This window comes from Tenrec ecaudatus, chromosome 4 (genome assembly GCF_050624435.1).
Source record: "Tenrec ecaudatus isolate mTenEca1 chromosome 4, mTenEca1.hap1, whole genome shotgun sequence".
Classification (NCBI taxonomy): Eukaryota; Metazoa; Chordata; class Mammalia; order Afrosoricida; family Tenrecidae; genus Tenrec; species Tenrec ecaudatus.
Window position 1 is genome coordinate 120,629,708 of NC_134533.1, and position 102,208 is coordinate 120,731,915.

At 41.7% G+C, this 102,208-nt stretch overlaps 1 protein-coding gene, 1 long non-coding RNA gene and 1 other non-coding gene across 3 annotated transcripts; 2 read left to right on the forward strand and 1 right to left on the reverse strand.

The window, feature by feature from the left end:
- Window positions 1-8,721: 8,721 nt before the first annotated feature.
- On the reverse strand, window positions 8,722-20,118 carry LOC142445161 (uncharacterized). Its single transcript, XR_012783990.1, has 3 exons — window positions 19,826-20,118; window positions 13,954-14,069; window positions 8,722-13,880 (listed from the first exon to the last, which is right to left on the reverse strand). It is a non-coding gene; the product is annotated as an uncharacterized LOC142445161 (long non-coding RNA).
- On the forward strand, window positions 19,371-101,735 carry TBCEL (tubulin folding cofactor E like). Its single transcript, XM_075546726.1, has 8 exons — window positions 19,371-19,668; window positions 54,270-54,429; window positions 56,228-56,367; window positions 60,605-60,786; window positions 62,036-62,292; window positions 63,578-63,704; window positions 67,195-67,311; window positions 97,914-101,735. The coding sequence occupies exons 2-8, from the start codon at window positions 54,297-54,299 to the stop codon at window positions 98,230-98,232; spliced, it is 1,275 nt and encodes a 424-aa protein (XP_075402841.1). The 5' UTR covers window positions 19,371-19,668; window positions 54,270-54,296; the 3' UTR covers window positions 98,233-101,735.
- Window positions 35,766-35,869, forward strand: LOC142447500 (U6 spliceosomal RNA). Its single transcript, XR_012784198.1, has one exon. It is a non-coding gene; the product is annotated as a U6 spliceosomal RNA (small nuclear RNA).
- Window positions 101,736-102,208: the final 473 nt, after the last annotated feature.

The window sequence follows — 102,208 nt, forward strand, 5'->3', positions numbered from 1 at the left end:
TTTCGCGCGGAGCCAAGGACCGAGGCTGAAATCTAATCCCAGAGAGAGAGACCTTACATAACCACATAAAGGCTCAGAAGCCCTCACAACAGCTTGTTGATACCCCAAATCAGGAGCCTCTTATTGAAAGAGTAATACAGGTTTTAAAATCATTTTATTAGAGGCTCATCACAATCCACACATCCATCCATTGTGTAAAGCACATTTGTACATTCATTGCCCTCTTCATTCTCAAAACAGTTGCTCTGCACCTAAGCCCCTGGCATCAGCTCCTCGGGTAATACAGTTTTTATCAGGAAGTTTTAACCTAAGTACTCAAGGAATTCACATTGATACTGGAATTATTCAGAGTTATGAGGTTGTGATAGTTAGCCTAAATCGAGCCATTTTATATTAAGCAATCATTCTGCACCAGTCCTAAAGTGCAACCTCAGGCCTTGTAGCATTTTCTCACACACCAAAAAAAAAAAAAAAAAGGCCAACTAGCCCCTTGTTCCTAAAAGCCAGCAAAAGACTATCCTGTAACAGCCTGATTAGTTGTGCCCTTTAGTCACAAGTTCTGCTTCTGTACCAGCCTGCTTGTACAGTATCGCAATCTAATAAAACCTTATAAAAACCCAAGTCTCTAAGCAGGAGGGACCGGTGAGTCAAGTTTTTTTTTCCTTTCAGGCTGCAGGTCCCTGCACAGGTTCTTCTTCTTCTTTTTTTGTTAATAAACTTTTTATTTCTTTCAATCTCATGTTTCAGTTGTTCTTGTCTGGCTCATGTACAACAAGGTAAAGCCAAAAGCTGTAATTAAATCAGAAATTATTAAAAGTGGTAATTGGGGTCTGCTACCTACAAGAACTGTGGGATGTTCACTAGAAAAGTCCAACCTAAATTTCAAAGTGTTCTGATGGTAGTTGGAATTATTGATCAGGATTATGAAGAAATTAAGGCAGTGATAAAATCCGATATACCATGGTTTATAAAGAAGGAAGATTGCTTAAGTAAATTTATGCTTACTTGCATTTCTAGAGTTAAAATTTATACCTATCAGGGAAGAGTACTTGAGAAGTCTGACCACTGTATTTTAAATCAAGGAGTCTTTTGGAATGCTGTTGTGGGGAAACAATAGTGCCCCCACATGGATTTAGAAATTAGAGGGAAAAGGTTTTTCAAATCTGGATATGGGATCATTTCCTTAGGGCATTCAAGAGGGCCACTAAATAGCTCTAAATCCAGCTTGGAAGGAATGAGAGAAATTAATCAAGTCAGAATATTGCAAGATTATAAAATCATAGAGTGTAAAGAGCCTGTATCCTTATTGGTAAACCTAGAGACAAAAAATGTCTGTTTGATTAATTACTTCAAGAACAGCTGAACAAATTTACGAATAATTTTTTCAGTCTTTCAAATTATCCTGAGTGTGGCAAGAAGTTCTCACAACTCGTCAGCCCTCTAGATTCTCTGAGAGCTGGAAGCTGAACTTTACATAACAATGAACTCTATCTAAGTAGTTATACTGGTCCCGAACCTAGCAAGTTAACTGAGATCGCTAGCAGTGCTTTAAAATCTGCACTGTCCAAACAGAAGGGGGAGAAGAGTAATCCCATGTGTGACAAAGTTCATCTAGTCATTTCAACCAAAAAATTTTCTCCTTGCTAAAAGCTTGTAACAAAATTGGGGCAGATAAACATGTTTTCACTTCTACAGAAAAAGCTGGTCCTAAGAATTCCCAAGAAGATGGAAATTGCATTGGGGATCTAAGTCCGTTTATCACCTGAGGCTTTACATTTATGTTTTTGCAGAATAAAGCGATGGACTCCCTTTAGAAGGACGCAACCATGTTTGGAGAAAGATGAATGACAATGAGGAGATGGAGAAACCACCCAATCTGAACCATGATTCTGTTTCCAGGTTGCTGACACTCCGAAGGGAGGGCCTATTTGTTTATGTTTTCACAGGTAAAGGAGATAGGTGGATCTCTTTTCAGCCAGCAAGGCCCAGAAGAAAGGAGGGAAGCTCATGCTGTGCTCAGTGTTGGGGGTAGAGCCAGACATTCTGATGAGTAAGGCAGAAATTTAAATTTCCCTCTGGGTTTTGAAACTTTGCCTTGATGTGTGGGCGCCAGCCCTAGCTGTGTAGCTGTTAACTCTCAAACATGGAATAACTGGCTGGTCTTTAATGAAGCCAGCTATTGCCTTTGGATGATAATGGGTGAAGCATTCGCAGAATATGAAAACTCCAATACTGTGGAGGGGAGAGGAGATGTGGAAACCTGTAAAATTATGAGTTACCAGCATGTGGTTGCTGACAGACTCAAATGGCTCAAAAGTCCGGGGCAACATGGAAAGGTGTTAAGAAATGACACTGTGACTATTATTGATTGGGGCCTCCATGGTAAGTTTGTAACTAATTGCTCAGAGGAATCCAACATCACCTCGTGTGATTATATCAGTAATTGTGATTGGCAAAAGAACACTGATGATATTGTCACTACCAGGTCAGAGCTGATAGGCTGGCATGAAGGGGGCCTTATACCTCCCTGCCCCAGGTTACTGAAGCCTGTGCCAGGACTTGAACAGGGGGAGCTGTGGAAATTACCGCTTACCACTAAGCCTTTAACAGGCTACACAGGAAGCTTTACTGGCACCAGTCACTCAGGTTATACTTACACTTTTCACAAGAATGAGACGCGATCCATAGTCCCATGTGTAAAGCTGCCTTATGTGCTTGCTGTAGGAAACATCCTCATAACTGAAACTGCTCGCAGTGCCACTTGCCATAACTGTAAATTGTTCACGTGCATTAACCATACTCTGCTTGTAAGCCTTTCAAAAGACAGCATCCTCATCCTAAAGAGCAGGATGGGGGTGTGGATCCAGTGGAGAGGAAGCGCAGATGGGAGAGCAGTCCAGAATCATCCTTCATGATGCAAGTGAAGTCAAAGATGCTGAAAAGACCTTGCTGATTCGTGGGAATGTTGATCGCAGCTATAATCAGACTGATAGACATTGCCACCACTGCTGCCATCGCTGGGGGAGCTCTACAAGAGCCCATCAAAACTGAACCTTTCGTGCAGAAGTGGCAAGTGGACTCGCATCAGCTCTGGGCCACTCAGGCAAAGGTGGACGGTGAACTGGGGGGGAAAGTAGTGGGCAAACTGTCCAGTGATTGAGAGATCAAATCATGGACTTGCAACATCAATTAATGCTAAAATGTGATTGGAATGTAACTGCTTTTTGTATAACCCCTTTCCCATATAAAAAGACATTGCATTATTGGGATTTGATTAGAAAACATTTGCAAGGGTTTACGGGAAACATTTCATTAGATGTTGATCAGCTTAAAAAGGATATTTTCTACACATTCAAAGACAAGCTTGAGGCGTCTCTTGGCTCTGATATGATTAAGCAGTTGGTGAATGACATGGAACGGTTGGACCCGCGAGCTTTGGCTCAAAGCATTTCACATAGCTTAAGTTCCAGTCTGACTGTGTTGCTTATCATCATAATTTTGACGCTCGCAGTTTCATGTCGCTTCTATAGGAAGCTAAGAGATATGAAGAGAGACCATGTTGCCTCCGTGACACTAATAAATCTTAAATGTAATGCAGAAGGGGGAAATGTGGGAAGCTAGCACTAAGGGAACTAGAACTTATTCCCTGACTGGTATGGAGGGAATCTGAAAGGCCAGTGTTCCATGGTAGAAAAGCCGCCACTCTGGTGGTTGGAGATATAGTCTGAGTGCATTTTCCTGAGGTAATCTATCATTTCTACACATTCTCCCCATAAAGCTGTGCTACCTTAAAGTGAGCACATGATTGATTTTGTCTCCCTACAGAAGTAGACATACCTGTTTGTTCTATTTCTTCCTGCCGCAGCATCCGATGCCTCTCATACCTTCCCCCAATAGCAGTTGAACATAAGGGGACTTTACCCCCATGCCTGGATTCAAAATGTTTGCCATAAGCCTGAATATTTGGCTATATTAATTTGGTCATTAAATTTGCCTTGACATCTTAAAAAAATTGCCTCGACAGCTTTCAATGTACAGAAAATAACCACTTCGTCCCTATGGCTCTTTTGAATTTTATATATAAAACAAAAGGGGGAATTGTGGAATACAAAAAGACTGTTCCCCAACTCGACACCCCCAAATATATATGTTAGTCTTAGGACACTGCTTGCAACTAATGGTAAATGATTGTCAAGTTATCTCCCTGAAAACTCCAGCCTTCCAGAGCAACCAGACACCATTGTTTCTCCTACAATAGGTAGGGCTCACTCCCTGTTGGTAGGGACAGTGCATTGCTTCCCCTGAAAGCTTACCATATATACTAGTGTATAAGCCAAGTTTTTCAGCACAAAAAAATGTGCTGAAAAACTTAGCAGTGGTAGCTCCCCCCACCACCTCCCCAGGTAACGGGACGAGTGCCCATTATCTCAAGGGTGATTGCTGTTTCTCCGCTGTTCATTCAAAGCCTCGCTGACACTGCAGGGCTTTGAATGTTTGTTTACTCCCATCTAACCAATCAGAGCCGTCCTATGACGTGTATCTTTGAATAAGCCTTTTAAAGACCCTGTGCGAAGGATGTGGCATGGATGTCATCTGGTCAAGCCCGACTAACAAAAGGAGGAAATCTCATGAAGCCTGACATAGAGTTCATAGCAAAGTGGGTTCGAGATGCATGGGAAGACATTCCAGAAGACACGGTGCCACGTGCCTTCCAGACATGTAGTATTAGTAATGCTGTGGATGGCAGTGAAGACTGCGCTTTTTATGAAAATGACAGCAGTGATGGTGATGACAGCGATCTCAGTGAGGACAGCGTCTATGATGACCTCACACCAGCTGAAGCACTGCATTGGAATACGGATGATGATGAGGAATCCAGTTTTGAAGGATTTTAACTCTTTACATTTTAGCTTGGTTGCTGATTGATCTCAAGGAATAGTACTCTTAAGGTATCATTGTTGATACCTTATTGTTTTTGCTGAACCTATTTTCACTTACTGTTCTGGTTTACTAATGTTAAATGACTTGTCCTTTTATTGATGTTTTTAATTAAAATAAATATTTAAATACATTACCCCAATTTTTAGTAATTTTATTTTCATTTGTTTTGATTATTGAAACTCACCAATAGCTTCTGCATTTTCCACCCTAGGCTTATACTCGAGTCAATCAGTTTTTCTGGTTTCCCAGGTAATAATTAGGTACCTCGGCTTATATTCGGGTCGGCTTATATTCTAGTATATACAGTAGGCTAAATAAAATCTCCAACTCTAGAGCAATCGAGGTTAGGCTGCCATCATGAATCTAGGGTCTGCCCATCTTGTCCCATGTGTACCCCCAATACCTGCCTTTCCTATTGCTTGTATACCCCGAGATCGTCCCCCTCCCATTACTGTAGTACCTATAGCACAACCCCTTCCAGTGATGTACGTCTTTACCTGTAATTAGGGGGCTTGCATGTCCCCCAAAAGATATATAAGCCTTGGATAGTAATAAATCTCTCTCTCCTACCCTGTATCACTAAGAGGAGATGAGGTGAGCATGCTACCATGAGATGTGTCTGACTCCTTCATTTTACTCTCCCTTCTATCTCTCTTGCTGTCTATGACTTTACTATAATCTTTACTTATTATCGCTGTACAATTGTGCCTACTGGACCTGTGATGATTTGTTAGGGGTGGGATCCCCTGACAAAACAGAAAAGCCACAGGTTACTGGACAAACAGCTAAATAAATCCAAGTCAGCACCCACTGATGACTCTTGGGATTGACAGGAGATCAAACACCAGATGCAGAATCCAGATTCAGCAGAAGGGAGCTAGCTTCCAAAAAGCATTAATCTATACTGAGTAGGCCACACCCTGATAAACCGTCCTTAGTGTGACCAGGTTAATCCCGCCATGGAGCTGATCATTCTGTGTTAGAGCATATCATTAGAGAATCATGGTCCATCCAACTAGACTTGAAACTTAACTATCACAGAGAGAAACCTATGGATTAAAAGAAAGTTATGAGATTTCTTAACAAATGCAATGGATAGATTTTTATTTTGATCCTCATTCAAACAAACCAACAGAAAAAAATTTACTTGTAATTGGAATGGAAAATTGGAAACAAAGAGGAAATGGTAGTTGGAAATTTGGGCTTTGGTTATAGAAACAAAGCTGGAGATCACATGATACAATTTTGAGAAACCATGACTTCTTCACTGGAATTCTTTTCCCAACAATATTAAAGGTGACTATACATGCGGATCTTGACAGATGGAATACACAGGAATCAAATTGACTACATCTGCAGGAAGACCTGGTGGAGAAGCTCATTATCACCAGCCAAAAGGGACTAGAAACCAACGTTGGCACAGACCATTATTGTTCATATGACAGTTCAGGTGAAAGGTGAAAAAAATTAAAACAAGACAATGAGAACAACAATACAACCTTGAGTACTTTTCACCTTAATTTAAAAACCACCCCAAGAGCAGGTTTTATGCATTGAACACTAGTGACTGAAAAACAGATGCATTGAAGTATGACATTTAGAACATCATACATGAAAAAAGCAAAAGATCATTAAGCAGACAGGAAAAGAAAAGACAAAATTGGATATCAGAAGAGACTCTAAAACATGGTTTTGAACGTATAGTAGGACAAAAGGAAGAAATGATGAAGAGCTGAGCAGAATGTAATGCATTATGATGCACTATGCAAAGACCTGAAGTTAGAAACCAAAACCAAAGCGCATGCTTAGCATTTCTCCAGCTGAAAGAACTGAAGAAAAAGTTCACACCTCAAGGTATAATATTGGAAGATTCCGTGGGCAAAATAGTTAACTACGCAGGGAACGTCACAGAAGATGAAAGGAACACACTCAAGAACTGGCGGAAGTTCAACCATCCAAAGGGGTCACCACCTATGATGAACTTGGAGTTCTTGGTCCTGAAGGAAAAGTCAAAGCTGTCCTGAAGGCACGAGAGAAAGCGAGGATCCAGGATTTAACAGAATGCCCATTGAAACGTTTAACAAACTGAGCAATGCTGGAAGCATTCACTAATCGATGCCAAGGAATTTGGAAGGCAGTTACCTGGCCAACCAGTAAGAGATTCAAATGTGTGCCCATTCCAAAGAGAGATGACCCAATAGAATGTGGATATAATAGAAAAAACATCATTAGTATTGCATGCAAGTGAAACCCTGTTAAAGATAACTTTAAAAAGTTGCAGCAGTACATCAACAGGGTGCGCCAGAACTTGAAGCTGGACTAAGTTGACAATGTGGAATGGGGGATATCATCGCTGAAGTCAGATGGATCATGGCTGAAAACAAACAATACCAGAAACACGTTTATTTGATTTTATTGGCCGCGAAAAGGCATTACTGTGTGGATTCTAACTAACTATGGACAGCCTTGTGAAGAATGAAAATCCTTGAACACTCCATTATGCTCATGCACACACAGATGAAGGGGCCGTTCAAACAGAACAAGGAAATACTTCATGGTTTAAAATCAAGAACGATGTGCATCAAGGTTAGATGCTTTTGCCTTACTTATTCAGCCTGTGTAATGAGCAAATAATCTAAGAAACTGGACTCTATGAAGAAGAACGCAGCACTAGGACTGGAGGAAGCCTTGTGAACAACCTGCGCTATGCTGATGATATGATCTTGCTTGCTGAGAGTGAACAGGACTGGACTATCAAACACTATAGCCTTCATAATGACATGATGGATCACAACTGAAGGATTCGAGTGATGTATCAACATGGTAGCTGCAACGATGGGTTCAACCCTGACCATTGTGAGGATGGTAGTACAGGACTAGGCGGGGTTCTCACTGTTACCCCTGGCTTCACCATGCGCCAGAGCCAAACAACAACATCACAAGCTAACATCTACCTGCTGTGATCATTTTATTTCTTTCATGAAGTTTCGGTCAGATACTTGCAAGCACTTTGCATCTAATAAATGCTTCTTTTATAATGAAAACATGTCGACGACTTAACTAGGTGGTTTGGGGAGCAAAAGGTGAGTTAAATATTATTTGCACCATGCAAATGAGAGATAATTCATAGGCATAGGTAACTGTGCTACAGTGAAATTAAAGAAATGTTAATTTTTTAAAAGGCATCTTTTTAGTGATGATTTCTCCAAAGGAGAGAAAGAGATGAGGACAGAATTGTAAAATAATTCAACATGGACAACATCAATACACAGATGGAAACTCAGGTGATCAAAAAAGCAGTCAGTTCATTTGAAAGACAGACTACTGGTTTAGAAATAGAAATTGTCTCCAATACTAGTCATGGTCTTTCCACTAACCAGTTGTGTTGCCATAAATCATTTCATCTCTTTCTGTCTTAGAGATTCATTTACCAAATACTATAATCTGAATTGGATAAGATACAATGATACACCACCTGAAATCATGTGTAAAATATTTTGCATGTGTTTACATATGCATTTTCATGAAGAAATAGTAGAGGTTCCACCAGATTCTCTTGAAAAAATATCATTTTTATTGGGGGCTCGTACAACTCATCACAATCCATACATCCATCCATTGTGTCAAGCACATTTGTACATTTGTTGCCATCATCATTTTCAAAACATTTTTGTTCTACTTGAGTCCTTGGTATCAGCTTCTCACTTTTCCCCCTCCCTTCCCCACTCATGAACCCTTGATAATTTATAAATTATTATTTTTTCATGTCTTACACTGACTGATGTCTCCCTTCACCTACTTTTCTGTTGTCCATCCCCCTGAGAGGGGGGTTATATGTAGCTCATTGTCATCAGTTCCCCTTTTCTCCCCCCACCTTCACCTTATGATCCTGGTATGGCTACTCTCAATATTGGTCCTGAGGGGTTACCTGTCCTGGATTCCCTGTGTTTCCAGTCCTTATCTGTACCTGTGTATCTTTTGATATCGTCTGTTTTTGATAGCCAGGCACCATCAGCTTCCTTCACCACATTTGCTTATGCACCCGTTTTGTCTTCAGCGATCATGTTGGGACGGTGAGCACCAGATTCTCAAAGAGATCACAATTCTAAAATGGATAGGAACCATGTAGGCTACATCAACCTTATAAGTTCTGTAATTTGGTGTTACTGTGTTTTACTTTTGTCAAAACCATTGACATATTTGTCAGGAAATAGACTGCCATGCCAAGCTTAATAACCAAGCAAAGGGAAAATATACTTTTACTTTAAATTGGCATGTCATGAATACAACTTATTAAAAAAATATCAGGACTTCTTTACTGAGCAGAATCTGGTTTTAAATGAAACTCTTGATTTTCTGTTATCAATTTACATAGATGAATCCCTCATAAGAATTTCATTTTAGAAGGTTGTCGTTGTTGTTGCTAGGTGTCCAATTCACGAGTGGCTTTATGTATAACAAAACCACTCATTGTGCAGCCCTGTGTCATATTAATTTTCATGGAGTCCTTAAGATTACAAAACTAATGTGCACTCACTTTCTAGAAGTTTAACTAACTATTCTTATTTTTTATTTTGGTAAAGAATAATGTGTTCTCAATTATCCCCAGGTTGGTTCCAATGCACGCGTACTATATGTACAACAGAGCAAAGAAATGCCCAATCCTGTACCATCCTCACGATTGTTATGTTTCAGCCCATTGCTGTAGCCACCATGTCAATTTGTTTCATTCAAAGACTTCTCTTTTTAAAGGATGGTGTTTACCTAGGATGATGTCCTCCAGGGCTGGTGTCTCCTGAAAATATGTCTAAAGTCTGTGAGATGAAGCCTCACTATTATTTGTCTGTTCTTCTAGCAGTCATCAGTGCTTTTTATATACTTTACAAATTTCCTAATTTAAATGCATCATTATTTTTCAGTGTCAAGATGGCTTCCATTGGAACATGGACTTCAGCCTGTCAATCACGTTGCAGCTTGATTGGAGGGCAACCAAGATCAATGGCTTTCTGAGACAGGTCTCCTTCTCTCTTTCTCCCTGGTGGTGGGGTACACCCTCTCTTTCTGCCTCACCTACCTGTTGACAAGCCATGTGGAACCAGGCTGAAACCTGAGTGAGCCATGCAGCTGAACCCTGCCAGGGCCTTGTGATGCATCCACCAACATTGGATCTACAAGACTTGACACCCACAGGTCTGTGATCTTCCTGCATTCTGAATCATTGCGTCTGGCTGCATCAGTCTGAAGAGGGATTTATGGACTAGTATCAGACATATGAGTAGTATTGGACGTATGGATTTGACCTTGACTGGGCTGGATGTTTTCTTAATATACAGTGATACCTTTGATATAAGCTTTATCTTACACATACTAGGGGGTGCCTGAAAACAGACTTGCGTTGGGCAGATTGGAGCTTTTGTTGAACACAGTTTTTCCTGCTAGAGTTAGTGCACCCAGCGGCATTGCCTGGGAAAGTTTTGTCTGGTCACAGTGAATTATTTTGTACAAGCAGTTTTGCTCAAACCTCATTTTTTTGTGATGGCCGATTTAAGAGAACAGCATGTGGCTGTGAAATTTTGTTTCCTGCTCAGGAAAAATACCACAGAAATTATTGTGACGTTGAACAGATCTTATAAGGACATTACTATGGGAAAAACTCAAGTGGCTTTCTCTTTTCAAAAAAGGTGAAATGTCAATTGATGACAAACCTAGTTCTGGACATCTGTCAACTTCCCAAACAAAATGTCAACTCATCATGCAAAATGGTATTCAGTCCATCAGGTCATACTATTAACAAAGCTTTTTTATTTAGGGGTTCTGAGAAGATTGTGTAACAGTGTGCAACAGGTCTGATTTGTGGCAGACAGGGAACTGGTTTTGCTACCAGGACAATGCACCTGCTCATGCAGCCGTACCAAGGCGCCAGTTTTTGGCAAAAAAGCAGCATGCCTTTCTTGTCCCATATACCTTACGCACCTGACCTCACTCCATGTGGCTTCTTTTTGTTTCCACAAATGCAGAGGGACATGAAAGGCCATCCAGAGGAGGTGAAGAAAAAAAATGAGGGAGGTGCTGGCAACCATCCAAAACAGATGCGTTTGAAAGCTGATTCAAAAAATGTATTAAGTACTTTCTTTTATTAAATTGGCACTCTACGATGCTCACCCTCCTGACACAACTGCTGAAGCCAAAGTGGGTGAACAAGTAAATGTGGTGAAGAAAGCTGATGGTGCCCGGCTAGCAAAAGAGATAGTGTCTGAGGTCTTAAAGGCTTGAAGATAACAAGCGGCCATTTAGCTCAGAAGCAACAAAGCCCACATGTAAGAACACACCAGCCTGTGTGATCCCGTGATCCCGAAGGGATCAGTTATCAGGCATCAAAGAACAAAAAATCATATCATTGGCTGCACACCTCCATGATACGATCGCCGAAGACAAATGGGTGCATAAGCAAATGTGGCGAAGAAAGCTGATGGTGCCCAGCTATCGAAAGAGATAGTGTCTGGGATCTTAAAGGCTTGAAGGTGAACAAGCGGCCATCTAGCTCAGAAGCAATACAGCCCACATGGAAGAAGCACACCAGTATGTGCGATCACAAGGTGCCAAAGGGACCAGGTTTAAGGCATCATGCAAAAAAATAAAAAAGAATATATATATATATATATACCATAGTGAATGAAGGGGGAAGTGCAGAGTGGAGACCCAAGGCCCATTTGTTGGCCACTGGAGATCCCCTCATAGAGGGGTTTAGGAGAGGAGATGGGTCAGTCAGGGTGCGATGTAGTCCCGATGAAGAACACAGCTTTCTCCCAGATCCTGGATGATTCCCCCCGCCCCACCCCTTACATGATCTGAATTCTACCTTGCAGGACTGGATAGGACAGAGGTTGTACACTGGTACATATGGGATCTGGAGGCACAGGGAATCCAGGGTGGATGATACCTTCAGGACCAGGGGTGTGAGGGGCGATGCTGGGAGAGTGAAGGGTGAGTGGGTTGGAAAGGGGGAACTGATTACAAGGATCCACATGTGACCTCCTCCCTGGGAAATGGACGGCAGAGAAGGGGGGGAAGGGAGACTCCGGATAGGGCAAGATATGACAAAATAACAGTCTATAAATTATCAAGGGCTCATGAGGGAGGGGGGAGCGGGGAGGGAGGGGAAAAAAATGAAGACCTGATTCAAAGGGCTTAAGTGGAGAGCAAATGCTTTGAAAATGATTAGGGCAAAGAATGTACGGATGTGCTTTATACAATTGAAGTATGTATATGTATGGATTGTGATAAGAGTTGTATGAGCCCCTAATAAAATGTAATAAAAATGTATTAAGTGTAAGAAGAGTACTTTGATGGTCATAAGGTTGTTTTGTAAAAAAATACATAGCTTTATTTTAAAAAATGTTTTCAAAACCATTTCGGGGGGTACCCCCTCATATGAGTGTCTCTAGATTTGTTTCACTAGTCTACCTGGCCTCCCGCACAACCTTTTATTCATCATTCAGATTTCACATGCATAAGAGGTAATTGAAAATACTAAGGCTTACATTTGGTATACCTTAGTTCTCCAAGTTACATCTTTGCTCTTTAACTTTAAATCGATCTTGGGCAGCAGATTTGCCCAATGCAAATGGTCCTTTGATTTCTTTGCTGCTGCTTCCATGAGCACTGATTATAAATCTAAGTAACATGAAATCCTTGACAACTTTCATCTTTTCTCCATTGATCATGATGCTGACTTGTAAGAATTTTTATTTTCCTTACATTGAGTGGTAATCCATACTGAAGCCTACAGCCTTTGATCTTCATCAGTAAGTGCTTCCAGTCCTTTTGGCTTTTAACAAACCAGGGTATGTCTTCAGTACATAAGAGATAACGGGTCTTCCTCCAGTCCTGATGCTGCATTCTTCTTTTAATGTTAGACAGACCTAAATATCAATTGTCTCTGTTACTCACCCACTGCATATTGCTAGGCATACTATTTAACCTGAGTCTTCCATGGTATATCAGATGGTACCAAACCTACCTCATAACATCCTTGTGAGGATTACAGGGTTTAATCTAGGTCAAATATCTTGAGCAGTGTAGGACACATAATAAAATTTCAGATCATTGTTAGGATTGTCTTATGGCATTCAAAATCAAACAAAATCAAAAGAAAACCCCAAACTACTGTCATTGAGTTGATCCAGGTTCAAAGTGACGCTAAATAGGGTTTCTAAGGCTGTCAATCTTTACAGAGGCAGATAGCCTCATCCCTTTCTCTCAGAGAGGCTGCTGGTTTTGAACTGCCAACCTTGCAATTAGAAATTTGAGGTTTACCCGAGAGCACCACTGGAGGAACATAGACTTAAAATGTTAGAGATGTAGGTCTGTCCGATCAGTCCAACTGATCCAGGAATTATTTATCAAATAAGGAACTGATTGATCATTTTGCTATCATACAAACATCTTACAATTATTGGCAGTTTCTGATCTACGTTTACACATTGGTTGTTCTTCATCTCCCAGGAGTTGAACTTTATGAAGATTGACTTAGGGGCCAGCCAGTAACTGATATAAACCTTATAACATGGCAACTCAGTTGGGGCTTTCTGATGGATGACAGCTGGGAGCCAGGAGAGGAGTGTGACCTTTGGACACAGTTCCTTTCTCCTCTGCCCTCCTCCACCACCTTGAATTTCCTAGGCAGCTTGAAGTGCTGTCATTTAGGCAAAGACTGGGAGCACTGAAGACCAAGGGAAATGCTGGCAAGTGGGGCAGAGTCAAGGGGCGGAGAAAAGCAGCAGCAGTGTAGATGGCAGGAACCACGAGATTGGCAGACAGTGGCGCTGGGCAGAGTCAATCTATGGAGCAGAGGACGGTACCTGCAGGCTGAAGGTCACCATCTCAGCAGAGGCTTGGGTACACACCACACACAAATGACCTTTAAAATGTTTTGTTTCCTGTAAACAAAACAAACAAATAAACAAACCCATTGTCATCAGGTTGATTGCAAAATATCGTAGAAAACCTTACCTTTCTCCCTTGGACTGTCTCATGGTTCCCAACTGTTGGCCTTGTGACTAGCAGTCCAATGGAGGAGTCCTGATGAAGCAGTGGTTTCATATTGGGCTACTACCACAGGGCCACTCCTTGGAAGAAAGATGAGGTGTTTTACTTCTGTAAAGAGTTAGAGCCTCAGAAACCCACAAAAGCAGTTCTACCCTGTCCTGTAGGGTCACTACGAGTCAGATCAACTCTCACTATGAGTCAGAGTGAGTTTTTGCCTCTAGCACTTTTGTCATGCTACCCTGTCACTGTTATCCTAAAGTTGCTGATTGAAAGCTCATCCAGCAAGCACAGGGTGCTAGCCTTAGCCAAGACAAGTCTCAGAGAGAATAAACATAGCTCCTCAATGCCTGACCCGAGCTGATGATCTATCCAAGAACAAGTATTGTTGCTACCTGCATTGAATCTGTTCCAACACATAGTGACCACGTGTGGTCAGAATGGAGTACTGTACAGCCCCGCATTGCCCTCACAATTGTCCCTATGCCTGAGCCCGCTGTTTCAGCTACAGTGTCAATCCGGCTCCTTGGGACCTTCCTCTTTTTCCACTGGCCCTCTACTTTACCAAGCATGATGTCCTTCTCCAGGGACGGGTCTCTTCTGACAACATGCCCATGTATGTGAGATGAAGTCTCGCCATCCTTCCCTCTAAGGAGCATCAAGACAAATCTGACCTTTTAGCAGTTCGTGATACTTTCAATTTTCTTCTCCAGCACCAAAATTAAAATAATGAATCGATTGTTCTTCTGTCTTCCTCATTCAATGACCAACTTCCCCATGCATATGATACAATGGATCATACCATGGCTTTGGTCAGGTGCACCTTAGTCCTCAAAGTAACATCCTTGCTTTTCAATTCTCTAAAGGGGTCTTGTGCAGCAGATGAACCTAATGCAACACATGTTTTGATCTCTTGACTGCTGCTTCCATGAGCATTGATATTGAATCTAAGCAAGACAAAATCCTTGACAACTTCACCTTTCGGTGGCTTGTGTGTTGCTGTGATGTTCGAAGTGACGTCGCTGCTATTTCAAATGCCAGCAGGATCACATAAAGTGGGAGAGAGATCCATGCTGTGCCCACCCACTGATACAGAAATGGACATGGGTAATTTGGGAAGAGAGCAATTTAATTTCCCTTTTAGACAAAAGTGGCTCACCCTCCTATGACTACTGAGTGGGGTACTTTTAGGGGTGGAGGACCAATTTACCTCAAATCTGTTCTTATTGGACACTGTTTTATTTCTATAAGTAATTTGTTCTTGGTGTTTAACTTCTATTTCTCACCAAAACCAAGCCAACTGCTGTTGAGTCCGTTCTGCCTCAGAGCAGCGCTGCAGGACAGAGTAGAACTGCTCTCCAGGGTTTCCCGGGCGGTAACTCTTTACAGGAGGTGGCAGCCTCAGCTGTCTTCTTGGAGTAGGGGGCAGGCTAAAACTGCTGACTGTATCGTTAGTGGCCCAAGACTTAGAAGCTCAGGACTTCCTTCTCCGGCTAACAACATGGCTTTCCATTGACAACACTACGTCAAGATCTCATGTGGACCTACCTCGATTGGATCTGAGTGCAGAGTCCTCATCCTACAAGTCTTACCTCTATTTGTAATTTTTGAGGCTACTCGCTTATGCACACAGTTCACTGAGGAACTGGATTTTTTATTTAATGAGCTAGTGACCACTATATCGCTTAGAGCAGGGACAGAGTAAGAGGAGACCAAAGCCAGAGCTGAGGCTGCAGACAGAAGCAGGGCTGAGATGACAGAACTGAGTAAAGTAGGTTAATAATTATGGACTTTTCCCAAGAGCCATGAGGAGCCTCAGAAGGGCTTTCAACTATGGGAATATGTGCAGATATGCATCTTAGAAAAATAATTCTGTCTGTTTTGTGGGTAGAAACTTTAATCTTGCCTTTAGCATTTTCTCTATATGGGAAGGGATCGAAACAAAAGAAAGGGTCTCAAGGATATCTCAAAGAAACAGAGATGTCTAACCAATCACTCCTATTCACAGGCAATATTTGTGCATATATTTATAGACATTGTAATCCTATTTGCTTCTTTTGACCCCCAAGGTCACTCGAGGTCACATTTCATCCGTCCTCCTCTTTTCATACACACACTTTGTGAAAAGCAGATCATGAGATTTTCCCCTGAACTTTGATCTTGAGTTCCTCCTCAGCGAGCCTGCCTTTGAAGGCTTCATGCCAATGTTCCTGGTGCTTTGAAAGCCAGAAAGGGGTCGGTTGACTGTGGAACGAGGAGGACAGTCCCAGTGAAGGCAACCAAAGCCACATTGCTTGGGTCACCGCCTTTATCTTTACGTTCCTAGAATCAGCTCCTTCTGGCTGCTTTCTCCCTAGCCTTGGGACACCCACCTACGGGGGTAAGACAAACAAAATAACGTGACAGGAAGTGCCTGGGAACTGATATTGGTGAGCTGCCATTGAGTTTCTCTTAACCCATTTTCTAGGAACTAATACACAGACGTGCGTGTACCCTGTTACCTCCTCACCCAAACCCTAACATGTGAAGACACATATCGTTTATGCACGGGAACCTCTCCAACTTCTAGCACTTCAACTAAATTCTCTGAAGAACCACCTCTATCCCATGTATATTCCTGTGAAAGGAATAAAGAAGATTTAGTACTAAGGTAGCAGACAGACATTGGGCCTCCACTCAAGTACTCCCTTAACGCAAGAATACTTTGTTCTATTAAACTGGCATTTCATGACACTCACCTTCCCAACACAATCGCTGAAGACAAAGTGGGTGCATAAGCAAATGTGGTGAAGAAAGCTGATGGTGCCTGGTTATCAAAAGATATAGCATCTGGGGTCTTAAGGCTTGAAGGTAAACAAGCGGCCATCTAGCTCAGAAGCAACAAAGTCCACATGGAAGAAGCACGCCAGCCTGCGTGATCACAAGTTGCTGAAGGGATCAGTTATCAGGCATCAAAGAACAAAAAAATCCTATTATTGTGTGCTTACCTCCATGATATGCTCACTGAAGACAAATGGGTGCATAAGCAAATGTGGTGAAGAAACCTGATGGTCCTTGGCTATCAAAAGATACAGTGTTTGGGGTCTTAAAGGCTTGAAGGTAAATAAGCAGCCATCTAGCTCAGAAACAACAAAGTCCACATGGAAGAAACACACCAGCCTGTGTGATCACGAGGTGTCGAAGGGATCAGGAATCAGGCATCATCAGAACAAAAAATCATATCATTGTGAATAAGGGGGAGTGAGGATTGGAGACCCAAAGCCCATCTGTAGGCAATTGGACATCCCCTTACAGAAGGGTCACGGGGAGGAGAAGAGCCAGTCAGGGTGCAGGGTAGCAACAATAAAACATACAACTTTCCTCTAGTTCCTAAATGCTTCCTCCTCCCCACCCACTATCATGACCCCAATCTACCTTACAAATCTGGCTAGACCAGAGAATGTACACTGGTACAGATGGGAACTGGAAACACAGGGAATCCACGATGGAAGATACCTCCAGGACCAGTGGTGAGAGTGGTGATACTGGGATGGAGGAGGGAGGGTGGGGTGGAAAGGGGAATGGATTACAAGGATCTACATATAACCTCCGCCCTGGAGGATGGACAACAGAAAAGTGGGTGAAGGGAGACGTTAAATAGTGTAAGATATGACAAAATAATAATTTATAAATGATCAAGGGTTCATGAGGGAGGGAAAAAAATGAGAAGTTGATGCCAGGGGCTTAAGTGGAGATCAAATGTTTTGGGAATGATGAGGGCAATGAATGTACAACTGTGCTTTACACAATTGATGCATATATGGATTGTAATAAGAATTGTGTGAGCCCTTAATAAAATGATTAAAAAATATTCAAAATAAACTAAAATACTCTGTAAAATGAAAAAAATTACCACAGAATAAATCTAGGTAAAATATATAAAAAAAGAGTTGTCCAATCATCACCACAATCAATTACAAAAAAGAAGCACATAAGCAATCACAGCCCAACAGTGGTATATGAGGGGTCTTCAAAAAGTTCATGGAAACGTTCCATTCTCTTTGAATTCCATTTCTTCCAAAACTTTCTGAAGCCCTGTTATATAATGAGACAACAGCATGGTATACCATGAGGCACATGGTTTTAAGATGAACTGAATTCCAATCTCCGCTTGGTTGGTCGTTTTGAATAACTGGGCGATCCTCTCTAAATTTCATTTTTCAAATCTACAATATGCCTGCCTTTGGAAAATTGTAAGAACTAGAAATGGCATGTGTACATGGCCTGGTACCTACAAAACCAAAGTCAAATCCACTGCCATCAAGTTGATTGTAGTGTCCCTATACAGGATTTCTGGGACTGTGCATCTTTGTAGGAGCAGACAGCTGCATCATTCTCCCTCCCTGAAGCTGGTGGATGAACCACCCACTTTGTGGTTAACTGTCCCATGCTTAAGTAACAATACTATCAGGGCACTGTTACCTACAAGGGATTTATTAATGGAAGCTACACTCCGTTTATTGCACTGCGGTGGCTCGCATGTTGCTATCATCCTGGAAGCTATGCCACTGGTATTTCAAATGCCAACAGGCTCACCTATGGTGGGCAGTTGTCATCGGACATCCAGAGTATAAAGTAAGGATCGGTGGCCTCAAATGCACCCATCAAAGTCTTCAGGCACATGAGAGAATATTGTTGTAAATGGTGCTCAAAGATGAGCTATTCAATTGGAAGCCACTCTCTAACCCACAGCAATGGGCTCAGACCTATCAAGGATGAATGAAAGGGATGGGGCAGCCTCTCATTCTGTTAGGAATTGGTCGCCATGAGTCAAAGTCCACTAACTCCCAGGCAACTAACATTAACAATTACTACGTTAGTGTTGGAGCTTTGAAACGTCGTCTAGCTACAAGCCTAGCGAAGGCGTCACCATAAGGGCCAGGCACTACCATGTCCTGGTGCAAACGCATCATGGAATGCCACTTAATAACAGCCGATAATCCACCTTGTGTAGGTTTTGCATTTTGTGGATAAGGCCACTGAATCCAGAGAGAGGCGGTGTCAGTGGTCAGGGTCACAGAGCTATTGGTGAGGGAGCCAAGGCAAGATCCCAGGTGTGTCTGGAGGGGTTCAGCCCAGTCCTCCGTTTAGCAGCCCTCTGACGTGTCCGCATCCCCCTCTGAGGGGCCCAGGGGTACTCCCCCTGTGCGCCGGACGTGTCCCTTCAGGTGAACCTGCCAGAGGGGAGGAGGACAGGAGGCGCGTTTCTAGGGAGGCCGGCCCAGAGCCGACGTCCTCGTCGTCATGGAAACCCGGCTAGGTTGGCGAAGACCCGCTCCTCCTCCGGCGCCCCCGCCCATTCACGCAGCGGACGTGACACGTGCGCCGGGGTCACGTGTTGTTGTTGGGCCGCGACAGCTGCTTCCGGGTCGATGCGGGACACCGGGCTCCGGCGGCCGGAGTGCGGGGCGCGGTGAAGCGGAGCCGGTCCGGGGCAGCCCGGGACCAGGCCCGGGCTGAGCGGCGGCGGCGGCCGGGAGGCGGGAGGAGAGGAGCGGCCGCGGGAGCTTCCGCAGCGGCTGCCCGGCCTCCCGGGCTGAGGGGTGCGCGCATCCCGGGCCTGCTGGCTAGGCCGGGCCCTCGAGGCCCGAGGCGCTCCCCGCCGGAGCCGAGGCGGGCAAGACCGTTCCTGCCAGGCGCAACGTAAGGACGCCCCGGGTGGGGGTGGGGCGGGGGATGCGAGCGCCGGGGTGCCTGCCCGAGGCCGCCGCAGGAGCGGGGGACCTGCCTTGGGACTGGTGGGTAGGTAGGGCCGGCCTGGGCTGGTCCCGGGGTGGGAGGAGGGGTGCGGGGAGCTTACCGGAGTTCCTGGGAAGTTCAAGGCTTCTCCCTGCCCTCCTGGGGCGTGGGGGATGGGAAGGTGCCCCCTTGGCTGAGGCTCCTGGAGATCCCAGGAAACTTGTCTCCGTACACAAACTCGGGGGGCAGGTCTCCTGGGAGCTTTGATGGATAAAGGCAAGGAGGGGAACATGCCCTGGCTTGTTAGACGCTGGGCTGGGGTTTCTTCAGGGGGTGCTGAAAGGATACAGTAGTTGAATAAGGGCCTTGGGGAGAATAGATTTGCCCCCCAGGTAGGAGGTGCTGAGCTAGAGGGCGTGGGAATAAGACAGGGGCTGGCGGGTCCTTGAGGGGCTGGCTTGTGAAGATCTGCGTGGCAGGACTCTGTGTTGAGAATGAGGAATTCACATTCAAAGGCACCAAGGAAGACATTCTGGAAAAGAAGAGGACTGAAAAACTACCGAGACGCTCAGTATTGCGAGAAGTTGTAATTAAGGAAAGTTTCTTGGGAAAGAGGAACTTTTTGCAGTCAGTCCATGGAGGAAGGAGAGGCTCTTCTATTCTGAGGGTTGCTAGGCTACAGAGAGCTTGTAGGCAACCCCAAGAGCTGTTTGGGGGAAGCCTGCAGTCCTCTTGGGTGCTTTGCAAGGGCCCCTACCTGTAAGTACCCTGCCTTGCTGCGGGGCTCTTCAGTGGATTGACAAGGGTGCCCAGCCTGAGCTACTGTAGGTGCTGGGGACGGACGGAAACATTCCCACGTTACGACTGAGACCTTAGTCCTGATTCTCTGAGAGTAGCTTTCCAACTTCCTCGTCATGCCTCACAGTGAGAAGTGCTGTTTTTATCGTCGTCTCGTGGAGCCCTCCACAAGGCTGCAGAGTTTCACAGAGCAATAGATGCCTTCTTAAATGTGATTGTAGCCTGATACTTTCTTCTAAAAGCGGACTGAAATAAACATGGATTACTAAACTGATTTTCCAATTTGCATTTTGAGAAACACTATCTGAGTCGTGTGTTGGTTTACATTATGTGACCCCGATGCTCTAAAGTTCCATAATCATAATCTTGGTGGGACCTGATCATTTGGTAACATTTCGAAGGGGTGGGTATATCTTTTCCATTGCCTTTAGCTCGACAATGTGAGATGCCTAGATTATGTTACCACTCCAAGATCCAGTAACTCAAGATGAACCCCAGCTCTTCTGACTCTACTATTTGCTGTAGGGTGTATTTTTTTGCTACACAATTAAAGAGATGAATTTCAGGGATTTAGAATATACTTTGTATTTAATCATAAACTTTTGTCTAACTTTGAGCCAGTTAGCATCTTAGTTCCTCCCATGGAAATGACTTTGTTAACTGGTGAGTAGTATTATGATAGAAGATGACTAGTAATAGGATAAAAGTTAGTGTGTTGCTGTGCCACGTGAGAGGGTTTTGTGCACTGCTGTTTAAAGTAGTCTGAAAAGTTGGCACAGCCTACCAAAGCCAAGTGTCAAGTGGGGTGGCCCCGTATTAGTCATTACGTATTCATAGGTGTGCATTTCAGACCAGTTTAATAGCGTTGATCTTTGTTTAGAACGAGCTCGTTTTATTTGGAGCATGGAATCAGGAAATAATTTCCCCAATTCATTGTCATCAGTGAGGCCTCACTACTGACTATTAGATGCCTTATAAAAAGTATTTTCTCATCATCAAACTTTGTGTGTTGTTAAGTACATATTTTTCTCTCCTTTGACTATTGCCTGTATCGTAGTTACTAATGCCATGTTATATTGGCATATATCAGCCATCATTTAAAAATTATCTTTTAATCAGGTATATATTATTTAGCTTAAATTAGTTTTTAAAAGATTTTATTTTTATTGGGGGAAAATAATTTGTACCTATTGTTAAACAGTTGTGGAGAATTTATCCTGAGTGATTGTGTATACATTATTTTTTTAAAGTTATAATTTCTTAAGTATGTCTACCTATAGCAAGTTCTTTTTTTTCTTGTAATCTTTGCTTCCAAACTCATGTTTGGAGATCAGATATTTATATTTTTTTTATAATTTTGAGTAAAAAAGATAGTATAGCTCTGAATAATGTTCTTTTGTTCATATGTCAATGAAGGGCCTCCAAAAAGTTCATATGGATGTGTGTGTGCATGTGCATGTAAAATATATTTATAAATATATATTTATATAAAATTTATATATAAACATATATGTATATATAAACACACACAAATATTGCATATATTATATGTATTTTCAACACATGAATTGTCTGGCATGCATTTTAGTTGGGTCCTAAACTCAGGTTAGGTATTTTGGGCCTAGGAGAAAGAGACAGTTTGAGCTTAAAAGACAGAGAAATCATTTAGCTCTGGTTGTATCTTTTGCCTCACATTCAAGTAGTCATTAAGTACACCTGTCCTCACTTTTTAATTTTTTCCGTTGAGCCAATTCGGACATTTCGTTGGGCTTGGTTGGTAAACATTCTAACCATTCTCATTTCATATGATCCCCCTTGTGCTTGATCGTACGTAGCTTCATCAGAGTACTTTTGGAAAGGTGATTGCTATGACCATTTTATTTCTCCCTCCAGCACCATTAGCCACTGCCTAGCACCAACTCTGCAGCTAGCCCACACTGTTCACATTGACCTTCAGGGGGCTTTACAGAATGACAGTGTTGTTCCACTCCTAGTTTCAGATCTTCATTCCTCGCATTGTGACATCGCTGTAAGTCTCTGCACAGGGATGTTCCTCCCACTTCTAGAAGCCCGCTCATCTGTATTTCATTCCTGATGAACTTTACCTTGGAGTGTCTTGCCTGTCTTGGCTGTGTTACTTTGCTTTGTGACCATAACCTCGTTGCTTGTTTTCTTAAAATGGGATTAATCATTAAAAAACCAAGCAAACTAAACTCACTGTTTAGTCAATGTCAGCTCATAGGGACCCTATAGGACAAGGTAGCGCTAACCGCCCTGTGGGTTTCAGAGACTGGAACTCTTTACGGGGATAGAAGACCTCAGGGGTGGGGGTGATTTTGAACTTTGGAACTTGCAGTTAGCAGCCCAACAGGTAACCACTATGCTCCAGGGCTCCTAGGAAATTAATAATGGTATGCTTCATAAAGTTGTTGTGAGAATTGAGTAAGCTAACACATATGAAACAATACATGCATGATACATAAAAATTCGCAATAGATTTTATATATTGTTATGATGATAGTAATGAGAAACAGGGTTGTGAGACAATAAATTCCATTGCATACATTATTAATAAGCAAATTCGTCATAGAATTTCAAGAATTCAGCCTTAAGATTCTTTTCTAATTTAGGTTAACAGATAATATATCTATATAGTATTTAAAGTTATAAAGATGCTTTGCCTTCTTTAAAAGTATGAATATATACTAAGTTGCCATATATACCTATGTATAAGCTGAGTTTGCCAGCACATTTTTAATGCAGTTTTTGTGGTAAAATTAGGTGCCTTGGTTGATATTTGGACTGACCTATACTTGAGTATATACGCTATTTTTTTCTTATTTATTTTAAACCACATTGTCTGAAGAATAAAATCCAAACTTTTTAACAGAGGACCTTGGGCATTTACATCTACTGGCCCTAACTTACAGATCCATCGACATCTTCCACTCTTCTTCCATAAACACTTCACATAACCACACTGCATTTCTCTCTTTTTCTTGTATGACATGCTTTTTGATTCATTTGTCACTTTGCGTGTGCTTCTACCCATCTTTTTCATGAAGTGAATTTTATGTATGACTAACTTCCTAAATGAAGATAGTCACTTTCATAGGGTTTTGTTCATACTTACTATGTATCTTTTCCTCTTGGAGGTAAAATGATTTAGTTCTGATATATATATATATATATATATTTATTTATGGTACATTTGTATACAATGACACAGTATATATAATTAGTCCACCGCTGCTAGAAGGTGTTAAGGATTTAGTTGTATTTCCTAAAATGCCGCTTGTAAATCTCGATCTCTGTGGCTGTGGTTTTAATCCCATTTTAGAATAGGTTGTCTGTGTGATATTGAGACAGGATTAGTGCGGGCGGGGTGTCTCTTGAATCAGATTTCTTTTGATAAATAAAACAGTTACATAAGCAAAATAAGCCCAGATAGGGTAAGATAGATGCCAAGATGGAGATTTCCAAGGAAACGGGAAGTAGAAACTGAAGAGACAAGCCAGAAACAACGAAGTCTCCTAGAGCCGCTTCTCCGATTTTGACTTCTAGCTTGCTAAACTGAGAAAATAAATTTGGGAAAGCCATTGTCAGCAGTACGTAACTAAAATAAAATTTGATACAGCAAGTGGTAGGGTGCTGATACCTAAAATCTGGATGTGCTTTTGGAACTAGGTAATAGGTAGAGACAGGAGACATTGTAAGGTGCCTAAGAGTATAATCCTGGATGGCCTTGAAGAAAGAGAATGTTGCTAGAGTTTTGGACATCAAAGGAAATGGGGGTGAAGGCCCAAAAGGAATTGAAATGAGCTTTAAAAAAATATATATATATATGGACAGACATAAAGCACAAAGATTATAATAGCTAATTAGTCCTCACAGCAGTACAGAGGGCTCAGTTTAACTCACTTCCATGGAACAGTTAATATACTAGAAATCCTTCAACTCAGGAGGGTTGCTGGGTCCAAGGTCAAGGAAGCAGACATCTGAGTCTTCCCTCAAGCAATGCAGGCAGAATCCTCCCACAGGCAGCAAACAGGCTGGGTCCCAACAGCAGTGATGGAAACCAGGTTGCGATAGTTCTCCAACATCACCTCCTGATACAGAGTCTTCTGAGCAGGGTTCAGGAGCAGCCATTCCTCCCAGGTGAACTTTACAGCCACATCATTGAATGTCAGTGATTCCTGAGCATTGGTCATTTTCTTGGGTCCTTAACACTGCCGGCAAATGAGATGCTCTACTTTTGTCTTAATCTTGATCTGCTCTAATGATGTTCACAAATTTGAATTCTCATGGACACCCCAGAAATAATAATAGCCAAACAAGGCACTTCTTCCTCTTTCCTCTAAGATGCTGGTGATGCACAATCTGCAGGCCTGTTTGGAGTCAGGTGAATGGATTTGGTTCATAACCCAGTCAGAAGTTGAAATCCTTCCTTGTGATACTTCAATGTGCAAGACAGTTGTTAGAGATTTCTAACTCCCTGGACTGGACCATATTTCTTTGTTCTTTCAGGAAGTACAAAACTTCCAAGCAAGAATGATCCACTATCTTTACACTCACACAGCATAGCCTGATCTGACATCCCCATCTTCCCCAATTTCAGTACTTCAAATTATTTGTCTCCAGGATCACCTTGGTCCTGAACTTCGTGGGACACTCACGCTGCACTTTCTCAGTCAGAGGAAGTGGAGATGAGCTTTAAAGAGAGCCTCTGTATAAGACAGTGTTCTCTAGAGAGAGAAAACCAGATTACTGATGATTTTATATTTTTTTATAAAGATAGATATATGACACAAGAAACGAACTGTTAAATTATAAAGCAGTACAAATAGCTCAGTACAACTTACTCCCATGAGAGAATTGTGAGACACTGACCTTCAAGTCTTGAGGGCCGCCAGGTAGTCCTCCGTAGAGAGAGGGAGGCTATCCCAGCACAGGCAGCAAAGCAGCAAGGCAGGTCACCAACTGTCCGTCCCCAGGTCAAGAGATGTAAATTTCAATTGTGTGGTCCTAAAGGGACCTCAACTTCCAGCGACAGTCCACACACAAGCTAGGCATCCCACAGGTAGTGTAGCCTGTAAATCGAGGCACAGAACAAGCGTGGAAGCTGCACACTGGTCCGATGATCAAAGAGTGAGAGACAAGAAAGGCGAGGCTCATCGAGCCATTTATCTCTCCACTCCTCAATTAATACCACTTGACAATAAACTATCTCAGGCTCACACAATAAACTATCTCAGCCTGTAGTATCTTAGAGAATATACTTGGAACCAGCCAGAATGTTGCTCAAAGTGTGGATATTAAAAGGTGCTTCTGACTAGTTTTTAAAAGAAAATTACAAAATGTCAATAATGGATGCTTTTTATGTAATATGTAATGTATTATGTTCAAATATATGATGAAACCGAATTCCACGGAATGTGTAAAGTGATGAATTTGGACATGTCTGATGAAATTTCTAAGCAAGATCTTAAAAGGACCACTTGATAGCTCCTTGCCACTTACTGTGAAATACATGAGGAAAGAGATGTACTTCAAAATGAATAGTGCAAAAGAAAAAGCAAGTGAAAGATTTGGGAAATGTGCAAATTCAGCATGTGTGTCCTAGAATGATCAAGGATGTGGCTAACACAGTCTGTGCTAAAGACTGGGCCTGATGAATCGTACCCACTCTCACAGCAGAAACCCCAGTAGCTTAGGTTGCAGAGGATAGAGGAAGAATGAAAGGAAAGAACATTGCTTCTTGGATTTCCAGGGGCATGAAGTAGGCCAAAGGAGCTATGTCTGTTGTTTTTTAAGGAAAGAAAAGGACCACCTTGGAATTCCTCAGAACTGTGGAAAGGAGCAAGGAGAGCCAGGCTGTTGCTGTTTCAGTGGGTGGGGTCACAGTCTCATGGATCTCAAAAGGTGGGGTCACCTTCGAGAGTACATGGCTGTGGGAAAGGTGTGCAAAGGGCATGGTGCTGCCACCTGATAAGGACAGCACCCCAAACTGCCCTTTGGGGTTTCTGAGGCTGTGGATCTTCATAGGAGCAGAAAGTCTCATCTTTCTTCCAAGCAGTGATGATTAGGGTCCACCAGCTGCCCTTGTGGTTTGCCATTCATTGTGTAACCCATTATGCCACCAGGACTCCTACAAAAAAGTCAGCAGACTTGGGGTGTAAAGTGGCTGTCTTACTGTTAAGGTTCCGAGATGGTTTACCGTGGTTCATTTCTACGCTGAAAGAATCCACACCACGGCAGCAGGACTTTTGTAAACAAAAGGACCTTTTAAGAGAGAAAGGGAAGTTTTGGGTAAAACCGTCTCAGATAGCACACATTATCTCTGGAAAGTGGAAGGCCCCATGGTGGGACCAAGGGAAAGTGGCTGCTTCAAGGGAGCACGAAAAATGGAAAAATGATGGGAAAGTGGAGTCCACAGAAGCAAAAGGGAAGAGAAGTCGAACATCAGGCACACAGGAGAGATCCCACCCACTGACCTACGACTGCAAGAGAGCCTGAGAGAGAGAGTGGCCTGTGTCGGTCTGTGCCATTTATCCTCTCCTAGCTCCGCTTGGGGCACTGGCAGGGACAGGGTGGTTGAGGGTATTGGCGCAGCTTAGTGGCTGAGCTCAGGCATACCTGTGACGTGATGTCTCAGGTTAACCTTCCCCTGTCTGTGTCCAGGGGCCCTTGGTCTGTGCATGCCCCAGCTGTGGACCGTCCTCGTAGGTGTCTGATAGGTGCCTGGTTTCTTTCGAGCCCTTGATGGTGACCTGGCCAGCTCATCTTTGTTTAGTGTAGGCCTTCCGTGGACAGCTTCCTTTACCCCTATCTTTCTACCTCTCCTTATGATTTCCTGTTGAAACTCCCAGAGTGTTCCTTGTTTGAGGAGTGGAATCAACGTCATTGTGATGAAGAAGGGCTCTGGTGAAGCCTTCCCAGGTGATTTTTTGCTAAAGTTTTTGCTGACTTTCTCAAAATACTCTCAGAATAAGCAGATGTTGCCTTTCTCTGCCCCTCCAGAGAAACTAAAATGCCTTAAGCATCTCCCCAAACACTTGGTATGACCTTTGCTCCTGAAGGTCCACTTTTACTCTGACTGGACCATTTCTACCTTGGTAGTAATTGCTTCGATTGTGCTACATTTTTAGAATTGTATTGGTAAAGCCACGTTTCATTCCCTGCTACAGTTATTTCAAGAAATGCTTCAGGACCTCGATCCCTGCATGGAAAGCTCTGTTCTTGTCTTCAGCTGAACTGGGCGTAACATTTTTGGCACTCATCAAGTGAAAAGTTTGTACAACTTTAATTTTTTAGTCATAATTGTAAAAGTAGAACCAGCTGAGATGGCTATGGTGTTGGTTATTATTTCTGTTCTTAACCATTGGTATTCTTCAGTAAGCACAGACAAGATTATTTTTTTTCTCCTCACACATTGATATGAATAATCACCTGCTGGTTTCATCTTTAACATCATCTTGACACTTTAAAAAATGATTTGTCCACTTGTAGATCCCAATTTTGGGGCCTTGGGGACACAAATTTTTTTGTTTAGTAATGATTTTGCCATCCTAATACCCAAACTCAACCATAAATTTGATGTTTGTTCTTACTTCAGTTTTAGCAGAATTCATATTGATCTGGTAGAGGCTTCTTTCATACTTGTCCTTTTTTTTAACTTAAAATTTTTTTAAATTAATAAATCTTTTTATTGGGGCTCATACAACTCTTATCACAATCCATACATACATCAATTGAGCAAAGCACCCTTATACATTCGTTGCCCTCGTCATTCTCAAAATTTGCCTTCCACTTGGGTTCCTGGAATCAGCTCGGTTTCCCTTTTTTCCCTCCCCCTTCCTCCCCGCTCTCCCCTTCCCCTGCACCCTTATAGTTTATAAATAATTATTTTGGCTGTCCTTAGTGCTTCAAATGAAGTCCTTTTTTTAAGACGTTATATTGTGTTAATACGGATTTACTTTGATGGGAAAAAATCCATGCAGTTTTTTACATGATATGCATTTTCCATGGACTCTCTGAAGACCCTTTGCAGATGCCAAGACACATGGAGATCTTCAAGGAACCAGGAAGCAGAAGGTGAAGAAGCAAGTACCTTCTTCCAATGTTAACAGAGAGAAAACCTCCCCATAGAATCGGTGGCCTGAATTTGGACCTCTAGCTCCTAAACTGTGAGAAATAAACTTCTGACACAGCCATCCAGCTGCAGTCTTTCTGTTGCAGTAGCACTCCATAAGCAGACGGGAGTGGGAATGTTACTTGGTGCACGACATGTCACCATTTGTTTGGATATTCCTTACCCTTCACTTTCATCAGCAGCAGCATAACTGTAATTTATTGAGCAGGTAATACATGTCAGGCGCTTCACTAAATGTTTTTAAAATGTCGTTTAGTCTCAACAATAACCCTGTGAAGTAGCTATTGTTTGCTCCATTTTACACATGCAGAAGCAGGCAAAGCGAGTTAAGTAGCTTTCAGAGCAGGGTCCTATTTGAACGGAAGCCCATTCCCTTCTTAATCACCAAACCTGCTCCCTTTGAGTCTACTCTGACTTAAAGCGGCTCTATAGAATGCACTCGAACTGACTGCTCCTTTGGGTTTCTGAGACAGTACATTTGTACTGAGGCACAAAGGGTCATCTTCCTCCTGGACAGCAGTTGGTGGGTTCAAATTGCCGACCTGCTGTTCATCCACAGCACATCACCAGGGCTCCCCTGCTCTTAACCACAGCATTCTTATAAAAGTGAGAGGATTGATTATACATTTGTAAAACGCAATCAGTCATTCATTCATGGGCCTTAGGAATGGGGTTCATAATGACTTGTTGAGAAAGTAATTGCTTAAAATAGTTCATAGGGTAATGCTTTTCTAGTAATTTTCAAAATTTCCCTCTTTTCCCATTCTGCCATACTTCATACTGGTGTGCATGAGTCTCATTTTGCTGTCTGAAGGTACCCATGTTTGTTAAGGTAAAATTCACTGTTTCATTCATTCAACAGATACTTGTTGCCATGTGCCAGCCACTGTCCCATAGAGTGCGGAAGTGGACTGATAAATCCCTGCTCTCCTGGGGTTTATGTTCCAGTGCAAAGAAACCTTAAACTAGTAATGCTTGTCATAGGAGAATGGAGGTGAAGCGATAACGGGTGATTGATGGTGGCATGGTGCTATTTTTGATGAGGTGGCCAGACGCAGCATCTTTTGAGAAGGTAACGTTTGTTCTGAGATGTAAATGCTCCAATTAAACCAGCCAGGCCAACAGCCCTGAAAAGGACATTGCTGGCAGAGGAGACTACAAATGCAAAGACCCCTAGTGGGAATGTCGCTAGACAAGTTTGAGAAATGCAAAGCCAAAGTGGCTGAAGCCAATGTACTGGGAAGAGGGTGGGAGGAGGTGAAGTGAGAGAGGCAAACAGGTAAGATTAAATGATTTCATTAAAAAATTTTCGAGAGTTAAAAGGACACGATTTGATGTAAGTTTCGAAGAGTTAGCTGCTTTGTGTAGCTATCAGGAGGCAGCTATTGCTATTGCAGCAATCCTGGTGAGAGGTTGAGGGTGGCTTAAACGAGAGAACTGAAGTGTCCTGGCTGTGAAGTTGGTGGGTTTTGCTAATGAATTATATGAGGGCGTGATAAGAATAGAGAAGGCAGGTATCACTTCTGACGGGGAAGAGAGGAGCAGCAGCAGCAGGTTTGGGGAGGAAAATCAAGAGTTGGATTTTTTACTTGATCGTGCCCCCACCCCACCCTCCATGGATACCACTATTTTGAATTTGGTGCTTGTTATTCTTTGACTTTTGTTCCATACATACAACCCTAAACAATTTCCATTGAATTATTTTATAAATGGGATCATACTATATTTGTTCTTGTGAATAGTCTCCCCATTTAACTTTGCTTCTAAAAGTTATTCATGTTGATGCATGTAGCTATCATTAGTTAATTTCCATTGCTGTGTACGTTTTGCTTTATGAATATATCAAAGTTTATTTAAATTTGTTGTTGGATATAAGCACTGCTCCCTCCGCAGATCGACAATCTCCAACAGTGCTTTTGTTGGAGACCTTCTTGTTCTGCTTTCTGGTGCATGGACACATCTTCCTCTAGAATTCATACTAGGGAGTGGAACCGATGGATCGTAGATACATGGATCTTCAACTTTACTAGACACTGTAATACATTGTTTTCCAAGATGTGCGGGGTGTAAATGGTTTCCACATTCAGCTGCCGACCGACAGTTTGCTGGTTAGAGTCCACCCAGAAGTCCCAGCCATTCATCCCTGTGTATCACAGTTCTCTTATGAAACACATGGGGTTACCATGAGTCCGAATCGACTAGCTGGCAACTGGCTAGAAGTACATGGGTTCTTGTTTTGTCAAAGAGCACTAGTGGTACAGAGGTTAGAGAGCTTGGCTGTGAACTAGAAGATTGGCAGTTTAACATGCTTCATGGGAGATGTGGAGTCTGCTTTTGTAAAGACGTGCAGCCTTGGAAACGCCATGGAGCAATTCTCCTCTCTTCCATAGCTTGCGATGAGTCAGAAGTGACTCAATAGCAGTGGGTTGAAGAATTCTACATTTTTGCCAACAGTTGGTATCCTAAAGAGTTTGTACCTTTTGCTAATTTATAGTTTTCTGTTCAGTTTTTGTTTTTCTAGATATTATTGCACTTGGGCATCTTAAACATCTGTGTTTTATTCTGTTGAAAGGTTTACTTTAATCTCTTGTCCATTTTTCTATTGTATTGTGTGCCTTTTTACAGTTTACAAGTCCTCAAAGTATGTGTTTTGCAAGTATCTTCCTACTTACTAGCCCATCTTTTGATGTCTCCAATGTCTTTTGATAACCTTTTATTTTCCTTTATAGATGTGTGTGTATATATAATTATGTATTTGTACATATATTGGTATATATGAGGAGGTACCAACAATAAATTAAAACAACTGGAATTGTGCTGGGGGAGCTGAGCTGTTCTAATAAGCTTTTCCCAGTGAACGAGCATCGAGCCACTGGCTGTGAGTTAGTGCACCCAGCGGTTTCTAGGAAGGTTCTCTCTGGTCACAGTGAATTTTTTCATAAAAGCCGTTTTGCTCCAATCTTGTTTTTTGTGATGGCTGATTTCAGAGAACAGCTTGCGGCTGTGAAATCTTGTTTTCTGCTTGGGAAAAATGCTGCAGAAACTGTGATGTTGACCACAGATTACAAGGACAGTGCTATGGGAAAAACTCAAGTGTATGAGTGGTTTTCTCATTTCAGAAAAGATGAAATGTCAATTGGTGACAAATCTCGTTTTGAACATCTGTCAGCTTCCTGAATGGATAAAAATGTCAACTCATTGTACATTTGGAGTTTGTTCCACCAGGTCAGACTGTTAATCAAGCTTTCTATTTAGAAGTTCTGAAAAGATTACATAACTATGTGACAAAAAAAGGTCTGATTTGTGGCAGACAGTGGACTGGTTTTGCCACCATGACAATGTACTTGATCACACAGCCATCCCAGTGTGCCAGTTTTTGTTAAAAAACAACAATGACTTTCTTGTCCCATGCGCCTTGCTCACCTGACCTCGCTCCACGAGACTTCTTTATATTTCTGCAAAAGAAGAGGGACATGAAAGGACAGGGATTTACGACTGCATAGAAGAGAGAAAAGAAACCAATGAGGGTGGTGCTGTCAGCCATTCCAACAAATGAGTTTGAAAGATGTTTCCAAGACAACAGAGAAGCGGGTGAAGGGAGACATGAAAAAATAATAATTTATAAATTATCAAGGGTTCATGAGGGAGGGACGGGAAAAATGAGAAGTTGATATCAAGGGCTCAAGTAGAAAGAAAATGTTTTGAAAATGATGATGGCAACAAATGTATAAATGTGCTTGACACAATGGATGAATGTATGGATTATGAAAAGAGCCCCCAATAAAATGATTTTAAAAAAGCAAAAGAAACTGTTTCCAAGAATGGAAGGAATCACAGATTTGACAGATGTATTAAATATTATGAAGAGTACTTTGATGGTGATAAGGTTTTGTAAAAAAACAACTAAATATATAGCTTTGAATAAAAATATTCTATTTTGGGGGGGTAATATGTATATGAAATACTTCTCTAATAAATTAGGGTTGTAAAGCTCTGGTCTTATTAATAGAAATAATTACTTTCTTCTTAAAGGGATATGATTTGTCTTTTGCATTTTGTCTGGACTTGATTTTTTAAAAAATGTTATGAGGTAGGGATTCAGTTTCATTTTCTCCTCAGATTATTTTTCACTTCTTTGAGCACTACTTATTTAATAGTTTTCACCACTTCCCACTGGCCTCTATGCTACTTCCATCCAATTTCCATATGCATATTTGTAGGAGTCTATTTCTGGGCTCTCGATTCTAGTCTTTTGGTTCATTTTTTCTTTCCTTTAACAAAATATTATGAGACTTTGGAACAGGGGCCATTTTTTTTTAAAAAGCAGAAATAATTAACCATAGCAGTTTCTCCTCGCTCTCCTGCTTACACCTATCTGTGTAACATTTTTATTTTAAAAGAATAACAGTGTATTGAATCTCTAGAACTATTGCTTGCTCTGACTGAAAGGTGCTATTAACTCAATAGAGAAACTTTGTTAGAATATCTTTATTATACTGTCCTCAGGGTATTATTCCCTGAGGTGTATCTGGGTATAATGAATGGTTTAAGTCCTTAACTATGAGCTGAAAGATGGGCAGTATAAACTTGCTCAGAGGCACCAAAGACAGGCCCCAGTATCGGCTTCTCAAAGGTCACAACCTTTAAACCAAGTTCTCCATTTAAGGCAGTGGTTCTAAACCTTCCTAATGCAGTGGCCCTTTAATACAGTTTCTCACGTGTTGACTGCAACCATAAAATTATTTTCATTGCTACTTAATAACTAACTTTACTACTGTTGTGAATTGCCATGTAAATATCTGATATGCAGGAAATAGTTTCATTGTTAAAAATTGAACATAATTAAAGCATAGTGATTAATCACAAAAGCAACATGTAATATATTGTGAAATATTTATTTGTAATTACAAGTCAATGAACATTTGTCTGGAAGCCTGGTGCAGCATGGGTAACAGTCTTCACACTGGTTACTCGTATGTGGGCTTATCTGCATGTGGGCAGACCCACCTGGAGATGGATAGAGGAGCGATGTCTCCGTTCCTAAGGTGTTTCCAATGGTCTTAGGTGACCCCTGTGAAAGGGTAGTTTGACCCCCCCCAAAAGGATTGCACCTACAGATTGAGAACTGATAAGGTCACCATTAGTCTGGACAGCAGGGGCAACAGCATTATTATTTTAGTTCATCAATAAATGTTTAAAGCAAATCATTTTAAGAAAGTTGTAACTCTTAAAAGCATGAAAACAAGCCTAAATTCCTAAGATCTTATCATTGTGACCCATATGTGAGGATTATATATTCTCCAAGGCACTATTAATAACTTAAGATGCAAGTTTTGTATATGGACTCTTGTTCACTTAATGGTGTTTCTATTCATAAATATCAGTGTAGGAGTCCTAGGAAAATATGAAGGAAGACTTTTATCCATCACCAATCATCTCTCTCATAAATGTGTTTATGGAAACTTATTCCCTACTTTTTAGATCCTCAAGCGATTTTTAAAAAAAATTGATAAGGGTGCTGAGAAGAACCAGAAATTCTGGATTTGACCAGTATTTATCTTTAGCTATTGAAAACTGTCAATTATTCTGAGGTATGCTGTACATTAATAACACTTTAAAATTATCTGTAAACTATATTCAATATTAAATCTATTTTACCTCTGGTTTTGTGCAGAAGAATTTAGCTTGTGTTAGCTAGGTAGCAAGTATTTTTGACAACTACTAATTCATTGATTTATAAAGCCACCTCTTTTTTTGGAATCCCTGTGGAGAAGCAGGTTTATATATTCTAGCAGTTGCTATGAAGCATTAGTGTTTATGAAGTACTCTGATCTAAGAGTCTGATCTAAGAGTTTATTACTAAATTTGCTTTCCTAGTTTATGAGTTGAGTTTCATATGTACAAATAGTGAGGTGGAAACCCGCTGATTAACACATTTATTGTTAAAGTGCTGCTGAATCAGTTCCAACTCTCATTGATGATACGTACAACAGAAAAAAACACTGCCTGTCTGCGCCTTCCTTGTTGTGCTTTCTGTGTTTGAGACCGTTGTTTTAGATCCTGTGTCTGTCTACCTTGTTGAAGATCTTCATTTTTGCTACCTCTAAGGAAGCAGGATGTCCTTCTCCAGGCTGGGGTCTCTTTTCCCTCCCGATAACATGTCCAAAGTCCTTGAGATGAAATCTTGCCACATTCACTTACATGGAATGTTCTCGCTGTGCTTCTTCTAAGACAGATTTGTTCATTCTCTGACAGCCCATAGTCCTCCCCAACACCATAAATCCAAAGGTATCGATTCCCCAGTCTTTCTTATTTGTTGTCCAATTTCCACATGACATGAGGTGATTGAAAATACGATGGCTTGGGCTAGGCACCCTTCTTCCACAAAGTGACATTTTTGCTTTTTAACACGTCTTTAAAAAGAGGTCTGTACCAGATTTACCCAGTGTGACATCATTTGGTTTCTTGACTCCTGCTTCCATGACTTTTGATTGCATTTAATGGATACCAATTATGTGCGAAGCTCCAGCCTGTGATAAATACAAAGACACATGACAACATGACCCTTATCCTCAAGAGCTGTATAGTCTGAGGACGTGGATATAAACACACTATTGGCATGCATTAAATACGGGCATAAAGGACAAAAAAAGACAACAGGCAAACAAGTGATTAATTATCTACAGGATATTTTAGGCAATAGTTGTCATGAACTCAAATCAAAGGTAACATCACTATGGCAGGAGATATCTGAAAAGGCTTTATCTCACAATTCTCTTCTGAATAGGACCTTAAAGAATACATAACACTTTAGAAAGGTAGAAAATAGAGGGGCAGGCCTTCTGGTTCAGGAGGAATGGAATTTTTAGTCTGCTGTCATTACTAACATGATCCTGGAGCCCTGGGGTTCTGCTAGGCTGCTAACTACAAAGTGGGCAATTCAAACCCACTAGCTACTCTGTAGAAGGGAGATGGAGGAGTGTGCTTCAGTAAAGAGGTACAGCCTCAAAACTCTATGCAGGGTCACTAGGAATTGGGATCTACTCACTGGCAGTGGGCTGGGTTTTTTTTGGCAGGGTGTGGGGGTGCGGGTGCTTAAAAATTAGGTCAAGTGCTTGCTTTGGCAGCACATATACTAAAATTGGAATGATATAGAGATTAGCATGGCCCCTGTGCAAGGATAACATGCAAATTTGTGAAGCATTCCATATTTTTGAAAGGAGATGAGTCAGCGTAAGACATGAAAAAAAAAATTTATAAATCATCAAGGGATCACGGGGGTGGGGAGGGGAGGGAGAAATGAGCTGGTACCAAGGGCTCCAATAGAAAATATTTTGAAAATGATGGCAACATTTGTACAAATGTGCTTGACACGATAGGTGTATAAATTGGAATAACAGCTGTGAGAGCCCTAATAAAATGGCTTAAAAAAAAAAACCAAACAGGTAAAATCTATGTAACAAAAATTTCAGGTCCTTAGCCCTGCCATTCATGTTACCATATTCACTGGTAGTGATGGTAGTAATAGTGAGGTTAGCAGAAATACTAGTAAGCTAATACTAAGTGCTTTCTATATGCCAGATATTGTACTAAACCATTTTTATCCATGTTATTTCCATTCATTCTTCAGTGACCTTATGGACTAGAAGTTAGGGTTGATCCATTATCTCTTCTGATGGATGGGGGAATGGAAACTAAGTAACTTGTCCATGGTCACATGAAGTAGTGGAGTCACATAGGATTGACATCGAGGCCATTAAGTCCCAGAGTCAGCAAACAATACTGCCCATAACACTAAAAGTTGAAGGAGCAAGTGCTTTTTAAAAAAGATCTGTAGTTTGTCTGTGTGCTGAAGTTTTAGCATTCTGGCAATCCCTGGCTATTAGCTGGGTGGTTTGTAAGCTCTAGAAATCTGCAAAATGATGAACTATTAGTCTGCTCCTAATGAGGCCTTGCTTTTAACATGAGAGCTTCTGTAGCTGCTCATGAGAAGAGATAATGGGGGTAATCTGTTCTGTAAACAGCTGAGTAATGACCTTAAACTTGTGTATTCACAGCTGAAAGAAAACATGCATATACAATTTTTTTCTGATGAAACCTAATCTATTCAAGAAACAAATATTCATTGCTTTGGGTAGACACTGGTGGGTCGGAGAGGGAGAAGTTAAGAATAATTTTCTCCTTTACTGACTCAACCAGTCTAGTACTGCTGTGTGTTTTTAGGTTCATTTACTTTGATGTGGTTGTAAGATGTTGGTTAGCGGTTGTTTTTTAACACATTTTAATAAGTCGTTTTTCTTGGTTCGTGTGTGATGTGATATACTGTTTACATGAAATACGCCTTTGTGAAACAGCATTGCTGACTTGATAGATTTGGATACAGAAAATATGGTGTAGCATGCTGGTAGGGCCCCAGAAACCTGAGCAAGTTACCTCAATTTCTTGTTTGTCTCAGAATGTGGTTTAGGCTTTAAAAGGATTGTTAATCTCAGTGTGTGGGGATTGGTTTGAGGAACATCAGTTCCAGAGGATATGTATTTATGTATTCCTAAACTTGGAGCAAACGCTCCTAGATGGAATCTGTGCCAAATTGAAAAGCAGATGTGGGTGCATATTTGTTTGTGTAAGAGGTAAGCTTGTTTAGCTTTCGAGTTGGTACAACTGTCTCCTCGGAAGTTATTGAAATACAGGGTACAATGGTAAACCTTTTGTTCTGACTGCTCCATGTGTATATAAAGTACTTTACTCCGTATTTCAGAATGCCTAATTTCATAAAGACATTTATTTCAGTCTAAGGGGAAATAGTATCATTTTTTCCTCATCATATTTTCTCATAAAAAATCTGTCCATCTTGGGTTAGTGCATTTGGATAAGACATTTCAAGGGTTATGTTTTCATTTCACAGTGTAAAACAAGTATGAGAGTCAGTCATAATTTGCTAGTGTGCCCATGCCGTTGAGGAAACTGACTTGTCTAACGGCACATGTCTTTGGAGGCAGTGTAGTGAGTTCTTAAGTAGAAATTGGGCACAGTTCTGAGGCTGTCCCTCTCACTGGTAGCACAGTGTCATGGCTCTAGGCAGCTTTGGTGTCACTCATAGGATGAAGTGAAGAATTTTAGGTAGGCCCTTTGGCGTGTGGTGCTCTTAAGGAGAAGCACAGTGCTGGGATGAAAGAGGGAGGGTAGTACTAGTGGCATGACTCGAGACTCACTCTGCATGTGGCAGTAGTGGGTGCCTTTTTAAAAACAATCTTCTACCAAGAATAGTTCATCTTTTTCATTATTGTACTTGGATGAATGTAATACACAGTTGAGAGAGAGAGACTTTCCGAAAGTGGGTGGTTCCAAGTAGGGTGTGAAATTGTGGTGCATGGTAAATTATGATAATGAGCTATCAGCTACACTTGAGGTTTTACTTGGCATACTTCAGTAGATTGGCTAACTTTCAATCCACAGAGTAATTTTGAAAGTTTATTAGAATTAGTGTATTTCCTTGCTTTACATACAAAGATGACATCTGCTTAGATTTGAGAGGGTGTAAAAAAGTAAAATTCTATTATCTGTTCATGCGCTTTTAGAAGCCCTCTCATATACTACATAATGCATTGGGGAGGTAATTGAGATAGAACTTTAGGCATTCTTACTTTACAACAAATGAAATTAGAAGTGCTATGTTGAGTGAGACTGCCCTGCCAGTAGTGTGGTTGTGGTTTGCTGTTTCTTTTTTTTGGTGGTCTTATTTCTGATCCTATGGGGAATACTTTCTATCTTTAAACCTTGAATATGTAGGTGGATTTTTCTTTTTAGTGATTTTATCACGTTAAGGAATTTCCCTGTGGTTCTTAATTTGCTGAGTTTGTTTTTTACTAAGGGGCATTGAGTATAGTAATCTCATGTCAGAACTCATGTAGACTCCTAAAGACTGAGAACCAGGAGCCAGACATAACTGGTTCCTATGACCTCCACTATCTTCACCATTCCTCAACTGAGGTCAGTAATTCACCGCAATGGCCAAACAATTGATAGACCATACTTACAATGATGTGATTTATTAGGAAAGTAACAGGATCAGAATCAGCTTGGAAGTAGCAGGAGAAAACTCAGGATAGAATCTACTTCATCCATCAGGATAGCTTACAATTAGGACAGCTCTCTCAGCTCCTTGGCTGTGTTTCTCCCCAACCCTTCTTGCCAGTGCTAAGCCTGTCAGCTGTTCACACCTTCTTTGGACAGGGTTCCTCTTGTCCTCCCCTTGGCCCCTTCCCTGTGCCCCTCCCAGCCTTACGGTTACTACTGTCTGCACATTTGGGGCATCTGCTGCTAACGGACGCAGGCCGGCTCTGCCCCGCTACTACATGCTCTGCTCTAGTTTTTACCTCCAAAAGCTCAGCCTGGGTTTCTGCCCCTTTAGGGGTGCCCACCTTTGTTGGTGATCTTCTAGTAGGAGGTGCCCAGCTCAGCTCTGGGTTGACTTACCCACTGCCATCTTCTGCCAGTCTCTTGGCTCCTGTCCCTTACACTGCTGCTCACGTGTCTCCACCACTCTGGGTTCTGCTGTGGTGGGTGCCATCCGAACATCTCACACCATCCCCAGTGAGATTGTTCTTGACTCCAGTTACTCCCCCTTTTAAGAAATCTCCTCAGCTTTCTCTCTTTGTACCTCCTCTTACTCTAAAAGTCTCCACAGGACAAGACTCCGTCCCTTTGTTACCCACTGTTTGCTGGTGTGGCTGTGGCTCCAGTCATTGAAGAAACTGGAGATTTTAGATGAAAATGCTGGGTAATTTCATTGCACCTTTTCTTTTGCTCCTGAAAGAGAAGCAGCTGGGCGGCCCTGAGGGTACCCTTCTGCTCTTCCCTCCGGTGCGCGCACAGTGGAGCTGTGTGCTGTCCGTGTTGACCCTGTCAGCCTCCCCCTTTCATCTCAGCTGCTCTTCTCATTGGCATTTGGTTCTGAGACCCCAGGTGTGTTTTATTTCTACTATCTTGCTCTTTCTCAGTCGTGTTGTACAGAAGTCTCTGTATCTATTCTGCCATCCATTTAAGCTTTCTCTTCTTCCTGGATCCTCATTTCCTTTAAAAATTATTATATTCCACTGGGTCTAATTTTCCATTTCTTTCCTCATAGAAAATGGATAATAGAGATTCAGAAATGCGGTCACACGTTATTGGATCATTCCCAGATATGCCATCTAAACATGCTTTACATTTTGAGTAGAAGATGAATGTGTGTGGCAAGTTCAAATGAGTCAAAAGAGTAGGGAGTGCAAAGCAAATCTCCTTTGCAGTCTGATGTTTTCATTTTCTAGAGGCAACCATGGGCACTAATTTTACTGAATTCTGTTTTGTCCTTTTCAAGGTAGTCTAAGCATATGTAAGCAGATAAATCCATTTTTATAGATTCAAGTTTTATATTTTGGGCAATCAATGAGGTAGTATTTCAGAAGGGGTGAGTGAGGCAAGTGGCATTCATGCTGGTGCAGTGTGGTAATCTATAGAAATTTCTTTGTGTAGTATGTGTTGCTCTTCCATATTAGCATAAAGATAAATCTGGTATCTTACATTATTAGTAGTCAGATATGGCTCCTTATCTGTTTTGAGTTGTCATACTAATTTTGACCTTACCTTTCGTTAGGGACATAAAGTATTTATTGCATGCTAGCAATTGAGGTGCGTGCCTGCATGCTTATAAACCCATCTGACAAAAGTACACTGAGCATCTTACCCTATAAGATGTGCCTTATCCTGGCTTTTTCCCTGGACAAGAGTGGGGCAGGTCAGAATGTTGAGACGCACAGGAGTCGGTCACTCTGTGACTTCATAGTGGGACCAGGCAACAGCATCCACGATGCTGGCTCCCCTGGCGTTTATAGCAATCCAGAACACTTGTACATAGACAGTAGAGTGCTGCCAACTGGCGAGGAAGTCTAATGTGATTTGACACCTGTTGTTTCCAGAAAGTCAGAGATTTATCCCCCGCCCTTAAAAAAAAAAAAAGAAGCCTCTTTGAAATGGTTCCAATTAAAGATCTTTTTTTTGCCCTGTATTTCCTCATTTTCCAATCTGTTTTGGCTTTCAGCCTCATTTACCCACCCACTATTCCTTCTTAAACAGCCCCAAAAGATTTTTAATAAATGTATGGTACTGATACATTTTGAGTCCCTTTTTCTTTTTCAATCGTTTTATTAGGGGCTCATACAACTCATCACAATCCATACATACATCAATTGTGTAAAGCACATTTATACATTCATTGTCCTCATCATTCTCAAAACATTTGCTCTTCACCTAAGCCCCTGGCATCAGTTCCTAAGTTTTCCTTTCCCTCTCCACACCCTCCTCCCACATGAACCCTTTATAATTTATAAATTATTACTTTGTCATATCTTGCCCTGTTCAATGCCTCCCTTCACCCACTTTTCTTTTGTCCATCCCCCAGGGAGGAGGTCACATGTAGATCCTTGTAATCGATTTCCCCTTTCCAACCCACTCTCCCTCTACCCTCCCAGTATCGCCACTCACACCCCTGGTCCTGAAGGGATCACCTGCCCTGGATTCCTTATGTTTCCAGTTTCTATCTGTACCAGTGTACATCCTCTGGTCTAGTCAGATTTGCAAGGTAGAATTGGGATCTTGCTAGTGGGGGAGGAAAAAGCATTTAGGAACTAGACTAGAGGAAAGTTGTATGTTTCATCTTTGCTGTACATTGTACCCAGACTGGCTCGTCTCCTCCCAAGACCCTTCTGTAAGGGATGTTCAGTGTCCTACAAATGAGCTTTGGGTCTCCACTCCACACTCCCCGCCTCATTCACAATGATAAGATCTTTTGTTCTGATGATGCCTGATCCCTTTGACACCTCATGATTGCACAGGCTGGTGTGCTTCTTCCATGTGGGCTTTGTTGCTTCTGAGCTAGATGGCTGCTTGTTAACCTTCAATCCTTTAAAACCCCAGAGGCTATCTCTTTTGATAGCCAGGCACCATTGGCTTTCTTTGCACCTATTTGTCTTCAGCGATCATATCATGGAGGTGTGCACATAATGATATGATTTTTTGTTCTTTGATGCCTGATAACTGATCCCTTCGGCACCCTGTGATCACACAGGCTGGTGTGTTTCTTCCATGTGGGCTTTGTTGCTTCTGAGCTAGATGCTGCTTGTTTACCCTCAGGCCTTTAAGACCCCAGACGCTATTTCTTTTGATAGCCGGGCACCATCAGCTTTCTTCACCACATTTGCTTATTCACTTGCTTTGTCTTCAGCGGTTGTGTCTGGAAGGTGAGCATCATAGAATGTCAATTTAATAGAAGAACGTATTCTTGCCTCGAGGGCGTACTTGAGTGGAGGCTCAATGTCCTTCTGCTACCTTAATACTAAACCTATAAATATAGGCATATAGATCTATTTCCCCATCCTCATATATAAATATGTTTGCAAATGTACATACATGCCTCTATAAAGCCCTTTGCCTCCTAGCTCTTTCCTCTAATGCCTTTGAGTTTCCTCTTGTCCCACTATCATGCTCAGTCTTCATCTGGTTTTCAGTAATTCCTCTTGACTACATTACCCTTGACCATGCCCTACCAGGCCTCCTACACCCTCCTCAGCACCGATTTGGATCACTTGCTGTTCCCTTGTCCCTGGGTTTATTAACACCACTACCTTTCCCCCCCACCTCACCCTGTCCCATGTCCCCCCGGAACTGTCAGTCTCGTTTTCTCCTCCAGATTGTTCATCCAGCCTATCTTATTTAGACAGACTTGTGGAGATAATAACATGCACAAAAACAAGACAGAGCAAAACCAAGCAACAATATACAACAAAATAACAACAAACCAATGACAAAAAATCCAAAACACAACAAGAAAGAAAAGCTTGTAATTAGTTCAAGGACTGTTGGCCTTTAGGAGTGTTTTCCAGTCCAGTCTGTTGGGGTATCATGCCCTGGCCCCAAAGCACATTCCCTGGGGACCTCGCTGCTCTTTTCCTTTGCTGTTCTCTTGCACTGCCTTAGTGTTTTGCCTTGGTGTGAGTCCCTTTTTCTAATTCAAAATGCCTATTAATATGTATACCATCGGCATTCCTGGAAAGCTGTTTCAATAGAGAATACTGGGAAATGATGAAATGATTGTGCCCGGTGTAGTTTTTCAGTCTTAATAAATAAAAACAACAATTAGAAATACTATTTTGAAGAGTTGTTAAAAGCCCAGTGTTGAGGCTATGGGGAAAAACTTGTATATTCTCACGATTCTTGCTTGCTTGGAATTATTTTACCTTGAATATGTCTTTAATCTTATCATCCTTAAGCTTGTCTGTATTTAAAATGAGAATGCGCTAATTACCCATGAGTAAAACTAGGTTGAGTTATGTGGCTTTGAAACCTCCAGATACACTGTAGTATTAAACTCAGTCGTCATTATTTTGACACTGACACTTCAGCACTCTCCCCTCACACTTTTTCTTCCTTTGAATTCTCACTTGTATAGAAAGTAGCAATGCAGCTTGTTTTCATTTTTGTTAAATATTTGTGAAAGCGTGGGCATTGCCCTCGAGGCAGGTGTATCTAGTTTTCTTTTTATATATTAGCAAGTAAGTAAGTAACTTGGCTCCAGGCTCACTTGAGACACTTTTTTGACAAAAGCTATGGTGTTATCGAAGGAGCCCCGGTGGCATATTGGGTAAACACTGCATGCTAGTCACAAAGTGGGAAGTCGGACTCTACCAGCTGCTCCAGGAGCAAGGGGTTCTACTCAGCCCTAGAGAGTCACTTTGAGTTGGAATCTCTTCAGAGCAATGGTCTGGGGTGGTATAGCACCTGCTCTATGTTGCCTGCTGTTGGTGATGATCGCAATGGGTGTAGAAAAGACTTTTCCAACAAAAGTTGTCTAATATTCTAGTGATAGATGTAACTCAGCTTTGCAGGCACTCATCACTTTGTGACTGGAAAGAACCTGCTTTGCACTAAAACAGGCTCTATCATTAAGCTCACAAATGAGGATTTTTATTTTATACCTATGCATTTAAACAAATCTAAATTACAAGCCCAGAGGAAGGTTTTAGTCCCTTTATAAATGAAAATATTAAAGTAGATAAAAGGTTAAATAACTAGTGTATGGTTCTCTAGCTAATAGCGTACTTACTGCCATCAAGCCAATTGACTATATCGACTCTGTAAGACAGTAGAACTGTGCCTGCGGGTTTCCGAGACTGTGGATCCTTACAGTTGAAAGCCTGGTCTTTCTCTTGCTAAGGAGTTAGTGGTTATGCAGTAGCATAACTCACTACACTACCAGAACTCCTTCTCCCCAGCCTATAGTTAATGGAACCTAATTTTTCTGTGCCCTTTTGCTTCTATCATAGTATAGTCTACTGCTCATCTGTCAGTTTGCCCTACTGTGATGTCATCTTACATTACTTTCTAATGTGAAGTTATGAAAACTTATATTTCATATACTAACACGATCATCATTGGGGGACAGGACTCAGCAGAACTTCCAGACTGAGGAAGGAAGGAGTAAGCTATCCATTTTTGAGAGATTTGCCCATGGAAACCTTATGAATAGCAGTGAGACATGATTGTCTGATGTAGCACCTTTGTTAGTCTGGGTTCTCAGAAGAAGCAAAACCAGTTATGCCTATATGTGTATTAGCATTTGACATACAAAGATGTATATCAAGAAATGACATGTAGTTGTAAAGCAGGTAAGTGCAGCTCAAGTCTGTGGATTAGATGTTAACCTAGAGGCTTCTCCTGACTCCTGTAGCTGCAGGGGTTGATAAAGCAGGAAGACCACAGGCTAGTGAAAGCAAAGTTGATAGAATCCAAGGTCAAGAGTCTGCTAATGCCTCTGGGGATTGGCAGAAAATACGGCAGGAAGTCAGTAAACCAAATCTAGGAACCAGTCCCAGCACAAGTGACAAGCTTTTCTGCAGTCTACTTCAAAAGGAGTAGGCCACACACCCCAGGAGTCTTCCTTCCATTTCTTTAGGGCTCTGTCCTGACCAAGGAGGGCTTGCTCCACTACATTTGCTGGCTGTTCACAGGGTTGATTACATTGTGTTCGATCCTATCGTGGAATTAATTTCAGTGTGCTAGATCACTTCATGAGGGTTAGTGCCACCACATTGACACAAAACTTAACTCTCACCATACTGGAAGATGAGCCCCCCAACTTGGAAAGTACTTAGAATATGATTAGGAAAGAACTGCCTCCTTGACGAAGAGTCAACTTTAACGACAAGATGAGGCAAAGCTTTCAGGATCATCATTTGCTGATGGAATATGACTCAAAATGAGAGGAAACAGCTGCAAATGTTGATAAATTATTGGAGCATAAAATGGACAAAGACTGAATCTATGAAAATTGAAAGGTATCCTAAATGAATTGGAGCCCATAAAGATCAATATTTTAGACATCAGTGAGCTGAACTGAAACAGGAAACAGTATTAACAATTTTGAGTTGATCAGTCATATGGTTTACTTGGCAAGGGATGATGTGTTCAAAATAAATGGCATCCCAGTGGTTGTCAACAACATTTCAAGACCTTCCTTGAAGGTCAGTGCCACATGTGGTAGGATAATGTCTACCAGGAAGTAACCCACCCCCCCCAAACTGGAAAAAGGTCCCCCTGGGTGGATCTTTCATATTCACATTTTCCCTGGTAGGCAAGCATCGAGTAGTAGTGCACCAAGTGGTGTCCCTTGGGAAGGTTCTCTGTTCAAAGTGAATATTTTTCTGAAAGCAGTTTCACTCAAACCTCACATTTTGTGATGGCTGATTTAAGAGAACATTGTGTGGCTGTGAAATTCAGTTTTCTGCTCAGGAAAAATGATGCAGAAACTGCTGTGATATTGAACATAGTTTACCAGGACAGCACGGTGGGGAAAAACTCAAGTATGAGTGAGTAGTTTGCTCATTTTCAGAAATGTTGATTGATGACAAACCTCATTCTGGACGTCCTTCAACTTCCTGAACAGAGGGATGAAAAAGTGGACTTGTAGTGCATTTGGAGTTCGTTCCACCAGGTCACAGTATTAATCAAGTTTTCTATTAGAGGTTCTGAGAAGATTGTGTAGCAGTGTGCAACTAAGGAGACCTGATTTGTAGCAGATGGGACACTGGCTTTGCACCATGACAATGTACCTGCTCACATCTCAGTCTGCCAATTTTGGGCACACAAAAAAAAATAGGATTCCTCACTCCCTACCCACCTTACTCATTTGACCTTGTTCTAGGTGACTTCTTTTTATTTCCTCACATGCAGAGGGACATGAAAGGACAGCAATTTGATGACACAGAAGAGCTGAAGAAACAATGAGGGAGGTGCTGGCAGCCATCCAAACAGATGAGTTTGAAAAATGTTTCCAAGAATGGAATCACAGATTTGACTGATGTATTAAGTGTAATGGAGAGTACTTTGAAGGTGATAAGGTTGTTTTTAAAATTATATAGTTTTAGAGGGTGTGGGGGGAATTCTAGGTGTTTTGTTGTTGTTTTTTTCAGTACTCGCTTGTATATGCACAAGGACAACCAGATTCTATAACTTACTCAAATTTACGAACAAGCACTAAACCAACGGAGAAGAAATTGAAGATTTCTACTAACTTTTTTAGCCTGGAATTTTTCAAACATGTAATCAGGGTGCATTGATAATATTGCTGATTGGAATTCAAAAATTGGAAGCAAAGAGGAACATCAGTGGTTGGAAAATGTTGCCTCTTTATGATAGAAAAGAAGCTGGAGAGTACAATTTCGCAGGACCAATGACTTTCCTTATCAATCAACAAACTACACACATAGACCTTGCCAGGTGGAATACATAGGAATCAAAATGATTTCTTCTGTAGGAAAAGACCATGGGCATTGGCTGACTGGAAAAGGTCATTAATTGCTCATACTCGGGTTCAGGTTGAAGCGGAAGAGAATTGAAACAGGTACATGAGAGCCAAAATATGATCGTGAGTGTGCCCCACCCAAATTTAGAGCCCATCTCAAGGACAGATTTGACACATGGAACACAAGTGAACAAAGAGCAGGCGAGTTGTGGGATGGCATCAAGAACATTGTACATGAAAAAAAGCCAAAAGTTATTAGAAAGATAGGAAAGAAAGAAAAGACCAGAGTGCATGTCAGAAGGGGGTGTGAAATTTTCTCTTGAATGCAGAATTCTAAAGCAAGAGGAAACGGTGAAGGAAAAAAGCTGAACAAAGTTTCAAAGGGCAGCTTGAGAACTCAAGTATTCTCATGAATCAAGCTAAGACCTGGAGTTAGAAACCTAAAAAGAAGAACATTCTCGACATTTCATTTTTCTTTTTTTTTTTTTAAATACTTTTAATGGGGGCTCTTACCTCTCATCACAATCCATACATTCCTCCAATGGGTCAAGCACATTTGCACATAGGCCGCCATCATTTTCAAAGCATTCTCTTCCCACTTGAGCCCCTGATATCAGCTCTCCATTTCTTCCCTCTCCTTCACACACCCTCCCTCACGAGCCTTTGGTAAGTTATAGATTATTTTTCCCATATCTTACATCATCCTCCATTGCCCCTCTCAACATTTCTTAAATGGAAAGAACCGAAGAAAACAATTCAAGCTTCAAGTTGTAATATTGGTGGATTCTCTAGGCAAAACAGTGATGCATGGAACATTCAAAGAACAAATACACAGTCACTTTGCAAACAAGATTCAGGTTCATTTCAAGTTCCACTATTTCAAATGTTTAATAACTGATGGCACTGAATGAAGAAGTCTAACTGCACTGAAGGAGACATTGGTGGAGAACAAGTCTCCAAAAATTTACTAATTTTTTTGATTACTAATTGGACTGCTTGAGCCAGCCGATGTGCTCTGGGAACACTCACTAAACTGTGCCAGGACATTTGCACGACCATCCCTTGGCCAGTGGACTGGAAGTAATCTATGTTTGTGCCCATTCCAAAGAAAGGTGACCCAACAAAATACAGAAATGATCGAACCTGTAATATCACATGCACATGAATTTGTGTGGAAGTAACTCAGAAGTGATTGCAGCAGTACATTAATGAGGCTCTGCCAGAAATTCAAGCTGGATTCAGAAGAGAACTTGGCCCTGAGAATATCATGGCTGCCGGCAGATGTATCTTGGCTGAAAGCAAAGAGTACCAGAGAGATGTTCACTTGTATTTTATTGACAGTGAAATAGCATTGGACTGTATAGACCTTAAACTATGGATAACATTGCACTGAATGCCAGAACACTTCATTGTGCTCAGGTAGAGTCTGTACACAGACCAGGAGGCAGTAGTTCAAACAGCAAGGGGATACTGTATGGTTTAAAATCAGAAAAGGCGTGTGTCAGGGTTGTACTGTCTTACCATACTTAATCTGCATGCTGAGCATGTCATTAGAGAAGCTGTAGTATATGACGACGAACAGGATAGCAGGATTCGAGGAAGACTTATTAACAACTGGTGTTATGCAGATGATACACCCTGGTTTGCTGAAAGTAAGGACTTGAAGCATTTGCTGTTGAAGATCAAGGACAGCAGTCGTCAGTGTGGGTTACAACTCTGTAAAGAACACCCAAATCCTCCAAGTGAGCCCATGGGGAAGAGATTGAAGTTGTCAAGGATTTTATTTTACTTGGCTCCTCAATCAATGCTGATGAAGCAGCAGTCAAAAAATTCAAACAAGGTATTACATTGGGCAAATCCATTGCAAAAGACCGCTTTAAAGTGTTACAGAACAAAGATACCACTCTGAGGACTAAGGTGCTCATGACCCACGCCATGATATTTTCGGTTACTTTATACGCATGGGAAATTTGGCAAGGACAACACAATAAAGAAGAATTGATGCATTTGGATGATGATGTTGTCAGGTAATATTGTAAGTACCAAGGACTGCCAGAATAACAAATAAACCTGTCTTGGAAGAAGTATAGCCAGAAGGTTCCTAAGACGAACGAGAATGGTGAGACTGTCTCACATACCTTGGACTTGTTATCAGGAGAGACCAGCCCCTAGAAAAGGACATGATGCCTGATAATGGGACTGTGGACAAGAAGACTGTCTGATACGCTGAGTTGGCACAGTGGTTCTGACAGTGGCCTTAAGCATAGCCATAATTGGAGGATGGTGCAGGTCTGGGGCAGTGTTTTGTTCCGTTGTAGGTAGGATCGCTGTGGGAACTGATTCCATGGCACCTGACAATAACAATATAATGACACCTGCATATTTTAGAGCTTTATTACCTCAGCCATGCAATCTAAATGTTTGTAATTTTAAAGCTCTTCGACAACCTGTATGTAATTCAAGTAGTGTAGATATTAACCTCTTATTTTACAGATGAAGATACTTAAGCCCCAAAGAAGTAGAAAGACTTACTTGGCTCAATAAAGCTATTAGGCAGTAGAACTGAGTGGGTGTAAACTTACTCTTGAATTCTCTCCTTTCTGCTTAGCCTACTGAAGGCTAGTGGTCTTAGTACTCACCAACATTACCTTACAGGGTGGATTTTCTGTGAATTGGTATTGAAGAAATTACTTAGCTTTGTTCCCTTCACAATGTAATGGTGGATTCAGGACAATCGTGGGCAAAATACTTAGCATTCAGTATAATTAAATTAGATGAACACAAAAAGCCAATTAAGGCAACTACAGTGAATTAAGCACGGCACCATTGATAGTAAACAATTTGTAATGTTATTTGGGTAATATCAAACAATCCTTTTTTGGTGTGTGTGTGTGTTTAATCATTTTATTAGGGGCTCATACAACTCATCACAATCCATACATATACATCAATTGTGTAAAGCACATTTGTACACTCATTGCCCTCATCATTCTCAAAACATTTGCTCTCCACTTAAGCCCCTGGCATCAGCTCCTCATTTTTTCCCTCTCCCCCTCCCCCCATGAACCCTTGATAATTTATAAATTATTATTTGTCATAGCTTGATAATTTATAAATTGTAATTTGTCATATTTTGCCCTGTCCAACGTCTCCCTTCACCCACTTTTCTGTTGTCCGTCCCCCAGAGAGGAGGTTATATGTAGATCCTTGTAATCAGTTCCCCCTTTCCAACCCACCCTCCCAGTATTGCCACTCGCACCACTGGTCCTGAAGGGTCATCGCCCGGAATTTCCCAAACAGCCTTTGAGAAGCTTTTTGCAACCCATTCCTGTTAGTTTCTTCCAGAAAAAAAAGGGTAAGTGGTCATTTACTCTGTAAATCTGTAACCTTGTTCATGTCGCCTATTTTTGCGCGGTTTACCATTCTGTCTTCTCATCAAAACTTTTCAAAACATTGGCTTTACATCCAACTACCTGGTAGTCTCTTCACTTTTTCCTTTAGGATTTGCTTTCCCTGCCTGTTCTTAGTTTGTCCTGCTCTTCTACTCGGACATTCTCCATGTGCTCCACCAACCCACATTTCTTACCTCGTTTCAGATTGTTTCTTTGGTACTTGAGAATGGGCATGCGTAAAAGAGAATCTATTTTTCTCCTGAAACATCTTTTTTTTTCAGATGAATTCCTTATTCTCATATATATTTTAAAATTATTGTATTGGGCGCTCGTACAGCTCTTATCACAATCCACACGTACATCCTCAAGCACATTTGTACATTTGTTGCCATCATCATTTTCAAAACATTTTCTTTCAACTTGAACCCTTGATATCAGCTCCTCATTTTCCCCTGTCCCCCATATCCCCTCCCTCATGCATGTACCCTGACTGGCTCCTCTCTTCCTTGTGACCCTTTTGTAAGGGAATGTCCAGTTGTCTACAGATGGGCTTTGTGTCTCTTCTACACTCCCCCTCATTCACATTGATAGAATTTTTTGTTCTGGGTCTTTGATGATCCCATCGATACTTTGTGATCACACAGGCTGGTACGCTTCTTCCATGTGGGCTTTGTTGCTTCTGAGCTAGATGACTGATTGTTTACCTTCAAGTCTTTTAAGACCCCAGATGCTAGATCTTTTGATACCCAGACACCATCAGCTTTCTTCACCACATTTGCTTATGCACCCATTGTCTTCAGCAATTGTGTTGGGAAGGTGAGCATCACAGAATGCCAGGCTATTAGAACAAAGTGTTCTTGCGCCGAGGGAGTACTTGAGTAGAGGCCCAATGTCTGTCTGCTGACTTAATACTTAGCATATAAGTATATGTGCATAGATCTATTTCCTGATCATTATATATATATTTACATATGTACGTGCCTGTATTTAGACCTCTATAAATGCCCCTTTGCCTCCTACTGCTTTCCTCTATTTCCTTTACTTTCCTCTTGCCTTCACATGTGTTTTGTTGTTGAGGATGTAGATGGGAAAACATACACCATTTAACAGTTTTTACATATATTATTCAATAATACTATGTTCTTTGCATTGTGTAACCAACCATTCTCACCCTCCTTTTGTGAGTTCTTGCCCTCCTCTATTAACATAAACCCACTGCCTTCTAAAGGTCCTGATTTTTCTAATCGGCGTTGTCAATTTGATCTTATATAGACACATCTTAAAAGTGTGATGCTCAAGGCTGATGTGATACTTAAGCTAAACTGAAATTCTTTAATTTTTAAAAAGACTTCAGGAATATTTTTATTTTAAGCTTTAAGGGTTATCTCAGGGCCAACGCTGTCAGCCAATCATGTATCCTACATGGCTCCAGAAAGTCTAGAGTCTATAAGAATTAGGAATTGTGCTTTGTATTTCCCCCTTTTCATCAGGATTCCTTTATAAAATTCTGGATCCCAAGGTTCAGTAATTATAACCAGACACCATCTACTTGTGATCTCAGGACAAAGGAAGCACTTGTTCTTGGAGGCAATTAATTACACAGTCCATATCCTTCTTTCATTCCTAAATCTTTCTTCCTTTGCTGCTCCTGGTGAATAGAGACGCCTTTTTCCTTGAATGATCATTTCATGCTTATTCATTTCATATTTGTCAAACCCATAATTGCTAGGGTGAGTTTTCTAAAAATATCTGATTATTGTATTCCTTCTCATAAATTCCCCTACAGGATAAAAATCAGCCCTTAAGGTGGCTTACAAAATCTCATGCTTCCAAGGAAGTCCCCAGGCTACAAATGAGGTTTTTGTATCATTAATAATTTGCAGGTCAGTCAGAGAAGATGCCTCGAGTTCTTAGTTAGCGTTCCTCTCGTGTAAGAAGTATCGCTGGTGGTGTAGTGGTTATATGCTGGCCTTCTCACCGCAGGGTCAGCAGTTCTCCATGGGTGTGGTGTAAGGCATTCTGTACCTGCAAAGGTTAGTTTCAGAAACCCACTGGGGCAGTTCTACCCTGTCCTTTAGAGCCACTTATGAGTTAGATCTACTCAGTGGTAGTGAGTTTTCAGTGCAAGACCAGGTTCAAAGCCTCTTCAATGATTTAAACAAAATGTGCAGCAGATACAGGTGATAGTGATGAATTTATTTCAAGTAGGGGTTGGTTGAATTATTTCTCAATTTACATAGCATTAAAGGGGGGCTTCAAAGATAATGAATGGTGTCCTGAACAAAGATGACTGCCAACCTCACTTTGAATGTGCGTGACTCTTCCATAATCTTGTAATTGTAGGCCTCTCCACACCTCTTTTAGATGTCTCCTTCTGGGACATTGACCTGTAATTCTTCCCATCCTTGGCCTACCGTCCAAGTTGGCATCTGTTTTCTTAGGCAATGGAATTGAAGAAGTGGAAGGGCAGATGGCACATTCTGGCCGTTTACAAGAACCTCCTCTAGAAGCTACCACCCAATACTTCATTTCCATTCCATTAGCTACAACTTTAGGCCATAGACCTACAAGGGGGTACCCAATAAAAACTAGAGTTTTTATTTCAAAGCTATGTATTTACATTTTTTTTCTTTAATGAAACAGCCTGATTACCTTCAAAGTACTCTCAATTATACTTAACATATCTGTTAAATATGCGATTCCATACTTGGAAGAATTTTTCAAGCTCATCAGTTTGGATGGCTGACAGTGCCTCCCTCATTGCTTTCTTCATCTCTTCTTTGTGGTAAATCACTGCCCTTTCATGTCCCTCTGCATTCAAGGAAACAAAAAGAAGTCATACAGAGTGAGGTGAAGTAAGTAAGGTACTTGGGGCAAGAGAGGCATGCTGTTTTTTTGCCAAAAACTGGCAGACTGAGATGGCTGCATGAGCAGGTGCATTGTCATGGTGGCAAAACCAGTCCCCTATCTGCCACAAATCAGACCTTTTTTCCATTGGGAAGTTGGTAGATGTCCAGAATGAGGTTTGTCATCAATTGATGTTTCACTTTTTTGAAACAAGAAAACAGCTCGTACACTTTTGAGTTTTTCCCATAGCATTGTCCTTGTAAGCTGTGTTCAACGTCACAACATCACAGTTCTGCGGCATTCTTCCCGAGCAGGAAACACATTTTCATAGCTGTTCTCTTAAATCAGCCTTCACAAAAACCAAGGTTTGCGTGAAACTGCTTTCACGGAAAAATTCCCTGTGACCAGAGAGAACCTTCCCAGGAGACACCACTGGGTGCACTAACTCACAGCAAGTGGCTCACTGTTCACCTAGGGGGGAAATGCCTACCATGAAAGCTCTGCTGCACTGGGTGCAAGTCTGGTGTTTGGAGGGTACCCCCTCGTATTCCTAACTACTGTGGAAGACGAGGAGAATGGATCTTAAGGGACAGACAGAAGTCTCTATCATCTGTCACTCATGAGAATGGAGTCCCTGGGTGGTACAAGCACTCAGCTGCTAACTGAGAGGTGGAGGATCAGCTCCACTCAGAGGCACTTCAGAAGAAAGGCCTGGTAATCTCGAAAAATCCATCACTGAAAACTATGGCACACATGGGCTGCCATGAGTTGGAGTTGACTTGATACACCCGATTTTTGTAATCAGAATGATTAAATTGATTGATTTTGAAAGAGGAAAATGCAGATGTGTGCATATAGAAAAGAAAAAAAAGACCTTTCTTTGAAGTAGTATATTAAAAAGTTAGAATTTCTCAACAGGTTTTCTGAATTTGTGTTCTCTGGGGAAAAAAGTGATTAAAAGTAGATGGTCTAAAACCACCAGAATTAGATTACTGATCTGTCCACTTTACTCAATTGGATTTTATGTTCTATTTCTTCTTTTAATTTTTGTGATAGTTGTTAATGTTAGAATTCTTCTGTAGGCTCTTCATGTTTTGTTCATCTCTGTTCAAGTGTAAAACATCACTTTTCATGTTATTTGTTTAGAAATTTGAAAATGTATGTAAATGAATATATTTAAAGGATTCCGTTCAAACTATTTAGTTTGATATGATCAGTCTACAGCTCCTTTTATTTTTTCCCCCAGCTATCGCATGAGTGCTATGTGCCAGCCAAAAGTCTTCCTATTATTTTTGCTGGGAAGTGATTTCTTCCTCTTCTAAATTTTGTAGTTTTTACAATCTTTATTGCCACTATCATGTACTAAACAAACTATACCATAATTAAGTAAATTTCTTTGCATATTTAGCGTAAGGCCCCAATCACAGTACAGGTTTCTTGAAGCAGTGACTGTGGTCCGTCCGAAATGCCCAGCCTTCTAAATAATTGGGTCTCATTAAATATTCCTTTTATGAGTCAAGTAATTTTGATGATTTCTTAGTTTCTTGTAGAATTTTAGGAAGCAAAGATGGATCAACCTAGTGGGAGAAGTTTTATGCAAGTATTATGTGAAAAATACAGTCCTGAGAACTTTCCTTACCGCCGTGGGCCTGGGATGGGAGTCCATGTCCCAGCCACACCTCAGGGCTCCCCCATGAAAGGTAAGACAAGTGGGACCACACCCTTCATTTACTGGGGCCTCCTAGAGCAGTAGGAACCCTGGGTCGCCCAAACACTCCTGTTCTAATTACCATCTGAAAGATCAGTGCTGCCAGCCTTTGCAGAGGAGCTGGAAGGTAGACTTGGGGATCTGCTTCCACAGGTCAGAGCCTTGAAACCCGATGGCACAAGCCTCCATGACTTGAAATGGACGAGACAGCAGTTAGCAAGACTTATGGGCTTAAACCAAAGTGTTTTTGCTTTGTTTACAAATTATTTTCTCTATTCTGAATGATTAGTTGAATAGTCTTGTCCTCTTCCTGCGATTTCAGCTTCATTAAAGAACCTGGCAGGAACTATTTACTTCCAGGTTGGCCAGAAGGCATTTTAGGTGTGCTCATTAAGCAGTCATATTTGAGTGATAATTTCAATACCTGTTCTTTCAGCGTACTTGGAGGGTGCAGAGAAGGCAGTTCTTGGCTGACCTGTGCCCTCAAGGACTTTACAGCCTAAAGCCTAGTTGGATTACAAGATGCTCGCACTTAGAAACATATGACACCAGGTAGATTGTGTTAACCCAATGAATAGCACAAGGCGTAGGAAAGAAATTTAGAAGAGAATTAATTAATACTATTAGGAACGTTTTCAAAAGTGAGACTTGAACTAGCCTTTCAAGGATGAGTAGAATTTCATTAGCGGAGACAGAAGCATTTTAGAAGAGAATTATAATGAGCTCAACTAGAAATGTGTAAAATGAGTTTTTCGTTGGACATTTAGTTTAGTGTTGCAATTAACAATCCTTGAAAGGAGATCTTTGTAACTGTGTGGACTCAATATTAAATCAAAGTCTTAGTAATTCCTATGTCCAGTGGGACTAGGTGTTTATTTCTCAGTACTATTCCCTTGTGGTAATTTGTCAGAGTTCATTCCCTTTTGGAGTAATTTCATACTGGAAAGCACTAAGTTGAAAAACTATATCGTTTAAGCCGCCATTGATAAAATATTAGTCCCTTAATAAATCCCTGTGTTATGACAAATGGGAATAGAGTGGTTGAATGCTCATGTGTATCCTTTTTGTTGGAGGATATTACCACATGTATTCTTGAACCTGGCAGCATCTGCTTCCTCAGTTTTGACTGAGTTCATTGAGTAGTTAGAAAATTCTGAAACACTTAAAAAGCATTTTTTTTTCCAAAAAACAGCTTTTTTCATAAGGGACAAATTGGGGATGATTGATGGACAAGTATGAGAAGCAGAAATGTACATTTTTTTTAAAAAAAGAGGGACTTAGAGAGAATCTCATGAATGACAAGAATTTGAAGGACAGAAGTAGTTTAGCAGATAGACTATATAATTGAGATAATTTCAAAGACAGCAAAAGGTGAGGGTAATCATCAGAGAGAAAGAGACGTCCAGATGCTTTTGCACTCAAGAAAATACATATCTGAGGCAGTGGGAGCCCAGGCATGAATTGGCATGGATCTAATGTTCTGATGATAATGTAGTCTGATGTTCAGCTCATGGCTCTGCTGTTGGCAACTGTGATCAGCGGTCCTGCTGGGAGTTAAACCCTGAAAGACTTGAGTTGGTACCAGTCCAGTGCTTCCTGATCTCCCCGGGGCCGTATTTGGCTATATCCCCCTAGAAGTACTCTTGGATCCCATTATATCCAGAAATTTTCAAGCCTTTATATAATTTTGCACAGTTTGATTTTTGTTTCTTGACGATTCCTGGGGGGCCGAACATATGGAGACAAGAATTAGGCTGACATAGAAAGTGTCTTGTTTCTCTGTGATTCAGATCGCCTCAACCTTCCAAGTATACTGGTGTTGAACAGCTGTGGAATAACCTGTGCAGGAGATGAGAAAGAAATTGCTGCCTTCTGTGCTCATGTGTCAGAACTAGATCTTTCTGACAACAGACTTGAAGACTGGCATGAGGTAAAGTAGCTCTATTGCTCGGTCTAGGTGAGATGCAGCAGTAACCCAGTATTTTTATTTTTCATGCTAATAACCAGATCTGTCTGTCTTAAGATAATAACTAAAAAAAAAAACAGATAATAAGCGAATGCTTCAACTTTATTTCTGTGTTAATTTTTCAATTATCTTTGTTATTGCAAACTTTTCCCTCATTGTCAAAAGCCCCAGCAGGTTATTGAGACTACAGGGTTTTTTTTTTTTAGTGGTTTATACCTCCTAGGTTCATTTTCTGCTGCTACTTCAATAGTGATTAGTATAAATGGACATACCATCACTTAAAAATAAAGCTAAGATGATAGAACTCTATTCTTATTATTGAAGCTTATTCCAAACATCTTAGTACTTTTCCTTTTATTTTTAAGTCTCTGTGGCGGTTTAATACAAATAATGTCTTTTGACCTTACTGAACTCTGAAACAAATACACAACCGCAACATCCTTTTACTAGTATAACATTACTTACTCCATTTGAACCCTCGCCCTAAGAAACAAAGGGAGAATAGTTCTCCCCACTCGATTTTCCTGTCTTCATTGAAGCTCTTATTTCTTGCTTAGACTATTAAAAAAGTGGTCCACTTTTTCCTACTTCTAGTTTTTTCCTGCATCCTTTAAGCTGTCTTCCTTGAAGCTTCCTTGGCATTAGGAACATGGTCATGCCACTTCCTGCTAGATGCCCTTTATTTGCTTTTCATTGCCTAGAATCTAAGGCAGCAGTTCTCAACCTGTGGGTGGCGACCCCTTTTGGGGGGGGTCGAACGACCCTTTCACAGGGGTCACCCAATTCATAACAGTGGCAAAATTACAGATATGAAGTAGCAACGAAAATCATTTTATGGTTGGGGGGGTCACCACCACATGAGGAAGTGTATGACAGGGTGGCGGCGTGAGGAAGGTTGAGAACCCCTGACCTAAGGTCTGAACTCTTTAAGAATGGCCCTTCATCATATGGCCTTTGTTAACATTCTCTAGAGCTTTATTCTCCACCTTCAGCCACATCCTTTTCTTCATGATAAATCTTTTCTTTATTCTGAATCCACTGCTCTCCTTCCCTTCTTGTCTGCTTGCTCACATTTATTAACCCTTCAAGACTTGGCCCAAGTGACTGTTGCTGTGTGCGGCTTTCGCTAGCCCTCACTCTGCAGAATGAGACCACCTAGAGACCTGCTGGGCGGTGGTGCGGGAAAGGGTTATGGAAAATACTCTAATCATTTGCTTACTTGACAGTTTTCCTCCTAGACTGTGAGTTGATTCACAATGGAGATTTTTCCTCTCTTTATCACTACCGCCTATCATAGTAGGCACTCAGTTATTTGTTGAATATATTAATGAATAAATGATTGTATCTCAGGATTGATCAAGGCTACTTGTTCCAACTTTTTCTGTGATCTCGAACAATTCATTTCATCCATTGGCACTTCAGTTTTACTTGTCCTTAAGGCAGGGCTGCTGATAAAGTGAATCATTGAAGCACCTTGTAGATGTTGAATACTATATGAATTCTAGCACAGCTTTCCTGTTGAAGAAAGATCTATATGTAACCTCACTTCCTGTAGCTAATGTTTATTCATTCTATAGTCTTGGCGCTTTGAGACACAGTTGGTATTCATGCTCTGTCCACAAATGCAAAATAAGAGGTAAATCTTGAGACATCTCATACTGTTTTTTAAACCTTTAAATGATCACTTTTAGGTTATTTGCTTTTTTTTTTTTTTGATAAAAGAAATATCGAAGAAGACTGTGGTGAGCCAGGGGCTCATGGTCTGCTTTTATTAAAGCGAGGTGGCTCTCTAAGCGGCAGCTCTTCTTCCAGCTCTCCTCACAGCACCGCTCCTCCTCGTCCCTTTCCGCCCTTAGCTGGCCATCACGTGCCGGTGAACGTCCTTCATCTTGTTGCTCTGCAGATGGCACAGTAGCAGTATGGGGCTGGGCCTTTTGTTGGAAATTCACTTATCTCGTGGTCACAGACTGTGTTTTAAATCCTAGTCATCTATCTTACAGTGGGCCATACCCTTTGATCCGAAAAGACCTCAAGCAAGAGATATGTGTAGACTGATGCAAGTTCCTTATTGGTATTTAAAGAATATTCCACACTTCATGAAGCCTAGTGTTTTCTCTCCAAAGGATGGGTAAAGTCTTCACTTGTAAAGTTAGAATATAAATGGCATGTACTTCAAAGGGCTAGGCATGAAATAGCTGAACTAGTGTGTGCAAGGACTACTCCTTCTAAGGCGTTTCTCTGAACCTTCTTGGAATTAAGCAACTTCCAACCGATGGTAGAGCACCTGAACTGAACAGTACTTAGTAGCTCTGATTTGAAGGGATGATGGCTTTCTGTCTATCCATAGTTCTCAGCCCTTGGTGGCCCATAGCTTTATCCGTGGCTCTCTGCAAAGAAACCCATATCAGGGCTCTAACCTTGAAGCTTGTTCCACCTGTGGAGCTTCTGAGCCACAGTAATACATTTTGAAGTCATAGTAGAGAAAAACTTTATTTTGGAAGTTCTACCAAATGGCTAAGATGTGAAGCCAGGATGCATACTGAAAAACCAAACCAATTACCATTGAGTCGATTCTTACTCATAGCAACCCTGTACGACAGAGCGGAACTGCTCGTGAAGGTTTCCAGAGCTGTACCTGTTTATGGAAGCAGTTTGTCGCATCCTTCTCCTATGGAGCAGCTGGTGGGTTTGAACAACCAACCCTTCTATTGGCAGTGGAGTGCTTTAACCAGCACGCCACCAGGTGCTTTATTATACTTTTTAATCATAGTGACACAATGACATATCAAATGGTTTGGTGCCACTGGTTTCTTCAGGAGAAAGGCGAGTTTTAAAGATGTACCGGTTCAGAACCCAAGGATAGGGCTCTGAGTGGGGTAGACTCGATGGCAGTGCATCTCTGCAGCAGTGAAGGAGTCCTCGTGGCCTGCCTGCTGGGTTAAGCATCGGGCTCTTCACAGGTTGGTGGTGCAGACCCACCAGTCACTTCTGGTAGAACCTTGTGACAGTCTGCTCCCTTAAAGCTTTACAGCGATGGAAACCGTAGGGAGACATTCTGCTCTGTCTCGTCTAGGGTCACTGTAAGTTGAAATTGACTCAACAGGGCATGTTTTGCGCAGTAGTGAACTAGGTAAGTACTATCACAACTGTTGTCAAGTTTGCCTTCTCTTTGTAGTGAAGTAGGGAAACGGGTGTCTAAAAGATGTACCAATTGCTGTACTGAGTGCTTTACATGTGTATCTCATTTAATCTTATCAAGAGTCAAGTAAAATAAGTGATTCCTATTTTAATTTCCACATTTTACCCATGAGAACACAGAGTTTTGGATCATTTACAAGTTGTGGCATTCTGGGAAGAATAATGGCTCGGACGGATAAAGCCCGTATTTGGTTGTTTTGACTGTGAGACCTTAATCAAATTATTTAACATCTCTGAGCTTCAGTTTTCCTCATTTATTAAAATGAAAGTCGTGTTATCTGCGAGCTGTTTTGAGAGCATAATAGAATACGCTATATCAAAGAGACTAGAACACAGAGCACACAATAATGGTCTGTAAGGCTCTTCCCCCCCCCCCCCACTAAGTTGCTAGCGAAATTGTTAAATTGATGGTCATGTTTTTTCTTTAATTATGCAGCTATGGGTCCTTTTTGTTTTTAAGTGGAAATATTTTACTGTTAGTACATCTTTGAAACAAGCGGAAACTGTTTTCAAAGTGATTATGACTCTACATTATGCCTCATACAGTGAGTTTTGAGCACATGGTTTGTTATCCAATGGCCTTCAGTAAACCTTTAATTAGCCGTGATGGTTATTCTGGGTTTGGGGGAACTGGGGAGTCAAGGAGAATTACAGGGACCAATCTCAGCTCCTTAGGCTGTTGTAGCCTAAGATATCATCTAAGCTTACATTTTCCTCACGTTTCAAAGAGCGCATCGTCACATAAAGCAGAATTAGCAACTTTGGTGAGGGCGTCATAGGGAGTGTTTTCTTGTGGACTATTAATTAGCAATGTCGATGTTCTTTTATAGACGAGATTAGACTATTGGCCCAGATTTGTGGACAATGGCTTATTGGCTTATGCCTTGTCAGGGCCATCAGTGAACAGGACTCCCCAATGTAAAGTGTTCTTTCAGACGTTCAGGAGTGATTGCTGTCTCAAAGCCTGACTTGTGCCTGATGCGCTTTTCTGTTTTCTCCCCAGGTCAGTAAAATTGTGTCAAATGTTCCCCAGTTGGAGTTTCTAAACCTGAGTTCCAACCCTCTGAATTTGTCGGTTTTAGAAAGAACCTACGCCGGGTCCTTCTCCGGGGTTCGCAAACTTGTCCTCAACAACAGCAAAGCTTCTTGGGAGACAGTCCACGTGATACTTCAGGAGTTACCCGAGTAAGCCCAGACAGCCTGATGGAGAGGGGGCTCTCTTGCCATCTTTGTAATACGTTACATAGAATGCCTGCTGATCGCCCTTCTCAGAAATACTAGACTTACAGATTGAATCAAGAATGGGTTGAGGAAAATGGCTTCGTTAGGCTGGTGGTGTTAGGGTAATCTAGTAGCATTTCCATTGGAATACTGTTCAAGGGTGTTGAGTAGCACCAAGCTATAGGATATGTCATCATTTGGCTAGAAAATACGCCTGAGAAGTATTTATCATTTCTAGATCAACCCACCCTTTCTCCGTTTTAATCTTCCGATTACCTGATCTAAGAATTTGCCTCATTAGTTTTTTCTTTGAGAGAGGGAGAAAAAAGTCATAAGTAGCTATAAAGTACATTAATACTTATTTGATTAAGTGCCAGCTGTCCTGATGGGAAGATGAGTATTTTGATATTTTTTCCAATAATTAAAGCAAGAAATCTTACTTTCATTTGCCAGTTTAGAAATGTTTTCTATATTTTGCTTTAAATTTTATTTACCAGTATAGGCACATAAGTGTTCAAAGGGGGTAATTTTTCATCTGAAAGTAGAAAATCTCAAAGCCCATTGGAATTTGGAGTCACCCTATTAAGCCTGGTTTCCTGAATGCATCCTGCAGCAAGGCCTGGGGTGACCTTTGCAACCCCCGTGTCATGTACTAACTCTGTGACCTTTGGTAAGCCACCTAACTTCTGTAAGCTCAGTTTCCTTATCTGTGAAATGGAAGGACTGTGTCTACCTTGCGGAAATAGAAATAAAATTATCAAAGCAAGTGGCATAGGGCCTCAACAAAGTAAGGAATTTAGTAAATGGTAGTACTATTTCTATTTCTGAACATGCAGTCATATGATGTCTGGAGTTTTCTTCTCACATTTTATGCAAATTCACCCTTCTTTCTAGGACATTATTGTAAATTCAGTTTCATTCTTATATGAAACTGCTACTGTGCTTACTATTAGTGCTGTTTTATCTCTCAGTTTTTAAAGCACAAAATTAATTTAATGTTGGCCTATATTGCCCTTCTGCTATCCTGTGTGTTTAAAATTTTCTCTTCTGGCCCATATTTTAATCTTTTAGAAGAAATCTGTATGTTTCTACAACACCTAGCAGAGACTCTTATGCAGTAGGCACTGAAATATTTATTAAATGAGTGAAAATAAGTACAAAGTAGACATTTAGTTGCTTCAACCAATGAAATATTTTCCCTTTTTTCCTGCAGCTTGGAGGAGCTTTTCTTGTGCCTTAATGACTATGAAACAGTGTCTTGTCCTTCTGTTTGCTGTCACTCTCTTAAGCTACTGCACATAACAGACAATAACCTCCAAGACTGGACTGAAATAAGGAAGTTAGGAGTTATGTTCCCGTCCCTGGACACCCTTGTCTTGGCTAACAACCATCTGAATGCTATTGAGGAGCCTGATGATTCCCTGGCAAGGTTATTTCCCAATCTACGCTCCATCAGCCTTCATAAGTCAGGTTAGTGCCGTCTTGTGCTCATTCTGCATGCAGGTTTGTGCATGGAGTGAAATGAAGGTGTATTTTTTTTAGTCATCTCTCTACCTTCCTATAGGAGGAATTGTCAGTGGTGATGTGGACATGCCTTTTTATTGAGTAAATTTAAGGCATTTTCATCAATGTGCTGATAAGTATTCAATGGCTTAGCATAGTATTAAGGTTTATAATTTGTGGTCTAAAGATGTCATGCTCTGAAAGAAGTGAAATGAAACTGGTTAATCACATAGTCAAAGGCAGAGTGAAAAGAGTACAAAGAACAATAACAACAACAACAACAACAACAAAACCCCAAGGAAAGAGTACAAAGAACTACAAAGTAGATTGGGACTCAGCTCGACTGCTCTTTGTGCCCTGCCACATACCCACTGTACTCTTGGGGATTTCACATAATAACCAATAACAACTCCCACCTGTAACTGCAAAATCAAAGTTTAGTTTATTTACTGTGGCTTATAAACATGGAGGAAATAAAAAGTTTAAGCCAGCATTTTTGATAAAGAAGCTATTTATTTCATACTTTTATACCTTTTGAGCTAACCCGTTTCTTCCTCCTCGATGGAAATGCCTCTCTGAAAGGAACGGACTGATGTGGCTTGAGATAGAATGGGCAGGGACTCTCTGGCACTCCAGATGGATTTAGGGCGCAGCAGCACTGAGCAGCCTCATTCTCATTCTTCTACGAGTCTTTCTCCTACAGTGCTAAGTGCTAACTGGGAAGATACAAAGCCTTAATGTGTTGCATGGTCTCCCTACTAGGAGGACTGGGGTTTCGTTATTTTTTAAAATAGAAGTTTGAATTGGTTTTTGAGAAGAACTTGACAAAGAGGTGTTATAACTTTGGTACTGCTGGCCTTGCCCCATTTGAGAATGGCCTTATCCACCCTGATTAATCTTTTTTATGATTAGATAGTTAAATAAACTGAGTTGATCCCAGTAGTATGTTTTGTGTAATGTAATTATGGAATCCATTGTGTATATGATGGCCCTTCTTTGTAAGCACTTTTGTAGAGCGTAAGTCAGCCAATAAGCGGGTGTTTGAAGTAAGGCTACTGACCCACTGGGGGATATGCTTTGTATTCTACTGGTTTTCACTCTTTCTTTGCATAAAAAAGCATTTCAGTTTCTGTAGCTTTCTTTAAGATCATTTTAACATTTGAAAAACTGTTACTTGAAGTAACCTTTTGCTGTTTTCTCTTCTAATTTTCTTTTTTCTGGATTTACTGAAATGCTGTATTTCCCAAATTAGGTTTGCATTCTTGGGAAGATATTGACAAACTAAATTCATTCCCCAAACTCGAAGAAGTGAGATTATTAGGAATTCCTCTTCTGCAGCCATATACCACTGAGGAGCGAAGGAAGTTGGTGGTAGCCAGGTCTGTTGTGTGTCGGCTTTATTTTTGTGGTGCCTTATTGTTTCCTTCAGGAGCCCCGGTGGCACAGTGGTTAGCACTTGGCTGCGAAATTAAGTCAGCAGTTTGAGCCATCAGTTGCCCCACGGGAGAAGGAAGCAGCGGTCTGCATCTGTAATGACCACAGCGTTGGAAACCTGTGGAGCAGTTCTCTTCTGTCGGAACCTGCGCAGTGCAGCGGGGTTATTGTGTTTTTAAGCAGGCATACCTCATGCGATTCCACCGGTTTCATTCCAAGCCACCATACACAGCAAAAACTCACACTAACCCTCACTGGACAATAATAGCTTTATGAAAAAGTTTGAGGTAATGTGAGAATTGCCAAATTAATGACACACGGTGCATATGCTACTGGAGAAAATGGCACTGATAGGCTTGCTCAATTTCGGGTTGCCGTAAACCTTCCATTTGTAGAAAAGCGCACATCTGTGAAGCCAAAGACAGGGAAGTGCGGTGGAGTGCAGCGCCGCCCCGCCCCCTGTGAGCTTATCCGGCTCTGCGTGCGGCACACTGCGCGGAGAAGCCGCTCCGTCCGGTCCGTCGCTCTGAACTGGGCTTCCCCAGGGAGCTGATCACCCACTCCAGGGGAGCGGACAGCAGAATTATATGAATCGATGGATTAGATGGTGTAAGATGTGGCAAATAATAATCATAATAAGGGTTCCCTGGGGGGATGGTAGGGGAGGGAGGGAATAAAGGGGAGCTGATATCAAAGAGTTTAAGAAGAAAGAAAATGTTTTGAAACTGAGTGTGGTAACAGTTGTACAATACTGCTTGATGTATTGAACTATGGAGTGTGATAGCTATAAGAACTCCCAACAAAATTTTGTGTGTGTGTGTGTGTGTGTGTGTGTTTAATGGCCTACAAAGGCCACTGAAAACCAATTCTATTTTTATGTTTTTTGATATATTTTACATCCCCTTTTGAATCATGAAGAAGAGTACATATAACATAGAATTTGTTCTTTTAAAATTATCCTTATGTTTTCTTTAATGTAGACCCAAATTAAGATACATCCCAATTGCCATGGAATCGAGTCTGATTCTTAGTGACTCCACACGTGTCCGAGTAGAACTGTATTCCATAGGGCTTCCAGGAGCTGAGCTTTTGGAAGCAGGTCAACAACTCTTCTTTTGACAGTAGGTTAGCAATTTGAACACCCCGTGTTTTGGTAATTGTCACGCATGCTAACTGTTTGCACTCCCCACTTCCCCTGGGAACTCCATTGAAAGTGTGGATGCTTACAAAGGTGGTGCTTTCATTGGTGCCAACTGAAGGGAGCTGCATCTGTGGTTTCTTCTTTGATGCAGATTAAACTAAGATGCCTCTGTTACTGTTATCCCCTTCCTACTCCTCTGCCTTTCTGTCTCAGCCTGCCCACAGGCTACTGACATGCTCCCCAAGTGCTTACTGTCTTAGGAGCCTTTAGCAGTAATACAGTGCTGACTACAGCGAAAGAGCCCCAGGACTGTTTTTTTGTTCTCTCTAACTACACATCGCAGCTTTGGTACAACACTTAGTTTTAAGGTTCTTTAAACCAGGATATGGACATTCTAACCAAAGAATGCCTAGCAGATCCTTAATGCTTCCTATTAACATATATCTTAACACTTTGCTGGGGAAAAAAAGATATTTTTCTTCCAAGTCTTATGCTAGGCCTTATATTTTATTTATAGAATAGTTCTATATAGAAAATGTAGTATATTCTTGAACTATGTAATACTAACTTCTACTGACATCTTTGTAGACCTGTATTGTCTTGGGTGTTAGCCACTAGCCATGTGTTGGCATTGAGCACTTGAAATATGTTTTGTTTGAATTAAGAGGTTCTATTATGAGTATAGAATAAGAATTCAGAAAGTATTGCTACACAATTATGGACTCCTTTATTAAATAAAAATATCAGAATGTGCAGCTATTGTTTTATGATTAAGCCTCCATCTAGGTTTGTACACTTTTAAAAGCAGCGTTTCCATCTCTCTAATCCTCTGAAGAATCCTGTGCTCTTAGACCAAGACTAAAAAGCACCTTTGCCATCTTCAAGGGACTCAAAATGTTCTTTTGAGTTTAGCTTTTCTACATCAGGTTGTAGAGTGGATGAGAGAGTGTTTCCCGGTAAAATCCCTGTAGGACAGCGCTTGCTAGCCTTGAAGAATGAGCAGGTATGTAGTCACGATGGGGAAAAATTCCTTAGTGCAACTTTCCTGGTCTTTTTCTCACCAATGCAATGTTCAGTTTTCTTCAGCTTCTTCCTCTTAAGCCCCAATGATCATTCTGTGTCTTCTGAGAAAACCCATCAAGATTACCTTTTTGGGATCCTAAAAAACAGCCACCATAACTTCTTAAGTTAACCTCTCTGCCTTGAATTGAACTGGCCCCAGAAGAGTCCCTCAAAATCCTGGATTTGATTGGACTTCCATCTTTCTAAAAGGGCTGATTTAAAAATTAGTTCTTAGAGATAGCTGGTCTTTGTGAAACTCCCATTCAACCAAATGCTTGCTGAGGCCAAGATGCCCACTTACACCTAAGCATGCGAATCCATGGGAGGTCCTCAGATCAGTAGCTCCCACATCCAATGATAATTCAGTGGTCCAGACTTCAGCCACAATCTTTTCATTTGTTGAAGTTGAAGATCTTTTCTCTCTCTGCTCACCTTTGAGCTCTTCCTGTCTTCCATCCAAAGCTTGATCCGTCTAAAAGCTGTTGTTTTTTTGTGGGGCAACATTGTTACAAACTTGTTATGAAGTTAAAGTGATTTGGGAAGATTTCCAGGTGAGATTTGTTAAAAAAAATTTTTATTAGCTCTAACCTCAAACTTGCTTATTGTTTTTATCCCTATGGCACAAAAAAAACAATGATTTTTTTTGGTGGGGGGAAGATACCCTAATAAGACTAAGACATGAGCATGACTGAGAGAGCTTGTCTGCAGTCATTCCCTGATGACAGACATGCTTCAACATGTTTTGCTCGGAATAAACTTGCACATAAAATGAACCGAGGCCCTAGTCACAGTACTTTTTGCTTTACCCTTGTCTGCACCAGATTTTGAACAGTATATGAAAAAAGAAGACTATTTCATTAATTTTAATATTGATTTCCTGTTGAAATGACTGTATGCTGTTTATCTTGGATTAAATTAAGTATTCATGGTATTAAAATTAATTTCACCCGTGTTTTGTTTCACTTGTTTTGAATAGGCTATTGGAAAATTTAAGATTACATTCATGGCTTACATTTTATTTAAGTTGGACAATGCTAGTCCAAAATCTTCGTTCAAGCGGTCCAGTCTGATTGTCTTTAATGCCACTGTTAGTTTATACCTGCAGTTGTATATAAACAGAGCTACTGTATCCAACATACTGTTTTGAGAGAGTAAGACTAGGACTCAAACCACTGATAAATCTGAGAGCATTTATTATTTTATAATTTTTTCATTTTGGTTTTGACTTACAGATTGCCATCAGTTTCTAAACTTAATGGCAGTGTTGTTACTGACGGTGAGCGAGAAGATTCTGAGAGATTTTTTATTCGTTACTATGTCGATGTTCCACAGGAAGACGTGCCATGCAGGTAAAAACCCTCATCAATGCACTGTAAGTGGGTTGAGGATAATTTATGAACCGCTATTTAATAGCAACAGCTAATGCTCTGTTAGTGGGTTCTTCTCGGAAGTCTGACTGTCAGTCATACAAAAGAAGAGGGAAGAGTGGTACAAAAGTAAGCCTGCTTGCTCTCGCTTTCCAGTGTCTTTGCTCTTCCTTTGCGTGTGTATCACAAATGATTGAGTGAGTCTTTGATTGCTTTCAGTTGTACCTACTCTGTACTCCAGATCATTGATTCCTCTAGACCTGGCTCTCTCATCCCAAAATTGGATCTATTTTCTCACATTTTGTCTACTTTTAGGATACGTGAAGTTCCCTCATTTGGAAGGAGGAGTCCTGGTGGTGTAGTAGTTTAGAGAACATGGGAAAGTGTCTTGAGAAAATATTAAAGAAATTAGGACAATTTAGTTTAAAGAGAAACTCTGAACACTAAGTTAACAATTCAGTAATTTTAAGTCCATGAAAAGTTAATATATTGTTTGGTAAAGAACCACCTATAATACAGGGCTTGTTAAACAATCGTCATGTGTCCTTTTTTCACCCAAGAAATTTGCAATATGGGCAAGTGCTGCCAGAAACACCCCAGATTCACGATGCATTTGACCTTGAATTTGTTTTTTGTGGTGTGCATTCGGAAACCTTTTACTATTGTCAGATTTTTCATGACCCCCACATTCAGTTAAGACCCAAAGTTTAAGAAGCTTTGCTTTAACATTTTTTAAATGTTAAAGAAAACGTCCTAAATATAAACCTAAAAATGAACCCTGTTGCCATGTTGACACATAAACATGACTGGGCAGCGTAGAGCTACCCTGATTTGGTGGCTGGTCAGTTTGAGCTGCTGACCTTTAGATTCATAGGTGAGAGTTGTCCCATGCACCAGCAGGGTTTACTTGTATATAAGAAAATATAAATATATAAGAAAAAATAGATATATAAAATAAATAAGAAAAAAATTCCTCCATAATTAAATTTCCAGGTCTTGATAACAAAGATGTTACCAGAAATTGTGTAATTCTTTCTGTAACGACTTAAGAATAATGTGATTGTCTGTTCAACAGGAGGCGTTTTAAACAAATAAATCTTGTCCTCTAGTTAAAGATCTTTGTGATTCTTATTTTGAGCACATTGGTGGCTCCCCCTGTCCCCACCCCTCCCACATTCTCTATGCTCAACAGACTTTGTTGATCATCCTTCTCCCACAACTGGGGGTTTCAACCTCAGACCTTTGATTTAGCAGTCCAGTGCTTCCTTTCTGCCCCCGATGGTGCCTATTTCCCTACAGTACATTTGTGCAGCTGTACTTGAATCTTAACCGCCCTGGCGGTAATCCCGAGTGTGGCTCCGGGTACATGTTAACCGTCAGAAGCGGTGACCTGGAGCTACACTCGGGATTACACTGCAGAGAAGTCCCTTATCTGCTCCCCGGTCCAGCGGTGTCCTCCGCTGTGATCGCAGAGCTTTCTGACGTCCTGGTTCCATTCCGTTCTCTGTGTCCAGTGTCACCACAAGGGGCCGGAACTGGGCGGGAAATTCAAAACTGCAAGTCTAAAAGACACACACACACACACACACACACACACACACACACGAACAGTGATACTGTGTAACCTGTGAGGATTACATTGTATCAAAGCAAATCACCTCAGATTTGTCCCTAGATCAGTCTCCAGTACCCTGCCTGTCCTTTGGAAAAATTTTTGCCTGGAAATTTTTGTCCATGGCATCAAAAAAGTGTCACTTTAGCACAAAAGGAGTTTTAGACCAGATAAATCACAGCGACAGTGACTTAGAATTACTCGCAGAATTGAGCGATAGCAATTCATGGGAAATTCATCATCCAACACTGACACTGATCAGGTAAGTGACAACAGTGACGATTCTGCACCTGAGCTCAGTGATGTGCGAACTTGGTGCTCTATTGTCTGCGGTACGGATCAGGCAGCTCCCCCAAGATTCCTGGTTACTGGAGCACCTGGTATGAGAGTAGACGTTGACCACAACAACCCTTTGGCGTAACTACAATTATTTCTGACCAATGAGGTCATTGAAAAAATACTTACGGAGACAAACCGGTACAAAGAGCAACAATCCGCTACTCTTCTTCATACGTTTTCAAGAAGCAGAAACTGGGAACCAGTGACCAAAGATGACATATGGAAATTCTGGGGCTAAATATACTTCAGGGAGTGATGAGAAACCCCTGCGGAAATGGTATTGGACCATTTTTTGGCACTGTCATGTCAGAGTACAGATTTTCCCTGACTTTGAAATTTTTTCACTTCACAAACAAGAATTTGATGAAGCTATTCATCCTGCACCAAAACTAAAGAAAATTTGGGAAGTGTCTCAAATGATTGTAGAGAATTTCCAGCAGACCTGTGTGCCAGAAAGAGACATCAGCATGGATGAAACTCTCATGGCCTGTAAGGGACGACTCAGCTGGATACAACACATTGCATCAAAGAGAGGACGATTTGGCATAAAATCCAATATGCTCTGTGAATCGTCAACTGGCTACATTGGGAATTTGGTCATATACACTGGAAAAGGCACAAAATTCAATCCAAAGTACAGCGACCATGGAATGGCAACATCTTCTAGCACTCATTGAGCCAATGCAAAATCAGGGCTATTGTGGTACAACTGACAACATTTTTTAAAAAACATTTTATTAGGGGCTCATACAACTCTTATCACAATCCATACATGTACATACATCAATTGTATAAAGCACATCCGCACATTCCCTGCCCCAATCATTCTCAAAGCATTTGCTCTCCACCCAAGCCCCCTGCGTCAGGTTCTCTTTTTTTTCCCCCTCCCTCCCCGCTGCCCATTCCCTCATGTGCCCTTGGTAATTTATACATTGTTATTTTGTCATATCTTGCCCTATCCGGAATCTCCCTCCCCCCCCACCCCCTTCTCTGCCGTCCATCTCCCAGGGAGGAGGTCACATGTGGATCCTTATAATCAGTTCCCCCTTTCCAACCCACTCACCCTCCACTCTCCCAGCATCGCCCCTCACACCCTTGGTCCTGAAGGTATCATCCACCCTGGATTCCCTGTGCTTCCAGCCCCCATATGCACCAGTGTACAACCTCTGCCCTATCCAGCCCTGCAAGGTAGAATTCGGATCATGGTAGTTGGGGGGAGGAAGCATACAGGATCTGGGGGAAAGCTGTGTTCTTCATCGGTACTACCTCGCACCCTGACTGACCCATCTCCTCTCCTAAACCCCTCTATGAGGGGATCTCCAGTGGCCGACACTTGGGCCTTGGGTCTCCACTCTGCACTTCCCCCTTCATTCAATATGGTATACACACACACACACACATATACATATCTTTTTTTTTGCATGATGCCTTATACCTGGTCCCTTTGGCACCTCGTGATCGCACTGGCTGGTGTGCTTCTTCCATGTGGGCTTTTTTGCTTCTGAGCTAGATGGCCGCTTGTTCACCTTCAAGCGTTTAAGACCCCAGACACTCTCTCTTTTGATAGCCGGGCACCATCAGCTTTCTTCACCACATTTGCTTATGCACCCATTTCTCTTCAGCGATCCTATCATGGAGGTGTGCAACGAATGATATGATTTTTGTTCTTTGATGCCTGATAACTGATCCCTTTGGGACCACTCGATCACACAGGCTGGTGTATTCTTCCATGTGGACTTTGTTGCTTCTGAGCTAGATGGCCACTTGTTTATCTTCAAGCCTTTAAGACTCCAGTCACTATCTCTTTTGATAGCCGGGCACCATCAGCTTTCTTCACCACATTTACTTGTTCACCCACTTTGGCTTCACCCGTTGTATCGGGAGAGTGAGCATCATAGAGTTCCAATTTAATAAAAGAAAGTATTCATGCATTGAGGGAGTGTTTGAGTAGAGGCCCAAGGTCCTTCCGCCACCTTAATACTTAACCTATAAATATAGACACATAGATCTATTTCCCCATCCTCCTATATATATTTGCATGTACATGTCTTTGTCTAGACCTCAATAAATGCCCTTTGACTCCTAGCTCTTTCCTCCATCTCCCTTGACTTTCCTCCTGCCCTACTACCATGCTCCGTCACCACCTGGGCTACAGCTATACCTCTTCTCTACGCACCCTTACCCTTGATCATTCCCCACCAGGCCTGCCACTCCCTCTCTCTACCATTTGGGGTCCCATGTTGTTCCCTTGTCCCTGTGTTTGTTAACACCACTTCCTTACCACCCCTACCCCCCCCCCCCCCCGCCGCACCCAAAGTCCTCCCGGAACTGTTGGTCCCATTGTTTTTCCTCCAGATAGTTCATCCAGCCTGTCCTATTCAGACAGACCTGTGGAGACACTAACATGCACGAAAACAAGACAGAGGAAAACAAAGCAACAGTATACAACCAGACAACAAAACAACAAAAACAAACCACTGACAAAGAACAAAACACTTCACAAAATAAAAGCTTGTAGTTAGTTCAAGGATCGTTTGCTGGCCCTTAGGAGCATTTTCCAGTCCAGTCTGTTGGGGCACCACGCCCTGGCCCCAAAGTCCACTTTCAGCATTCCCTGGGGACCTTGCCACTCCATTCCCTTGCTGTTCCGCTGCACTGCCCCAGTGCTTTGTCTCGGTGTGGTGGGGTCAGGTCAGGTGCAATTCCCACACTGTGTCTCTGGTGCTGTCTCCTGTATCGCCCTTAGTCACTGAGGGGCATTATTTCTCATAGTGGGGCCAGCCTTGTTGTTCTCTCTGTGGACTGGCTGCTCTACTCAGGAACATCATCCTCACGGCCTGGTGGGCCAGGCTGTGTTCCACTCTCTCCTCCTGCCTCTTCATCTGCTCCCGTGTGCTCTGATGAGATATGTTCATCTCCCGGAGCTGCAGAATCAATGTCGTCCTTTGGAACAAATTCTTTTGGGGAGAGGGGCAGGAATCCACTTAATTTATGGTGCTGGGTCAGCCTCCCAGACCTCTCCACTGGTTCCCTACTCCACGCCGGGATATTTAATTCACACCTTGCGGCACTGGGTTGAAGTCTGACAACTTTTATATATCCCCTGAACTTTATGAGTTTCTTATAAAAAACAAAACCGATGCCTATGGAACCGTCTGGGCTAACCGGCGTGACATGCCAGTGATGTTTGGCAAGAAGAAGCTAAAAACTGGAGAAATGGTTGCCTGGCAGAAAGGCAAGATGATGGCCCTGTGATAGCATGACAAGAAAGATGTGTGTCTAATGAGCACAGTTCATAATCCTTCAACTGCTGTGGTGCGCACGGAAGGTGGGAAAGAAGTCATGAAGCCACAGTAGTGACAGACTACATGGGAGGCGTCCACAGAGCCGACCAAGCCCTTAAATTCTACCCACCAATGCGAAAACAGCAAAAGAAATACCACAAGAAGATCTTCACGTATGTTCTTGAGACATGCTTGTAGAATGCCCACATTTTGCACAGAGCAAAGAGTGACAAGCCTTTGGTTCATTCTGACTTCATTTGGAAAGTTGCTGAACGGATCTTTGTGAACCACCAAACACCATCAATGGCTGTGAATAGACCTGGACGTCACGCTGTTGACGTTGTCAACCCAGAACGCCTGACTGGTCGTCACTTCATGGACTATATCCCACCAACCAAAAAAAGAGTCAGCACTGACAAGGATGTGTGTGGTTTGTTGCTCAAAGCGAGATGGCGTTGGAAAGAGAATATGAGAGGAAACCAGGTTCCATTGTCCTGATTGTGACGTCAGACTTTGTGCAGTCCCATGTTTCAAAATATTTCACACCCAGGATTTTTATTGACTGCACCCTTGATGTTTCACCATTTTTGAAAAGTTCCAGTGTTTTTTATTTGATTACATTGTTGAAAAATTATATTATTTTTGTATTTATTATATTGTAATTTATGGTTTTGTGTATTAAAGTTTATCATACCTGGAATGTCTACTAGAGAGATTAAAATGAATAATTTCTTAGGAATTACAGGCCTACAATATAAAATAACAAATTTTATACAAAACAATGTACCGCTTTGAGTACAAAATTACTGACATAATTAGATCGCCAGGGAGGTTAAAGGAAAGACCTGTAAGTCAACCTTGCTTAACTTTGAAAAGCAACTGTTGGAAGGGCGCTGTAAAACTAAAAAGCCTTATGAAGCAAGCTGCAGTGCCAGCCTGAGGCAGGAAGCAGAGGAGACAAGAACAGCCAAGTTTCTCACTCACTCTGCTTCAAAGTTTGCTGCGCAGTCATAGCGAGCCAATAGCTGCAATGGTGGAATTTACCACTGGCCACTTGCAGCGCGGCATTAGATAGCTCTGCTCCCATGTGTGCTGAAAATGCTCTTGTAGTGTGGTCTTTGATTCACTCCCCAGAAGCCAAAAATCTGTGTGAAACCAATTAATTGGCTTTGTTTAAGGCAGACTCCCAAGAAGAAGGGTACTTCCATTTGATGTTGGCTTCTGTACTGGGAGGTAGAATCTTGCTTTCCTAGTATGAGGATTTCACCCTACAGATTTAGCAGTTCAGTAAAAATACCAACTCCTATGGTCTGCCACTGAGGTTCTCCAACACCTGCGCATAATTCTTCTTCCCAGTTACATCCCTAATGTATCCATATACAGTGAACACATTCCCGTTCTTCGTGAGATGCTATAACCCAGAGTCTTATCAGTTTTTTGAATCTAGTTCCAAATTTTGGAGTTTTTAATGGTGTCTCTCCTTCATTTTTGTATCCCGAAACCTTTTAACTCAATTATAAAATTCATTCCCCAATATACCCTTTATGAAATAGCAAGAAAAATAGAGAAGAAAGTAAGATTAGTTAAAATTTATCATGTGACCTCCTTTGGCATTTGTAACTTCCCTTTTCTACACACTGCCCCTTTTGTTTGCTTTCAGCTAATTAAAAATTTTTTTATAGAAAATCATTTTATTGGAGGCTCTTATACCTCTTATAACAATCCATACACCAATTGTACCAAGCATATTTGTACATAATGGTGCCATCATTATTTTCTAAATATCTACTTTCTATTTGAGCTATTGGTATCAGCTCCTCTTTTTTTCCTTCCCACCATCCCTCCCACCCTCGTGACCCCTTGATAAATTATAAATTATTTTATTTTCATATCTTACACAGACTGCTGTCTTCCTTCCCCCGTGGTCTCTGTTATTTGTTCCCCTGGCAGGGGCGGGCAGATGTGGGTTATATGTCTATCATTGTGGTCAGTTCCCCCTTCCTCCCCAACTTTCTTCTACCTTCCTGCTCTCGAGACTCCCATTTCTGTTCCTGAGGGGTTTATCTGACCTGAATTCCAGGTGTCATGAGCTATTATCTGTACCTGTGTACATGCTCCAGTCTAGTCCCCAGTGAAAAGCAAGATTGGGGTCATGATAGTCGGGTGTGAGGAAGCCTCTAGGAACCAAAGGAATATTGTGTGTTTCAATGGTGCTATACTGTGCACCATCCCTTGTGACCCTTCTGTGAGTGAATGTCTCTGATCCGATCCCCCACCATTCTCAACAATATCTTTTGTTGGCTTGTTTTGGGTCTTCTGATACCTGTTGTCTGATCCCATTGACACCTCATGATGGCACAGGCTCGTGTGCTTCTTCCAGGTGGGTTTTGTTGCTTCTCTTCTCGATGGCCGCTTGTTTATCTTCCAGCCTGTAAGACCCCGGATGCTATATCTTTTGATAGCTGGGCACCTTCAGCTTTCTTCACTACATTTGCTTGTGCATCCATTTTGTCTTCAGCGATAGTGCTGGGAGGGTGAGCATCACAGAATGCTAAGTTGTTAGAACAAAGTGTTCTTGCATTGAGGCAGGGCTTGAGCAGAGGTTTAAAGTCCATCCACTACCTCAATGTATTGAAATATAAATATATGCACATAGGCCAATACCTCTATCTTTATGAATTAATGTATTATATACACTCCTATGTTTATACTTCTATGAATAGCTTTGCTTTCTAGATCTTTCCTCTGTTCTCTTTTACCTTCCTCCTGCCCCACCATCGCTTGCACCCTTCTGCCGCTTAGTAATTCTCTCAGCTAGACTGCTGTTGCTCCGTCACCCCCAGGATTTCTACATCCTCTTTGTTGTTGATTTTAATTCCTAGTTGTTTCTCTATCTATGGCGCTATTTGCTCACTGCTCCCTTCTCCCACCTCCTCCTCCCCCAAGTCGTTCTTAATTGGTTAGAGTTTTTTACCTGCTGAGCTAAGCCTTTTTTCCCCTCTTCTTTCTGTAGCATGTGTACCCTTGGTAATATTTGTATGTAGTTTTGGTAGTATTGCTTTAATGTGTGTATATACACACACACATATTTTTAAACCAGCAGACCCGACAACAAAACACACACACACACACACACACATATAATTTTTTTTTCTAAACCAGCAGGCACAATAATCCCAGGAGACACTGCTAGGGATAAACCTGGCTTCATCTATAGTCTATATTATTTATATTTTTTCCCTGACAACCATTATCAGTTTCTCAGATGAAAATTATTTTTTTCCCCTTTCTTTGGCCATTGGGGGTAGAGGTGATTGCCTAGTGACTTTTAAACCTGAACTGGGTAGTTAGAAGTGTCATCTTCTAATTCAATGCAGTCATTGTAGAACTGGTGAAGACTCCCGTCATGAATTTTAACCCTCTAAGCCTCGTCGTTTCAGGGACTAGAACTAGAGAAATGCTCTACTTCCTGGTCTTGAATTCTCATTGTTCTTTTCTTGGCCGCATTCTCTTAATACCCAAGGCATCATCTGTGATGGGCACATCTTAAGCATTGCCCACAGGTTATTAGTTATTTTACTGCTCCTTGCAGTGGTCTGGAGAATCCCTTCCATGAACACCAATACTCAGTGAGCCTACTAGGCCAGACCAATCCCAAGTTGCTTTTCATTTCCTGAAGGACAGTTACATAGAATCTGCTCATTGCTACCAGTTTCTTAGTGCAAACTACAGAAATCAACTTCTTTAGCCAATTTAAGAAAGAAAGGAATTTGGGGTGTGTGGAGGGTAGTGACTGCTGTGGACTCACAGAAGGTTAGAGAATTAGGCCAAGAAAGGATTGATGGGAAGCAAGGAAGCTTTTGGTGTCCCACCACACAAAGGGTATTTCTGCCCTGGCTCATTTCAACAGTCCTCCCAGCTGCTGACCTATTGCCCTCAGACCTTTCCAGCCCTGCTTTCTGCAGTCTCTTACATCTGCTGTGTAATAGCTCTGTCAGGACTTGGACCGCTGCGTTCCTCTCCAAGAGTGAAAGTCTCATTTCCTGCTAGACCTGCTGATGACACCTTCCCATGTTCTAGCTTACGGGGAGGGGGAGGGGGGTGTATCTGCTACTCTTCAGTTTCTATAATAGGACGTGACTCTAACCCCACATGTATTTGGGTTTTTTTCTAAATCAGAAGCATATTTAACATGGACAACCAAGGTTGGCATATATCACTCCAGTAAGCATGTCCGAGAGCTTTTCTTTAAAATGCTCCGGTGGAATTATAGGAGCTTTAATGGTGTAGTGTAGGGGGTTAAGCATTGGGCTGCTAACCTTGCCTGTTCAAACCTACCAGCTGCGTCACAGCAAAATAAGGCTGTCCATTCCTGTAAAGATTTACACTCAGAAACCCTACTCTGTCCTATATGAGCAGCCCTACTGTGTCCTGTATGAGCAGCCCTACTGTGTCCTATATGAGCAGCCCTACTCTGTCCTGTATGAGCAGCCCTACTGTGTCCTATATAAGCAGCCCTACTCTGTCCTGTATGAGCAGCCCTACTGTGTCCTGTATGAGCAGCCCTACTCTGTCCTGTATGAGCAGCCCTACTGTGTCCTGTATGAGCAGCCCTACTCTGTCCTGTATGAGCAGCCCTACTGTGTCCTATATGAGCAGCCCTACTGTGTCCTATATGAGCAGCCCTACTCTGTCCTGTAGGGTTGCTGTGAGTTTGGTTTTGGTGGAATTACCCACTTCTTTTGCAGGTACTTTGAGCCCTCAGACTGTATCAACATCAGGCACTTAAATAAGCACTGTAATAGAATGAAGGCGTACTGAAAAAGGCATAGGAATTTGTCTTCATCTCTGTGAATAATTCAGTATTTCATTCAGAATCACATTTGAGCTTTAATCACCAGGTAAGGTAAAGGTGTTCATTTATTTGGGGACAACATTTCCTTTTCATTTGGCCAGGGAACTTTTGGCAGTGATTACCTTGATTTTCCTATAATTACTGACTTGTGCAACAATCTTCCCTTGGTTTTTTTTTTTTTTTGGTTCCCAAAACAGTTCCTCATTTCATTTTTTGCTGTATAGCATCAGTTAAATATGCCTAACTCTACTCAGCATGAACGTAAATAAGAAGCATTAGCTAAAAGGTCTTTGAGGGCAAGTATACAAATACAAGGGGCTTTCCAAAAGTTTCTGGGAAAATTCCGTTAGCTACTAATTCTATTTTTCCACAAAGTTTGAAGCCCCTCATACAGAATCATAATCAGCTGGATGCCCTTGCTGGTGGCGGATTTACTTTGGGTGAGTCAGTCGGGTTATTCACACAGAGCTGACTCCGTGTGATTAATCATATTGGAGGCATAAAACTTTAAGATAATACAGAGATGTACTCGCTCTATTTTCTTTTCCCAGAATAAAATAAAGCTCTAGTTACCTGAACAGAATAAAAGGTTTAGGGGGCAAATGGAAGACATACTTATTAAGAGTTTTGTGATTTCTTCCAGGTGCTCAGTTATCCTTTTTATTATCTCTGTTAGGTAAACTAGGAGCTTAGCCCTTCTATTTATTTGTGGACATTTATGGTACAAACAGGCTAACACAAAAACTATGCAGTAGGCCATGTATTTCATGTTTATTTACATTGTGAAATAACAGAAGAGGAAAATTTGTTGCTTTCAGATTCTTAGCCATTAAACAACATATTGTTTGTGTCTGCAGTCAATAGACTCTTTCTGTTAAAGTTTCCATCTGTGCCTTGTCTCTTAGTAGCTGGCACTGCAGTGGTATGTTCTTTCAAAATTAGTTGTGTGTGTCGCAGGTGGCTGAAAAGATGTCCTCACTCGGCTGGTCATATTTCAATTATTAAACTCTCTTGTCTTACCAGGAGAACTTCTAGGAAATAACTCTAGATCCTAGCCGGGTTTCAGAGGAGAGTTTAATTTATTTACTCAATACCTACTATGAACCTGGAGGAACTACCCAAAACCTAGAGATACAAAGCCAAAAACAGTAGTGTCTACACTCCCAAGAACCTTGCCAGCTAGGCTAAGCTAAGCGGTACATTTCCTTGGCTGGATCTCACTCAGGTTCCCAACCTCTCACATTTGAGTTATCGCGAGATGTAGTATTTTGATTTCTTCTCTTCTATATTCTTACCCTAGATGCTTAAATTCAGTCCTACAGCATTAGATCCCTTCTTATATGCTGCTATCTGCTCAATAGCAGATGTAGAATATATACATCTACTCTGAGCTGCCCCTAAATTTCTGATTAGTATTTTTTTAAACAATTTATTAGGGGCTCATACAACTCTTATCACAGTTCATACATATACATACATCAATTGTATAAAGCACATCTGTACATTCTTTGCCCTAATCATTTCTTTTCTCTTTTCTTTTTTTACATTTTATTAGGGACTCATACAACTCTTATCACCATCCATACATATACATACATCAATTGTACAAAGCACATCCGTACATTCCCTGCCCCACTGATGAGTATTTTTAACTGCCCAGTTGACATCTTGATCGGGGGTCTAAACTGTATGCCAAACAGAACTGTGGATTCGCCCTGTCGCCGCTACTTACCCTTCTTTCGTCCGAACGTTGCCCCACCTCCATTCACCTCTCTAGTTATTAGCAAACACTGGAGTCATCCTTGAATTCTTCCTTCCACACCTCATCTAAGAGGGGGCTTTAACAAGTTGGTGGAAACTTATATTCTTTTAATTCCATGTTTCTGTGAACGTTTTAAAGCTCATCGTCTAGCTCATCTATTATTTCTGTCAGTTTTACTTTAAAACATAGAGAATCTGGCTACAGCTCACCACCATTTACTTTAGTCTTTCCTCAAGGAGTCTTGCTCAGGGTTCATCAAGGGGCCCTGGTGGCATCGTGGGTGCGCATGGGGCTGCGATCCTCAAGGTTGGGTTGGAGACCACTACATGCTCCTATGGAGAACAGACGAGGCTTTGTAGTCCCTTAAAGAGACACAATCTCAACTCACAGGGCCACAATGAGTCGGCATCAGCTCAGTGGCAGTGGGTTAGATACTGTTTTTTTAAGCCTTCATCCACTCTTACCTTTATTATAGCAGCCTAACTTGTCTCCCAGAATTCACCTTTTCTTTTCAATAGTCTGTTTTCCACCTTGCAGACAGTTTAAGAAGTAGGTCATATACTTCCATTCCTCAAACATATTCCATCAAGCATACTCTCACTCAGGCCTTTGCATTACTGCTCCCCCCCCCCCACACACACACCCTCTCTTTGGAGTGCCCCACGCCATCTTCCTTGACTCCTCACTAACATCGCACCAGAATTATGGTGCTTCCCCTGATGCTGCTGCTGAATGGCTGAGAACCTTCTGCAGCTAGAAATAGTGTTATTCACTTCTGAGAACCTGATGTAGCTGTCTGTCTTCCCCCCGGAGCTGGGATCTTTGAATCGTAAGTGTGGACTTTTTATGTTGGTAGGTGTTGTGGTGGTGATATTCTTACCACAAATGGCGGGGTTGAGGTGAGCAGAGACCTGTCCTGTTTTGTACCTTCCTGTATCATCAATTTTACCTTCCTGTATCATCAATTCCTCAGAATACAGTCACTTCAATGTCTACTAAAATGATTACGTATTTATGTTATACTCTGGGAGTATGAAGGAGAGGGGTATTTAGCTTTGCTGGAAGAGATGATACATTCTAGAAAATCCTTGAGTTTATCTGCTAGGGGTGAGGGGAGGATATTCCTGACAGCTATGAGTAACACGGGAATTTAAAGGCACGGAGGTACGAGATGGCTCCTGAAGTATAATCAACTACCACAACCTGACTCAGTGTAAAGTAGCGAGCAGGGCATGGAGGCAGATAATGCTGAGGAGGGAGGAAGGGAGGAGCTTTTTCGGGCAGACCTTGGCATGGCATACTGAGAGAATTGAATTTTATCTTGTTGGTATTCAGAAATCACTGAAGCACAAATGTTCCCAGTGAGGAAGTTACATGATCAGATTATATTGAAGAGACACTGAGACCGACCTGGAGACCTAATCAAAGCTGAGCCTTTAGTAAAGGAGGCTGTGCTTCGTGGAGATCACGTGTGCCTTCTTAGGGAGGCACACACGTCAGGGCTAAGTTTCACTGGAGAGTTTGAAGTAGTGCTCAGAAAAAACACTGTGAAGTTCTCCTTTGTTCTGATATGTACAGCCCCGGTTCCTCCGAGTAGATCACAGGGAACTGGTGATACAGTGGCTAAAGTGCTCCACTGCTGGTTAAATGGAGCAGCCACTCTGTAGGTGAAAGGTGTGGCAGGCTGCCTTTCTAAAGATGTGCAGTTCTGGAAAGCAGTGTAGATAGAGTAGCTCTGAATTGGGAAATAACTCTGTGGCAGTGGTTTGGTTTGGTTTTGGAATTCTTATAGGGCAGGTCAGAATTGACTCAGGCGGCAGATTTTTGCTTAGATCGTGTTGTGTAAGTAGCAGGAGTCTTTGCAGGACACAGGGAGCCCTGGTAGTGCCTTGGACTGACCCTGGGCTGCTAGGTGCAAAGTCTATTACTCAAACCCACTTCACAGGAGAAAGATGAGACTGACAATCTCAGAAGCCCTCCGGAGCAGTTCTCCTCTGTCCCACAAAGTTGCCCTGAGTTGGAATTGACTGGGCAGTGGAAGTTAGGTCTGCACAGCACAGCTAAGCGCTTCACTACCATCCACAAGGTAGACATTTCGAACCTATTTAAGGGCACAGAATGATCACCATCTTGCAAGTCCTTTGAGTTCTGCTTGTCACACATGGGGTTGCCATGACTTGGAACTGACTTGATGGGACGTAATGATAATATTAAAGAGAAGATACCTTCACCTTTAAGAATTGTGCTCACATGTAATATTTTTGTTTCAGGTGTCTATTCATGTTGCCGGTACTTACAGTTTGTGTTTACTTTGTGTTTGCATCATTTCCATTTCTCCAGAGTTACTGAGTCTGACTTGCTGCTTTTCTATTTATCTGTTACACTGTCCTTTCCAGGTAGTTTTACAGACAGCAGAGAAAACTCAGCTGTGGCTCTCTCAGAATCAACACGTGCGTCCTTGAGGGTCACTGCTTTTGGAATATGTTAGGGGTGTGGATTCAGTGCTTTCTTGCTTTTGGAATATGTTAGGGGCATGGATTCATTGGTTTGGGGTGTCTCCTATGTTCATACTTTACCATGTTGCTTTTTACAAAGAAGCATCCTAAGAGACAAAGCCCCAGTAAACGTGAGAGAAGGGGGAAACGCTACTGTTGTCAGAAACTGGGTGGCAAACCTGTAAATAGTTTTTTTTTAAAAAAAGACTTTTCTCCACCTTTACTCTTCTTTGGTCTTTCACTTTCTTTTTGTCCCAAGAAATCCCTAGCCCATGCTCTGGGACATCCTTATTTATGCAGTAAAAGATTTATATTAGAAATTCCTTAAATACTCATTTACTTGTCCTTGGAGGTATGCTTTTGAAATAGGAAGAGTGTTTTTTCTGGCTTAAGAAATGGCTTTGCTGAATAGAACTGATTGTATCTTCATGTCATTGTACGAGCAGGGCAGCAGCCTGCATCTGGACACCACCCCCGGTGAAGGCTTACTTTGTCTCGGATGCTGGAGAAATCTAAGTGTGCTGGGTCCCTTACCTCATATTCCTTCCACACAGAAGGCCTGCTGTTGTGAAGGAACATTCCTGCATTTGACAGGAGTCTCCTGGGGTTCTCCATATTGCCAGGCTCCATCATCCTCTGACAGGGGCAGTGACACAGCACTACTCACATGAAACCCTGAGTCTCGGGAGGAACAAAAGGGGCATTCTCCCTAGTGGACCATGGAGCGCCTCTGAAATGTTAGCTTCCCCCTGTAGCTCACAACCTTTGTCATTCCAATTACCTTGGACTCTATTTTGACTTCTTGCCACTTTCCCAGCCCAGCAGAAGATAGGCTATCCCTCCAATCTTGATCGAAGTTTTATATGAGAATTTGAATATGTGTGCAAAGAAAGGGATAATGAGATTCAGCCCTCCCAAATCATGTTCTTGGATGGAGTTATCTTTGTTACCCGAACTTTTGTTTCAGCCAGGTAGAGAGCCAATATTATCCTGTTTTTCAGATTTAAAAATCTATATTAAAAATAATAAACACATAGTTTACTCAGTCTTCCTATATATCATAGAGGATATCTTTCCATTTAATTCTAAGTGCTATGTCATTAATAATGCTTTCTGATTATCCCCAAAAGACCTTAGTATCTATGTAACGTTTGTTAGGCACCTAATACATGTAGTTGCTGTTTATTTTAAATAGCAAATATAAATGTTAAAATGTAAGCTTTTCCCCGTTGCTGTTGCCTGACTCATCGCGACCCCGTGTGCAGGAGAGCAAAGCACTGGCTGCTCTGGCATCGGCCGAACGTTCATTGCTGTGTCCCAGTCACCCACCGTGTCACCGGGTCCTCCTGCTTTTCAGACCTTCTGGTTTCCAAGCATGAGGTCCTCTTCCAAGAACTGGTCCCTCCTGGACACTGGTTTCTGATTGGCCGTTGTTGGCTTTAGAGGAATGCTGTTCATTTATGATGTTAGTCATCAATTATTATTTTCTCTGTCTTGAATAACTAGTAGACAGTAACGCTGGAAAGAATTTTATACCTCCTTTTTCTCTTTTTGTTGGATAAGCTCCCCAGTATACTGTTCACAATGAAGAATGAAAGAGGGTACCTCTATCTTGTCTGTATCTTTAAAAGAAACGGCTCTAAAGTTACAGTGTGAGGCATTTGGATTTGTAGTGTGACCTTTATGGTAGGTTTTGACTGGTGCCAGCCATCAGGCTAGAACACCCCCTTTCTAGTCCCATTTTTCTAAGTGTTCTTGATCATGATTGAATTGAATTTTATCAGTTGTTCTTTCTGTATTTTCTGCTGTTAATCTTTTTTATCATTTTATTAGGGGCTCATACAACTCTTATCACAATCCATACATACATCAGTTGTATAAAGCACATTTGTATATTCATTGCCCTCATCATTCTCAAAACATTTGCTCTCCACTTAAGCCCCTGGCATCAGCTCCTCTTTTATCCCCTCCCTCCCCACTCCCCCCTCCTCATGAACCCTTGATTGTTTATAAATTATTATTTTGTCATATCTTGCCCTGTCCGATGTCTCCCTTCACCCACTTTTCTGTGGTCCAGCCCCCAGAGAGAAGGTTATATTAGATCCTTGTAATTGATTCCCCCTTTCCACCCCACCCTCCTTCCACCCTCCCAGTATGGCCACTCTCACCACTGGTCCTGAAGGGATCATCCGCACTGGATTCCCTGTGTTTCCAGTTCCTATCTGTGCCTCTGGTCTAGCCATGTTTGTAAGGTAGAATTGGGATCATGAAAGTGAGGGTGGGGAAGCATTTAGGAGCTAGCGGAAAGTTGTATGTTTCATTGCACTGCACCCTGACTGACTCATGTCCTCCCCGCAACTCTTCTGTAAGGGGATGTCCAGTTGCCTACAAATGGGCTTTGGGTGACCACTCTGATCTCCCCCTCATTCACAATGATATCCTTTTTTTGTTCTGATGCTGGCTGATACCTGATCCCTTTGACACCTTCTGATCGCACAGGCTGGTGTGCTTCTTCCATGTGGGCTTTGTTGCTTCTGAGCTAGATGACTGACCGCTTGTTTACCTTCAAGCCTTCAAGACCCCAGACGCTATATCTTTTGATAACTTGGCAACATCAGCTTTGTTCACCACATTTGCTTATGCACACATTTGTCTTCAGTGCTTGTATCAGGGAGGTGAGCACACAATGATATGATTTTTTTGTTCTTTGATGCTTGATAACTGATCCCTTAAGCACCTCGTGATCACACAGGCTGGTGTGCTTCTTTCATGTGGGCTTTGTTGCTTCTTAGGTAGATGGCCGCTTGTTTACCTTCATACCTTTAAGACCCCAGATGCTATATCTTTTGATAGCCGGGCACCATCAGCTTTCTTCACCACATTTGCTTATGCACCCATTTGTGAGATCGTATTGGGGAGGTGAGCACACAATGATTTGATTTTTTTGTTGTTGTTCTTTGATGCCCGATAACTGATCCCTTCAGCACCTCATGATCATGCAGGCTGGTGCCTGCACCCTCACTTCTAATCCCTTCAACCACTAATCTTGTCTTTATTTCTAAATTTTTATTACTTAAAAAAGATTAAAGAAATGAAATCATATATAATGAAACCCAATTTAAAAATTATTTTTCCCTTGGTTCCTTGGCTTTTAGGTCTGTTCCTTCCGTGTGTTATTTGGAGTGCTGATTCAGAATATTGTGTTGGATAACGTCTTAGATATGATGTCCTGCTTTTTTCAGCTATAAATATACTAATTTATTAATTTATCATCCTAGTTTTAAATATGAGAAGAGACCCACAAATCACAGGACAAGACAAAAAAGTATTTGAAAATAATTAAGTATTAAAGGATTTCCAAGGGAAGCTGTCTATGGACCCCTGATGGCTAGTTGATTAAGCATTGAGCTGCCAATCATAAGGTCCGTGGTTTGAACCCACCAGTCACTCCTCAGCCTTTAAAAGATTTAAAGCTGTGGAAACCCAAAAGGGCAGCTCTTCTCTGTCCTATGTTGTCACTATGAGTTAGAATCAAGTAGATGGCAGATATTTCTTTTTGTTATGGGAAGCTGAGCAATATATACAGAGACTACAAGTTGGATACTGCAAAGCCAGAACACAGATTGAGAAGATTGGAAAATCCAAATGAAAATGGAAAAGGAACATTTATGGAAGGATATGAGGACAATTTAGAGTGTTGAAAATTAAAGATTTGATAGCAATTTTGATAAGAAATTATAAATTGTTGAAAATCTAATTTTCATCAAATCATACAATATACATTTCAGAACACATTTTAATATATAAAAGTAAATGGAAAATTCATGTGAAATGTTACAGAGTGAGGTTAATTAGAAGGTTCTTTTATAGAAAAAAATTAACTCTTAGTAGTTCCTGTGCATAGGTGGGGAAGTTGTGCTATCCTATTAAAAAATTAGAACATTTTAATTTTAATAAAGGAGAACTATGACAGATCCCCTTTAGCCTTATAATATTTTAATCTCTTTTTTTGTACCAAACTCACTACTAATCTGTCTATTCTGACTCATCTCCACTCCAGAAGATAGAGCATAACATCTCTTGTGTGATTTTGAATGCTTTGTGGGACAGAAAAGCTCCTCTTGTGCAGAGCCACCGGTAGGCTCGAAAAGCTGAGCTGACCTGTGGTTAGCAGTCAGACACATAACCCATTATGCTTTCGGGCTTCTTATTAATTGCATAGTAACTCTTATTTCTGGCCTTTTCTTTTTTAAGATAATAAATTGAAACTGCCTGCTACTCCATTCCTAATAAAGATGAAGTGATACCAGAGGAGAATTCCAAGTTCATGTAATTTGTGTTGTTCAAACATGTCTTTGGATCAAAGGGGAAACCATGTGAAGTATAACTTGATCTAACTATTTAGTACAACACGAAATTACTACTTTAAGTTTAAACAAGCATGCACTTCTATCTCAAGCTAGCTAACACTACATTAAAATATCCTGATTTTTTATGGGCAAGCAGAGTGAAGAGAGTAGTATATGGAATATTTTCTGTATCTCAAAAACTAGAGCTGCACTGAAGACAAAATGGGTGCATAAGCAAATGTGGTGAAGAAAGCTGATGGTGTCCGGCTATCAAAAGATAGAGCGAATGGGATCTTAAAGGCTTGAAGTGAAATAAGCGGCCATCTAACTGAAAAGTAACAAAGCCCACATGGAAGAAGCATACCAGCCCATGTGATCATGAGGTGTCAATGGGATCAGGTATCAGGCATCAAAGACCCAGAACAAAAAATCATATCAATGTGAATGAGGGGGAGTTCAGAGTAGAGACTCAAGGCCCATCTGTAGACAATTGGACATTCCCTCACAGATGGGTCACAAGGCAGTCAAGGTGCAGTATACCACCAATGAAACATACGACTTGCCTCTAGTTATTTAATACCCCCATCATGTCCTCAGTTCTACCTTATAAATCTAGCTAGACCAAAGGATGTACACTGTGTACAGATCAGAGCTGGAAGCACAGGGAATCCAGGACAGATAATCCCCTCAGGACCAATAATAAGAGTAGAGATACCAGGAGGGGACAGGGAAGGTGAGGAGAGAAAGGGGGAACTGATCACAATGATCTACATATAACATCCCCCCAGGGTAAAGACAACAGAAAAATAGGTGAAGGGAGACATTGGTCAGTGTAAGACATGGAAAAAAATTTTTCTAAATGATCAAAGGTTCATGAGGGGGGAAAATGAGCTGATACCAAGGGTTCAAGTGGAAAGAAAATGTTTTGAAAATGATGATGGCAACAAATGTGCTTGACACCAAATGGATGTATGTATCGGTTGTGGTAAGAGCTATATGTGGCCCCAATGAAGTGATTTAAAATTTTTTTCTTAAAAAAAAAAACACTAGAGCTGACAGGGGGAAACTGCCGTTTTTTGAATCGGCAAGTCAAATACACCTAGAAACAAGCCTAACATTTGAGGCACCCAAATGTGTTTTGGTTGTGACAAACTATAGTCTTTGGGAATTCAGTTTTTTTTACTCATGATAATTCTTTTAAGATTCATCTAAATTGTTGTGAATATCAATAGTTTATTCCTTTTTTTTTACTGGAAAGATTCTACCACAGTGTATGTAACCATTCACCTGTTTAAGGACATCTGGGCTGGTTCGCATTTTAGGCTATTACAAATAAATTTTCTCTGAACACTTATGTACAGATTTTATATGAGTATATATGTGATTTCTGAATTGTATAGTAATTACAAATATGGCTTTTTATCTATGTTGACTTTTGATAAAACTTAAAGCAAAGATGATTTCATGACTCCAGCCTTTCTTTATGTGGAAAATATAAAAATTAGCTGAAGATATTCAAACTGTATGAGAGATAAAAACTAATTCTATAAAACAAACCAAACCCCCAGCTTAACTCCCATCAGGTTGATTCTGACTCCTAGTAACCCGACAGGGCAGAGTTCGAACTGCCCCTTTGGCCTTCTGAGACTAATTCTTTATGGGATCAGATAATGCTGTTGGGTTTGAACTGCTGACCTTGTAGTTAGCAGCCCAACACATTATCCAATACGCCACCACGGCTCAGATACAGACGCTTGAATCATGTGAGAAACTTGTGGCTTCAGCTTCGTAAGCAGTTGAGATGCGTTAGGGAAGGTGCTGTGTTGGTGCCGTGGGAGGTGCCGTTGAGTAGGCTCTGGCGACTGTGGCCCTCTCTGTACAACAGATGGAAACACCACCCACTCCACCACCTTCTCAATTGCTCTCTCTGTGAAGCCCACCGGGAAGAGAATATAGAGGTACTTTTTGAGTTTTTTAAAAAGAATAGTTTTAAAAAGAAAAATGAAAGCCCCTGCATAGAGTTTGAAAGAGAACATTTGGAATGTAGGACAGCTAGTCTGATACCAGAAGAAGAGAGTTTCTAGTATAATGCTCACTACGCCAGCCAGCGGTTAAGACAATGAGCGCTATGGGGGGCAGGTAGTCTGGGAGTAAGACCTGAGTTTTAATTTCCACATTTCCTTTTAGTAGTCATGAGGCTTTGTGTGTTAACACGAACTGGACTTCAATTACGCGAGTTAGAAACTGTAGTAGATGATCTCTATAAAGCCCCTGCCATCTCTAAAATATGATTCTTATTATTTACATAGAGAGGGTCTTCGTGACTTTGAGAGAACCGTTTGAGTAGAGTGTAAAAGCCTACTCATAGGATGTTAAGGAGATTTCTTTTATTTGTTTCATGATACCAAAATGAGAGAAAGTCTACCATGAAGCAAGAGAGATTACATAGCAATCATCAGATGTTTGACATACACTAATGAATCCTTCATAATACCTTGGGAGACAAAACGTCAACTCAATATATGTGTCCTTAAGAGTTTTACTTCAGTGACCTGGTTCAACCAAGTGAACCAACGGGTTTTTCATATTTTACTTGTTGCATCACTTAAACAGGATATTTGGGGGGAGGGGAGGGTGGTAAACTAGAGGATATGTTAGTCATTCATGGATACTCACCACTCTAGTACTCGCTCTCCATTTGTATATACTAAAGAAGAATTGGCGACAGCCGACATCCAGAATCTTACCCTTGTACAAATGTCTGCTGGCCTTTGATGAGTAGTAGTCATCAAATCCTAAGAGGGAAAAATGTCAGTTTTAAGAGTGCGACATGCGGAAATTAATACTCATGATGACACAAAATAAGGTTGAAAAGTTATAAAGGAACCAGAACATGAAAAGCCTTTTATATTACTGTATTAATTTCCTATCACTGCTGTATCAAGTTACCATAAATTTGGTGACTTAAGACATTTATTATCTCACAGTGTCTGTAGGTCAGAGTCTGGGGACAGCATGACTCAGGTGGAGTATCTGCGTAGTTTCACAAGACTGAAACCAAGGTTTCAACAGGATTTAAGTTTCTTATTGGAGACTGGAAAAGAATCACCTTGCAGGCTCATTCAATGTGGTAGCAGAATTCTGTTACTTTTTAAGATTTTCATGTTGCCTCCTCCATCTTCGAGCATCATTGTCTCCTTTTGCTTTTTGTCACCCTGACTTCTGCCTCCGGTTGGAGAAATTGCTTCCAAGTGATATTTTAAGGCCAGCTCTGATGACAACCCCCTCCCTCCCCCCCTTTTACGGTCAGCTTAAACAAATAACGAGAAAATCAAATAAATGAATCTTGAGGCTAATAACTGGAAAACAGTCATGAAGCTAAAATCCAGCCTACGACAGTCACATTCAACAGTTGGGCCTTTGTTGTGGTGGGAATTCTGTGATTTTCAGTAGAGAAGGGATGGGATCAAAACTTTGTAACAATTGCTTTGACTACAAAAGGAGGGCTTGGGGCTTCCCTGAAGTCATGGAAAACCAATTGCAAGAGTATTTGGGGGATTCAGTTACACTGTAGCTATTCAAGAGAGCAAGCTTTAATACAGAGAATTAGATGCTTTCAAGATCTTTGAAAGGGCTAGAGGAGCCAGATTCCAGAGAGCTGCCTCCAGAACGCTGACCCACAGTACACTAAAACTAGCCCACCTTTGCCAGATCCTAAGGAGAGACTCAGGAAGCTGCTGTCCCTGGTGCTGGATCACCCCTCCCCCTCCCCCAATTTAGGCAGAATCTGGAGAGCAGCGAGTGGCTGCCCGCAGTGCTGGCTCCAGGAACACCGCTTTTGAACTGCAGTGGGTCATTAGGAAGCTGGTCCCCAAGCTATTCCAACAACATGTTTGCCAGGTTCATGGCCTCTCCCAAATCTGAATATGATGAACAGAAGGTAAAAATCTCTTCTGTAAATTGGGAATGTTGGTTTCTGCTTCCCAGTCATTGCAGTACAGAAAGATAACCCAGAAACAAGTTGGAGCAGATATGACGGAGCCCATCTAGTGTATTCATCCACCGAAAGCTGTAGCAATCCAGAGTATTCATGATAGTGGCTTGAATTTACAAGGCAAGTGGGCAAGAGCAATGCAGGCAGATTCCTGAGATATTTAGAAAGAAGAAATAATAAGACATTGTATTTGGTTGACTTCCAGTTTCTGACTGTGGTAGTTGGGTAGTTTCTGGTACCATTAACTGAGATAAGAAAGACTAGATGAAAAGATGGCTGGAGAAGGGCAGAATTATTTTTGCACATTCTGATTTTGAGAGAAGGGACCTCCCAAGTATCCCAATTTGTAGGTCATTTACTAAGTAGCTAGCCCTTACTATTTATAGCAAATAGGCTAGGGTCTGCATGTGAGTTATAATCTCATGTGCAAGTATGTCCATGTGTTCATAGTTGAGATTAATTCAGATGGTTATAAAGTCTAGTGTTATACCACTCATGTCATAAGCTTACTAATTGTATAATGACTTTCAGGTAGGAAAAGTATCAATTTTATAATTCTGTGGCCACTGTTAAACCAAAAACAACCAAATCTGTTGCCCTGAAGTTGATTCTGACTCATAGACAAAATAGACCAGCCTGATAGTGTTTGTATGGAAGGAAGACCACCTCATCTTTCTCCTGTGGAGCAACTGGTGGATTCAAACCACCAACCTTTCCGTTGAAGCCAAGTACTTTAACCAGTGCACCCCCAGGTACCTGTGACAACTGTGAGCATCCTTCATTTCTTTCAATCATCTGAGGTGAGAGCGTAACTGCGAACCAGTTTCCATCATTCTTCATCCTCTGGGTAGGATTTAGAATCTTTAATCTCTGGCTACCCAGCAATACTGTGCCAAGCACAACTGCCAACAAAGGCATGTCATAGGCATCTTCCACTGCTGTGCCCTTCTACTGCAGGAAGAAACACATGGTCAATGTCAGTGGAATTGTTACCTTGGGCTAGTATGTGCTGATGAGTGTTCAGGCATGAGGTCATCAGGCATCTGTGCTAATTAATTAATCTTTCAGTAGATATCAGTTATGGCTTGATATCAGAGAAGTGACATTTGTCTACATAAGTCACAAACAACAATGGCATTACTGTTTTATAAAACATGATGCAAGTTCATTATTAAAATTATTAAAGCACACCAAAAAGTAGATGGAAAGGAACAACGAAGTCAGAATTCCACTATGCAAAAGAAAGAAACGGACCCAGTGCCTTGGAGAACCCTCATTCCAGAGAGAAATGGATACAGCAGATGGAGTGGGGTGGAGGGATGGAGGAAGGAAGGGACTGGTGGAGTAAGGAGCTTGGCAGGTAGCAAGGGAGCAACAGAGGAAGATAGATGGACAGAAGCAAGCTGTCATCATATAAAACGTGATTTAGAAGAAACGAGCTGCTATTCTAAAGGAGCCCTGAAGTGGCACAGTGCTTAAATGCTTGGCTGCTCATCCCACAAGGATTGGCAGTCCTGAGACACCAGTTGCTCCCAAGAAGAAAGATGTGGCAATGTGCTTCTGTAACCATTTACAAACTTGAAAATCCCCGGGGTTTACTTTCTGACCTACCATGCTACTATGAATCAAAACCAACTCAGCACCGGGTTCAGTTACTTAATAGGAAGAAAAACTTACAACACTGAAATCTAAATGGCAAGCTGAAACTCACATAAATGGGTCTTCAAATGAAAAGATACTTTGTTTCTGGGAGATTTCTTAGGATGAAGAATGTTTTGAAGCCAGAGTTTTTATTTTAATTCTGAATTGTACTTTTAGATCATATTGATCAAACTCCCTGATACAAATATTTCCCCCTTTCCTCCCGCATCCTGATTTCTGTTGATTGTATTATTTTTATAAAGGTGTATAAGGTGCCCCCCCAGCACCCCCCCTCCAGGGTCACAGTTGTTTTGTATTTCAATAGATGCAGGGTTCACCACTAAATCTTTGCTAAGTGGTACTTTCATTTTTGAAGACACACAGGTGCGCGCTCTCCCCTGAATTAGCCCTTCTCTCAGACTACCTGCTGTGGCCTTTCTTCCCGAAGAATCCTAGAGCTAGCTATACTTTGCATTGGTGTGGCCAAGTGATGGTGTCAGTTTGCTCCTCTTGCTTGTCTTGTCAGCTCTTTAATCGCCCATTTTGTCATGCTGTTCGTCATTGGAACTTTTGGTTTATCATTACTTTATTACAGCACTGCACTTTTTACTCTCTGGGTCTTAAAGCATTTGTTTCCATGCTGTCCATTAGGTTTTCAGCGGCTGCTTCCTCCAAAGCGGGCTGGTGGTTCCTCCTTCTTAGTTTGTCCTTAGTCTGGAAACTCCTCTGAAACCTGTTCAGTGTGGGTACTTGCTGGCCCTTGAAACACCAGTGACATAGCTTCTGGCATCACAGCAACATACAAGCCTCCACAGTGTGACAAAACGGCAGACAGGCACAAAAAGATCAAGCACTGCGGCCTTCAGTAGGAATTACAACTCAGTGTGACATCACGATAGAGAAAAGACTGACATCGTCAAGGAGTCTAGTCTGGCTTGCTTGGATCCACATTCACTGCTTAGAGAAGTAGCAGTCAAAAAACCAAATGACACATTGCTTTGAGTAAATTTGCTGCACGGACCTCCTTAGAGTATTGAAAAGCAAGGATGTTACTTTGAGGACTGAAATGTGCACTTGACCCAAGCCATAGTAGTTTCAGTGCCTTCATCTGCATGTGAAAGTTGGACATGGAATAAGGAAGACCAAAGAAGAATCGATGCATTTGCATCGTGGGGCTGGTGCAGAATATCAGAAGTACCATGGACTGCTAAAAGGACACGCAGATCTCTCTTGGAAGAAGTACTTTACCTGACATACTTTGGACAGACTGTCATGAGAGACCATTTCTGGATAAAGAACATGCTTGGTACCATAAGGGGGCGAAGAAGAGGAAGGCCCTCGAGTGGATGGACCCAGTGGCTGTAGCAGGGGACGGGAGCATAGGAGCAGTTGCGAGGATGGTGCAGGACCAGGCAGTGTTCTTTCGATACGCATGGAGGGTTGCTATGAGTTGGAACCAACTGGACAGCACCTAAGAGCATAACAGCATTTGTGGGGGCTCTTCCATGTTTGGCTGATTGGTTGGTTATTCCTTTCAGACTCAGTTCTGCATCTACCATTTGCCTATCATATTTCTCTCTGATTCTTTTTGCTTAGCTGTCATTCTCTGTCATTTCTTGCTTGTGCTTAAAAGTAGGTCCCTCCTTCCAGGTCGTTTTTACTGAAACCTAAACCAGCCCCAAACCCCAATGCCATTGAGTCACGTCCAATTCATAGCAACCTTTTAGTAGGGTTTCTGAGACTAAATCTTTACAAAGACTGTCAATCTGGTGAGTTTGAACTTCCAACTTTGCAGTTAGCAGCCCAATGCCTAACACAGCACCACCAGACCTACCTTTGCTGAAGCATATTGTTTAATGCCATTGCGTTGATTCTGAGTCACAGTGACCTATAGGGCAGAAATAGAGCTGCCTCTGTAAATTTTTGAGACTGTACCTCTTTATAGGGGTTCAAAGAAGAACCAATGACAAAGGGGCCAAGGACATTTAGTAGCCCACGATGCCACCAGGCCTGGCACAGTGTGGCTGCATTCTCCGTGGCCTCTTTGCCATTGGTTGTTCATTTCTTGCTAGGCAAAGCTTGAGAGCCAGGATGTTCCAGTTCTGTCCACTTCCCTTTAATTGTGAAGGAGAACATTTCTTGAATGAGGTTCAGCTTATATTTGACCGTGGTGGGTTATGCTGTGTGTGGTGCACAGCTGCGCTGGCCCTCCAGTTAGCATAGCTTAGGCCCACCGATATCAAGGCCTACTCTAGGAGAGAGGGCTCAGGGAGATACTCTTGGACTTTGAGTTACGTGCTTTCCAGCTTAGAACCTTGGGAAATGTCTGACTGTCGGTTTCCTGTTCGTTTGTCTTTTGTGTTTTGTTTGTCATTCAGTGGGAGCTAGGGGTTTCTGGCCCACAAGGCTCTTTTCCTGGCTGGCTCCTAACCCCATCAGTCTGTGCTGCCCCAGTCTGGGGGGTATGAAGTCAGTACGCTCTGGCTTTTGTCTCCTCACCATCTTCACTCTGATTTCTAGGGGTTGAGTTAGGATCCTCAGTTAGCTTTCATTTCCTTGAATAAGGTTATGGCACAAGATGGTGTCTTCTTTTGGCTGACTGCTGGTGGTGGTTTGTTTGTTCTTTTTAAAAATATTATATTGTTAGCTCAAACCTTGGGAGAAAATTCTGTATGGATTCTGTTTCATGATACGCTGTCTTTTCAAAGAAAAAGATAGATTCCAGCCTCATATTTTCCTACATTGTGTGTGTTAGTAACATAAGCTATAGAATAGTGGGAATTAAATGTCAATATTTATATGTGAAAGAATTTTAATTATTTAATTTTTAACATTTTTACTTATTGTGATAAATATGTATATATGTTGTCTTCCATTGTTGCTTACTATCACCACTACCTATATCTAAAACTTGCTAATCACCCAAACAGAAACTCTGTAAGCAGAATTAAGCAATAAATAACTCTCTGTTCCCTCCCTGCCCCAGTACCTGATAATTTCTAATCTACTTTCTTTCTCCATAAATTTGCCTCTTGTAGATATTACCTGTAAGTGGATCATACTGTATTGATCATTTTGTGTCTGGCTGATTTCGCTTTGCGTAGTCCTTGCAGGGACAGCCACGTTGTAGCGTCTATCACAATGACTGAGTCATCTCCCAGTGGCTGCGTACACCATGTTTTGTTTATTCACCTGCTGGTAACTACCCGGCTCACTTTCCCCTTTGGGCTGTGTTGGAGAATGCTGCAGTGAAGTGGCTTACAGGGCTTTGGTTTCATACCGGGAGGGGCCTGGTGGGTCGTGCGTAATGCCATAGTTAGGTGTTAGAGGAGCCGTTCGACTGTTTGCCCTAGTGGCCGCCCCAGTTTACTTTACACCAGCAGTGTCCTCACTGACACTGATCAGTGTCTGCTTTTTTATCATAACCATCCTAGGATTTGTGAAAGTATATCTAATTATGTTTTGGATTTATGTGTCCCTAATACTTAGTGGCATTCAGCATCATTTGATATGCGTGTGGCTGTTTGTGTGTCATTTTAGAAGAAATGCTACTGTACACATTTGCTTGTTTTCCAGAGTTCTGACAAAGTGTGTAACAGTGTTAGGCAGAGTTTCTCTGGGGGGAGGTGGGCATGTTTGGAACTCTTTTCTCTTTCATTTGGCTGACCAGGGGACTCCCGTTTTTATTTTATTTAATTCTTATAGTTGCCTTATAAAGTAGGAAAGTCAGGAAGGAGTATGTGGCTTCTACTACTGAGGGAAGTGGAATCCAAAGGGATTGAGTCGCCAAGTTAAGACGTGACTTCTGGCTTTAAGATGAGTGCTGTGTTTGTCGTTCTGTTCGTCCATTTGTCATAGCGATCTCTATCCCAAGCACACATATCTTGCTAAAGCTGTTAATGTTTCTATCAATCTTAGTAAGCCATGGATTTAACTGAATCAAAGACAGGGGTGGGGGGAGGGATAATCTTACCCTCTGATCCTGAATTAGTCATTATGTGTTGGCTATAATAAAGCTAACCAAGTTCTGTGTAGCATGGTCCCTTCTCTAGTGTGTCCAAATTGCCCGGCTTCCTCACTAAAGCCAGGCCTAGCGCTTCCAAGGCTGCCAGGAGAGACAATTTTCCCCACGAGAAACTTCACATCAAGAGCCTTATCTTCATCTCTGTAATTAATTTCCCTGCCTTAACCAAGGACTCCATAGCCCCCATTTACCAATGTACTCTTGACACATGGGGGGGGGGGGAGGGCGGGGAAGAGGAGTTGATAACAAGGACTCAAGTAGAAAGAACATGATTTGTTCTTTGATGCTTTGAATATGATAGCAACATATGCACAAATGTGATTAATACAGCTGATGTGTGGATTGTTACAAGAGCTGTAAGAGTCCCCAGTAAAATGATTATATAAAAAATAACATACCCTTGACTCTCTATGTATGTGTTCCTTGTATGTAGCAAAGAGAAGCAGGTATATCTCAAGAAGACATCTTCACCGAGGGAGCTGGATCAGCAGCCAACATGCAATTCGATGTTCTTGTTTTTAAGTTATGGCTCCTTCAGGGCTCAAAAATGGTTGGCTGACTTCTGTTTCTCATCTGTTACCACAGAGCAAGCACGTAGGTTCTGGATGGGGCCTCCTAAAACGCAGGTTTTACAGAGATTGCGCCTCTCTCTCATTGTCTTCATAAGGCCTACCTGTAGTGGGGGGTGGGGGTGGTGGAAGGGGGAACAGATCACAGTGATCTACATATAGCGCCTTCCCTGGGAGACGGACAGCAGAAACGTGGGTGAAGGGAAACATCAGTCAAAGACATGAAAAAATAATAATTTATAAATTATCAAGGGTTTATGAGGGAGGGAGGGAGAAAATGAGCTGATACCAAGGGCTCAAGTAGAAAGAGAATGTTCTGAAAATGATGATGGCAACAAATGTACAAATGTGCTCAACACGATGGATGGATGGATTGTGTTAGAGCTCTATGAGCCCCCAATAAAATGCTTTTTTTTTTAAAAAACCTACCTTTATAGGGTTCACTTTCCTCCCCAGGCCTGTTCAGGTGTATTGATTACCAGCCCTCAGGATGATCCTTGTCAGGTTCTTGTCTCGCTGTGGTTTCAGCAGAGCACCGTGTCATGTGATAACGCTCCTCCAGTTTTTAAAATGTGCTGTGTATGTACTCCCTCTATATGTATGTAGGAGGGGTACCCCCAGACAAACGGAATCCCCCTGCCCCCCAGCTTTGTATTTAGATCTTTTTTACAAAACAACCTATCACCTTCAACGTACTCTCCATACCTTTGTCAAATCTGTGACTCCATTCTTGGAAACCCTTTTCCAGCTCATCTGGTTGGGTGGCTGGCAGCCCCTCCCTCGTATTTGTTTTTGTTTTCACTTCTTCTATGTCCTCAAATTACTTTCGTGTCCCTCTGCATGTGTGGAAACAAAGAGAAGTTGCATGGAGTGAGGTCAGCTGAGTAAGATGTGTGGGGCAAGAGCAGCATGCTGTTATTTTTTTGCCAAAAACTGGTACACTGAGATGGCTGCATGGGCGGGTACATTGTCCTGGTGGCAAAACCAGTCCCCTGTCCACCAGAAATCAGGCCTTTTTTGTCGAACTCTGTTAGGCAATCATTTTAGAACCTCTAAATAGAAAACCTTGATTAACAGTCTGACCTGGTGGAATGTACTACAAGTCGACATTTTGGTCTAGTGGGGAAGTTGATAGATGTCCAGAACTATGTTTGTCATCCATCGACATTTCACTTTTTTTGAAACAAGAAAACAACTTGTTCAATTGACTTGTTTCCATAGGGCTGTCCTTGTAAGCTGTGTTCAAAATCACAACAGTTTCTGCGACATTTTTTCCGGAGCAGGAAACAAAATTTCACAGCCACACACTGTTCTTTTAAATTGGCCATCGCAAAAAATGAGATTCGAGCAAAACTGCTTTAATGAAAAAATTCACTGTGACCAGAGAGAACCTTCCTAGACTGCTGCCTGCACTGAGTTGCACTAACTCAGAATATGTTGCTTGATGTTGACTTAGTGGGAAAAATGCACACTAAGAAAGTTCTGCTCTGCCCAGTGCAATTCCATTTTTGGATATATATATATCTATAGATATAGATATCTCACATGTTTATAGTGGTAAGGGGTGTTAGAATCTGAGAATGATGCTGAAGACTGTTAGGAAGAAGTTCATAATCCTTGTGCTAGTACTTTAAGCTGACATTTTTTTTAATCCATCCAGGTATCATGAACTGATCACAAAGTATGGGAAGTTGGCGCCTTTGGCAGAAGTGGACCTGAGACCCCAGAGCAGTGCAAAAGTAGAAGTCCACTTTAATGATCAAGTGGAGGAAATGAGCATTCGTCTGGACCAAACAGTTGCAGAACTAAAGAAGCAATTAAAAACTCTAGTGCAGTTGCCCCCAAGCAACATGCTTCTCTACTATTTGGACCATGAAGCGCCCTTCGGCCCAGAGGAGATGAAGTACAGCTCCCGGGCCCTGCATTCCTTTGGCATTCGGGATGGGGATAAAATTTTCGTGGAATCCAAAACAAAATAACCTCGGCCGACGCTGCAAAAAACAAAACCACGTAGAAGGACGTCTTTGCTGGGCCTTTGTTTCCAAGGCGGTTTGCTTTAGGGGAGAAGGTGGTTGTGTTTGTTTTGTTTCAGTTGGGGGGTGGGCGGGTTTGTATATTTTTCCTCTTTGATGAGTAGGGGTCTGTTTTTGGTAATTTTTAGTACAGATTTCTTTGGCCAAGGCAACAGAATTGGCCAGTTCTCCACTCCCTGTGCCCTCCACGTGAACGAAACAGCTAAGAAATCACTGACTTCTTAGTGTGTGACTGGGAGTTGCCCACCATCATTTAGATGGACCTGTGAAGGTCGCATGCACAGTACAGCTCTACAGGAAGGGCCAGCACTGCTTGCTCCCATCCGTCTGTTTCTGTTCCCTCTTCCTTCTGTTCCCTTTTGGTTTGTTTGGCTTGTTTTTTTGTGTGTTAACCACTGTTTGCCTAATCTAGCTATACTTAATTTATTTCTCAACAGGTGAAGTTCCTCTTTTCTCCCCTTTGAAGCAGTTTTCAAGTGTTTTAAGCATTCTTTCAACCTGATTCTTATCTCAGGTACACAGTAAGAACCTATGTAATCTGTTAGAATTCTAGAGAAGAGTAGAGGGAGAGGTACGACTCCCAGAAAACTCAGTCACCCTGGACACAGGCCGAGCAGTGTCCATGTGGTTAGTGTCCCCATTTTCATGCTCCTCACATACCACACCAACCATTGCTTCAGGAACATGTCCTATTTCAGACAGGAGTCCCTTTTTTGTTTGTTTCAGTGAGTGTATTTCATCATATGGTTCTTTTTCAGCACTCTAAGCCGTTGGGATAGAAGCCGGACTTTATGGAGAATCCAAGAGAGTAATAGATATCTGTGCCAGGAGGGTTGGAATTAGCCAGTAAACGGTGTGTGTTGAGGGGGGAGGGGCCTGGGGGCCATGGAGGGAGTGTGGCAGCTGCTGCCCAGGCCCACACACTTGAAGCTCTCCCACTCTTGTACTTTTCATTAAAGGTGGGAAATTCGAATCCAGAGACATGGTTCTCAGCTCTTCCTGGGACTTTTATGATGTTGTCTGGACCAGTTATCGTTAATGTTTCCCGTGAGTTGTCCTGATAGAGGAACACTCTGCCTGATCGATCAGTTAAGCATACCCATCAAAACTTCAGAATTACCTGCAAGTCACATGGTTTGCGAAAGCATATAAAGCACTTTTTTTTTCTGTAAAAGCTGTTTCTTGACCTGCTCTGAATTTAGTGGTGGTGGTTCCATTTCTTTGTCAATCATATATAGTCACTTTCTTTAGTATGGACCATTTTTGCCTCTGTTGGCAGGTGGAAAACCCAAGAGATAACTGGGCAGAAGTTGTGCACATGAAGTAATTTTCCAAGAATGTAATTGTTAGTGGGTTGCGTTTGACCTTTTGACTTTTGTTACATGATTCCATGCCCTCTACAGATCCTTTAAATCCAGAAGGCTCAATCCTGGGTTCTTTGCATCTGGAGGGCTGGGTTTTTATTGCTCCTGTTTTATTTCCCAACCACCATAGTGCCAGGTGTTTCTTCTCTGAATGCACTTGAGGTTCATGATCTGTGAAGCCTTTGACTCGGGTCCCCTGGGTCAGGGCTGTGTTCACTGTAACATTCAAGGTGGAAACCAAAGGGTTTGAGAGAGATGAATGAGGCTAATTCTCTTGGCTGCAGACTTTATCTTTCAAATTCATAAAAATGAGCAATGGAGAGCCAGGCTGGGTACAGAGCAGAGTAATTATTTTGCAATCACATTTTCCTGACAGATTTCTGGAATGGGAGGAAAAGTCTAGTGGAAACAAACAGTCCTGGAGATTCAGAGTGTGGGTGCTTTGTGTGTGAGCGCGTGTGAGTGCAGTCAAGCCTGGGAGGGGGTTGTAATTGAGCCCGTTTCTGGGGCCAGCCTGGGAAACAGATGCACTGGTATTTTTTGGAGGTTGTGTGACCCCTGACTGTCCCACTGCAGCAGGCCGAGCAAGCACTTATGTTGTGCTTTATCAGAAGTGGAGAAGTCAGATGGAAAAGATATTTTATATATGGCAAAGTTTTATGAAATGCTTTTTTACTATTAGAGACCTGTTTCTTCTGTTACTATAGAACTCAGTGTTCATCAACTACAGGCGTCCTTCTACTCCACAGCTGCATGTAAGGGGAACTGCTGATTTGATTCAGTGGGTGTGGGTATTTTTAGAACACTGTAATTGATGGCTTTAAAGTTGCTGAATAATTTTTTATTAAGAAAAATCTAATACAATTACAGGCCCTTTCGAGGTAGAGAGCAGCCGAATGAGAAAAGCTGTTTGAGCATGTGTGCTTGTGTATGCACCTGGGTGGCTGAGGAAAGATGCTGCTTTTGAAATAAAAGGGTGAGGTATGGACACTTATAACTAGAATTATTTTTATAACACGCTTAAAAGAAGGAGGGAAGGGAGACCAAGGACCTTTGAATCGTCTCGTGTAACTGATTGGCCACAGCCTGTCTGTATGTATGTTCGCGTTGACTTCACCAGTCAGAGAGAGCACATTGTACTGGCATTTTTAAGGCAGAACACTGCCCTCGCCAGTGTGAGGGGGTCTTTGCTCGAGACACAGAACACAGGATGTAGCTTTTCTAAAACAGACACTTCTCAGACAGGAAAACAGCAAAGAACAAAGGAAGCAAACCCAACCCAACCCAAGGGATCCTTGGCTACCGGAAGTCAAATCAACATTTGAATCATGGAAATGCCCTAAGTGGCTTTAAAGAAAAGCCAACACACAAAGCAATCAGAGGCCTGTGTCTTTTTTCGTTACTGAAAGCGTCTGTCATTTCTGCATGGTAGCCGTAGCACACAATAAAGCAGCAGATAGAATCCCTCTTACTTGTAGAGAACTCTGGGTGCCCATGAAGCCCCAGACTTAACCTGGGCTATGTGTAGTACAGCCCAAAGCTCTCCTGACAAAAATACGAAAGGGGTACTACCCGGTGTTTTCAGCTGCGTTGTGGGGAAGCAGCGTGCGGAACAGAACAGACTTGCTGCTCACACAGGTTGCTCGAGGATCGTCACCACCTGAGGCACGCTGCCAGGAGGTTTTCTAGTGCCCGTTTCAGTTGCAGCTTGGAGGCTGGGGGCATGTGTAACATGAATACTGATAACTAGATTGTTCTAAGTAATGTCATTTGTTTATGAATTTGATTTTCCCCTTCATTTCATGTTGGATTGAAGATGCTAACACGTTGCTGCCAAGAACACCCAGCAGCTTGTCTGTGTTACCAGATGTGTTTCCACAGGTGCTTCCTGAAAATCTATGTCCACTGGAGTGACAGAGAGGGACTGGACTCTCTCAGGCGCTTTACTCGCCACTTGTCTCCTGCAGTTAATGGAAATATATATATTTTTTTTATTTTAGAATATAATTTAAACATGAAGGTCTATTCTTTACACTTTTTATTAATATATATATAATCTTTAAAAAAATTAAAGATCCAAATCCATTCTCTCTTTGTGTTCTGATTTTTTGCTTTCCCTCAGAATTTGGGGTCAAGGTTTCTGTTTATTTTTACATGGCTAAAATTGATGTTGGTTCCAAGGGTGAGTTTTGTGGATGAATGACCTATGAGTACCAACAACAACAACAACAACAACAAATAGACCCACTGCTGCCGTGTACATTCTGACTCAGCAGCCCCACGTTGAGTTTCCAAGGCTGGGAACCTTGATGGAAGCAGACAGCCTCATCTTTCCCCGGCTGAGTTTGGGTTGCAGCCCCAAGGGCCAGCCCAAAGCACCAGTGGGCCACCTTACAAGTAGGGAGTGTAATCAGTTTAGTCCAATTTTGCCAAAGGTTGAAATGAAAATGGCCAAAGAAAGATTCATAGGGAATGTGTTACTGCTTTTTATGTTGGCAAAATGTCATACTCCTAACGTGCTCTCTGTTAGGGCCTTCTGGAGGAAGAGAGCCGACAGG

Bases quoted from the DNA above. Each gene is read 5' to 3' on its own strand.
- TBCEL (XM_075546726.1), top strand. From the start codon at position 54,297: ATGGATCAACCTAGTGGGAGAAGTTTTATGCAAGTATTATGTGAAAAA. The intron at 60,787-62,035 runs GTAAGCCCAGAC...TTTTTCCTGCAG, and splicing joins ATACTTCAGGAGTTACCCGA to CTTGGAGGAGCTTTTCTTGT. The intron at 63,705-67,194 runs GTCTGTTGTGTG...TTTGACTTACAG, and splicing joins AGGAAGTTGGTGGTAGCCAG to ATTGCCATCAGTTTCTAAAC.